The sequence below is a fragment of the Panthera leo genome, chromosome B3 (assembly GCF_018350215.1).
Source record: "Panthera leo isolate Ple1 chromosome B3, P.leo_Ple1_pat1.1, whole genome shotgun sequence".
NCBI lineage: Eukaryota > Metazoa > Chordata > Mammalia > Carnivora > Felidae > Panthera > Panthera leo.
The window spans coordinates 34,873,254-35,017,432 of NC_056684.1; the positions used below are offsets into that span (position 1 = coordinate 34,873,254).

Below are 144,179 nucleotides of genomic sequence, written 5' to 3' on the forward strand. Positions count from 1 at the left end.
AGTATTACTGAAAGCCTGGATTCTCATTGGAGGATCCAAGCTTTTTTCGTTTTCTTTTTTGGAGGAGTACAAACTAATTCAGTAGGCTAAGTAGGGAATACTAGAGCAGAGAGGGAAGATGAAGCGAGAAAGCAAAAAGTGTAGCAAAATGTGACTATATGGAACGCACTAGACCTTGTTTCCTCTTTTTTCCTTGGCACAGCACAAAGGGTTAGAGGTATACTTATTTCCCTTTCTCAAAAATTTCGTCTCTCCTTTTTTCACCACTGTCTTTACCACTGTATTTTATTGATGCTCTCCCACTCTCTCTCCCCCGCCATTCCATCTTTCTCTCTAAAGCAGCAGGTTCTTCCCTCAACAAATAATCACTGACCATCTAACATTTACTGTAACGTCTTTCAAAGTCTGTTCTTAACTGTATGTTTTTCTGTAGCGCCCGCACCTTATTCCTTAGAGGCTGTGGTATGTTTCCGGAGTTTAGATGCGTGTGGTTGTTTCCAGGCACTGGGATTTGTGTAGTAAAACACCGGCCGACGGCAGGGAAGTTGAAAGCTGTGTGTTCTTCCTGGGACCAGACGAAAGAAAGGGAACTTAACTTGGGGAAAAGCACATGGGTAGGAGATGGGGGGCGGGGGCGGATCCGGCCAATACGCGAGCTGGCTTAGGTTGGACCCTCTGCTCTCTTTAGACCTGAGACCACTAAAGTAGGCAGGCACCGGTGGCCTGGAGACTGGTTCCCACGTCCTTCCAAGTAGCCACCGCTCACCTCCGCCGGTCCCGCGGCTGAAGTTCTAAACTTTTCTTCCAGCAGGGAGAGGAAGGGTGTTAAGAAGTTTGAAAGGGAAGTCCCGCCCCCTTCCCGGATTCCGATTGGCCGGAGCCGGCCCCACCCCCGCCAGGGCCGCGGGAGGATTGGCTGCGGAAGGGGAGCCCCACCGCAGGCCCGGAGCCGGGGGCAGCCGGGGGGCCCCCCAGGTGGCAGGTGGGGCCGGGACCGCCGGCGCCGCCTCCGTCGCCTCGCCGAGCGCTCGCAGCCCGCACCCTTGAAGGTTCGCGCGCGGCTCGGGCGCGCCGCGCCGTCAGGAGCCGGACTGCGAAGACTTGGCCATGAAGAGTCTCAAGTCCCGCCTGAGGAGGCAGGAGGCGTCCGGACCCGCGTCGTCCGGCGCCGCCGTCGCCACCGCCAGCGCGGTGAGTCCCATGGCCCGTGCGTGTCCTGGGCTGCCAGGGCTGCCGGCGCTGCCCTCCCACGAGCCGCGGGGTCCTTTGCTCGGAAGCGCGCGCCGCCCTCCTCAGCCTCCTCTCAGCTCGTCCCTCTCCGTCGTCCCGGGGACTCCTCCTCCCTTGGGCCGGGGCTCGGCGTCGGCGCGGAGACCCTGGAGACCCTCCCCGTCGCCGCCACGGCACAGCCCCCGCCGCTCACCCCCAGGTCCCCGAAACTCCTGGATGAAACCCCGGCGCTCCGGGATTCAATCGGCCCCACTCCTCCCTCCATCCCGGGTTTCTGGCTCCCCTCTTCCCTGGCGACCCCGGCCCCTCCCCTCGCCCGGGGCTGGCCCGGTTCCCCACGCGCGTCCTGTCGGGCCGGGCCCGCGGGGGGCCGGGACGGGGGGACTAGCGCCCCACGATCCGGGTGGGCAGGGCAGCGGCCCGGGTGCCGGCCCGTCGCACTCCGCGCCCTCCTCGGGTCCGAGACTCCGAGGCCCAGGGGACGTCGGGTGCTGGCCGCCGTCGCTGTATCACTGGGGAAGCTGGATTTCTGAGTGAGGCGGACGGACTAGGGCGCAGATGCAGACAAAGCATCGTAGGGAGCGGTCCTGGAAGTGGTGGTGACGCTGGGAAGGTGGTGGTCCTGCGGGGCCGAGCTTCACCTGTGGGACAGACGTGCGGGGGGACAGGCGGGCGGCGCTCGGCAGCCCAGCCTCAGCGTGCACGCTCACGAATACTCAGGGCCTCTCTCTAGTTGGCAGCAGATCAGAAATCTTGAGAAACAGCCTGACTGCAGATGTTGGGATTTGGATAATTTGGCAAGTCAGAAGAATGGCGGTGTCATCAAAATTCTGCGTTATTAAATGAAAGGTTGCTTTAAAAAGTCGCGTACACGAGATGGGATGCCCCAACTGCCCAGTTTGCCCAGTTGGAGTTACTAAAAAGGGCCTTTATAATGTGGTACAAATTGTACTAAATGATTCTATGTGCTTTTTATGAGAATACTATTTGATCTGCTTCTGGTTAGGAGTTAATTCAGAATTGTGGCTTTCTCTTCGCCTACTTCTGCGATGATTTTACTCGGTCTTAACAGGACATTGTGGCAAAACTAGGCTCTTTAATTTCCAGTTTAAAAAAAAAAGGAAAGTTATAGATGGCACGATACTTGATGATTTGAAGTTTAATAAAGCATGGACTTGTTTTATAAGCACATAAGAGATTTCTTTGCTTCACGTTGTTTTTTAAAATAATAATTGACAAATATTTAGTGATATCAGAGGTCACCGTAGTTAAAGATTAAACTTTTTTGTAGTGCAGGTTGCCTTTCAGCTTTGTAAAAGATAAGCTTTTCTATATTTATTTGCTGTATTTTCCCATTTTGTTTGGCTACAGATCCACATCCCACTGGGAGGTTTCTATACCTTAATTTTATCCTGTTTTCTCCTCTAGAAATGCAGAGTATTTAATTGTTATTGCTATTAGCCTGCCAGTTTGCATTTTATACATTTGGAACATGAAGTGCATCTCTCCAACCTTAAATCTTTAGTATTTACTAAACTGAGCATTCTTTTTCTTAAAATAGCATAAAAATAAAGAGAAATACATCGTATAAAAAAGACAGAATCTGCCTGCTTAGAAAACGTGAACATTTTGGGGCGCCTAGGTGGCTCAGTCGGTTAAGCATGCAGCTCTTGGTTTCAACTCAGGTCCCGATATCATGGCTCGTGAGTTTGAGCCCCGCTTCATGCTCCATGCTGACAGCGCAGAGCCAGCTTGGGACTCTCTCCCTTTCTTTGCCCCTTCCCTGCTTATGCGCTCTCTCTCTCTCTCTCTCTCAAAATAAATAAATAATAGAAAAGAAAAAGTGAGCATTTCTGTTTAAGTTAGACGTTAGAATAAATTTTGTAAAATATTTAAATGAAAATAAATGAGTGTGATGATGAATGACACCAAACCAAGATAGAATGAAATGAATGTACAGGAGAAATAGATTCCTTTTGCTTTCAATCTATACCATAATCCCAAATGTCAGTCAGATTTGATCACATGTGTATATATTGTTGGTGTTACCAGTTAATTGCATATTCCTTCAGAGTGTAGCACATACAAACAAATATGAATATAAATATTCACCCTTTATGGGAATGATAACATACTGTACTTATTCTATATCATTTTTTTAATTGTAAATAATTAGGCCCAATCAGAGCTTCTCCATTCAGATCCTTGCTGTAATATGCAATGATGAATAAACCTGTGTATATTTCCAAGTCTGTGTGTGTATGTGCGTGTGTGTGTGCATGTGCGTGTACACTTGTAGGATCAGTTTCTAAAAGAATTGCTGGGTTAAAGGATACACGCATTTGTAATATTGAAGAATGTTAAATTTCCTTCCATACATCATGTACCCAATGTGTGAGAAATTATTTTTTCCATGCTTTTAAGAGCCTGCTGCATGTTTTCTTTCTTTCTTTCTTTCTTTCTTTCTTTCTTTCTTTCTTTCTTTCTTTCTTTCTTTCTTTTTTAAATCACAAAATTTTATTGAAAATCACTAAAGACCTAAATAAGGAGATAAATAACCATGTTTTGGAATGGAACACTCATTATCTTAAGAACATCAACTTTCAATTGGCCCATACATTCAATGCTATTCCATCCAACTCCCAATAGATCTTTTCTCTTTTTCATGAACAGTTTATCCTTTGCATTTTTCTATTGGCTTGTTGATTTTTTAAATTCATTTGTACATACTTTATGTCATGGAAATTAGCCATTTTAGTAGGAGTAATATTTTTTCTTAGTTGGTTATTCATCTTAGGACTTTGTTTATGGTGGCTTTTGCTATGCAGAAAGTGGTTATTTTTATGCAATTCAGTTTATCAACCTTTTGTGACTTTTAGGTTTACATTATATTTTCATCTTTTTACTCTGTAATATTAAGCAAAAAAAAAAATGTGCCTAATTTCTTTTAGTTTTTTAATTTGCTTCATTTTTAACATATAAGTGTTTGATCCATATAGAATAATCTGGTATAAGGCATATATATATGCGCATATATATATATATATATATATATATATATATATATATCTTGCTTCCCCCCCCTCCCTTTTACCCCCATGATTACCTAATTTGAATCTTAAAGCAGTCATTTGATTATCATGGTAATCATCATAATGTTCTCTGCACAACTTTGATTTGAGGAAGAAAAATCTTAACATGTGTATTTCATAAATCTTTTTCTTCTTGTATTTATTTAAGGTTATTTATTTGAAAGAGATGCATTAGCAATAGACTGAGGTATGTAAATATTTTATAGTATGTGAAATACAGATTATTACTAAGTTATATGTAGAAAAAGTCATTTAAAATATTTTGAATAGTACCATGGTTATAAATATGCCAATGAGTTTAGAGTTCACTCAACAGTGGTTATGTTTATATATATATATATATATATATATATATATATATATATAAATGTAGTTCATAATTATAAATTGTGGGTAAAATACATTTGAGAGTTTGTCCTATACTAGATGAATCTGGAGATAGCTGCATCTTTTAATCATAAAATAAAACTATTTTTGTTGTTGACATTTATCTTAATCACTAAATTGGAGCTTCAGATTTCTGAAAGGGATAATTGAATGACTGTAAATGCTATTTCAAATCTAGTCAATTACATATGCAATTATATGTACAATTATGTATACAATTATGTGTACAGTGAGAATAGACTATTCCGGTTTCACCTAGTTCAGACTAGGAAAATTGAGTAATTAAAATTAAGAGACTGTATTTCCAGAACAGTCACAGTAACAAATACTGTTAACAGACATTTTGGAAGGGGGTTCCACCTAAACCGTACTTATTACACTTATCATTTGTAGTGGAGTAAATGCTGATTGTTAGTTATCTCTGATATGGGAGGTTCTGCAGTTAGTTTTCTGCTGTTTCTCTAGGCTACTCTGATTTGGGGGCAATGAATTTTATGAATGAGCAACCAAATATGTTCTAAAGCATCTTGTTAATATCTCAGTAACCTGAAAAAATATTGGTATTTCTAAACACAGTTAGAGTTACAGATACAGCAACTGAAAAATATCTTCAAAAAATTCCTTTGATTCCCACTAAGAACACAAGTATGAGATGTTTAGAAAGTATAAAAGATTAAATTTTGTCTCAGTTATGATTTTGAGAAGCGTTTTCTGTTTTGGAGTACATTTGAAAAGATGTTAACATTATTATTATAACAATGATTTTTGGGTAATGTGAATAGTAAGAATTAAGATCACAAATTGTTACATTTAAACTCATGATACTTAATTGAGCATTGTTTACTCAATTTCATTTAGGATACCAACCTTTATTTTTGTTGTTTTCTTTTAAAGATTTTATTTTATTTTTTAAAGTAATCTCCACACCCAACTGGAGATCAAACTCACGACCCTGAGATCAAGAGTTGCATGCTTCATGACTGAGCCAGTCAGGTGCCCCCTGGATGCCAACCTTTAATTAAAAACGCTTAACTTAATTAAAGTTTTGTTCAGACAATTTCCTAGAGTTATCCCTGCATTGCATTTCTTGTGGTTCTTGAAGGAAGATCACAATAAAGAAGACCTATTTTTATACTTTTGATTTTAACTCCAGGGGATCATGCTTATTTGAATTGCTGAATTTTATTATAATACTAAAGCAGACAGTTGAGTTGGTACACAGGGAATTCAAGAACTTAAATGATGAGTACTTAAGGATTTCTTTTTTAAGTTTATTTATTTATTTTGAGACAGAGAGAGACAAGTGGGGGAGGATAAGAGAGGGAGAGAGAGAATCCCAAGCAGGCTCTGCACTGTCCTTGCTGAGCCCAATGTGGGGCTCGAACTCACAAACTATGAGCTCATGACCTGAGCCAGAATCAAGAGTCAGAAGCCTAACTGATTGAGCCACTCAGGGACCTGAGTAGTTAAGGATTTTAATTACTTTTTTTAAAAGTTTATTTATTTGTTTTGCAAGAGGGTGGGGAGGGGCAGACAGCAAGGGAGAGAGAGAGAATCCCAAGTAGGCTGTGCACTGTCAGCTCAGAGCCTGATGGGGTGGGGGTCGGGGGGGCAGGGGTTGATCCCATGAACTGTGAGATCATGACCTGAGCGGAAACTAAGAGGCGCTTGACTGAGCCACCCAGGCGCCCCTTAATTGCTTATTAAATTTTTTTTTTTAACGTTTATTTATTTTTGAGACAGGGAGAGACAGAGCATGAACAGGGGAGGGTCAGAGAGAGAGGGAGACACAGAATCTGAAACAGGCTCCAGGCTCTGAGCTGTCAGCACAGAGCCTGACGCGGAGCTTGAACGCACGGACCGCGAGATCATGACCTGAGCCGAAGCTGGATGCCTAACCGACTGAGCCACCCAGGTGCCCCCTTAATTGCTTATTAATAAGAGTGAAGTAATGATTGTAAATCTTTGTTTATTGTGCACGATACACATTTTTCAAATTTAAAATTATTAGTTCAGGAATTGGACCCTATTTAGTTTGGAAAACGTTGATGGAACATATAAGTTAGGCTCAAGAGTGAATTATAATTAAGTCCTCCGTGAAGAAATAGGTAATTCCAAGTTGGAAGCAGAAAATGCGTAAGTGGAGCCTGGAATCCTCTGTCACACTAGAAAGCAGGGAGGCTATCAAAGGTTCGGACTCAGGAGCCAACTTGAAGAGGTTCCCGTGTGGCCAGTGCTGGGACAGTTCCATCATCAATAAGGATAATGTGGCAGTGTACTAGTCTTTATATCTGTGCATTCATAATAATGATTACAAAACAAAGAGAAACTTGTCACTTTTGGAGGATGTTAGGGAGCCGATGTATTCTTTTAAGAACCAGAAAATAAAGACAAAGAATGAAGTATGATACTTTTCCTTAAGCCAACCAAGTATTTGATGAGGGAGGTTTCTTTTTTTATACAAGGTGTTTTCATCCCAGCTAATAGATGAAGTTGGGATGATGGAATTGGTATATGTCATAGTTTCCCAGCTCCTATTGAATTGATGGATCTAGAGCACAGACAGTGATTATCAGTGGCTACTAAGGTCTCAAAGGGAAAGACAACCAGATGGGTTGTTGTCTATTTCTCCTGATAGAAATATTCATGACTACCTATGAATAGTCTTGCCCAAAGAGCCTCCATTTAACAGAAAATACAGGTATAGAGCAACATGGGGATGCAGTGAATGTAATTGTGATCGTGGGAAACCCTTAGAACAAATGGCTTAGTTTCTTCAAAAGTAAATTATAATAAGAAAAAAAAATGGAGAAATCTGGAGATTAAAAGAGATTTAGGAGACATATTAACCAATTGCAATGATATACTTCATTTGGACCCTGATTAATCATGAAAATAAAATGAGGCAATGTAAACACCACCGGGATAAGTGATGGCATTGTGGAACCATTACCTAAAAAGATTTAAATGTGATAATGGTAGCGATGTGGTTATGTTTGCAAAGAGTTTTTATCTTTCAGAGAAACATTTAGAAGTATATTATTTACAGATGAAACGATGTGAAGTCTGGGATTTGTTTCCAAATAATCTGTGAGTGGGCGGGTGGGAGAAGTGAGTAGTAGGGGGTAGAGTTGAAACAGGGTTGGTCATGAATTCATTGTTGTGGTTGGCTGGTTCATGATACTGTTGTATTTACTTTTGTGATACTATTGTATTTTGTGTCTGTTCTAAAAATTCCGTAATGAGAAAGATCTAGTCACAGCCTTCAAAAGTTTTAAGAGCCAGACATATAATACGGTATGTTAAAAGCCAGGGAGTGATAGAGGTGTATATAAATTGCCGTGGGTGCACAGATATGTAGGGTGGAGGAGGAGGAGGTGAAAAGGTGAAGCTTGAGCCTGGGCCAGATAGACAGTTTGAAGGGTTGTCCAGGCGAAAGAACAGCAAACGCAGTGGTGTAGAGCTGTGAAATTCCATAGTGCATTGAGGGAGCATCAGACGTGGAAAGGAACCTTGGTGTTACCATAGAGGGTGGCGCAGATGAGGTACGGATGAAAATTTCAGAGTAAGGAGCTGGAGGGTGGCAGCTAGAGGGGAATAAAGGAAAGCTTTTATTTTTTGTTAACTTGAATTAAGAATTTGAATTCCTGGGCGCCTGGGTGGCTCAGTCCGTTGAGAGTCTGACTTCGGCTCGGGCCTTGGTCTCACAGCTTGTGAGTTCGAGCCCCACGTCGGGCTCTGTGTTGACAGCTCAGAGCCTGAAGCTTGCTTCGGATTCTGTGTTCCTCTCTTGCTCTGCTCCTCCCCTGCTCATGCTGTCTGTCTCTCTCTCTCTCTCAAGAATAAAGAATTTGAGTTCCTTGACAAGTTTAAGTCCTTGTTCAGACAGATTTCTCAATTGGTAAAATTTCATGTGAAGAAATTATTGTATAGGTAGGAGTTAACAAGTTTATCCTTCTTTTCTTTCCTGCTTAGAATGAGCTAATAGCCAGCAACATACTTGGTAAAGAAATCTACATCCAAGAATATTCAACTGAAACATTACAACTCCTGTGTTTCATCTCTATCATATTAGAAGACTTAAGTGTCCTGTTAGCAATCATGCAAACATTTGCCTTGACACCTAAGGCATATAATAAATTGTCGAAAATTTCCACCTGCTTGAGCTTAGTTATATAAGAGGGATCAAATTGATTTCTGTAGGAAATTTGCCAAAAAATGATGGTTGAAATGCACTTCCTGAAGTTATAAACAGAATGGCAGGATAATATACACTTGATGCCTCCTTATTCTGAATCATAAAATAATTAAAAGCTTTATGTAGCTTTTCTCTTCTAGGCTTAAATATATAACACAAAAAGACAAGAAAAGAATTACCCTTTTGTAGTCACAAGAACGGTTTTGTCTGTTGGATTTTTGTTAGCCTCGGAAGTCTTGACTATTACGAACATTGATGAATTTATTTCAGAATGGTATAGTCTCCAAAGTGATGTGCAGAAGATGAGCCATGATAGTTACTAAAGCTGTGGTGAAGGATGAGATGGGATGAACTGTATAATCGAATCAGACCTGGCAAGTGCCCTGGAGGGAGAATAAGTGTATGACTGAAGCAGTCAAGATAAGTGACTGCCTATTGTTTTAAAAACCTTCCCCTCCCCATGCCCTAAGAGTCATACATGTTCAGTATAGAAAACAAAATACAGTTGAAGATAAAGAATAAAATAAGTCACCCGCAATGCTTTTTACTATGCCATAAGCCACTGGTCATGCTCTTTTTAAAGATTGCATATTGCCTCTTTATTATTCAATCAGAATTTAATTATCTTGATAACAGTGATGATACATGTATCATTTTTTGGATCATCTTTGATTCTGATAAGCTTTGTACTTAAAATTATAAGTAATTTGAAATGATTTGAGCGGATACAAATGTCCCACCAGGAATACTTAGCAAATACTAGTCAATTACATAAAAAGAGATTATTGATAAGAAATCCAAGTGCCAATAGGCAATATGTACTGAGCATGTATGTCCCGGCATTGTTTAAAGTGTTTTGCATTAGCTTACTTAATCCTGACAGCAACCCTAAGGAGTGGGTACTATTGCTGTCATTTTACAGACAAAATTAAGTAATTTGCGTGCCTAAGGTGTCATAGCTAATAAGTAAGTGGACATCAGGTAACCTGACTCTGGAACTCATGTTTTTAACCATGTGAACTGATAGGATTTCCAAGAGATGGCATTTGAATCTTAAACCATGTATGTACCGAAGAAAATGAGAGAGAGGAAGGTTTAGAGGGAAGGAAGGCCTTTTACACTAAGTCTCAAAACCAATTTGTGTTCCTTCCAGCAGTGTAGAAATTGTTGCATTCACTACACCCTTCCAAAATGGGCACTATCATTTAAACCCATTTGTCGACCTGATCGGAAAAAAATTACAGCTTTAATCTGTGTTTTTGATTGCTAGGGAGTGTGAACATATTTCTAGGCTTATTGCCACTTTTAGTTTTTGTACTTAATTTTGTGATAATTGATACATTAAGAATCTTGGATTTTTTACATTCACTGTGGAGTGTAACTGGTGGTATAAAAGTCTTTAATTTGTCCTATTCAACTTTTGTCTTGAATTCTACTTTGTCATATTTTGTGATATTATCCCTTTTTGCTTTTGTGTGTGTGTGTGTGTGTGTGTGTGTGTGTGTGTGTGTCTTTGCCCAACATATTATCCTATCATTCTTGGTTTTAAATATTTTGGAGGACAAATTGGTGAAGCAAGATCTGAGAATCCAGTAGAACTAAAAATTGTGGGCTTACTAGCTGGAGGTGTGTGCACACAAGTGTGTACCATAGGGTATATACTTTCTTGGCGGGGGAGGATGATATGTTTTTAATACTGACCTTATTGATATGTTGTCAAGGTTTGACAAATTAACATTTTATATTTAAAAAAGCACTTTATGACATATCGACATTCATGGCAATGGCTAAGTAGATAAATGTGGAAAATGGAGTGTTTTCTTAACCTCAGAAAAGCCAAATTGTGGGCCAAAGAATGTCCACTCATACATACCTCTTGAAACCTTGTCTGAGGCAGTATGGAGGCAGGGCAGTGTGTCCGCCCACTTGGGTTTGAGTCTTGCTGCCCCTTTGTGACCTTGGACAAGTTACTTAAATATATTTGTTTCCTCATTTGGAAAGTGGGATTATTAATTAAAGTTAAGAACTCAATAAATGTTAGTTCTTATTATTACGAACTGAAAAATCTCACCAAAGTTCTTTCCATTTTTACCCTTATAACCAGCTGAACAGCAGTTTTCCTGATCTTTTCCTTTCCAATTAATACATGCTCTTGTGGACTTTTAGATCTGGATCTTCAAAGGACCATCTGCTCCAGTCTCTTGCCCCTAAGGATATAAGTGGTGTCTCTATGTTTTACTTATTGAAAAACCAAACAAACAATGTTTCTGAGGGATGAGAAGATGAGGAAGATAGGAGGCTGGAAGTCGGGAGGGGGAATTCTTTAAACACATGCTACAAAGTACTAACTGCTGTGACAGGGGAATGGGTCTCTGCGGTCTCCGTGCGGATCCCGTCTGGGGCTGAGGAGTCCGTGCAGGTGTTTTCCTGCAGGATGAGCCTGCTGCTGCTGCTTTTTGAAACTTGGAGGTGAGATTCACACAACACAAAGTTAATCAGTCACAAAGTGAACAACTCGGTGTCATATAGGGTGTTCCCAGTGTTGTGTAACTGCCATCTCTGTCTAGTTCCAGAACGTTTTCGTCACCCCAGAAGGAAACCCTGTACCCATGAAGCAGTTGCTTATGCGATCCAGGAAAGGAAGAAACTGCTCTCCGAGGCAACAGCAAGAGAGCAAAGGCACAGGGCAGAAAAGTGTCAAGAGTGGGGGAAGAGGGCAGCTGGTTTGTCAGTTTAGCTTTGGTGGCTCCTAGAATGGGTAATAGGTGGGGGGATTGAGTAGGAGATAGGCAGGAGGGGAAGTTGGGACTAAATCTCGGAATGGCTTAAAATACGCCATATTTTAAGAGTGTTGGACTTTGTCCTGTGTATTCAGAATTTGGGAATCACACGATCAACTATGCTTCGGATGGATTACTTGATAGGCCTGTTTAGGAGGGATTGTAGGGGCTCAAGCTTGGCGGGCGGGTGGATGGTTCATGAGGCTGTCACCGTAGTGTAGGCAGGAATCCCCGAGGGCCCAAATCCTTACAGTGCTGTAAGGGAGAGAGAGGAGGGCACTGTTAGAGACATGGTATCTGAGACCCAGAGAAGTTGTGACTTGTTAAAGTCACAGTCAACAGACAAGAGCCCTTGTTTGCTGGCCCTCAGCGAGCCCCAGTGAGTCCCCCAGGGCATGATGCAGTGTGTGGGAGGCATAGTCCCTGACCAGAGGTAATTGTGTGCTAGAACACTGCCTGTGTCTTCTTGTAGGCCGGCAAGTTGGCATTGTTTTAAAGTGAGCTTGATTTATAACCAGTTTGGACGAATAGCTCAATATTCTGATGATGCTATTTGCAAAATACTTTTGAAAGTTTAATTTGCTATTCTAATAATCTTTATAGGCACAGATTTTGAGCACATATCTAATTTGTGCTAATAAAAGTTTTCTCCAACTTTTATTATGAAAATTTGAAATATAAAATAGTACAGTGGATTAGGATCTACTTGCTCATTACTTAGATTCAAGAGTCAAAATTCTGCTGTATTTGCTCTATCTATCTATATGTAATATATACACACATTTTTCATTAAGTCTCTTGAGAGTTGCAGACATTATATTTTACCTTTAAATACTGTAGCATCCATCACTTAAGGATAAGATATCTTCTTATCTATGATATAATACTGATATTTTAAAGGAGTTTGTGACCACTAAACCAGCCCTGTAAGAAATATTAAGGGGGACTCTTTGAGGGGGCAAAAGATGAAAAAAAAATACATATATATACATATATGTATATATATATATATATACACATACATATATATACATATATGTATATATATGTATGTGTATATATATATATATAAATAAATACCAAAAGCAACAAAAGGTTAGAAAGGACCAGAGAACACCACCAGAAACTCCAACTCTACAAGCATCATAATGGCAATAAGTTCATCTTTCAGTACTCACTCTAAACGTCAATGGACTCAATGCTCCAGTCAAAAGACGTAGGGTAACAGAATGGATAAGAAAACAAGACCCATCTATATGCTGTTTACAAGAGACCCACTTTAGACCTAAAGACACCTACAGATTAAAAATAAGGGGATGGAGAACCATCTATCATGCTAATGTTCAACAAAAGAAAGCTGGAGTAGCCATACTTATATCAGACAATCTAGACTTGAAAGACTGTATCAAGAGATGCAGAAGGGCATTATATCATTTTTTTTCATTTCTTGTATTGTTGCTTTTGGTTTCTTATATTGGTCTATTTCATAAGAATTTTTATCAAAATCAATGCTTTTGTTTGACATAAATTATTCTACGATTTTCCTTTTCCTTGTGTAAATAGAAGGAAAATGTGATGCAGTTTTAGAAGCATCTTTCATTTTAGTGTCATACCATATAAGTAGAGATATTCTATAGGCAGAAGATCAGGATTAAGAAGATGTCCGAAAATCTTGGTTTGAGTCCAGGCGCTGCGATTGAAAAGCTCTGTGAACTTGGGCAAGTTACTTTGGAAGTTCCAATTCTTTCTCTTGTAAGGTGGGGATAATTTTACTTGCCTTTCTACCCTATCAGAGATTATAGGTAACTAAAAAGAATGCCAACATTTTGGAAGCTGTACAACAATGTAAATAGAAATTTCAGCAGTGGTTGTTATCTGTCAGTTAAAACAATTACATTAGTTTTTGTTAGGTGTACCTAAAATTGTACTGATCCTATTCTGAAAATATAGAAAGCGTTGCTCACATCTTGACGGGGTGAAGAGTAAAGTTTATTGTTTATATGTGGAATGAAAAGACCTTCTGAATTCTAATTTGAATTGCTTTTTTCTAATGTTTGCATGAATAGAGAATAAGACTAAGAAAAGTACAACTTTTGTTTTTGTACAAGGGGATTTTGAATTGGTTAGCTGAATTTAAAAATACACTTGCAAGGGAGAAGTCTTTGTCAGGTTACAAAATACGTATTTTTCCCCACTGAACTTTCCTGGAGTAACACAATGAATGACTACTTTGCAGGCTGTGGAGAAAAGGGCACTGCAGTAAGAGTTGAAACTATGGCTAGTATTTTGTATTTCTGACCGTCACAGGCTTCTCATTCCAGGGGTATCTCTCACAGCTATCAACATGTTCTTTCTGCTGTTAGTACCAATAGGCAGGATCCTGGCTCTTTTTTTTTTTTTTTTTTTTTTCCTGGAGACAAGACTTTGGAATTCTATTGAGGGACACGCTACTTATATATTTGCCACTGTATAGGTTATAATTACTTTGAGACTAAAAATTTCAGCACAGTTCAGTTCCCCCACTATTTAGCAGATTTGGTCTTCACAGTTTCATTGCCTGCCCTCAATTTTTTTGTGTCACTTCTAGGAGCTGTTATCCGAGCTCCCTTGCAGACTGCCCCAGAATTTTTAGCTCAAGAGTAGCTGAGATTTAGAAAGACTTTCTTCTCTGCCTAGGGGGAAGAATTTCCTGAAGGCCACAAACGTATTTATGATCTGTTACATTGTATTTTCATTCAAAAATATTTATTTAGCACTGACTATATGTCAGGTTCTTTTCCTCCCTCCCTTCCTCCCTTCCTTCCTCCCCTCTTCTTTTCTCCTTTCTTTTTCTCCTCTCTTTCGCCTTGCCCGCCTTCTTTTTCCTCCTCTTCCTTCCCTTCCTCCTTTCTCTTTCCTCTTCCTCCTTTTTTCTTTCTTCCTCCTCCTTTCTCTTTCCTCCTCCGTCTTCCTCCTTTCTCTTTCCTCCTCCTCCTTTCTCTTTCCTCCTCCTCCTTTCTCTTTCCTCCTCCCTCTTCCTCCTTTCTCTTTCCTCCTTCTCTTTTCTCTTTCCTCCTCCTCCTCCACCACCTGATTTGTGTGGTGCCGATGGGAACTATCTTAAACCAAAGTCAGTCAGCTGAATCCTTCCTGAGAGGCCCTGCCAGCCTGATCCCAGGGTCATATCCTTAGTCCTAGTTTTTGTTAATGAACTTTGGATGGAATAATCTATATATGAGCTAGTTTTTTATTTGGCCTATTTACGTCTCCTCCAATCTGCATATTTAGAATCAAACTGGAGTTTTGTGTTATGGAAATTGTCACTGGTTTCAGAGTTCTTTGCTTCTGTTTTCCCCAGGCATTATGATTTAGCACTAAAGTGGCACTAACCTTTATTTCCACTTTAATGGTTCATTATTTCCTAAATGTTCAACCTTTTGTTGTGACTAGAACACTGGCCCCCAGAGAGGTGACAATTTTGCAAAAACATGTTTCTTTTTTTGAACTTCAGCTCACTTTTTTATTTAACTAATTTCAGAATTCATGTAATTTTCCCCCAAGTTTTAAAATAACTTTACACTTTATTTCTTTAATACATTTAAATATTTGATTTTTAGAGTTAGAAAGGACCTTTCAGGTTTTCTGATCCAGTGGCAAGATAACCTTCAAGCTTTTCAGCCACAACCCACAGTTAAGTGTACATTTTCTATTGTGACGCAGAGGTGTGGTAGACAGAATTCTAAAAATGATCCTCCACGATCTCCCTCATCCCCAGGACTTTGAATATGATGAGAAAATATGCCCACGATTATGTTGCTATGTGGCAGACGAGATTTTGCAGATGTAATTTAAGGTTGTAATCACTTGACTTTGGGTCGGCCAAAAAGGAGACTATCCAGGTGGACCTGTTCTAATCACTTGAACCTTGGAAAACAGATTTTTCTCTGGCTCACAGCAGAATTGGAAGTCAGAGAGTTTGGAAGGACAAGAGAGACTGGTCATGTTGTTGCTGGCCTTGAGGGGGTACGGGGTTGTGGGAGAAGGAATGCCAGTGGCCTTCAAGAGCTGTGGGAGAGAGGCTCTGACGGCCAGCAAGGAGACAGGTGCCACAGAACTACAGCTGGAGGGAACTGAGTTCTACCAACAACCTGAACGAGCCTGGAAGCAAATTTGTCCCCAGGTAAGAGCCAAGCCTGGCTGGTGACTTTGGCTTTGGGAGACCCTAAGCAAAGAAGCCAGTTGGTCCCACCTGGGCTTCTAACCTACACAACTGTGAAGTAATAAGTAAGTGTGTTTTCAAGCCTCTAAGTTTGTAGGGATTTTTTACACAGCAGTAGAAAACTAATATGCAAGACTATTTTGCAACCATATGAAGAAGTTCTGTGGAAGAGATAGAGTTCTTACAAGTGAAAAAATCAGAATAAAAAACAGAGGTGCAACCTGATAGCAGTCATATAAAACATTCACTCGGGAAGAGATCAGCAGGGAATATACAAAGGTGATTATCATTATGAATTATGAGATTTTTATTTTCTGGGTTTTTTTTTGTCATGATGTGACTTGTTATAACTAAAATAGACTTATATTTTTTTAACGTTTGTTTATTTTTGAGAGAACAGAGCATGAGCGGAGTAGGGGCAGAGACGGACGGAGACACAGAATCCGAAGCAGGTCCAGGCTCTGAGCTGTCAGCACAGACCCACGAACCGTGAGATCATGACCTGAGCCGAAGTCGGACGCTTAGCCAACTGAGCCACCCAGGCGCCCCTAAAATAGACTTATATTAATAGCATTTATAATGAACTGATTTATATAAAACTAGGAACCTAATTTGGGAATTTATTACTGGGAACATACAAATCATTGGCCTTGAAAGATTCTTGCTGGCAAGTGTCACATGTGAAAAACTTCTGAACGTTCCCCCTAATTTTGTTTAACTACTGAATATATCATGAAGCTCATGGGTAGCAAGAACCTGTGGGTAATTAGGTAAAAGTCCTGTATTTCCTAACATTTGCCACCTCATTCATTTGCTGGGGAAACAGCTCTTGCTGGCCCATGTTATACTGACAGGGAGAATGCACAGGCCTGCATGTTGTTTTTGAAAAAGAGAGTCCACAGAGAGGTCTAAGAGTGGCTTGGAAAGATAGACTTAAAGTCGCTTGTGTGTGGCCTTTAAAATAAAGATGCGCAAGGACTTCTTATTGCTTGCCTTCAAGCCAGTTTGAGTCCTTCATCCCTCTTAGAGTGAAGGCATTATTTACTGCAAGGGCCCTGTAAGTTCAGCTTTTATTAGTCAGAGCGTTTTCTGTACACACAACTGAGGAAGTAGAAGAGCAGTTTTCCTAATTGCTTAGATCTAATTGCATTCCTGCTGCTGAACTGATGGCGTGGGAAAGGATGCGTCACAGAGGAGGAAGGCACTACACTTAGGGTCCATTAGAGAGGCTTTTGGGTGTGGTGGGTTGGGCTGTACCCCTAAGACAAAGGAAGTGTCTCATCTAACGCAATGAGCCTGTCTTGTTGGGTTTTTGTTGTTATTGTTGGTTCTGCCCTGTAAGGTCAACTTTCCTGTGTCTGCTCCTGACTGCGCAGCATGGTAGATACTCCTCAAAGATGGCTAGAGAAGGAATGTTGTTGTCGTGGAGATGAAACCGTATCCTCCGAGTTATTCTGGAGTCGGGCTGATTGCTTAAAACCAACATTGCCAACCGCCTAGGGTACTGTTGCTTTTCATCGTCCCTGGGTGATAACACTGATTCCGTTAAATAGCAGTAATTGGAAATAAATGCCTAAAATGGCAACATTTCCATTTCAAGTGTGAACGCACGTGCTTGAAAATTACAAACCACTTTTAAACACCAGGCCAACTTTATAAAGGACAGTTTCGGGAGCTTTCTGGAATGCTTGACTTCTTCTCCTTCACAGTTTCAAAACTTTTAAGTGTTCTGAGTGTGTGCTTATAGGTGACTCTTTCTGCTGAGTTCCCCTGTCCCTGTTTGGTACCATCCCTCCCAAAAGGCTAAGCAGACCCTGTGGTTCTTTGAGGGGACGTAGATGATGAGTGGGGTGGCAAGTGCCATCATGGCTTAGAACAGGACAGACCTTGGGCATATGGGAATCAGTGTGCTGTTTTCTGCTTGGTGCAATTCCTGCTGAGTGGGAGGTGAGATTATAACAACAGGCTCTTGCCTCCTATTTTCGCTCATTTCCTGATCCTGAATGAGTCCCTCCTTAAATTTGGTACCCTAAGCAAATCTCTCCCTTAATCCTGGTCCTGGCTTTGCTCATTGGTGCCTCATTTGATTAGCAAGTTACCCCATTTTCTTTTCTCTGAAGGAGAAACTATTCTTTTTTTTGCCCAGAGAATCTACAGTGAGGGTCTTTAAATTGGTTCTTGTGTATATGACTTGACTTGGCCACTGCGATCACAGATTTATACATGAATGTAAGAATATTCAGTTTATAAAGATTCATAAAATTTCTTAGGCAGTTGAAGTAGTTTGATTTGTGTATAGCATCTTAGTAATGTAAGTATTGTGAAAATAGTTTAGATCAGCAAATATCACATGACTGTGATTGCTGCCTTTTCTAAAGTGTTATCTGTTGTTTTTTTTTTTTTTTTAATTGTCCAGGGAATATTCTGATTCTGATTGGTTGTGCTTACTTTTTTTTTTAACATCACCCTTATCAATTTTTTAAAAATGTTTATTGGTTTATTTTGAGAAAGAGAGAGAGAGTTCATGAAAGGGCGAGGCAGAGGGAGGGAGAGAATCCCTGGGGCTTAGATACACATCTCAAACCGAATTCTAGAGCCAATAGTATCAATTTAGTTGAACTTCTAACACAGTTATCGTTCCTATTGATTTCAAAAATACGGCAAAATTTTTGGTTAAATTATATAAATTAGCAGGACTCTATCATCAGTGGAATTTTGAGGGTTTTTTATTTTATTTTTTGAATTTTGAGTTTTTAATATGTAGCCACTTGAGAATTTGGTATATATCTTACACATCTATAAAGTTTGCATTTTAGAATCATTTGAACAAACTTTTAAAGCAACATTAATGCCAAGGTTGAGAAACTCTGCCTTATATGTCATCATAGCAAAGTATAGTTTCTGTAGTCCTTTGCATTTTCCATTTTCCATTTTCCCACCACTTAGGTGAACCAGGATTTTTAAAAAAGTGCTTTTGTCATGATAGTTAGTAGATTGATTACAAAAATGGCCCTATTCTGTACCTTTCCTTGTATCCACAGGCTGCAATGTGACTATCTGTTTTCCTGCTTCTTGAGTCTAGGTTGTGCTTTGGACAATAGAAGGTGTTGGAAATGATGTTGAGTCTTGGTATCAAAGATTTTTCATGCTTCTGTTCTCTCTTAGGAGCAAGCCCATGCCACACTGCTAGTTAGCAGTTGCTGCTTTTGCCCTGTCGGCAAGCCACTCACCAGACATGGGAAAGAGACCATCCTAGACCAGCCAGGCCCCAACCCCCTTGGGCAGGTGGTAGTAGAGGTCTGTGTGGGCCTGAGATTACTCAGTCTGGCCCGGCACAGCAGAACTGCCCAGTTGACCTGCAGACTTGTGAGCAATAGTAAATGGTCACTGTTTTAAAATCACTGTTTGGTTTTGCAGCAATAGAAAACTGATACGTGATGAAATAATAACACTTTTGTGGGAGAATGGACATTTTTGCCTTTTCCTCTGATTATTAATAATGCCAGGCAGAGGGCTTGTTAAAAAAGCCTTGATATAGGATTGCATTTGTTGTCTTCATGTTTTACAGACAGGAAAGCTATAAATTTTTTTTTTTTTAATATGAGATTTATTGTCAAACTGGTTTCCATACAACACCCAGTGCTCATCCCAACAGGTGCCCTCCTCAATGCCCATCACCCCCCCCCCCCCCACCTCCCATCAACCCTCAGTGTATTCTCACTTTTTAAGAATCTCTTATGGTTTGGCTCCCTCCCTAACTTTTTTTTTTCTTTCCCCTCCCCCACGGTCTTCTGTTAAGTTTCTCAGGATCCACGTAAGAGTGAAAACATATGTTATCTGTCTTTCTCTGTATGACTTATTTCACTTAGCATAACACTCCAGTTCCATCCACGTTGCTACAAAAGGCCATATTTCAATCTTTCTCATTGCCAAGTAGTAGTCCATTGTGTACATAAACCACAATTTCTTTATCCATTCATCAGTTGATGGACATTTAGGCTCTTTCCATAATTTGGTTATTGTTGGAATAAAGATTGAAGTCAAGTGAACAAAGGGGAGAAAGTAGAAGGAGATTAAATCTGTGATCTCTTGGGGTCTGGATCATGTTTGGGAAATGGTTTTGGATTGTATTTGGATCCCAGGCTAAAGAGTTTAGCAGATCAGTTTTTTGTTTTGTTTTGTTTTGTTTTGTTTTTGTTTATAGAACATCCCATGTATTGGGTTTGTTTGATTGCTTCCTGATTATTACTTCTAGGTTCAATGTTTGTGGCAAGAATCCAACTACTAGAGGGTTTTAAGGAAAGGAGTGACATAATCTGACTTGTTTTAAAACATATTCTGACTGCTGTGTGGAGAATAACTGTAGGGAGTGGGGGACAAGGGTGGAAGCAAGGAGACCATTAGTAGGTTATCATAATCCAGACGAGGATGCCGAAACCAGAAAAAAATGCAAAATATAATAAATCTTATTGCTATTGAGTAAATTCGTTTATGCTAGGCTATTTTTAAAACTTTCTTTTGTATTTTCCATATGCTCTCACTTGAGAAATAATGAAACTTTAAAAATTGGCCTATAGAGTCCTAGGTCTATTTTTTAAAATTTATTTGGATTTTATTTAATTTATTTTTTATTTTAGAGAGAGAGAGCATGAGTAAGGGTGAGGGGCAGAGGGAGAGAGAGAGAAAATCTTAAGCAGGTTCCACGCTCAGTGTGGAGCTCGATCCCATGACCCTGGGATCGTGACCCAAGCCGAAATCAAGAGTTGGACGTTCAACAGACTAAGCCACCCAGGTACACCCAAATTTTATTTTTAAGTAATCTCTGCACCTAGCGTGGGGCTCGAATTTACAACCTCGAGATCAAGAGTTGCATGTTCCACTGACTGAGCCAGCCAGGCACTCTTGTACTCCTAAGCCTATTTAAAAACTCATCTTGGGGCATCTGGGTGGCTCAGTCAGTTAAGTGTCTGACTCTTGATTTTGGCTCAGGTCGTGATCTCATGTTTTGTGAGACTGAGCCCCAGGTGGAGCAGCGTGGAGTCTGCTTGGGCTTCTCTCTCTCTGCCTCTCTCTCTCTCTCTCTCTCTCTGTCTCTCAAAATAAAGAAATAAACATTAAAAACACAAACAAACTCATCTTTCCCGAACACATTAATGATAAGTTCAGGAAGAGTTGCGAGAAGAGAAAAACACGTTACATGTGTGAGGCTGTGGTATATCTGTGTTATTGGAAAAGCCCAAGCAAATTACATATTTGTAGGAATTGGCCTCTGGGTGTGGCTTGGTTCTGTTTACGGACTATGGCCAATTTTTTTTTTTTTTTAAGTACACGGCTGTGATTGACGTATAAAAGATGTTCCTTTAAAAAACCCAAATATCCTGTATATAACAAAGTATATTTTATAAACACATCTAAGCAAATAGACTAACAAATGTTTTTAAATATGGGAAAAATACTGTGCAAATTAAAAACTGAATTAGACGGAGTCTAATATAAAATTTGAGATTTTGACCTCAAGAAAAACACCATTTTTTTCCTTTAAAGGTAGATGTTTATAAGACTCCGTATGAAAACCTCACTCTTCTTAATCTGTTCACAATATAGGCGTGGTTCTCAAGTAGGGTACTGCCACACTCAAAAGAGACAATCTTCAAGACAATCTGCCTCAGACATTTAGCCCTGAGAGCCACCCATTCAAATTCGTCTCCCAGCTCCGACCGGGAATGATTTCAAAGCCCCGCACCTCTTCTGGATCTCAGAGCTGCCCACTGTAAAACATTTTCCGCATCCTTGAAAGTCAGAGAAACAGTATAATGTCTATGGGTCACCCCTATACCCCTCACAATACTTAAGGGGTCACTCATGGGTGACCGGGGGAGAGCCAGGGAGCTGAGACTCATGTGACGCACAGCTCCCAGCCCTGCCTTTAGCAAAGGTCGTGCCTCGTGTCACCGTCAGCCAAAAAGTTACCAGCGTCAGCGTTTATTAGGTAGGATTAGAATAATCACCTCAATATAAATAAAAAGTACAGTCCTCCGTTCAGATGATAATAAAGATACTGGACTTGAAGCTCCATTTCTCAAGTAGAGAAAGTATTATTCAAAAAGCCTGTTGCCTATGTCAGCATTCCATTAAAATCAGAACAAAATGTTTTAATTCCATTTGCATAATAAAATACAACATTTAGAATAGTTTATGATAAATAAGAATTTGACTGTAAAAGCAAAATACGTAAAGCATCCTAATTAATATGGAAACTACTTATTATTCCATGCCAAATTTAAATTAGTCTTTGTCTGCAGCTATTTGACTGATGTAAAATAGAACGTGAAACATTCAAAATTGCTTTTAATAGTTATTAAATATTTCTAAAACATGAAAACATTTAGAAATTTGGCAATTTCTTCCAAACCCCAAACCAGAGGTGTTTCCCATTAAGGTATCTGCCAGCACAAATTTAATATCATAATCTGCCCGACATTAAATTCTAAAATCAATGTAGGGTACCTGAAATAACAAAAACAGAAAAACTAAAGCATTTGTTTTTTACTCCTTTTAAGAAGTCTTCATTTTCTCTGATCATAGACAATTGTAAATCTTTAGAAATTATCATTTAGAATGTGAAAATTCTCCATACTTGTACTCCATAGAAGTATATGTGACTTGTCAAGATGTTCAAGACATGTTTATTATGTGAAGCAAGTTGGAGGACATTCCATTAGTATAATCCTTGTTTGATTAGTGGAGACTTTTTTAATTGGAGAAATACACACCAAATTCTTCACCAAACTCTTAAAAATAGATTCCTGTGTTTAAGGAATTCAGGAATATGACATGAGGTTCTCAACCATTCCTGGATCACACTTTAAGAGATGAATTTGGGGGCGCCTGGGTGGCTCAGTCGGTTAAGCGGCCGACTTCGGCTCAGGTCATGATCTCACAGTTCGTGACTTCGAGCCCCGCGTCGGGGTCTGTGCTGAAGCTCGGGGCCTGGAGCCTGCTTCGGATTCTGTGTCTCCCTCTCTCTCTGCCCCTCTCCTACTTGTGCTCTGTCTGTCTCTCTCTCTCTCAAAAATAAATAAATATTAAAAGAAAAAAAAAGAGGTGAATTTGGAAGGTTTAGTTAAGAGTGGTGACTATCGACGTTTTGAATAAACACACACATTTGACGTAGACTGTTTGCCTGCTATACTCGGAGCTGCCCTATGAAGGATCTTAGGTGGTGCAGGGACAAAGGAAGAAATACAGGCTGTAAAGGGACCCTATCTTCAAACAGAGCAATTCCTTTTTGTTCATTTCAGAGCTTCCTTGAAGAACATTTCTGAAATTAAAAAGGCTTGAAAACTACATCTGAGATAACTGCCCATATCGAGTAGAAGTTCTAGGACAATTTGAGGGTATTCAATAATTTTAAAATCTTAAAATCTTAAGCATCACTACCTAATGTTTATTTGATGTTTTTAGTTTTTGAGGAGACTTTGAACAATTGTTTTTATTTTAGCCAATTAAACCTGAGTGGAACAGATGGAAAGTACAATGGGACTTGAAATATTCCTACAGTGATGAAGTATCTCAAATAATTTATAAATAGGTTGTCAATGGAAGTGTATCTGCTCTGTGGACAGTAGAGTTCAGAAAAGTATTTGAAATAGAAGCAATCAGTTTTAGAGTGCTTTATATTATTTCTGTGTGATATGTTATAAAATAATTTTGAAGTAACCTATTTGTTTTGATTATGTGCTCTTTCTAGTCGCTCTACCATACCTGTTTCTATAGTAAAATGAGAACACACTTTATACTGTGCTTTGTTAAATAATATTTTTGTGATTTTTAGAAACATAAATGTAAAATTTCTTTTATAGATTACAATGCCCCCCCCCCCCCCCCCAAAAATGCCAGGGACCAGGAAGGAGACTTTAACTGGGTAAAGACTTTACATGAGTAAAGACTGGGTCTAAAAATATACCCAGTTCTATCTCTTCTATTGGATCTTCCTAAAAGCCATGTGTATGTATAATTCTTCCTCGAAAATCCCCTTGCTTAATCCTTAAGCAAAAGCTGCCTGTTTCCCTAACCTTCTTGTACGTCAACCACAGCCTACACATACAGTGAAAGAAATTTGGAGTTTCGGAGCTTAAGATGGAAGCAAAGAAAGAACGTCCCTGGCTGAGGGTGAGCTTGTTAAGATCACCCAGATCTGCGCTGGGCCGTGTCAGCCGCAGAGCTTTGGAGGTGGCTCCGGGTACTCTCTTCAGGAGGTTCCTAGGACTCAGGTGACCCCGGGGGCCCCCTCTAGCTCCAGACCTGGGGACCCGTTCAGTTGTTGTTCCCATCATTTGTTTTCTGTGCGATTTTCCCTTGTGGCTCTTTATGTGTGTCTTTATGGTAAATCTTGTTATTGCTTAAGGCAACTGAATGGGTCTTTCTTATGTAAAGGCTGAACGGAATAATACTCATTATAGAATTTAGAAAATACAGGAAATATTAAAAAAAACTTCTCTAATTCCACATTCCATCGCTGTTAACTCTGGTTATTTCCTTTTTTTTTTTTTTTGAGTGTTTATTTCTTAAAATTGTGATTTTACAACCTTGATTAACGTTTGTATGCCTTTTCAATATTCTGAGCTCTGTGATCTTATTTGTAGTTCACAAAAAAATTAAAGCAAAGCCGAATGAAATGAGAATAGTTGGAAGAAACTGTGTAGGGAATATGTATTTTTGAAACCTGGAGTTTAGGGGCACCTGGGAGGCTCAGGCAGTTAGGCATCCGACTTCAGCTCTGGTCACAATCTTGCCGTTTGTGAATTCAAGCCCTGCATCGGGCTGTCTGCTGTCAGGACGGAGCCCGCTTTAGATCCTCTGTCCCCCTTCTCTGCCTCTGCCCCCACTCTCAAAAATAGATAAACATTAAAAACCTAAATTTTAGAGACATTTAGTTTCGTTACCGAAAGAACAGCAAAGAAGCTTCTAAACTAATGAGAAAGTGAATATTGTTTATAGTTTTTACAATTTCCTCTGTGCTGCTAATATATTCCGTGTCTTGTAAAAGTTTGAATTAGAAGTTTTGTTAGGGGAGACTCAGTTTCCCATTGCAAGGTGAAGGCCTTTTGTCACCCTGATAAATTCACCTTAGCCTTGTTTAAGCAGAAACTCAATCTTGATTGGATTAGAAGCTGCAGAGTTAAACCAAAAGTTCACTGCGGTGTTAAGTAATGTATAAGGAGAACGAAATAGCTGGCCAGTGGGCTGGTTCCTTCCATCCAGTCTCTCCATGAACGGGAAGCAAGTTTAGCAGAAGCTTGCTTGTTGAAAGTAGAACAATGGAATAAATGAAGGAATGCAAATGTGGAAAGCCATGGTGCTTTGATGACTAGATGTCTTCATCCTTTTGTATCGTTCATTCGTGCACAGTCAGTGCCAGAATTCCTGGAAACCTTCCTATCAGCGTACCTCTGCTCTCATTCAGGCACGTTCATAGCTCCTTCAGCTGTGTCCCTGCTCCGCTGTTCCTATTTCTTGGTTAAATGATAACGAAGGAAATATATTGTTGAGTCAGTTCACAGTCTGTCCACCTCCATCGGGACTGTGGAGAATTAAGAGCTGTATCTTGAGAGGTCCTCCTTAAGGTGGGGAAGGAAGGACACTGTGAAAGCTGAAAAGATTTCCTTTTCAAACAGGAAGGAGGGTTTACCTGAAGCAGCTGTCTGCCTCCTTTCACAACCATTAGCAGCAAATGTTCCCCGTGACAATTAAAATGACTCTGCTTTTCTTACGTTACAGACCACTGCTTTGTCCTCAGGGACCAGGGAGGCCTGTGGCCATTCTGGTCAAAAGGAAGGAGCGCCAAGATGGACTTATCCATATTCGCCATGGGAGTGAGTGGTCACATATACGCCGGATTTTTACCATTCCTGGACTTGATGATTCTTCGAAGTCTTGATTCTTTTATAAATCTGAGATCTGTTTTAAAATGTAACTTCCTTTAACATAACAAGGAAAGACATTGAGTTTTAGATTTTCCATACATACTGCAGCTTGTGGGAGAGAAAATAACTATTGCTATTTTGGAGTTATAGGATGTGCGAACAATCTATCATAATGTTAACCTTAAAAATAAAACTGCCGGTTGTTTTACCAGCAAAAATGAGTTTGAGAATAACAGAGAATTGCAATTCAACGCAAGCAAACTACTGCAAAACCATAGGCAAGTCCTGAGAACAAAGGAGAGGACTTCTCTTTTATAGAGGAAAGGGGTGGGGGCAGCTGGAAGGGCTGTTAATAAACGAAAAGTCTGGGGCGCCTGGGTTGCTCAGTCGGTTGAGCGTCCGACTTCGGCTCAGGTCATGATCTCACGGTCCGTGAGTTCAAGCCCCGCGTTGGGCTCTGTGCTGACAGCTCAGAGCCTGGAGCCTGTTTCAGATTCTGTGTCTCCCTCTCTCTCTGACCCTCCCCCATTCATGCTCTGTCTCTCTCTGTCTCAGAAATAAATAAATGTTAAAAAAAAATTTTTTTTAGAAGTAAAAAGTCCATCGGAGGTTAAAGTGGAGTTTGAAGTATAGTGGCTTGTCATTGGCTAGGTTGTGACAGTCTCTCGTTGGCTGGGCTGTTGCTGGGGCCAGAGGAAAGCCTTTCTTCCTCCTGTTGGGGTAGTAAAGTAGTAGCTAATAGTACGAAGTGCACGACGTGTCTTTTCCTGTTGGGTCTGCAACTGAGGAGCCCTCGAGCCCGACAGCTCCCCTTCTGGCTGGCTTCCTGACTGCATTTTAGTGAGGTTTCCCTTTACTAATGGTCACTAAATAAATCTATCAAATATTCTATCAAATAGAGATTTTAATCTAAGAGATGTATTGCAAACCTTGCTGCTTTCTTTGGTTGGGCTTTCCAGATCTTATTTTCTGGCTTGGTGTAAATGAATAGAGGAAAAAGCCATTCTGGGCCAAAATTTAGCGTATATACTTGGGAATGCTTACCATATAATGAAAGAATTTAATCTATAAAAAGGTCACACTCTCTAAGGCAATTGTAGGGACGCCTTGGCTTAAAATAGCTCAGTATACACACTTCCCAAAGAAACCATGAGGCACCTTTTAGCTGGTTATTATTAGCTTTACTAATTCATTTACCACAGGTTTCCTTCAAAGGTGAAACTCCCTAGTACAGTCAGTTTCAGAAAACTTTTCAGTAGAGTATTTGTTATAAAAGCAAACCACCCACATTCAGATTTTTAAAAATTTAAATCAGAAGTGTTAAAGGATTGTTGGGCGCCTGCACAGGGTCAGTTGTGCATCTGATTTCGGCTCGGTCACGAACTCATGGTTCGTTAGTTGGAGTCTCACATCCGGTGAGCTCGAGCCCCGCTTTGGGTGAACATGAGCCCTGCTTCGGGTAAAACGTGAGTCCTGCCTTGGGTGAGACCTGCTTCTCTCTCTCTCCCCACCTTTCCCCCCCACTCTCTCTGCCCCACACTCACTTGTGCTTACTCTCTCTCTCTCTAAAGAAAAAAAAAGTGTTAAAGGATTGTCATGTAGGTTTCTGTGTTCTTAAAGATTCTTCTCTTTGAAGGGCACAACTTTTTCTGAGTATATGTGTTAAAAACATTTCTATGTGTTATTTTCTATCAGACTTTATGAATACCAGCTAGCCTGAGATGCGATACAAAGCCAAATATTTGTAAATGTTACTTGTGTGATCACTTTCTATCTGAAGTGATCGGGTTTAGAATGAATTCTTTAATTTCGATATTTGTTAATTTCAGTTTCTTTAGTCCCTGTGCAGATACTTAATTGCCTATTCCATGCAGTCAAGTGGCTAGGTTGGTAAGGGTGCAGCTTACTCCTTGCTCTTGAGGAACTTGTAGACAGACGAATGGGGGAGACCTTATTACAGCGCTAACACATTTAAATAGAAAGCTACAGCTCTATGTAATAAGCTCTGTGAAGGAGAGGTATTCCAGAATATATGACAAGGAAGGCTTGACTTGGCCTGGGAAGTCAGAGGAAGTTTCTCTGAAAAAGCTGAGCTGCTGCGATAAAAAAAACCAGGTTAAGTAGCATAGAGGAAAGGAAGGGTGTTCTCAGGTACCCTGTGAGGGCACTCGGTGCTTCTAAAGAACTTTCCTATGAAAAGAGATTGGAGGGCAGGAGAGAGAATATCCAACTATAGAGGCCAGTAGGGGCCAGACCACGAAGAATCTTTGAGGTCATGTTAAGGATTTTGATCTTGAGGGCAATAGGAAGTTTTTTAAAACGTGTAAGTGTGCTAAGTTTCTGTTGTAAAAATAGATCTATTTGAATAACTTAGTAGCTATGCTCTCTAATCACATCTTAGCACCTTGGCGGTAGCAGCAGTTAGTAGTAGCAGTAATAATACTTAACTGCGTTTATTTTGCACTTACTCTGTGTCAGTCCTTTGGAGCATACCCAAGGTATAAATACATTAACTCTCATTCTTATAACTAGTGAGGCGGTTGATATTTTACAGATAAGCAAACCGACGTGCAGAAGGTGTAAGTAATTTGACCAAGCTCATTAGCAAATGAGTGATTGAGCTGGAAACTCAGCCCAGGGTTTTCTGATGCTAAATCCCTGTGGGATAATAGGACTTCACCCAAAAATTGTCCAGTGTGCACTTTCTGACCAAACTGTACATTCAGACAGGCTATTAAGGATGTTTTAAATAGTGATAAATTAATGCTTTTTTGAGTTTGATTTTTCAAACTTCATTGAATAAAAAAGAGCTTCTCCTTGTTGCCAGCAGAGGGAGCCAGAAAGATTGATATTTTAATAAGTTTTGGAAATCTCCAAGTTAGGAGTATTCATAAGCAATTCTGTTGAACTCATATTAAGAATAATTGTTTAGATTAAATATGTATATGGTGTGGTCTCATTTTGATTTAAAGGTAAATGTGTATCTAGGTATTGAAAAGAAGTCTGGAAAGACAAAATATAACATTATTGTTATCTCTCAGCAGTGGTTTTGCTAGGTTTTTTTCTTTTCCACCTTTTTTTTGGAACATATTAATCTTCTAGAAGTTTTCTGCCATGAACATGTATTATGTAGTAAAATGTAACTCTTATTTGTAGTTTATGTAAGCAGCGGAAGGGCTGTCAATGGTTTATAAAGTGTTTAAAATGCTTTTTGACACTAAAATGCATCACCCATCATTTTAATGCATTATTAATTTACTTGGGGTATCTTTTTTATATTGACAAGGTAAATTTAGGCCAACACCTATCTGAATCTTCAAAATTCTGAATTACTACAGCCTAAATTTAAGAAAGTGTATCAAGTAGAAATAAAAAATGTTTTAGATTCTTGGTTGTCCCATTAATAAGAATATTGTAGAATATAAAAGAAAAAATTCATTATGAATAATATATTTAATAGGATTCAGACTCAGAACTGAGTTCATGGTATTCATGGTATCAGCTTTCTCTTCCATCTATCTTATAGAATTGGTAAATAGTATAAAATCAAGTTATCACTTCAGTGAAATGATTTTTAATAACCTGTACCTTTAATTGAAGTTTAGAATTAGATAGTCTAGGAATTTGACTTTAATTTTTAATATTTTAAAAGGTTTATTTATTGTGTGTGTGGGGGGGGGGGGTCGTTAGTACATGCACACATGTGAGCAGGGGAGGATGGGGAGAGAGAGAGAGAATCCCAAGCAGGCTCTATGCTACCATCACGGAACCCAGTGCGGGACCTGATTCCGTGAACCATGAGATCATGATCTGAGCCAAAACCAAGAGTCGGACACTTAATCAACTGAGCCACCTAGGGTCCCCTGGAATTTGACTTTTAACTCTGCCACTTAGTAGTTATCACATGTTGGCAAGTTACTGAACCGCTCTAAGTTTCTTTTGCTTTATATGGGGAATGAAGATGGTAATAAGTCTTCTTTGGTCATAGTTGAGGACTATCAGAAGCATTTGCAAAGTGTTTATTATTACAGTAAACGTTAATCTATCAGGTTTGCAACCTTAGTTTTGTTTTTGCCACAAGCTTGCTTCCAACAACTGAACTGATTTGTCCTTTATAGAATCCGTATTTGCCCATACCAATAGCCGCTGTAGGCACACAGATTCATCATGAACTACACTTACCTACAATCATAGGCATCTCACATTATATTTAGCTACCAAAATATAGCTATGCATCACACAATTCTTTCCCCTTTAACCCTTTGTTTCGTTCATGTTCTGTATTAAGCAACTTTGCTGCAGAAACAACCCACAAGTCTTGGTGGTTTCTAACAACGTTACATTACATGTAGCCTTTGAGCTGCCTGTGGAGAGTGGTTCTACTCCACATGCTTTCATTCTAAGACCCAGACTGAAGAAGCAGCCTCTCTCTGGACCTGCCATTGCATGGTAGCCAGAACTCAGAGGGCTGGCTGAAACTTGTGACACCCCTTAAAGCTTCTGCTCAGGTGTGCCGTGTGTCATGACCGCCACAGCGTGCCGCATGGCTGCACTCCGAGTAGTGAGGCGCAGGGACAGATACTCTTCACGCTGTAGGTATAGGCGAGTTATAAACCGGGCAGGGATGTATAAGCCTCTTCCAAGGATGGGGATGATAAATGGTGAACAGTAATGTAATCTACCACAATTTGTCCTCTTCATCACAAATGCCAACTGTGTTCCCTTCTGCTTACAAAATACATTTATCCCTTCATCAAGGAAAATGCCTCAAGAATTTCTTTCAATTACATTAGGTTTATAGTCTAGAACCTCTTAGAATTTGTACGTCTTTTATGTGTGTAGATTTTCTTGATCCGGAGACCAGTTCTCTTCAACCCTCCACCCCCTCTCCACCCCCCCCCCCCCCACCATACAGTGATGGAACAGGGATAGGATATCCACAGTGAACATTCCTGTTAAGACATAGGAATAATGGAGGCACCCAATAGTCTCTGGTCCCTGGCAGTTAATTGTATTGTATTGTATCAATTGGATTTTTGGGTGAATGTAACGAGGGCTCCTTTTCTTGGCACTGGAGGATGTTCCTTGATTTGGCCCTGGTCATGTTCCCGTGGGTAGCTCCCTAGTCCATTGTTTTCCATGGCTCTTGGTTGTGCCCTTTGTGAGGTGTTTCTTTTAATATATCATCTGTGTCCATATTTGAACAGAGTATTGGAGGGGATGCCCTTGTTGGTGAGGGAATGAGGTAAGGGTTAAACAGCTTTACTGGTCTGCTTCTTGCCTGTAGAAACCTGGGGCCCATTAAATATGATCTAGGAGTCACAGACCCTAAACTCAGGCTGGGGGCTGTTTTGGAAGTTGTTTTTTGTCTTTTTATCTATTTGAGTCAGATCCAGGTGCCGACAATCATATCCTCGATCCTTTGGCAGACGCATTTTTCTCTAAACTTCAGTTCAGTTGCCTTGAGCTTATTGGGCTTCAATGGGACCACATCCTTAGGCTCTTCCTGTGGGGAGTCCCCCTCCGAGCCATTTTGTTTCATTGAAAGGATTTGCTGGGTGAAAGGAAAACACTTGTTTCCTTTACTCACTGTCCGCTGAATGCTTCTTTTGTACTCCCAAGTGCGTGTGTGTGTGTGTGTGTGTGTGTGTGTGTGTGTGTGTGTTTCCATACCAGGCTGTTCCCTGATTCTCTGTGAGAACCAACTGGGTGTCCTACGGTTTAACTTAATCCTGACACTGACTACCTAGACTTAGCTCAGACCCCACAGGTTAAGGACTCAGTCCCACTAGACTGTCCCCCTCTCACTTTGGACATCAGTAGCAAGTCCAGTCCTTTCACCAAGTTATCTCATTTTTCACATGTCAACAATTTTATTTACTGCTACATTATGTGGTTGGCTGTCTTTCCAACCTCCACTAACCATTTCCTGGCTCTCCATCACCCAGCTTTAAAGCCTACATCACATACTTTTATTATTATTTGTGACAGTGGTTGTTAAGGTGTAGCACCTGCCTCTGGTACCAGTTTCTGCAGTGTTCAGCTTTATGGTAGTAATTACCTTCAAATTGCAGTGGCTTCTCAAAATAACAAACTTATATTTCCTAACCTATGTTATAGACTATGGGTCAGCTCTGTCGAAACAGCCTGTGGCTCCCCTCCAGACCCAAGGCTAAAGGAAAAGCCCTTATATGAGATATGATAGTCTCTTGACTGAAGCCAAGACTGGCGCAAACTTGGACGGCTGCTTCAAGGTTTTGCTTAGATGCGATGTATATCCCGTCTGTTCATGTTCTGTTGGCCAAATCATATCTCATGGGTAATCCCCAAATCAGTGACCTAGGGATGGCTATTCTTTCCCTATGAGATGATACACAGGTCACACGTCTACATACAGAGAGATACCGAAACATATGTGTGTGTGTATAATAATCTTGCAAGGAAGCAGGGGAATGGCTAGTCTCAAATAATACAGTCTACCATAACTTTCTCATGTAGTTTTGGATGATGCATGAAAAATCAGAATAGTGTGTGTGTGTGTGTGTGTGTGTATTTTAAACTTAATGGCATATTACCTTACTATACTATACTGTATGGACTCTCCAGAGAACTAGAACTAATAGGAAATATATAGATATCTATAACTATGAGAGAGATAAATTAATTTACTTTAAGGAATTGGCTTATATAATTGTGGGGGCTAGAAAATCTGAAATTTATAAGGCAGGCTCACAGGCTAGGAGCTCAGGCACGATTTCTGTGCTTATAGTCATGAGACAGAATTGCTTCTTGTCAGGGAATCTTCAGTTTTTGCTCTTAGGGTCTTAAAATGATTAGACGAGGCCTATCCACAATATTAAGGGTAATCTCTTTACCTCAAGTCAACATATTTTAGATGTCAGTCACATCTACAGAGTCCTTCCTGGTATCGTCTGGATTCATGTTTGTCAAAACAACTGGGCACCATAGCTGAGCCAAGGTGATAAAGAATTGCCCTTCATATACACATAGTGCTATTTTGCAGATAGGAGAATATGAACACAGAGAGTATTCTCTCATAGGTCTCATGGTAGAGCACCAACAAATTAGCTTGATCATAGCTAATAAACGCCGTATATTTTGGCCGAAGATAACTGAGCACCTAAAACGGGGTTTGGCAAACTGTGGCCTACTGCCTGTTTTTATAAATAAAGTTTTATTGGAACATGGCCATGGTTATTCTCTATATATTGTCTATGGCTATTTTCATCCCATAAGGGCAAAGTTGAATAGTTACAACAGAGACTGCATGGCCTGCAAATCCTAACGTGTTTACCATCTGGTTTACACAGAAAATGTTTGCCAACCAACCCTTAAAGAATGCATGGAAAAGAAGCTTGTGATTTTTGCTTTGTCATGGTTTACTTCTACTGCAGCGTCGTCATCTGAGGATGAATGTATGCTCATTAAACACTACAGTAGCAATATTATTAAAGTATTATTTAAATTTTATTAGATTTATAAAAATTAACGGCTTATTAATTTTTATTGCATAGCCATTCGGCTTTTCTTTTAGATCGCTTAATAGAGTTCAGGTTTTGCCGATAAAATGCATATGAATGCTGGTTGTTTACAATGAATACTTGTGCATCTTTGGGAATAGAAAGTACTTCTTCCACAAAATTTTATCATTTTCATACTATTATAATTACAGATTTCAATGTACCTATTTTCTTTTAAGATGGTAAAAAGGTAATATTAGTGTGCCTAACTCATCCCCTTTTTTATTTTCAACTAATCATAAAGCTCTTGGCACTCTTTACCTTCTATTCGGTGTCTGAGCCGGTATGGTAGGGACTGCCCTCTGTCTCCTAATCCGAGCCGAACTTGGCCAACCTAGTACATGATTAGGAGATGACCAGATTTATAATGTGGTTGTCACTGCCCATGCCTTTGTAAATAATTTTCTTTATGGTGATACCCATTATGATTGGAGGATTCGGAAACTGATTGGTACCATTAATAATTGGGGCACCCGACATGGCATTCCCTTGGATAAATAATATAAATTTCTGACTTCTGCCTCCATCCTTCCTACTTTTACTCACTTCCTCTGTGGTGGAAGCTGGGGCGGGGACTGGATGGACCGTATACCCCCCTCTAGCTGGTAATTTAGCCCACGCGGGAGCATCCGTAGATCTAACTATCTTTTCCCTACATCTTGTAGGTGTCTCTTCAATCTTGGGCGCCGTTAATTTCATCACCAGTATTATTAATATAAAACCTCCTGCCCTATCTCAATATCAAACATCCCTATTTGTCTGATCAGTTCTAATTGCTGCTGTCCTACTGCTCCTATCACTACCAGTTCTAGCAGCAGGGATTACTATGCTACTGACAGATCAAAATCTAAATACTACATTTTTCGATCCTGCCGGAGGAGGAGATCCTCTTTTATATCAACACTTATTCTGATTCTTTGGCCACCCAGAAGTTTATATTCTAATTTTACCGGGATTCGGAATAATCTCACATATCGTCACTTACTATTCGGGTAAAAAGGAGCCCTTTGGCTATATGGGAATAGTCTTGGCAATAATATCCATTGGCTTTCTGGGCTTTATTGTATGAGCCCACCATATGTTTACTGTGGGAATGGATGTCGACACACAAGCATATTTTACGTCAGCCACTATAATTCTCGCCATTCCTACTGGGGTAAAAGTATTTAGTTGATTTGCTACCCTTCATGGAGGAAATATTAAGTGATCCCCTGCCATACTATGAGCCTTGGGCTTTATTTTCTTATTTACCGTAGGGGGTCTAATGGGCATGGTACTAGCAAACTCTTCATTAGACATTGTCCTTCACGATACGTACTACGTGGTAGCCCACTTCCACTGTGTCTTGTCAATAAGGGCAGTATTCGCTATTATAGGAGGCTTCGTCCATTGATTCTCCCCATTCTCAGGGCATACTCTCGATAATACTCGGGCAAAAATTCACTTCACAATTATGTTCGTGGGCGTCAACATAACATTTGTCCCTCAGCACTTCCTAGGTTTATCTGGAATGAATGCCTCGACGTTATTCTGATTACCCAGATGCACATACAACTTGAAACGCAATTTCCTCATCTCATTAACGGCAGTTACGTTAATGGTCTTCATAGTCTGAGAAGCCTTTGCATCCAAACGAGAAGTAGCTATAGTAGAGTGAACTACAACTAATCTCGAATGACTACATGAATGCCCTCCTCCAAACCATACATTTGAGGAGCCAACTTACGTATCCCTAAAATAAGAAAGGAAGGAATCGAACCCTCTTAAAAACTCGTTTCAAGCCAATACCATAACCACTATGTCTTTCTCAATAAAGAAGCATTAGTAAAAAATTACATAACTTTGTCAAAGTTAAATTACAGGTTTAAACGCTTTATACTTGTATGGCATATCCTTTCCAGCTAGGTTTTCAAGATGCTACGTCTCCTATTATAGAGGAGCTCCTACACTTCCATGACCACACACTAATAATTGTATTTCTGATCAGTTCCCTAGTTCTTTACATTATTTCACTAATATTAACAACTAAACTTACACATACAAGCACAATAGATGCCCAAGAAGTAGAGGCCATTTGAACCATTCTGCCAGCTATTATTTTAATTCTCATTTGATTGCTCTTGTAGAATATCCATAAAATTGAATTCGACTATAAGATGTATTTTTTTTACAAACCAAAGAGTAGATGGCAGCTTTAGTTAGTGAAGAGAGTCTAGGCCCTGGGTCCAGACAGTCCTGGGTTTAAATTTAGTGGCTTAAAACAACAGCCATTTTATTTGCTGCTGACTTCATGGGTCAACAGTTTGAGCTGGGCTCTGTTGCATGGTTGTTCCGCTGGTCTTACTCATGTGGCTGCTGTCATCTAGAAGCTCCTCTAGGGGTTGCTTGGTTGGAGATGGCCACACTGATAACGTCTGGCATATTATGCTAGCCAGCACGGCTACCTGGCATGATTGGGCAATCGGGATCTTTCTGTCCCGAGATCTCTGGGGCGCCAGGAGGCCAGCTTGTTCATTCTGCCCGCAGTGTGCCAGGACCAGATCTCTTGAGACCTAGATTCAGAAGTCTCACAAGCCACATTCTGTTTGTCAAAATAAGTTACAAGTCCAGCTCAGATTCAAGGGATGAAGAAATAAATGCCATCTCTTGATGGGAAGCGTGGCAAAGTCACATGGCAAACGGATGGGCTTATAGGAATGAAAGAAATTAATAGTGACTGCACAATCCAGCACGACTATAAATTGCTTAGTTTCTGTATGCCCCATTTGGAAAGTAGAAATAGCAATATTGACCTGAAGAGTTCCTTAAAGTTTAACAATTACCTATATAGAGAGCACTTGGAAGATTTTCTTAAACAGTTTTTGAAATTGAATCTTTATGTTAAATATTGTGCTTTTTATTATAGACCTAAATATCATGAGAGTATTTATTCTTTCTCCTTATTACCTTGGGTATGTATTTTTTTTTTTAAATATGGGAGACGTATATTAAGACTCGAAGGATATCCTATGTAAAATACCAGCGTAGGAAGAGTTATACTTTTGTGTAGAACTATGGGATTCATTCAATAAATAAAAAGAAAAGCGATTACCTTCTAATGTGTTTACAAAAACATACGTATTCCTGTAACCCTCTGTGTGTTTATATTTCCCATTTAAAATTTAAACAATACTGACCAGTAGTATAAGGTTTGTATCAGTTTAATTCTAGAAAAGTCTTTTGCAAACATATTTTTGTTTGGCTAATGTTTCCTTGCAAAGCCAAGAAAAAATAGAAAACCAAAGGAACAAAAATATCTTATTTTTCATTGTGGTCAAACCCCATCAGAGGCTTTTCTGTAAGTATATCTGTTTTGCTCTTTACTTTGTTAGGAATAAACATAGAATGCTTCCTAAATCTGTCCCATTTTGAGATATAAATATATATCAGACTGGCAAAAATGTTTGTTAAAACTTACCAGAAGTACTTCTTTGGTCATTGGTGTGTATAGGGTGGGATAGGAGGCATATAGACCTTCCTCAGTTTTTAACCTTCATATTTAAACAATTTCACTCGTGGCTTGTAGGCATTCAAAGAACTAATTTGAATACATTTTTCTATAAAATTTTCTAGGGACAAAGTTTATTCTTCCCGAATAACCAGTTGCTTACTATCTTAAATCTTCCTTCTATAGCCTGGGAGCTCTATTCTTGTATGATAAACATTGTAATATCATAATGTAATGTTTATAGTTACATTTAACTATAAATGTGTTAAAGATCCATTTATATAGTTACTTTGGAATGTAAAGCTTCTTCTAGTGAGGAAAGGTGAAATAAGTGATACTACAAAACAAATAATGCTTATTAAAATTGGAGAGGTGATTTCCTATCTGTATTTTTCATAAACTCTTTTGGGTGCCTAGCCAGTTTTAATAAAGGAACATTTGTTACAGGAACTAGTTATAGGAATTTGTTAAGGAACACCTGTGATAGGGAGGGGTATTTATACAACTGACTACAATAGACTCAAACCAGGTAGTTAGGAAATCTTATCTGCAAAGCAGTGCTTTCGGAGTCTTTCTGACTCCACTTCTTTCATTCTTTTTCTTTTTCTTTTTTTTTTTTCAGATTTCATAACCAATGCCAGTCCTGAAGATGCTAGATTTATTATTTAAATAGTAATAATAATTATTATTATTGTTATCTTTTTTGTCCATGTTATTTTTATGGAGTGAAATTCCATTAAAGAAGGATTTAGCTTGTTATTGTCTTGGTCAGAAAAATAATCGATGGCATATAACTTTCCCTTTCCTCTATTTGTTTCGTTGAGCCATAACTACATACTTTCAGATCGCACAGTGGAAGGGCCGAGAGGTAAAGGGAAGTGGATGGGGCATAATTAAATAAGGGTAAGGCAAAATGAAAAAGGGAAGAGAGTCGGGGGTCAGGGAGAAAGAAACAGGATGTACAGCTCTTGTTTTTCTGGTTTATTTTAGCATTCTTCTTTGCCTTTTCGATTATGTAAGCTCTAATTTGCTGTTATGTAAGAGAGGGGAATAAATAACCTTTTGACTACATGGAATGGGGGAAATATTTCTAATTATCATCAATCCAACGAGCTGTAGAACAGTTCTTAATTGTGCAGCCTAATCTGCAAGGAATGTTTATGCTCCATGAGCCTTGCTTTCTGCCACTCGCTCAGTTTTCAGTTGTGTCGGAGCTTGTCTTGGATTTAGTTATTGGGGAATGTGGGCAATTGTAGAGTCTTATCAGTACCTGTGCTTCGTTTCAGTCAGATATTCAGGGCGTTTTGCCCAAATGTACATGTTGTTTAGTTTTTATTTAGGATTTTAACCCCCTTGGAGAAGGCTTTATTTAGTTGCCTCTGTGTTCTTTTTATTTGAAGAGTCTTATCTTATGAATATGATTTATGAAATCCTATTTTGGGGGGTGCTGTCTTTCTTCTATGGTGGATTTTTTTTTAGTGTAGTTCATTGTAAAGGTTGTTCAGGTTTCTAGGTCTGATGTGGGTGAGGTAGATTGTAATAATCTATTATATTAATATAATTGGCGAATCTTACATTTCAAGGCAAGTTGAGATTCAGCTGGTTATTTTAAAGATAAATTCTTGAAGTGAAAAAAATAGTACGTTAGGATGATTTATTTGATTTATGTTTTTAGACTTGATCCTAAAGTGGCCAAAAGAACCCTATGAAAAAGAATTGCTGTAGTCTTCGAAGAAATCACTTTTGAAAGATGTTTATGACACAGCTGGGGAATCCCACGTTTGACAACTGGTGGTACCTGCCTTCCCCTGTACTCTCATCTCATTCTGTGATCCTTCTTACTCATCATATGTCAACTATACTTCTTTCAAACATGCTAAGCTCCTTTCAGTAGTTGTCCCCTCCATCTGAAACAGAAATTCTCACAGGCTGGCTGTTCCTTTTCATCCAGATCCCATCATCAGTATCACCTTCCCAGAACTTTGAGGTTACCCAGTCTGTCTCCTGGAATCTATCCCCAGCATTCCATCAACATCTCCTTTCCCATTCTTACCTGACACTTTCTTGTTTTCCTTCATTGTTTATCTTATCCCATTAGAACATTAAATTCCATTAGAAGCACTCTGATAGTTTATGGCCTTGATGGTGGTGATGGTTTAATGGGTGTATGCTTTCCTCAAACTCATTGAGTTTATGCATTAAATATATACAGCTTTTTATATGTCAGTCATACTTCAATAAAGTGGTTTTTTTTAAAAAAGAGAGACTTCAAGTGGTTTATTCACTGCTGTGTCCCCGGTGCCATGCATGACCTGTGGTTGGTGCTTTGTAAAAGTAAGGTATCCAAATGTGGAAACTTTCATCCTTTTTTACTATAAAGGATATCTAAGCTTACATTTAAATTTTAAAAGCACACTTACATATTTTTACATCAAAGATTTATTTTCAGATGATTAGAGAAATGGAAATAGCTTAATTAGTGGAAAGCTCCGGACAAGAAGTCTTAATAATAGGATTCTCTGATCATTCTGCAACTAATTATAGTGGACAAAATTCCGTAATCTCCTAGTGACTCAATATCTGCATATATAACATGAGAAACAGTGTTAATGTTTCATGTGATGAAGCTGAGTAGGTTGTAGGGGTAACACCGATCAGGGATTTGTCGATTCCATTAAGGAATTTTCTCTTTATCCTGCGAGAATAGAAAGGTACCGAAGGATTTTAAGTGGGCGGGGCAGGGTATACGCAAGGGAGCGATAGTGGTGGTGGTATGACGAGGTTTACATTTTGGGAAAACCACTCTGGCTACAGTGTGGAGAACACAGGGAAGGGTTGGAATGAATATGGCCGGACTGTTCGTTGCTCAATGCGGTCATCCTGGTGAGGAATGCTGCTAACTTAAAGTAGGGTAACATTGACGGACACGGAGATGAGCAGTGGGATTTGAGCAATAATGGGGGGAGAGAAATCCACCAGGACTTGGTGATGGAGGACCAAAGAGAGGAAGGTGTCAAGACTGATTTCTAGGTTTCTCTTTTGTACAGCTAGATAGATCAACTAGACACATCATTTGCTGTGTACGTATAACTTGGAATGGGGTCAGGTCTCAGGAGGAAGAACGTGTTTTTAGTTTGGGACATGGAGGTGCTTTTAAGAAACTGAAGAAGAGCTTTAGGAAGATATTTAAATACGTGGGCCTGGAGCTTAGGGAAACTTGGGTCACAGGTGCGTATGTAAGTCATGGTGGATGGATTCCAATTGACAATCATGACTATGAAGTACCATACTTTGTAAACTATGAGGCTCCAAGTTGTGTTGGTATTTTCCTAATTTGCGGTGCTGTTTTGTTTAATTTTTATTTTTTTTAATAAACATGTTTTCTTATTTTTGAGAGGGAGAGAGGATGAGCATGAGCAGGGGAGGGGCAGAGAGAGAGAGAGACAGAGAGAGAGAGAGAGAGAGAGAGAGAGAGAGAATCCCAGCAGGTCTTGCCCTGTTGGTGCGGAGCCTGACAGGGGGCCCGAACCCACAAACTGCGAGATCATGACCTGAGCGGAAGCCAAAAGTTGGCCGCTTAGCTCACTGAGCCACCCAGGTGCCCCTGTGGTGCTGTTTTCATCCTAGTGACTTTCTACTCATCCTTCAGTAGATGGTTTCGTTATTATTTTCTATAAAACCTTTCTGATTTTTCTCTTTTGAACTACCGCTGTACCTCACACACAACTATTATGGTATTAGCACAGTGTATTATGATTACATGCATGTTTACATACAAATCTGTCTTTTTATAGTGTGAGATCAAGAAGAAAGCGACTACTGGATTTTACTCTCTGAATTGCCTGAGACCAGGCTTCCTGTCTGTTTTTCTCCCCATGGTCTACCTGACACCCAGCGTGTAGCATGATACATAAATGATCATACATATTTGAGAGTTGAGGGAAGTATTTGTATCCGTTTATACATAGATGCTCAGTAAGTTTTTATTGAACAACTACATTATCCAGTCGTCTGGCAGTTTTTCAGTACTTGTTTTATAAACCTTGCATAAAAAAACAAAATTCTCTTGCTGCTTCTCTTTATCCATGTTAAGCATTTTTTTTTATTTTGGGGTTCATGGACTCCATATTTGTAGGGAGATCGGTGAAGTCTCTGAAAACAAATGTAAATTTTTCTGAATATGTGCTGGTATATAATTTTTAAAGCAGGATCCATTGCTTTCACCAGATTCTTAAAGGGGTCCATGGCACCAAAATTATTAAGATCTGTTAGATATTTTTATTAAATAGTTAAATATTTTAGCTCCTTTGTTTTAAGCAGTTTCCCATGAACGTTTTGCTGTCATGCTGTATATTTCTCTTTAGAATAATAAACAAAAAATTGCCTGTAGGTTAAAACTTGTCATCAGTCATTTTAGCTGTATTCTGTTGAGTCTACCTCTTAAATGTAAGTATTTTATGTGGGTTTGCATATATTTTAAAGTCTCCTTATTTATTTGCATCTATATATTTCTTCTCAGGAGACCTTCTATCCTAAATATTGAGTAAATGAGGCAACCGTTGGACTCATGTAGGTTTAAAAACAATCTTGATTTGGGGTGTCTGGGTGGCTCAGTCGGTTAAGCGTCTGACTTGGGCTTAAGTCACGATCACACGATTGGTGGGTTCGAGCCCCGTGTTGGGCTCTGTGCTGACAGCTCAGAGCCTGGAGCCTGCTTCAGATTCTGTGCCTCCCTCTCTCTCTGCCCCTCCTCTGCTCGCACTCTGTCTCTCTCTGTCTCTCAAAAATAAATAAATGTTAAAAATTAAAAAAAAAAAAAAAAGAAATCTTGATTAGATCTTTTAACAGAAAAGAGATTAGAGGTTTGTATACAACATTTTTGATAATGGTCTTTCTTCATGGTAGAATTATACCTTTTATTTTAACATACAAACTGAAATGTATTATAACTTTGCTACACTGCATATGCATTACTTTCATAAAATTTTTAAACATCTCATAATTTCCAAAAAAGATATGAATTTGCAATTGATGTTAATATGAGGGAGTCACTGTCAAAAAACTTTCAAGTGACTTCCTTTATGCTGATTTAGAGTTTAACATTATCATCCTGTTAGGTCTAGAAAGCGAAATAACTACTTGTGTTAGAGTGATCTATTTGTTCTCTAGAAACAGTTGTATTTTAACATTTACCATACAAAGTTGGGCTTGCTGCATTCTGAGTTTGATGAATATCTTTATTTCAAATGAATGCAGTCCCTGACTTTAGAAGGATGTTTGTTATGATATACAATAAACATTAGTGCTCCTTAAGAAACTTAACGGTTTCTTTTGAGAATGCTTTTGTTTGAGCATTGGGACACCTGGGTGGCTCAGTCTGTTAAGCGTCTGACTTTGGCTCAGGTCATGATCTCATGGTTTGTGAGTTTGAGCCCCCCATTGGGTTCTGTGTTGCAGCTCAGAGCCTGGAGCCTCCTTCGGATACTGTGTCCCCCTCTGTCTTTGCCCCTCCCCCACTCATGCTGTCTCTGTCTCTCATAAATAAATAAAATTTAGAAAATTAAAAAATGTTTTAGAATGCTTTTGTTTGATATCACAGGGCTTATCTTGATAGCATATGACTATGGACTCACCAAAATATGTTGAAATGTTAACAGCTTGATTTTAATCCGGGGAGGATTGAGTAGAAAGGATATGCTTCGTTTCCTGCCATATTAGTGAGCCCGTGAAGGGCCTTGGTGATAAGCATGTAAAATAGTTTACAATTTATACGCCAACCAGACTTCTTGGACCAAGTATCAAAAGTGTGCGAAATACACAGAAGCTGAGAGAATAGTTTAGTATGGTGAATGCTCATGAACCTATAACTTGGCTTGAACAATTATTAGCCTATAGTTAATCTTGTCTCATCCGTATCCTCACCGTCTTGTTTTTTTTTTTAAATTATTAATCACAATGAAACTGTGAGAGGTTGCATTTCTTTCATTTATTGTATTTTTAATTGTGGTAAAAAACACATACAATTTACTGTCTTAACCGCTTTTAAGTGTATAGTTCACTCGTTAAGTAGAGTCGCGTTGTGGTGCGGCTGATCACCAGCATGTTTTCATCTTGCACATCTGAAAAGCTATACCCATTAAACAAGAACTCCCCACTTCCCTCTTCCTTCAGCCCCTGGTAGCCACCATTTTACTCTCTGTTTCTGTGATCCGACTGTTCCAGATACCTCGTGTACGTGGAAGCGTACGGCGTTTGTCTTTTGGGGACTGGTCTACGTCACGGAGCAGAATGTCCTCCAGATTCGTCCATGTTGTAGCATGTGACAGAATTTCCTTCTGTTTTATGGTTGAATAATATTCCGTTGCACGTATACACCACATTTTGTTCATCCATCCATCCATGGACATTTGTGTTACTTGCACATCTTGGCTATTGTGAATACTTGCTGTGAACAGGGTGTACAGATACCTCTTTGAGACCCTGCTTTCAATTCTTTCTCATAGATACCCTGAGTAGGGACTGTTGAATCATATAGTGGCTCTGTTTTTAATGTTTTGAGGAAACGCTATCCTGTTTTCCATGGCGGCTATACCATTTTTCATTCCCACCAACAGCACATAAAGGTTCCATTTTCTCCACATCCTTGCTAACACTTACTCTTTCCTGGTTTTTTTGATAGTAGTCATTCTAATGAATATGAAGTGATACCTTATGATGATTTTGATTTGCATTTCTCTAATGATTAATCGTGTTGAGCATCATTTTAATGTGCTTGTTGGTCATGTGTGTATTATCCTTAGAGAAAGGTCTGTTCAAGTCATTTGCCCATTTTTAGTTGGGTTATTTGTTTGTTACTGAGTTGTAGGAGTTCTTCATATATTGTGCATATTAGCCCTGTATCTAATATGTAAATATAAAAATCTAATATGTAATTGGCAAAAATCTTCTCCCATTCCATAGGTTGCCCCTGCACTCTATTGATTGCGTCCTTTGATGTACAGAAGTTTTTAAGTTTAATGTAATCGCATTTGTCTGTTTTTGCTTTTGTTGCCTGTGCTGTTGGTTTCATATCTAAGAAATCATTGTCAAATCCAGTGTCCTGAATCTCCCTCCCTATAGTTTCTTTTTTTCTTTTCTTTTTTTTTTTTAAGTTTATCTGTTTTGAGAGAGAGAGAGAGTACACGTGTGCGTGTGTGTGTGTGGGGGGGGGGGGGGGGTGGGTGGGACAGAGAGAGAGGGAGAAAGAATCCCAAGGAGGCTCTGTGCTGTCAGTGTGGAGCCTAACATGGGGCTTGATATCACAACCTTGAGATCACGACCTGAGCTGAAATCAAGAGTCAGACACTCAACCGACTGAGCCACTCAGGTGCCCTCTTATAATTTCTTTTAAGAGCTTTGTAGTCAGGGGTCACCTGGGTGGCTCAGTCAGTTGAGCATCCAACTTCGACTCAGGTTATGATCTTGCTGTTCATGGGTTTGAGCCCCATGTCAGGCTCTGTGCTGACAGCTTAGAGCCTGAAGCCAGCTTCAGATTCTGTGTCTCCCTCTCTCTCTCTGCCCCTCCCCTGCTTGTGCTCTGTCTCTCTCTCAAAAATAAATAAATAAATAAATAAATAAATAATAAATTTTGTTTTCAAAAAAAGAGCTTTTTTTTTTTAAATGTTTATTTTTGAGACAGAGCATGAGTGGGGGAGGGGCAGAAAGAGAGGGAGACACAGAATCCAAAGCAGGCTCCAGGCTCTGAGCTGTCAGCTCAGAGCCTGACGTGGGGCTGGAACTCACAAGCGGTAAGATCATGACTTGAGCTGAAGATGGATGCTTAACCGCTTAACTGACTGAGCCACCCAGGTGGCCCTAAAAAAAAGAGCTTTGTGGTCAGATCTTAAATTTAAGGTCTTAGTCATTTAAAATTCATTTTTGTATATGGTGTGATACAAGGATCCAACTTCAGTCTTTTGCGTGTGTATATCCAGTTTCCCTAGCACCATTTGTTGAAGAGACTCTCCTTTCCCCTTTGAGTAGCCTTAGAACCCTTGTTGAAAACCATTTGACCACATATGTGAGGTCCATTTCAGTAGTTTGCGGTCTTATTTCATTGGTCTGTATATCTGTCTTTATGCCAGTGCCACGCTGTTTTGATTACCGTAGTTTTATAAAATGTTTTCAAATCATTAAGTGTGAGACCTCCAACTTTGGTTTTCTTTTTCAAGATTATTTGGCTGTTTGATCTTTTTTGAGGTTGTTTGGCTGTTTGGGTGCCTCTGAGATCCAATATGAATTTTAGGATGGAGTTTTCTATTTCTGCCAAGAAAAAAAAAATGCCATTGGAATTTTGATAGGGATTGTTTGAATCTGTAGATCACTCTGGGAAGTATTGCTATCTTAACAGTATTAAGTCTTCCAAGCCACAAACACTGCCTTTTCCATTTATATGGGTTTCTCCTCTAGTTTCTTTCAGCAATGTTTTATAGTTTTCAGGGTACAGGTTTTACACCTCCTTGATTAGGTTTATTCTTAATTATTGTATTCTTTTGGATGCTATTGTAAGTGGAAATATTTTCTTTCTTTTTTAATTTTTTTAATGTTTATTTTTGAGAGAGAATGCACACGTGTGCAAAGTGGGAGAGGGGCAGAGAGAGAGGAGGACAGAAAATCCAAAGCAGGCTCTGGGCTGTCAGCAGCACAGAGCCTGATATGGGGCTCAAACTCACTGACCGAGAGATCATGACCTGAGCTGAAGTTGGACACTTAACCGACTGAGCCAGCCAGGCGCCCCAGCTGTGTGCTTTTCATATATGACCCTTCTTAGGTAGTTTCCTTCTGTTTCCAGTTTGTTGAAGTTTTTATCATGAAAGATGTTTGAATCTTGCCTAATGTTTTTTCTGTATCTCATGTGATACACATGAGATGCTCATGTGATTTTCATCCTTAATTCTGTTGATGTGGAATATTACACTGATCAGTTTTCATGTGTTGAACCATCCTTGCATTTCAGCAATAGACACCATATGGTCATGATCCTTATAATGTGCTGTTGAATTCAGTGCGCCCCCGGATTATTTTGATTCTTTTTAAAGCAAAAACAGACGTAGGCAGTAAGCTAACAAATAAACATATGATATAATGGCAGATACTGATGGGTATTTATTATGAAGAAAAGTAAAACAGGGCAGGTCAAGAATGGTAGGAGTAAGGGTGCATGGCTGGCTCCATCGGTAGAGCATGTGGCTCTTGATCTCAAGGTCGTGAGTTCAAGCGCCATGTTGGGTGTAGAACTTACTTTGAAAAAAAGTAGTGGCAGGAGTAGAGTGAAGCTGGGGTTGTTTAGACTGGAGATTTGAAAAGCCCTCTGAGGAAGTGTCATTGGAGAAAGTGAGGGAAGAACCTGCAGGCATGGGGGACAAGCAATGGTGGGACTTAGAGTTTCTGAGAAATAGCTGGGAAAGAGGGTGTGAGAGTGGGAACAGGAGGTTGTGACAGAGGGTGGAGAGGCTCAGGATGTCCACAGTGGAGGAGAGCACATAAATCCCATCTCCTGAGCCTTAGTGTGAACAGCTCCTTATATGGCTTTTATTACTCATTACAGATTTCCTCCTTTTTATTTCCTTTCCCTTGGCTGTCTATTTCTAGAAAGAATGTGCTTGCTTTGTTAACCAAAGAACAGGGCCTGAATTTTATCCCAGATTTCCTCTGAAGAAGGGTGAAATAGAGTGGGTGGAGTCTCAGGGTCGAGCCAAGAATCCATTGTGATGTCTGATGCGATTTGGGGAAAAAAATAATTGTTTCAAAAATAATATATTATGGAGTATGACCTTATGTATTTTATAATTAGAATATGCGCCTAATATTTTAAATTTAGTAGGAAATGGATTGCTTAAGTTCAGAACAATTTTTTTTAATGTTTTTAAATTTATTTTTGAGAGAGAGAGAGCACAAGCAGGGGAAGGGCAGAGAGAGAGAGAGAGAGAGAGAGAGAGAGGTAGACATAGAATCTGAAGGAGGCTCCAGGCTCTGAGCTGTCAGCACAGCCTGACGTGGGGCTCGAACCCACGAACTGCGAGATCATGACCTGTGCCAAAGTCGGATGCTCAACCGACTGAGTCACCCAGGCACCCCAAAGTTCGTAACAGTTTTTAACTGGCAGCATGATCTATAGTATAGCACTTACCTCCTTCTTATAAACACTTGTGTTGGAATGTTTTACATTCCCATGAAACAGTTTTCCCAAATTGGTCTTTTTGGAGGAAGCGTAAACTGTCACGCTCTTGTGGTAATACACGGTAAACAACACCCTGGAACTTGTGGATGTTTGTTATTTTCCTTGATAAAGTAAGGAACATTGGTACAAGTATGTTAAACGTCATAAAGAATGTAGAGGAGTAGTCTGCTTTGTCTCCAAATAGACTTTTATTTACCGTCTAGCCCAGTGTTCAATATCTATTTGCCTCGTTAGGTTTTTAATCTATTTTTTAAAAATTCCTGAATCCAGACAATTTGACTTTCCACTGGTAAAATATTTACTTGTTGTATCAGGCAGGGTGCTAAACTTAGACATGAAGAGTACGGAGTTAAATTTAAAATTTGTCGAAAGTATTCATCATGATGCAGTCTATTTAATGTCTTGGCAACGCCTCTAGCTCTTCTCATTTAACATGTTAGGAGACAGACTGGCAGCAGTTGTAAATTGAAACCTGGTTGTATGCAGAGTAAGCCCGACAGGGGTATGAAGGAAAATGGAGAAAATTTGAAAGCGTCACTCTGTATGTGTTTGTGTATTAAATTAAAGTGTGACACATTTGCTTAAAATAGAATTTTATATCTTGTTTATCAAGGCTGTTATAACTTCACGGTAGATCCGAAGACTGAAACTGGTTTCAAATGTTGTCTTGTGGAATAACCAAATTCGTCTCTTAACAGTGTTGTCGTGATGTCACGCGATGTATAATAAGCACGTTTTACAATGTGTTTGAGTCATTTGTCCCCAGTAGACCTGAAATTTATTACTCAGAGGAGAAGCATGCATTTACAGTATATTCTTAGCTGCTCTTTTCTATCACTCAGCTGTCAAGGCCTATGGAATCTAAAATAGAACCTGACCAATGGGAGACCGTCTACCCCTTGTTTACAGGAGGATTCGGAGGTGGACAGTTTTATCATGCACTGCAGCGTCTGGGTTGCAGTGTTGAGGCAGGATGTAGAGTGCTGTGCAGGTTTTCCAGCAGAGTCCCTGAAAGGGACAGCTTTGAAAGACAGCGTCTAAACAATAAGAAACAGGAGGAGTTACGGTACCTGACTCCGGCCGCTCGCAATCAAGTGCTGTTCAGCAAGGAAGATAATTTTCAAGCGGTATGAAGGCGGAGAAGGATCCCGAAGACGAAGAAAATATCGTTAGAGATCCAAGCTAAGTGTAGCACAGCATGAAGATTGTAGAGCAGGAAGATTTGTAAAGCGAGGGACGGATTCACTGGTTAGGAGTTTGTCTGAGGGCGTGCTTTGTGAGCTGCAGAGATTTGTAACCCAAGGCGAAGCCGTTTGCTGCTAGCGACAAGAAACTAAATCCTGTCTATGATGAACTGTTGGTTTTCTTGTGCTCCTAAGAACAGAGTAGGTATCCCTGTAGCGCAGTGTAACAAAAGATTCTTGGTTAGGCTTTCCAAACGGTATTCTTTTAAAGTGGACTACTGTTTTATTAATTTTGGTCTCCTTGTTTACTATCTTTCTGTTTGATTAGTAGGCTGGGGTTAATGATAGAAAACAAAAGTTCTTGTTTCTTTTTCTGGATTTAAGAAGCTCATAATAGAATCTTCGTAATTGAGCAGTGTTTCTGTTAACTGACCGTGGACCAAATGGAAACGGCACTTCGTGAAGTGGAACTGAAAAATCACATGAGAATATGAGACTTTGGTCATGTTTAACTATCTCCTAAAAAGCCTTACTTTAGGGTTTTACAATTTTTTCCAGTGTTTTCAATAACTCTTTTCCCCAGCAGCAAGTTTAATTGGAAATAAAACAGATTGTTTTAGCTACAAGGATAAACTAATCAATTTAGAGCCAGTATTTGTGTGTTAAACGTGACTTAATCCCTTAGGCATTTGAAAACACAAAGTCTCTTAAGCCTGCATCTACTACCACTCCCCAGTTTCGAGTCTGTAAACTGTTTTGTTTTAAAGCTAAAGAAGGGGGTGCCTAAAATGTAGTTAGACCTTGAGCCAATAAACAGGGCGAGTCTCAGAGTTGACAATTTGTGCTTTTGAAGTTAGGCGGAAGTGGGCTCATCTCCAAATTTAACTGATTTAGAGGCAGCAATTCTGAAGTCTCTGTAGGTTCTTGAACCGGATTCCATTGAAACATTTCACTTCAGGAGTGGGTTAAAAATGTAATGTATTTATCTTTTTCTCCTATTCCAATTTCATATGCAGTTTCACTTTCTTTAAGTATGTAAGGAAGACATTGCTTATTTAGCTAGAAGACTGGTGATTTTGTGTGGCCGTTTGAAGGAGATAGGTGATATTAAGTAATCATAATGATGAAACATTTAGAGGATATGCTTCAAATAAGAGATTCATTTTTTCTCCCTCAGGGATTTGTTATGGTATTTGTGGACACAGGAATTGTTTGTAAGTTTAAGTGAAAAATAGGTACATCTTTCTTTGTTCTGGAAATAATACTGGGCTTAGTACAGAATTTAGCAGTAGGTTTACTGTATAATATTTTAAAAGGCTAAAACCTTACTTGTTTAAATAATGTATGTTTTAGTTCTGGGTTCTACATTTCTGCCTACTAAGAAAAAAATCCAAGTTATTGGCCTTGGAATGTCTTGAATATATTTTCTCCAAAGCTGAAAATAACCTTGATACAATGAAGGTGTATATCATGTGCTACATACTCCTATTTAAAAAATTTCCTTTAATCTTCCTCTTAAATATATGTACTGAGTTTTGTTAATATAAAAAAATCTTTTTTGTATGTTGAATGTAAAAAAGAAGGGAGAAAATGAAAGTCACCTGTAATCCTATTATTTTAGGATTTTAAAGTAGTTAATACTTTAGAGGCTTTTTTTTTTTAAGTTTGTTCTATGTGGAAGTTTCTTTTTATTCTAATATGTAAGCTTGATGAATTGCTTTCTGTGTTGAGACAGAGACAGTGTACGTGTGTGTGTCTGTGTGTGTGTGTCTAATTTGCATTTATAAATATATTCCCAACAGTATCTTTTAAATAAGGTGGGGGGAGGGAGGTGTTTTAAAATGTGTACAGAATTCCACTGCATCTAAGGTCTTGGGAGATAGGTAACCAGAGCCAAATCTGAAAGTATGAGTTAGAGAGTAGGAGAAGGACACATGATTCTGGAAGTCATGAGAAGTCTTGGTTGGGTTTGGCCCCTTATGTTTTTCAATGTCCCTGGAGCCTTGACTTTTCTCATTTGTGAAATGGGGATGATGATTTTAGTTTATGGGGGTTGTTTGCGTAATTCATGCCTGGCACGGGGTACGTCTTCGGCAATTATTAATTTCCTTTCTTGGCTCTGAAGGGAAAGAAAACAGAACGTGAGAAACATGCCCTTTCTCAAAAGCGTCGTTTAAAATGCTTCTTGAATATCAGGTGTTTGGAGAAGCTCTTCTCGTGAAGTCAGCATCGCAGGGAGAAGGAAATGTGGGATGCGACTCGACATTGAATGATACATTATGCAGTATTGTCTTCCCTCCTCTTCCTTCCTGCTTTAGAAAGTCTTGCTGATATAGTATATAGAGTAGGCCATGTTTACTTTTTTTTTTTCTTTTTGTAGCATGCAGCAGATTGGAATAAATATGATGACCGACTGATGAAAGCTGCAGAAAGGGGAGATGTAGAAAAAGTTTCCTCCATCCTTGCTAAAAAGGGCATCAATCCAGGCAAACTAGACGTGGAGGGCAGATCTGCGTAAGTATTACTGATGCTAACTCCCCAAAGGGGATTTGGGTATGCTCTTGGGACACAAGTGAAATTTGTGAATTGTGGCTATCAACTTATTAATTTAAAAAGCCTTGATCAAAAACCATGCTCTACAGTCTTTCACACATTGCTTTTCAGACATCATAGACTCATAACTGTCCTCAATTTGAAAGATTTTCAAGCTAGACAGAGAATGCTAAAATACTACCCAGTGGTCTAGTTGTTTAGGCTCTATGGCAAACCGTAGCCTGGGTTGTTTGGTGCATTTCTGTGTATCGCCTTTTTCATATTCCTTATCCTGTTTGATCCTTGCAGCGGCCCTCTGAAAGCAGTAGGAGAAAGTCTACAGAGGTTAAATAACTTGGTCTAAACTCATGAAAAGTCACAGAGCCGGGATGTGAACCCAAGTTTTCTGTGTTGGAAGAGTTTTCTGTAATTACACGGACTTTTCCTCTCAACTCCCGATCTGTTTTTATATTCGGTAATCATTTTAAACAAGAATGTGTAGAACAGAAGAGGCAGAATAATTAGTGTGTCTTAGGGAGGCACAGGGGGTGATCCCACCCTTTGGCTTTGGGGTCCCCGAGAACGACTACTGGCTTGTTGACCTTCTTATCTTTCCTCCCACCCCTCCCGAATCTTCTTCACTTGCCTTCCTGTTGAGGGTGGGAGCAGTTGGGTTAAAGGGCAGGTGTATGGTCCGGCACCATGCTCTATAATTACAGCAGTTAAAACCGCTGGGAAACCTTCCAAAGTTAGAGGTGAAAAGTCTCATTTCCTAAAATTCCTCTCAGTCTTTCATGAGTTTATTTAGAATATTATAACTGGAAACCAGATACTAAATATAGAAATGAATATTAGGAAGTGGATAGTGAAAGTTTGATATAGATCAATACGTTAGGATGCTTGTAGATTTAAGTACAGGAGACATAGCAAAGCGCGACTTAAAAATCAAGTTGGTTTTTAATACCGGTAAGGTTTGAAAAGTTCCAAGTTTTTCAATGCTGTCTCAGTTTTATCAAGGGGGCAGTCTGATAGCTATGACAACATTAGTTATTTTGAGTCCTGCTCCTATTTTCGCTAAATTTGAAGCTATTTTTTGGGCTCACAGTATAAACAGTAAAAATTTAACATCTAGAAGTGACTTTGTTTTTCGTGTTTCTTTTTTCCCAAATGCCAACATGTTAGAAGATACAGGCAATCTTTGGGATGAAAATCTTCAGTGAAACGTGATTTCTTCAGTTCTGCCTATCCATGCTTTGGATGTTTTGAATGAATGATTGCTTCAGTTTCTGTTAATGTTTTTTAAATCTGAGGTTCAGTTTGGAGTGAAATTATTTGTATGGATGGTCAGAGTTATAAAAATCTAGTGTAATTTGATGAACTATGAACTTTAGTTTGTGAAATATGTGAGTAGTTCTAGTCTCTAAGGTTTTCACTGCAGGAAATAGAAGTCTTTTAGGATTCATGGGATAAAATATTTTCCTTTTGCTCCTTGCACACAAACTGTATTCTTCCTAAATTGCATACAAACTGTATGCTTCCAAAAGCATTTTGTGTATAGGACATGTTGCAGATATGCTTTCTGTATATTATGTAATTACAAAAGTGAGTTCGTTTTGAATGACTTGGGTTTTTTTTTGTTTTTAATTTTGAAATTTAAGACCAAAGTAACCTGTGCTTCTTGACCTCAGTCCAGTTTCAGAAATGAAATATTTGAAGCCTAGCCATAGTCACTGCAAGGACTTGTTTTCTTCCTGTTCACCTCTCTCCTAGGGTTCAGCCCATTGCCAAAGCAAAATGGGACAGAGTCACCGGAAATCCCCACTGCCACTTGGAAAGTCAGATACCAATTCCTGTCCCTCTGTCCCCTCAGGCTGTCAGAAGTGACGTTTGTTTGGCTCCCAGCCGTTTTCTCTGGAATCAGTAAATGCTCCTCGGCAAAAAATGGCTTCAGATACCACCCTCGCCTCTCTGGGCCTCTCTCCTTCCCTGCATCCTGGTCTAGATATTTTTCACTATCTTGTTAGCTTACTGATGCCCTCACACAGATGTCATACGGTTTGTGTGGTTTTTCCCATTGTCCCGTATTACCTGGGTTTCCTGTTGTGGAAACACAAATACAGGTCTTGTTTTTAAAAAGACAGCTTCTGGGATGCCTGGGTGGCTCAGTTGGTTAAGCCTCCAACTTGGGCTCAGGTCAAGATCTCACGATTTGTGAGTTCGAGCCCCATGTCGGGCTCTGTACTGACAGCTCAGAGCCTGGAGCCTGCTTTGGATTCTGTGTCTTTGGATTCTGTGTCTTTCTGCCCCTACCCTGCTCTGTCTCTCTGTCTCTCTCAAAAAATAAACACTGAAAAAATAAATAAATAAAAAAAGACAGCTTAAAGTTGATTTTTTTATATTGAAAAAGAGTATTTCTATAAACTAATTTTTCAGATTTCCTTTACGACTCTTTGTATACAAGTTAGTGATCGATATGTCTTCTTTCTGAAGTGTGCTATTTATAGCACATCTGCATTAATAATGCATTGTAGATTTGTTGTGAATTCTGCCCTTTGGTACATCATCAGTGTAATGTTGATCTGTTTTTCCTTTTTTTTTTTTTAAAGTTTATTTATTTATTTTGAGCGAGAGAGAGAAAGAGAGAGAGCGAGTGAGCAAGGGAGAGAGAGAGAGGGAGAGAGAGAATCCCAAACAGGCAGAGCCCAACACAGGCCTCGGAAACTCATGAACCATGAGATCATGACCTGAGCCAAGATGAAGAGTTGGACGCTTAACCGACTGAACCACCCAGGCGCCCCAGTTGATTTATTTTGAAGAAAGAAGTCTTCCAAATTTTTGAGCTAAGAAAGGAAAACAAACAAAAAAATGTTCCCTCCAAGATTGTTGGGAGACTAAAAATGTTTGCTTGAAGGAAATTACCGTTCCTCAAAAGGTTCTAATGGTGCTTTGCACAGTATAATTCCCTACTTTGGTATTGAAAAGAGATTTATAATCTTATAGATTTATAGTGGAATTTAATTCCACTGTAAGGAGAACTTATCTGATTCCTGTGAACACCGTATTCCTTTAATCAGAAATATCTCTGTCTCTCGAATTCAAATTGTACACAAACCTCCTTTATTTTACTTACTAGTGCTTGGTGTCTGGTTTGCATTTACATCCATCATAAGGGGTGCCTGGGTGGCTCAGTCGGTTGAGCGGCCGACTTCCGCTCAGGTCGTGATCTCGCGGTCCGTGAGTTCGAGCCCCGCGTCAGGCTCTGTGCTGACAGCTCGGAGCCTGGAGTCTGTTACCGATTCTGTGTCTCCCTCTCTCTGACCCTCCCCCGTTCATGCTCTGTCTCTCTCTGTCTCAAAAATAAATAAACGTTAAAAAAATTAAAAAAAAAATAAAAATAAATCCATCATAATAATACTAGTTGAGACACATGACGGAGTGTTGTAATATCTGGAAGTGAATTTGCAACCTATCTCCAGATTTTGTCTCTGAGCATTTATTTTTTTTTAAAGTTTGTTTATTTAAGAGAGAGACAGCATGAGTGGGGAAGGGGCAGAGAGCGAGAGCGAAAGCGAGCGAGAGAGAAAGAGAGAGAGAGAATCCCCAAAGTGCAGAGCCTAATACAGGGCTCGAACTCATGAACTGTGAGATCATGACCTGAGCTGAAATCAAGAGTTGGTTGCTTAACCAACCGAGCCACCCAAGCGCAACTCCAGGCATTTAATTATTCAAATATTTGAGGGCCTGTCATCTGTCTGGTACTTAAATAGTTCTGGGGAATGTAATAGGAAGCAAAACAGACAAAAATCCCTGCTTTTGTTGAGTTTATACTTGAGTAGGAGGAGAGTGACAGATTATAAAGAAAGACTGTAAAGAAAATAAATCTTGAATTTGTGTATTAGATAATACGTAGTTCTCCATAGAATAAAGGCAGGGATTGGGGAAGTAGGCATACTAAGTCTTCAGGGAATGGGGAATCATAGACATTTTAGATGATGTGGTTATGGAAGACCCCTTTTGAGAGCATGTTCAGAGTTTGTCTGTATCCAGGCACCTGGCAGAGAACTTGCACATCCTTATCTCCTGGCATCTTCACAGTGGTTATTGTCCTTATTTAGGGTTCAGTTCTATGTTGACCCGATTTCAACATCCTTTGCTAGCAAGCCCTATTGTGTTTACCTACCAGTTTGGATTTGGTGGAGTATAGTCAGTCAGTCGCTGTCTGTTCTTACTGCGCCCCAAAGATTTTTGTACAGGTTGGTTGGTTAATAAAGTGTTAGATGATCAAAGAAACAATGGGATATTTTCCACTGTATCTGGAATACTTGATGATCTAAAGTAAGTTTTTTAAGCAGCCTTTACTTGCCTTATTAGGAAGCTTGTGCCGTTATGCCCGTTTGTGTGAAACTTTGCCCAGTCATACAGGTCTGTGAACAAAAGGAAGAATGGGTGGTAGTTGTTGGTACTTTCGGGGAAGATGACTTTTATGGCTTTCCAAGCGTTGCTTAGTTTGTTGTCCTGAAGGCTTTTCTCTGCAAGGTTTAATTTGATAATTCTAAAGAGAAGGATTAAGTGTTTTGATTGTCTTTGGCCTTAGCATTCTGTGATAACTTGTTGTCTTGGCAGTTTCAGTATATTTGAAACTAAGCAAAATAATCTGATAGAAAATTTTCCATGCATCTATCAGACTTCTAACACCAGTGCCTTCGCTACTGAATAATAAACTGTAGAGTTAGCGGTATTATTGGATACATTTTCTATTATTAAGACTGTTGAACATTGGAATATTCCATTGGTTCTAAGGAGCTATTTCTAGGACGTTTTGGCTCCTTATGTAAATTTGGGTTCAAATTAGTTTTTCAGTAATAAGTGATAGGTTTCTTTTTCTGACATAAAATATATAGGTGTTTTCATGTAGCCTTTAAAACGTGTGTGTGTGTGTGTGTGTGTGTGTGTGTGTGTGTGTTGAATAAAAGGTGACGTTGATGTAACATTTAAGCTGACATTTAGTAGTTTCTGTGCATAACAAATATTTTCTTTTTGTTTAGCTTCCATGTTGTGGCCTCAAAAGGGAATCTTGAATGTTTGAATGCCATCCTTATCCATGGAGTTGATATTACAGCCACTGACACTGCAGGTGGGTTTGCCTCCATAGTCAGTTGTGCAACGAAAAGAGAGGACAAGCCTTGTCCACTGCTCATGTCCTTAATCAGACCCGAACGTGACTTAAAAAGAGAAGTCCTTAATTTTCTCTTTTTAAACAGGTAAGAAAAAGTTTACTTCTGAGGTATCGTCGATGGGAAGAGGCGAAGTACAGGGAAGTGCGGAGACAGGGTTGCTGAACTGAAGTCAAGTGCTGGTCTTGGTAGTGTTCCTGAATCCTAAAATTTCAGGTTTTGAGGGACCTTTAGGGGCCATTTAGATTCTACTCCCGTAGCCTCGAGTATATGAATTCTTGCTGTCATGCGGTGGTTCAGCGTTGGGTTGAACATCTCTCGTGACGGGGAACTAACGGCCTCATGACAACGACAGCGTTACCGCTAATGATCATAACAAGGAGAGCTGCCACTCACATCACCCGCTACTCTGCTGAGCACACGAACACGTGCCAGCTCATTCTGTCCTCACACCGTCCCAGGGAGGCTGTGAGGCACTGAGCCATTCACTGACTTGCCCAGGGTCCTTCAGTGGATGAGCTGTGACCGGAGTCTGTGCTTTTCACCATTATGCCATGCAAGGAAGCCTGTGCTGTATTTGGTTAGCTACATTGAGAAAAAAAAATTTTTTGTAGACAGTTTGAAGTCTGGTTCTTTCAGTGCCTTCTGCTTACATGTAGTCGTACCCATGTCTGTCTTTCAAACTCATACAGCCTAAGTTTGTCTGCACATCACAGGATAGACCTTTAAGCATGTGAAGATAGCCATTGTCTTTCTTCGATGCACACGCTGGTTTTCTCAGGATGACCGCTCTCCGTTCTCTCGACAGCTTATTTCTCTGCAGTTCTACTTTTGTTATTCAATAAATATAGGAGGTGACCTAGAACAGAGAATTTCCTTAACAACTTTCATATTTTATACTGTGGTTCCGTGTATAGACAAATACGTTACAGTTAAACCAGCATCGTGTTTAGAAATGGAAGGGAGGCAGAGGGATAGAGAGATCTCAGTGAGTTAGTGAGGAAGATCTAAAGATGTGTCAGCTTCTAAATCGAAGAACAAACTCTATCTGCCACCTCTGAACGAACAGAAGAATATGTTAATTATTTACAAAAGCATTCCATTGGTGTGGAGGAATATTTAGCTTTAGAAATTTCAGACTAACCGTGTATCTCTTTAGAACTCTTTAGACTTTATTTAGATATTGTGCTGATTCTCATTCAAACAAGCATCTTTCTTATGTATTGTCTGTGTTCTTTCCGCTCTGGGTATTTTTGCCTAGTGGCCGATCTAGTGACATTTGCCCTCCCGCCTTCAGAGAAGATAGGTTCAGATGCTTTCCCAGGCTCAGCAGACATCATCTCATGTGCAGCATTCCAGCCTACTCTGCTTCAACTCTTTGTCTTTTGTTTTTGCTGTTGTCCAGTTATACTTTTTTTACTTTGGTTTAGTATTTTTCTCCATCGAGTTGTCCAGTCCACAGGGTAAGGACCTTTTCTCGTTTGCTGTCACATTGTCAGTTGTAGTCCAGATGTGGATATTGGATAACAATTCAATTCCAAAGTGGTATGTATTTTATCTTAACTCCTTGATTTGTTACCAGTACAAACGTAGGTGAAAGATAGCCAGATTTCAAGTTAGTGTGGTTTGGGTTTTGAGGTATTTGTGACCCAGGTCTTACCAGGTAGGCATTCATAGTGTAATTCATCGTGTTGGGTGTAATTCATAGTGTTGTGCTTTAGATTTTGATGTTTCCTTAATTTGTTTACTCTGCCCTCTCAAGTGGCTGGATTTGGATTTGGCTAAGGAAATACCTACCTGACATTTTTATCTGATCAAGTTTCTATGGCAGTTTGTTGAGTACCAGGGACTGTCACCACTGTGCCTTCCCCCACTGTCCCACTCCATACTCTCTCTTACTTGCCATGTAAATGTGACAGTTTTTCTTGTCAATTTTCGCAGTGTAAAAGCTCTAGGAAGCTTGTCCATGAACAGTAACAAATTGAAATTTGAAATCATCACATCTGTCTTATTTGTAATTCGAGGATGTTTAGGTGTGGATGAGTGTGTTGTACCTGTACCTGTTTAAAGACCCGGACTCACTGCTAATTTGTTCTGGATCAGTATTCAGAGTTAATCTTTCAGATGATAATTTCCTTTAAAATTGCACATTTAATAAAAAAAATTGTGTATCTGAGAGAGAGAAGGAGAGAGAGCAGGAGGGGCAGAGAGAGTGAGAGAGAGAGAATCCCAAGCAGGCTCCACGCTGTTAGCGCAGAGCCCGATGTGGGGCTTGATCTCCCAAACCGCGAGATCATGACCTGAGATCACCAGTCGGACACTTAACCAACTGAGCCACCGAGGCACCCCTAAATTTTCACATTTAATACACATTATATTTGAGAGACATTATTTTCACATTATTTTCAGAGCCACAGTCCTAATGAACTTTGAATTTTAGTCGAAAATTAGTTTCTTTGATTTAGGTCTCTTAACTTCTTGCACTTTAGTGTCTACACTGCCTGTTTGGAATTATTATGAGAAATCTAGGTATGTTTCTCACTCTCCTGTCCCCATTCTCTTTTTCTCTTTCTCTTTCTCTCCCTCCCTCCCTTCTTTCCTGTGCCGACTTAACTTACTTACTCTGTCTCAGGCACTACTGTGGATATTGGAGATACAGTGATGACTATGGCCAAGTTCTTGCTCTTTATGGATTTATATGTTTAATTTTTCTTCCCCCCTTCATGGTGTTGGTGTGTATATTGTCTCTTCTTAAAATATCGACCTGAGTGAAAGCGTGCTGATAAGTTCAGTGTCCTGTCAACTAACGTTGGAAAAATGAGTCCCATTTCTTTGGAAAATTCACGCGTGAAGGAAATAACCCTTCGTGGATGTCTTTAATTCTTTCTTTTCTAGGAAGAAATGCTCTTCACCTGGCTGCAAAGTATGGGCATGCGTTGTGTCTACAAAAACTTCTACAGGTAGTAAAAGTGGTTAATACTTCAGCTTTATTATTTTGACTACAAATAATAGACGTGTCTTCAATGTGTTTTTGGAATTTGAGATCAAAGAAAATAGTGGGCTAATTTTGACTTACGTAATATCTTTCCCATCGTTTGTGAAAGAACGTGAACAATAAAGAGCAGAAACTCTGAGGGAAGTGAATCGCATAACTCGGTGTATTAAAAATAAATAACAAAGGCTTGACCTTCCTGTTGACATTAGCTGGAGACTGGAGTTTTCTGTTGTCTAGGCTGTGACATAAAGTGATACGACATAGGCTCTATATGTTTCTATATAAACATCAGGCACTTAGACTATATGATATGAATGCCTTTAGTTAAACTTGTAGTCAAGCAGTCACAGAATTCCTTGAACTAGTGGGAAAGGGTCCCACCATACATTTCCATAAACGTTGTTGCCACGAAGTTTCACAGCAGACCTCCTTTGTTTTTCCTGATTCAGTTCAAATTTTAACTCTTGGTGAGAAAAACACCCAAACAATAACAGTCTCTGCATCCCATGCTATTATAATGTACCATATGTTTTCCTGTTTGGTGAAAAACTCAACTTTACAGTATGATGTTATTTGTTTCATGTCAAAATATTTAGTGGCTTGTCTAGTAGACGTTTAGTTTTTTTTTGATAAATGGAATATTTTAAGATTAAATAACAGCTGTTCATTTGAGTCTAGATATTTAACTGTAAAGTAAAACCCTCCCAGATGACTGAGTTTCTGTGTTTTAACAGTACAATTGTCCCACTGAGCATGTAGACCTTCAGGGGAGAACCGCGCTTCATGACGCAGGTGAGCGAAGGTTGCGCTTGGACAGAAGCAATTATTTGTTGAAACGGCTAGGTGTTTAAATTAATTTCAAAGTTTTAACGTATACGTTTGTATAATTCGCGGAGAAACAACATTACGAAGTTTTTGTTTATGCAGATGTGAAATTTATTTGATTGTACAGCTTAAAAAGATTCAGCCAACGTTTCCAGGCTAGTTTGCTAGATATCCAAAGTCCAAAGGTAAATAAACCATGATCTGCTGTCAAGGAGCTCCAGGCACCGTGTGTGTGTGTGTGTGTGTGTGTGTGTGTGTGTGTGTGTGACGAGAGGAGCAGGGGAACTGGTAGGAGAAATGGGAAGATGACTTTTCCTTTTCTTAAAAACTACTTTTACCTAATTAGCATGTCTGAGCATCATTTTTCTCATCTGCAAAATGAAGTTAATACTACCAGTAAGTGGTTTTAATTAAATCATAAATAGTGCCTGGCATGTAGTAATTTCTTAATTAATGGTGGTGATATCTGTTGGTTTAGGTCTCAGTGCTGATTTTCATGTTTCTGTAATGTGCTGTTTTTTTTAAAAAGATTTGTACTAGTAATTTCACAGAGTTTATTATGCATACTTACGGATCTCAGTTTATCTGCATTATTCTTTAGGTGTCTTCAAGGCAAAGGTTAAGTACGAAAGTATTTTTGGAATGTTCAACAGTCTGACCTCTGGCCTGACTCTTAAGTCTGACATTCCTACATTTTGTTGGAAGGCCAAAGGAAAGAAAAATAGCTACCTTCTCTCTTCATGTTTATGGAATATCTGCAGTAGAGGAAAGTGGTCTGAATGAAAAATGCAATAAACTGCAAATTTCCTTCAAACTTTGGTATCTTTTAGTTTTTTAAATAGTTTTTTAAACGTTTATTTATTTTGGGAGACAGAGTGTGAGCGGGGGAGGGGAAGGGAGAGAGGGAGACACAGAATCCGAAGCAGGCTCTGGGCTCCGAGCCTGTCAGTACGGAGCCCTACGTGGGGCCAGAACCCACGAAGCGTGGGATTATGACCTGGGCCCAAGTCAGACGTTCAACCGACTGAGCCACCCAGGTGCCCCTTTTTTTTAGTTTTTAAAAACATTTTATGTGCTTTAGGATAGTTTAATTTTTTTACGCAATGATTTTTTTTTCTTTTATTTTTGTATAAGATGGTGGTACTTGCAAAGCATTTTCACATATGTTGTCAGTTGAGCCTCAGTGATGCCTATGTGGTTTTTGGTCTTGAGGAGAAATGTCTTATCCATTGTTCTCTACAGGCCCTAGCTCCGCCTTCTGGGAGGTTCTTCCTTGTCCATTATTCTCTAGGGTCACAGATAAATTGCACGGCAGAGAACATGTCCTCTGTAGAGGCAGCTTAAGGGCTAGAACAATCATGAATGTTAGCAGACTGGGCTTCTGGGACCTTGCGTAGTACGGTTCCTATAAAGCCTTGGTGGACTTTCTGGTTTATTCATCACCAGCTACTTCCATACATCTGTCTTCGAAGTTGTTTTCTGGACATAAAGTTCTTAAGCCTCCTTTATTTCTTGTCCTTATTTGTAGGCTCACGATTCCCTGCCTCATTTAATGGCTGCCACCTTAAAGCCATCTGAAATCATACTCTTGAATGGGATTATAGTATCCTTAAGATGTTGTTTATTCCAAGACTAGATTTTTTTTTCTTTTCTCCTTATTGGGAAGTCCTTGAGAAAATCTGTGACCAACAATAGTTTATATCTTGCTGTTTGATATAAACAGTTGGCTTCCCCACATCTCTGAGGTCCCAGCTATCTAGATGCTCTCTATTCCCTTTCATCTCTGTTCATAAACCGGCTGAGTCTTGCTTGACCTCATCTCTTTCTTGTAAATACCTCACCAAAAGTAGTAAGCAGCTGCCAACACGCACCAAAATTTTGGCTCTTTTCTATTGCTTCACTTAGAAGGGCTCCATAGACACACGGTACCCCTTCTGTAGTCACCTGGAAAGGCTCCCTAGCCGATATGCTTCTATCATGGATGATAGCTCTTTCAAATGTTTTGCCACAGCATGAGAAAAATCACAAGACCTCTAGCCTGAAATATGTTTATTCGCCACCTAGTGTCCAGCCACTAAGCCAGTGCCATGTCGTTTAGGTATTTGTTGTAATAGCACCTAACTCCTGATAGCAGTTTTTGTCTTAGTTAGGGCTAAGACTAGGCTGCTGTGACAAAGGCACCATAACATAACAGTGGCTTAAAAAAACCGACAACCTAGCAATTGCTTTCTCTCGTGTCATAGTCCTGGTGTTCAGATTGGCTTGTGCCTCTGTACCATATGGTCATTCAGGGACCCAGATGTCTTCCACTTTGCAGTTCTGCTGTTGCCTAGGGTGTTGTCCTCATCTATAAGGCTGAAGCTGATAGCAGGCACTTGTGTTTTCCTGCTAACAGGAAGGGGAAAGATCACGGAGGAATGTACAAACCACACTTTTAAGCCCTAGAGCCAGAAAGTAGCACACGTCACTCCTGTCACATTCCGCCGGTGAGATCTAATGCACGTGGTCATGCCCGCATGCAAAGAACTCTGGGAACTGTGGTCTCCAGGTGAGCTCCCGTGCTCCCAGCATGACTTTATCACCATGGAAGAAAGGGTGACCACAGTTTGATGAACAGCTGCCACTCTCCACCATAGCACCTTTAGTACTGACTTTCCTGGTTCACCATATTGTAATTCTGGACTTTGCTATGCTTTTTACACTTTTTCATTCTTACTTTTAATTGGGCCCGAATGGTTGTTAATTTTATAATTCCTGAGTTAATGTATTCAGCTTCAATTTATCTCTTTTTTTTAAGACTGATTTTGTATTTTATATAAAAGGCTTGCTGGATTAAAGACAGCAGAAATGAAATTTACTTGATTTTCTTATATTTGGTTTTATTCTGTTTAATTTAACACACACACATACATACACACACACAAGAATGCTGACTTTGTACTTTTTGTGGGTAATAGTCTAGTCTTGACTCCTAATAAATACTCATGGGGAGTATTTGTTAATAATAATATAAAAACTTTTAATAAAAACTCATGAGGAGTTGAAACACAATCCTATTTTTATGAAGTTAACAATAATTTTTTTTCTAATACAAATAATGTACTCCAGTGTTGGTCAGAGGAGAAGCAGTGTGTGGTTTTGTAATAGAATTTTTAGGAAAGTGACTCTGCTTTGCATCATTAAAGGCAGACGTTGCAGTCTCTGCTTTTTTTTTTTTTTTTTAAATTTTTTTTTTAACATTTTATTTATTTTTGAGACAGAGAGAGACAGAGCATGAATGGGGGAGGGGCAGAGAGAGAGGGAGACACAGAATCGGAAGCAGGCTCCAGGTTCTGAGCCATCAGCCCAGAGCCCGACGCGGGGCTCGAACTCACGGACCGCGAGATCGTGACCTGAGCTGAAGTCGGCCACTTAACCGACTGAGCCACCCAGGCGCCCCTGCAGTCTCTGCTTTTAAAAGGAAATATGAATTATGAGTCAAACCTTATTTACTGTGACTCTTCTATAAACAACTGAATATGATTCATTGAAAAAATAATTGAGCTCACCCTTCAAGGATTAAGCCACATTTAAGAATACATTCTAAGTAGAAAATTTATTTTTATTTCCCATGTTTACCTGTAGGGTAGCAGCATATTGTCTTCTGCAAGGGTGACAATATTCCTTAGTCCCAATACATTATACAACATTTATGAAATGATCTTGTCTAATCCATTTTCAGAGAGAAAATGGGTACTTGTACTAAACTGAGAGCAGCTGACGTGAAGCTCGGTAGTTTAGAAATGGAAGAACTTACGCCTTTTATGGACGTAGCAAAGCACCATGTGTCTTACCACCAGATGTTCACCATTTATCATTTTCCTCTGTTCCTCAAAGCCATGGCCGACTGTCCCTCTAGCATTCAGCTGCTTTGTGACCACGGGGCCTCAGTGAATGCCAAAGATGTAGTAAGTCAGTTTATATTCTCATTTCAATCCAAGTATTCTGCCTTTTATGCTTTGGGAGATTTGTTGTCCTGATGCTGTTTTATTTTTCTTGTTGCTTAGGATGGGCGGACACCACTGGTTCTGGCCACTCAGATGTGTAGGCCAACAATTTGTCAAATGCTGATAGATAAAGGGGCGGATATTAATTCCAGAGACAAACAAAACAGGTAACCCTTTTATCACAGCTCTGCAGACTCCAGCTGGATTTGCAGCGACTCTGAAACTCTGCTGCTGTGCCTTGGCCTTTCCACTCCCCCTTAGATCTCCCCTTCCTTGGAATTAGCACCCACTTCTTTTTTTTTTTCCCTCTTTTTTCCCCCAGAGTCTAATGAAGGAAGGAGAGGGAAATAGGGGAAGATGACAGGGTAAATGTGGAATACAAGCAGTGATTGGAGCCTGTGTTCAGGTCAGAAAACTGAAGACAGAGGAATCATGTCCCACTTATTGATTTTATTTTTACTTTATTTTTTTTAAGAATTTTTATTATTTATTTATTTATTTACTTTGAGAGAGAGAGAGAGAGAGAGAGAGAGAGCAGGGGTGGGGTAGAGAAAGAGGGAGAGAAAGAGAATCCCAAGCAGGCTCTGCACTGTCAGCATGGAGCCTGATGAGGGGCTCGATACCACAAACTGCAAGATCATGACCTGAGCCGAAATCAAGAGTCAGTTGCTTAACTGACTGAGCCACCAAGCACCGCCCCTATTTTAAAGTCTTCTTAAGTTTCTCAAGTACTATATACGAGTGAAAACATATCTTTCTCTGACTGACTTATTTCACTTAGCATCATACCCTCTGGTTCCATCCACGTTGCTGCAAATGGCAGGACTTCATTCTTTCTCATTGCCAAGTAGTATTCCATTGTATATATAAACCACATCTTCTGTATCCATCTGTCAGTAGATGGACATTTAGGCTCTTTCCATAATTTGACTATTGTTGAAAGTGCTGCTGTAAACATTGGGGTACATCTGCCCCTATGCGTCAGCACTCCTGTATCCTTTGGATAAATTCCCAGTAGTGCTATTGCTGGGTTGTAGGGTAGTTCTGTTTTTAATTTTTTGAGGAACCACCACACTGTTTTCCAGAGGGGCTTCTGTTAGCCAACTTGACAATAAATTAGGTTTAAAATAAATAAACAAACAAACATTAAAAAAAATTAATGATGCACCATCAAAAAAAAATAATAAAGGATTAATATGTAAGACCGAACCAAAAAAAAAAAAAAGTTTTAAAACAATTTTCAATGAGAAATGTGCTCAAATAAGATATGGGGGAGAGGAATAAAAAATTACATCTACAGTCTGCTTCTTCGTTAGTGAATCTTTTGAGAGCAAAGGTTCTTGGGTGTCCTGGAGCTTGCCGTTTTTCTCTATAGACTTCCCCAACGTGCTCCCTCTCCTTACCCCGCCTGGGCATAGTGCTGTCTCCTTCTCTGAAACCGAGTTCCTTTCTGTACCCTGAGGCTCCCTGCATTTATTTTTGCTTCTGTGTCCAATGTCATTTCTGTCTGTAATTCTGTCTGTAATTCCCTTTCTGTCTGTAATTCTCCATTTCCCCTCCTGTAGGTCTAGTGTGTGGTGGCACTGCATTAATTCTCATGTTCATGGTCACGCTTCCGACAACGAAGTATCTGAAATGCATCCCATCCCCTAGTTGAAGCATTACAATAATTTATAACAAATTTTTGGCGTTTTGTAAATGATGACTGGTAAAATTTTTGCTTTCGTTTGACTTAGTTTTATTCCTCTAAACATGTATCCTGTTTTTTGTATTTCACTAGAGGCAGATAAGTATAATAAAATAGTCTTTAGATGTCAGATTTTATAGTTCTACTTGTTTGTATTGTTCAGACCTCTCAAAGGAGGAAATTCTTAAGCAATTAAATCATTAATGTGATTATTAAGGAAGTGGCTTTTTTGCATTACTTTGTTTTTGCAGATACTATAATCTGGTTCTAAGCATGACTAAGAACACTTGGTTTAAAAATAAAGTTTAGGATCAGAGAGGGATGATCTGGTTGATCCATGTTATTATTATTTTTTAATCTTATATTTTCCCAAGCACTTGAATGTCTCTGTCTCTGTCTCTCTCTCTCTCTCTCTCTCTCTCTCTCTCACACACACACACACACACACACACACACACACACACACACACACAGAGTAAGGTAGGGCAATGTGTATTAAATAGGCTAGGTAGCAGATGGCTTTAAAAATAAATTAAAATCTTAGTTTCTGATACTCTGTATTTCTTTATTTTCCTGTCTTATCTATAACATTTTTTTTCCCTAATTAAAAAAAAAAAAACTTTGTTGGTGCCTGGTGGATATAAAATTGTATTCCAGCAACTACTGGGGAGTGAGAAGAGAAACAGAGTATACATAGATTAAGGCAAGAGTCCCATTTCCTTACAAAATCCAACGTTCAAAGTCAAAGACAGTGTTAGACATAGGATAAGTCACTCCATTTCGTTATGTTTTAGTTTCCTCAGCAGTAAAACTAGGAATGGGACAAAATAATTTCCAGCGTCCTTCCACATCTCCATGATGATTCAGTTGTGTAATTACATTATTACTATTTGCAAAGGTTTTCGGTGCTAATGATCCTATTAAGGTGGTCCATGATAATGGGGATAGTTGAGGAAGGTTTATAGAGGAGGCAGGTTTTGAAATTAACTGTGAGGATGCGAAGGTCCCCGGTTAGGAGAAGGCAAGCTCTTCCAAGGAGAGAAATCAGAACGGGAATCTGATTCTTGTTTTGGAGTAGAAGGGACGCTGTGAAGAGGTTTGCATGATACAAGGTTCAGTTCATGAAGGGACTCGCATAGCGTGGGTTTATAGCTGTGGGTTTTGAATGGATGGGTGACAGTATCTGTTTTGGAAGATTTTGCGGTGAGTTCGGCAGCAGCAGCAACAAATGTATGTGTGGTGATGTGAGGTTTTCAGTTCTGCAAACTAAGACACACAGCAAATGTTTTTGTAAATGTGATGAAGTTAAAATAGAAGCTAAATCTATGAAATAAAATCGGTATGTATAACAAGTATGACTTTTTAAAGTAATACCTATTCTTTTTTTTTTTTTAAGTTCCTTTATTTTTTTGAAAGGCGGGGGGGGGGAGCGGGAGAGAGAGAGATTGAGAGAGAGAGAGAGAGAGAGAGAGAGAGAGAGAGAAAGAGAGAGAGAATCCCGAGCAGGCTCTGCACTGTCATTGCAGAGCCTGATGCGGGACTCAAACTCATGAACCGTGGGATATAACCTGAGCCGAAACCAAGAGTCGGACGCTTAACCGACTGAACCACCCAAGCGCCCCTAATAAGTAATACTTATTCTTTAAGAAGGGAGCCCCTGGAAGGTTTCTGAAATATCTTCTTGGATCTCTCTCAAGGTCTTTTGTGCCTCTTGTCTTCTCTTTTAGAACTGCTCTCATGCTAGGTTGTGAGTATGGTTGTAAAGATGCTGTGGAAGTCTTAATCAAAAATGGTGCTGATGTAAGCTTGCTGGATGCCCTGGGCCATGACAGCTCTTACTATGCAAGAATTGGTGACAACCTGGACATCCTAAGTTTACTGAAGACCGCATCGGAAAATACCAACAAAGGTAGGTAGCAAAGTAACGAGAAATGTCTAGCTTAATAAAGAGCAGCCTTGAAAGATTTAGATGGTGGAGCCACGGTTTGTAAGAAGCAAAACCTTGCTTCATGATGCACGTCATTGGTCTGTCTCCCTCTGTTCCGCAGCTTTGCGTATTTGATTTTAGCAGTCACGTGTTTGGAGCAGTGTGTTTGGGGCATATATTGGCCAGTTGATTGAGTAAACCCCGTTCTGTGGAGTAAGTTCAGTGAGGAGACAGAGCCACATCAAGTGCGTTTTACTAGTATATACGTATTTTTTTTGATGAGGAGGGCTGTAGCGCTGACCTTTTCTACTTAAAAAGTTTTAAAGAAAGAATCCTTGTTTAAACATGTATATAAAATATTCAACCAATATTTATCAGATTCCTGTACCAAGTATTTCTCTATCTTTATGAAAGAGAAATTGGGAAATACAGAAAAGCACAACAAGTAGAATTAATTACTCATCCTACCATTGAAGACTCCTTATTACTATTTTGAGGAATAGCCTTTCAGTCTTTTGCCCATGCGTAAAATTAAGCTCACTTACAGTGAGCTGCAGGTTGTTTTTTGTGTAATAAATGTTGAAGAGTTTGCCCTCCTAGATAAACATTTTGTCTATATTGTGGTTTTTATTAATGCATAAAATTCCACATATGTTCTTTAATATTTATTTTTTTTTTGAGAGAGACAGACAGAGCATGAGTGAGGAAGGGGCAAAGAGAGAGAGGGAGACATAGAATCCAAAGCAGGCTCCAGGCTCTGAGCTGTCAGCACAGAGCCCGACGCAGGGCTTGAACTCATGAACCATGAGATCATGACCTGAGCTGAAGTCGAATGCCTAACCGACTGAGCCACCCAGGTGCCTCTAAAATTCCATATATTTAAGTTTAATTTAATTAAGCAATTTTCTGTATGTGTCATTTAAGTTTATAGTTTTTGCTAATATGCGTAACAATTCAGTGACTGTCATTATGCATAAATGTTTTAGCATATTTTTATAAGTCTTAGGATCAGTTCCTAGAAATTGAATCATGGGTCTCAGGATATACACATTTCTCTAAGCTTTTGATATATATTGACAAATTACCTTCCAATTTAAAAGTGTTTAAAATTTCGTATTTTGCAATTGCCTCCACTTCCTAGCATTGAATATTATCTACCTGGACATAGTCATAGCAAAAAAAAAAAAAAAAAAAAAAAAAAAATGCAGGTAAAAAATAGGTCCCTGTCACTTTACCTGTGAAGTAGCAAGCTTTAGAGGAAACTTTAAAACTGATTTCTTTAATGACTCAGTTGTGTGTTAGGGAATCCATAGTCTGTAATCTATCCAAGTTAACCTGCCATTTTACTATTCCTTTCTCCTCTCTCTCTCTTTAAATCTTCAGGAAGAGAACTTTGGAAGAAAGGACCATCTTTACAACAGGTAGGTCTTCATTTTATTTTTTTTTAAATTATATATATTGTTCAATTTCAGTAAAGTGTTTACAGGTTAGTGATTATACATAACTGTTTTGAGTTTAAGTGCATGCTATTCTCTCTCCTCAGTTAATCATGCCCCTGTAGAACCCAGATATTCAGATCCTGAGGCTTTGATACAATCACTCCGCTTGAGACAGTGAATCTCAATTACAGTGATACAGTCATACAGTGAATATATCCAGTGGGAAATAAATCACCTCCTGATTGCCAGCCTTGAGCCTCCAGCCCTTTCAAATATGAGATATTGTACCTTGTGGAGATTCTTAAATGATGAGTTTTAGCCTGGTAGAGCATTAACAGTTTCCTCTACTCTCCCTTAATAAGAGAGCGAAATGTTTACTGTTTCGGGAAATTCTTCTAATGCAGTAAGAAATGAAAACTAATTATATATTGTGATTTCAATACCACTGTTACTATTCTGCTTTTTTGCGCTTTTTGTTTTCGCCTTATCGGTATTTAACGAGGACTTTGAAATACAATGCATGAGATAATTCATACTTTGTACTAACTTGTTATCAAAACACCGTGTCACCCTGGTTTTGTGTCCCCGTCTCAGTAGATGTCTTCCTGTTTTCCCCTGATCTCTTTAGGTTAGAGTAAGGGGGCTGGCGTATTGCGCGGTCACCGACTTGCTCAAAGCTAGCGTAGGCAGCTGTCCTTTTCTGTTGGCTGTTCCCTTCCAGGCTTTCAGCTTTTCTCTAGTGAGAGGAGCCTGAGCACTTGCGCACCCCGGAGAGAGGCCTCAGGTACCCTCTGAGAAGTCCTGATCATCATTCTCTCTGAACATCGTTTCTCTTCCTCTCACCAGAATCCGAAAGCTACATTAACGCATGTTCTCCTTTTCCACCCATCAGAATTAAGTCATACTTCATGCATGGGTCACGCCTGCCGTCACTTTACCTTTCCATCTGGAGCAGCCATTTCACCCTTCTCTTCCATTCCTCACGCAACCTAAGTGGGAGTGGAGTGAAAAAACAAACTGTACCCTGTTATGTCTGTATCAGCCATCTTACATGGGATCAGACCAAAGTGATTTCTGAATTACAGAGATAGTTAAGATAAAGAATTGTCAAATATTAATGTGGGAATGGTATTCTGTTTAGTGCTCTAGGAGTTATCTAAGTGAATGCATGGAGTTAATATTCTGCTAGGAACAGTAAAACTCACTTATTCCCGTTATTTATTGAATACATTTAAAAATATCTGCTGTCAACAGGATTTGTTCCTGAACTAAGGGACAGCTAATCCCTGTTATCAAGAAGACCACAGTATAGTTGTCAAAATAAGACTTCTTCGGTTGTTTGCTTAACAGACATCTGTGAGGCACCTACTATATGCCAATCACTGTCCTGAGTGCCATGGAATCGTAGTGCTGTGCGAAGTCCCTGCCTCGCGTTGCTCCCCGCCTAGGGAGAGAAATGAAAACCAAGCAAATACTAGTAGTTAGCATCCTGGCATACACTTTGAAGGAAAGTGGAACGGGATTAGGGGATGAAGAAGGAGAGGGCAGGAAGCTATTTTAGATGGCGTGGCCAGCAAAGGCCTCTCTCAGGAAGTGACATTTGAGCAGAGGTCTGAAGGAAGCGAGAAGGGAGCCACAAGGGCTCTGTAGGAGAAGCCTCACGGGCAGAGGGAAGGGCAGGTGCCAGCCCCCTGATACAGGAACATGTTGAACATGTCCACGGGGCAGTAGAAGGTCAGAGTGGAGGAGCGATAATGCCCTTGACCGAGGAGGAGAAGAGGCGGGCGAGGTAAGCAGATGTCAGATGATGAAGGGCCCTCTGAAGGGAAGGCGGGGGTGAAGGTAGAATGAGGAAGCAGGTCAGATCTCACATGAGGAACAGTCCTTTGCTGGAAGGAATGAGGCTAGAAATGTAGTTTGGACCAAATCGTGGGTATGAAATATCTGTCTAATGGGACCTTGCCCCTCTCATTAGAATGGTAGTTAAAACACCTGGTGAAACAAAACTTGACAAATAATACAAAATATAAAAAAAAACCTTGGAGAATTAAAGTATTAGTTTTTTTTTTTTTTTTTAAGCTCTCAAAAAGGAAGATCATAGCTTTCTAAACTATTATGTAGATTAAAAGGTCAGTTGGGGCCAAAAAAAAAGGTTTTACGCTGTCTTATTAATGTTTTTATGAAAGCACATCTGTAGGCTGGAATAAGGTTTCAAAGCGGTAAGTGTACAAAACGACATGTCCTGAACCCAGTCATTTTAGAGAACTTCTGTATAGCTCTGGTCAGAGGATTGTCTCTCTCTTTCTTCCCACACCCTTTGTTTTGTAGTTTATCAGTGCTTAGAAAAGTAAATAGTTTCCGTATTTCATTTTAACATTAATGTAAGTCCCCCTCCTTCTTCATTTTCAATACTAGATTTTTTCCTTTGGGAATAGTTGATGATGCCTTCTAACGCAATGTTAGTTTTGGGTCTAGCGTGAATCCTACCTTTTAAATCTTGGTGACTTTAGTTAAAATAAACCCTTCACAATTCAGATTTTAAATTTTGTTATGTCTTCGTATTTCAAAATACATCATACTTGATTTATTTAAAACTTAAGAGTTGCCGTCCATTTGGAGTTTTAAGTGGAAACACTGCCACCTTGTGTTTTGTACAGCAAAATTTAGCGTTGGATAAGCTTCAGAGCGCTGATTGGAGATCATTGCCTACTGAGGAAAATGTCCTTCTCTGTATTTTCCTACTTGCTAACCTGTGTTTTCTTATGTTTCACCAAAGCGAAATTTGCCATACATGCTAGATGAAGTAAATATGAAGTCAAGTCAGAGGGAGCATCCAAACATTCAGGTAAAAAGAAAAAAGTGGTGTCTTCCTTTGCAGAGAATGGCAGTGTTGTTTGTAGTGGGGTTGGGTGAGGAGAAGGAACAAGAAACGAGAGAAAATGAGTGGGAGAAAGGAGGGCACCCTGTTATGTTTTGTGATTCTGTTTTCTTGCCATATCTTCTAAAAGAATTGATGTTTGAAACAAATGGTTGGGTTGTATTATGTTACAGAAAGTATCGTTTTCATATGTATTAGGAGCAAATAATTTAACAACTTTATGTAACTTTTTGTTGATTTAAATATATCTGTTTTGGGCCATAAATTCTAAATTTGTATTTATTTTAAAAAATGAATACAAGTTTAAATATTGTGGTTAAAAATGATGGTTATTAATGTAAATAAATATTTACTTTTGTCTAATGCAAGTATTTTTTATTTTGATCAAAAAAATCATTTGTTAAGCACACAATATTTTATGTTCATCAAAGTGTTCAAAAAATAATTATTATGTGGATTAATGTCGGAGGAAGATTCCATAGTTAAATGGCTTATTTTACGACTGAAACACTGTTAAAGTATACATTGTATAGCTGTTTTCCACATGATAAAACAAAAGCATTTTATTTGGGCTTTTTTAGTTTACTGTGTGGTATTAACAAAGTGAACTATAGCCATAAATTGGAGCCTTAAACATGTCATCAGAGCACTGAAATAATAATTAGTTTAGCAAAAGCAGTAGAACGCTCTCATGAACTTGAGAGATATTAAACAGAAGTTAAAGTGGCATATTCTTCTATTTTCTATTTCCAGGTGATTCTTTTATTTTGTACTTACTAGAATCATGGTGGTTTGCTGTGTTGTATATGCTTGTATTAACTAGACAGCATAGGACCGTGGTCTGTAGGCATACCTCGGAGAGACTGCAGTTCATTTCCAGATCATCGCAATAAAGTGAATATTGCAGCAAAGCAAATATTGCAATAAAACGAGTCAAATGAACTTTTTAGTTTCCCAGTATATATAAAAGTTATTTTTGCATTTTACTGTAGCCTGTTAAGTGTGACGCAGCGTTGTATCTAAAAAAAACCCCAATGTATATGTCATAATTTAAAAATACTTTATTGCTGGGGCACCCGGCTGGCTTGGTCGGTTAAGTGTCTGGCTCTTGATTTCAGCTCAGGTCATGATCTCACAGTTTGTGAGCTCGAGCCTCTCATCAGGCTCTGTGCTGACAATGTGGAGCCTGCTTGGGATTCTCTGTCTCCTTTTCTCACTGCCTCTCTGTCTCTCAAAAATAAGTATAAATAAACGTTAAAACAATACTTTATTGCTGAACCTGGCTGGCTCAGTCAGAAGGGCATGCGACTCTTGATCTCGGGGTCATGAGTTTGAGCCCCATGATGGGTGTACAGATTGCTTAAATAAATATATTTTTTTAAAGAAAAAAGAGAAAAAAATAAAAGTACTTTATTGCTGAAAAATGCTAGACATCATTGGAGTTTTCAGTGAGCTGTCATCTTTTTATTGGTGAGAGTCTTGCCTTGATGTTGACGGCTGCTGACTGATAAGGGTGGTGAGTTGTTGAAGGTGCAAGTGAGTGTGGCAGTTTCTTAAAATAAGATCACAATGAAGTTTGCCACATCGATGAACTCTTCCTTTAGCAAAGGTTTTCTTGGTAGTATGCTGTTTGCTAGCATTTTCCCCACAGTAGAACTCCTTTCAGAATTGAAGCTGATCCAGGACGCCTGGGTGGCTCAGTCATTTAAGCGTCCTACTCTTGATTTCGGCTCAGGTCACAATCTCAAGGTTCATGGGTTCCAGGCCCATGTCTGGCTCCATGCTGACAGCGTGGAGCCTGCTTGAGATTCTCTTTCTGCTCCTCCCCTGCTTTCTCTCTCTCTTTCTCTCTCTCCCTCTCTCTCAAAAATAAAGAGATAAACATTTAAAAAAAATTGGAGCTGATCCTTTCAAACCTGCTTTATCAACTAAGTTTATGTCATATTCTAAGTCCTTTGTTGTCATTTCAATAATCTTTCCAGGATCTTCACCAGAAGTAGATTCCATCTCAAGAAACCACTTTCTTTGCTCATCCATAAAAAGCAACTCCTCAAGTCATCAGTTTTATCATGGAATTCAATCCTGTCTTCGGGCTCTACTTCTAACTCAAATTTTCTTGCTATTTGCTGCACATCTGCAGGTACTTCCTGCAATGAAGCCTTGAACCCTTCAAAGTCCTCCATGAGGGTTGGAATCCACTTCTTCCAAACTCCTGTTAATGTTGATATGTTCTTAATGGCATCTAGAAAGGTGAATCCTTTCCAAGAAGGTTTTCAATTTCTTTTGCCCAGATCCATCAGAAGAATCTCTGTCTAAGGCAGCCATACAATACATACAAAATGTACTGATTTTTTTTTATTTAAAATTTTTTAAAATTTATTTTTGAGAGAGCAAGAGAAAGCGAGGAAGCAGAGGAGGGGCAGAGAGAGGGAGAGGGACAGAAGATCTGACGTGGTCTCTATGCGGACAACAGAGAGCCCCACATGGGGCTCGAACTCACAAACCGTGAGATCACGACCTTAGCCGAAGGCAGATGCTTAACCGACTGAACCACCCAGGCACCCCCAAAATGTATTTTTTTAACTAATGAGCCTTGAAAGTTGAAATTACTCCTTGATCCATGAGCTGTAGCATGGATGATATGTTAGCAGCCTTCATAGAATTGAAGAGAGTTGGGGCCTTGCTCTGGATTTGGCTTATGGGAATGTTGTGGATGGTTCTGGTTTGATCTTCTATCCAGACCACTAAAACTTTCTCCATATCAGCAGTCAGTCTGTTTTGCTTTCTTATCATTCATTCGTTCACTGGAGTAGCCCTTTTTCCTTCGAGAACTTTCCTTTGCATTCACAATTTGGCTAACTGGTACAGGAGAGCCAACTTTGGGCCTTTCTCAGCTTCTGACATGCCTTCCTCAAGCATAATCATTTTTAGCTTTTGATTTAAGGTGAGAGACATGTGATTCTTCCTTTCACTTGAACAGTTAGAGGCTACTGTAGGGTTGTTAATTGGCCTAATTTCAGTATTGTTGTGTCTCAGAGACTAGGGAGGCCTGAGGAGAAGGAGAGGGGTAGAGGAAGGATCGGTGGGTAGAGCAGTCAGAACACACACACTATTCGTTGGTTAAGTTTATAATCGGAGATTGGCACAGGTCATGGTGCCCCGAGACAGTTACAGTAGTATCCTCAAGGATCACTGAGCACAGGTCACCATAACAAATACAATTAAAAAGTTTCAAACATCGAGAGAGTTACCAAAATGTGGCACGGAGACAAAGTAAGCAAATGCTGTTAGAAAAATGACACCCATAGACTTGCTCAGTGCGGGGTTGCCACAAACTTCCAATCTGTAAAAAACACGGTGTCTGCAAAGCACAGTAAAGCGAAGCACGGTAAAATGAGTATGCCTGTGTATGATTTCTGATCCGCAAATTTTAAATCATTTAAATGTCATCGAAACTATTGTGTATTTGGACTTAAAGCCGTTTTATAGATGTATACATCCATACGTGATAGCAAACTACTTTTAAAATTTTCTTCCATAAGAATTGCTCTTTTAAGGCCAGTCTAGCACCTGTTATCTTTACTATTTAAGGATCTGGAGATTGAAAATGAAGATTTGAAAGAGAGGTTGAGAAAAATTCAGCAAGAACAGAGAATATTACTGGATAAAGTCAACGGTTTACAACTACAGCTGAATGAGGTAAAGAATCTACATCATCTAAAAAATTTTTTAAATGTTTTACTACCAGTAATCGTCCTTGACAACAAATCGTTAATGATCGCCTGTCACATTAAGTCACCGTGCTAGATGCTAAAGGAGGTACAACCAGGTCCTTGCCCTTGAGGAAAGTTATATCTTACTGGGATCTTTACAGGAAACTTTCAGTGTCACATGTAAGAACAGAGAAATACTGTTGGTATTTCTGATACTGATAGCAAAGCTCTGAACTCTAGTGGGGGGCCCCGGGATTGGAGAGGAAGGAGCAGACAAAAGACGTGAGGAAGAGGAGTAAGTAGGAGTTGATAAGTGATGGGTTCTCAGGAGAATCAGTGCATCTGAGCCTGGTTAGTGGGAAAAACAAATGAAAGCTCAGACCACAGAATTGGTCACCTAGAGACGTGTGCTTCTTATGTCCTTGTTCCCAATCCTAAAGACACACGCTAGTCTTTTAAAATGATACTCGCCAAGTTCATGCCTTTTAATAACGAAAGTACATTTCTTCTTTTTAAATTTAGGAAGTAATGGTTGCTGATGATCTGGAAAGTGAGGTAGGATGATAGGTTTTACTTTAAAGATATAAAATCTTACGTAAATGGAAAATGGTACTGCTGGAGAGGTTTGAATCTTGAACTGAGTTGGGGATGAGGATTCTGTTTCTGGGTATTGCTTAAAGGGGAAAACAAAACGTACGTGTGACTGTGAAAATACACGTTAAGTACAGTAGCATGGCTTATCATAAACATTTTGTTGTCACTGCCTCTGAATGTCGGATTTTCTGTGAAACTTCTTATGAAAAGACGTAAAGTTCTAAACACTACAAACAAAATGTCTGAAAATAATAAGATCTAAAACAAACAACAGACATTTGAATTTTTCATAGTATTCTATATTATACTATATTTCTATATTCTATATTATACTATATTTCATAGTATGTGTTCTATATTAGTATACTTGTAGGAATTTTCAACTCTACTAATAGTTAAAAATACTAAAAAAAATTAAAGTAATTTTAATTCACATTTTCTGAAACCCATTTTTAACCCAGTTGCAAGCACAGAATGATTTTGCTCTGTATTTATTCCTTTCCATTTCAGAAAGAAAAGCTGAAGTCCCTTTTGGCAGCTAAAGAAAAGCAACATGAAGAAAGCCTGAGAACTATCGAGGCTCTGAAAAATAGATTTAAATATTTTGAGGTATAGAAAGCTTAAATAAATTATCTCATATAACACAAAATGGGCAGTGATAAGGAGCTTGGAGTCAGACTTAAATTTGAATGATCACTTTTTTCTTTATTGTGCAACCTCGTGCAATTCATTTAAAGTCTCTGAGCTTGCTACCGCTTTCGCAAAATCGGGGGGATTGTCCCCCTCTCCACAGAGTTGTTGTAAAGGTTAAACGAGACGCCTGAAATTGACCAATGTGTGCCTGGCATTCTCTTCCGTCCCAGTATCTCTTCCTAGCTTTTCTCTTTGTCCATCTTTACCTTTACAAAACTTCATACTTTTAGCTGTAAATATGCAATGATTATGATAGTGATAATAACAAAGTGTCATAAATGAATAGTATCTTTCCAGGCTTATCTCAGGAGTCTGCGTATATATGCCTTAAGTAGACCACTTTGGTGAGAGTAGTGTCTTAATAAGTCTTAGATCGTATACTCAACTTTGGTTGGATCAGTTAGCTCTTATGTTTTCCAAAGTCATGGTTTTTTAAAAAATTTTTTTTTGTTGAAATACAGTATACATTATAGAGTACACTTGTGAAAGTGTATATATGTTGAAGAACTTTCATAAGTCAAACACACTGAGATCAAGAAGCAGAACACCTCCAATACCTAAAAGCCTCCTCATTCTTACTTCCTGTCACTACCCACACTTCCTGCACCAACAGTGACCACTCTCCTGATTTTTAACTGCACAGGTTTGTTTTGAAAGGCCGTAATATATATTTTATAAATGTTCATCACGGGGGTCACTGAAGAAGGTGGCTGATTCAGTGTGAATCTTTTATCTTCATTGGGGAATAGAACTCCAAAGGACATAACAAAAGTAATTTTTTTCTTTGTAAATGAAACAAATGCATGTAGCTATGAAAAAAAGTAAAGACGTGGATGAATCTCACAGACATAATGTTGTGTGAAAGAAATCAGACACAAAGAGTACATGCTTCATGACTCCATTTTTATGAAACTCGGAATCCGACAAAACAAATCTGTAGTGAACGAGGTCAGAGTAGAGGCCACCTTTTGGTGACGGGTTACTGACTAGAGGTATGAAGAAGCTTCTGAGGGTGCAGGGAATGTTCTAGATCCGGGTTGTGATTACACAGGGTGCGCATATGCAGAAAATGTGTTGCACTGTGCACTTAATATTCATGTATTTTATGCCTCGATACATTGAAAAAAATAAAAGCATGTTTGTGTTTATATGACTGAATCCTGAAGATTATTCAGAGATACAGGTTTATAGGCTAATTTAGAACTAGTATAGTGGCTTCTGCCTTTCACATTTGAACATGTTTGTTTTTAAGGTTAATAGTGAAACTTGTAACAGTTAACAGCTCATAGCACCAACCATGTGCCAGGAACTGCTCTGTGCGCTTTGTATGCATTTCATAAACACATCGACTCTGTATGGTAGATTTTACTTTAACTCTGCTTTGTAAGTGAGGAGACTGAGGCATGGAGGGGCTCTATAAATAGTAAGTGGCAAGGCTAGAACTTGAACCCAGGCAGTCTGACTAGTTTTATCCTCAGTATGGCTTGAATGAGAAAATACAGTTGTGAATATAGGATTTTTGAAGTATTTATCAAAGTTGGATACCTATAATCGAGTACCATTTTTGTATTTTCTTCTACGAGCGGACTCTCACATCTTAAGACTAACATGTTTTTCTGGAGCTGTAGACAATCTTGGAGTCAAGTCTATAATTTTCAGTAAGATTATAATATATTATAGAAAAATAACACGTTTTTTCTCATAAAAACAATACATAATTTATTTTAGAAAATTTAGAAAATATTATTAGACTAAAAACAGAAGATAAACACACCTAGGATCCCAGCACTCTTAGTACCTGACTGATCTTTCAGAACTTGCTTTGTGCATAACTTGTGTTACATGCACATTCAGCCAGAGGTGGGAATATCGTTTTGTAACTTTTGCACATATTATAGTGGGGACATTTTCTCTAGTCAATAAATAATTCATTTTGATGAATTTTTACGTAAGAAATAAGTTTTTACTTTCAAAAAGAAAATTAGAGGGTCCATTTTACATGTGATCCAGTATTTGTGACAGCAGCCATTAAAAACTAAGAATGCTTTATTTATAAATATTGAATATTTACAACTGTGTCCTCTCACATGCTAAAAGTTCCTCCTAAACTGCCAACAGAAATGCTACATTATTTGTATATATAATATGTAGGCAGTTCCCTTACGTTTGTAGAAAAACATGGAAAAATATGGGTATTTTAGAATGAGACTAATTTTATGAGACAACTCATCAATCCATTTTTATGTGAGTAGTCAAGTAAAGGTAATAAACCCAAACTAAGTTTTTTGAACTCCTTATATGGGGATAGGCCTCTCCCAACCCATACATGTATAAGCCCATTTAGCAACTATTGCAAACTCTAATATTTAATATTACATCTAACAAAGAGCTTAACTAAGCCTACAGACATCTTTCCATTCCCTGGGGGCACTAAGGATTAGTGGATGTGGCATTAATTTATAGAACTATGGACCATTTTTATTGTGGTCACCTATATCACCTTGACACATAGCTATTAGTACTGATACAGATACACAAACACAAACTACGTCTGCACATCCTTTTTTAAATTGAAAATAGTTGACCCACAGTTAGTTTCAGGTGTACAACTTAGTGATTTGACAACTCTGTGTGTTATGCTGTGGTCACCACAAGCGTAGTTCCCATCTGTCACCATACAACACTGTTACGATGCTATTCCCTGTACTGTACCTTTTATCCCCATGACTTATTCCTTCCATAACTAGAAACCTATATCTTCCACTCTTCTTCATCTGTTTTGCCCATTCCCCTAGCTTCTCCCCTCTGGCAACCATAACACTGTTCTCTATATTTATGTGTCTGTTTCTGCTTTTTGTTTGTTCATTTGTTTTGTTTTGGGAATTTCACGTATAAGTGCATTTGTCTTTCTCTGTCTCATTTATTTCACTTAGCATAATACCCTCGAGGTCCATCCATGGTTTGCAAGTGCCAAATAGTTCTTGGTGTGTGTGTGTGTGTGTGTGTGTGTGTGTGTGCGCGTGTGTGTACATATGCGATATCTTTTTTATCCATTCATCTATGGATGGACACATGGGTTGCTCCCACACCTTGGCTATTGTACATAGTGCATACATCTTTTCAAGTTAGTGTTTTTGTTTTCTTTGGGTAAATTATCCAGTAGTGGAGTTACTGGATCATATGGTGTATTTCTATTTTTAATTTTTTGAGGAAACTCCATACTGTTTTTCATAGTGGCTGCACCAATTTACATTCCTACCAACAGTACACAGGGTTCTTTTTTTCTCCACATCCTTGCCAACACTTCTTATGTCTTGTCTTTCTGATACTAGCCATTATGATAGGTGTGAGGTGATATCTCATTGTGATTTCAATTGCCTTTCCATGATGGTTAGTGGTACTGAGCATCTTTTCATGTATCTGTTGGCCATCTGTATATCTTCTTTGGAAAACTGTCTTTTGAGGTCCCCTGCCCATTTTTTAAATTGGATTATTTGGGGGAGGGTTGGCTTGTATAAGTTCTTCCTGTATTTTGGATATTAGTTCCTTATCAGATAAATGATATATCATTTACAAATATCTTCTCCCATTCACTAGGTGGCTTTTTTACTTTTTTGATAGTTTCCTTCACTGTGCAAAGGCTTTTTATTTTTATGTGGCCCCAGTAATTTATTTTTGCTTTGTTTCCTTTGCCAGAGGAGGCATCTAGAAAAATGTTGTTGACGTCAGCGAGATTGTCGTCTGTGTTTTCTTCCATGAGCTTTATGATTTCACATCTCACATTTAGGTCTTTAATCCATTCTGAGTTTATTTTTTGTGTATGGTATAAGAAAGTGGTGCAGTTTCATTCTTTTGCATGTAGCTGTCCAGTCTTCCCAGCACCATTTGTTGAAGACACTGTCTTTTCTCCATTGTATACACTTGCCTTCTTTGTCATAGATTAATTGACTGTATGAGCACTGGTTTATTTCTGGGCTCTCTGTTCTGTTATGTTGATCTAGGTGTCTGTTTTTGTACCATTACCAGACTGTTTTTTTATTTTTTTTATTTTTTTTTAACATTTATTTATTTTTGAGACAGAGACAGAGCATGAACAGGGGAGGGGCAGAGAGAGAGGGAGACACAGAATCCGAAACAGGCTCCAGGCTCTGAGCTGTCGGCACAGAGCCTGACGCGGGGCTCGAACTCACGGACCCGTGAGATCATGACCTGAGCCGAAGTTGGACGCTTAACCGACCAAGCCACCCAGGCGCCCCGCAGACTGTTTTGATTACTACAGCTTTGTAATTTACCTTGAAATGTGGGATTGTGATACTTCCAGCTTTGTTCTTCTTTCTCAAGATTGCTTGGGCCATTTGGGGTCTTTGTGGTTCCATTCAAATTTTACTATTATTTGTTCTAGTTCTGTGAAAAATGCTGTTGATATTTTAATAGAGATTGCATTGAATCTCTAGACTGCGTTGGGTAGTATGGACACTTTTTTAAAATTAGTTTATTCATTTATTTTGAGAGAGAGTGCGTGTGCACACAGGCTGGGGAGGGGACAGAGAGAGAGGGAGAGAGAGAATCCCAAGCAGGCTCTGCACTGATAGTGAGGCTCAATCCCATGAACCATGGGATTGTGACCTGAGCCGAAATCAAGAGTTGACGCTTAACCGGCTAAGCTGCCGAGGAGCCCCAAGGTAGTATGGACATTTTAACAGTATTAATTCTTCCAGTCTATGAGTGCGGAATATCTTTCCATTTGTTTGTGTCATCTTCAATTTCTTTCATCAAGGTTCTTAGTTTTCAGAGTATAGGCCTTTCACTTCCTTGGTTAAATTTCACCTCTGTGTATCTTTACTCTTGAAGGTATATGTTTCAGTTTGTTTGCTAGATTCTGACTTGAAAAAAAAGGAGCAGTTCAAACACACTTCAATTCAGAGTACCTAAAATTTCTCTTTTATTCTCCTTTTCCTAACCGACACATTGACGGATTTATTACTAACTGTGTGTAGGTCTGTGCCTCAGTTTCCTTTTCTGCTCTCTGTCTCCCTCTGCCTTCCAAAGTTTTCTGTATTTTATAAATTCTGAAAAAAGAGGTTACACTAATATTTCACAGGCAGTGAGGCAGGGTTCCCGCTCCCAACAGGGGTAAAGTCAGTACTGGACGCACAGGTGGCAGCTTCTTCCTTTTGAGGTAAAACAGCAGCAAAGAGCATGCGCTGAAAGTTGTTGTAGTTCATTTGGGGCTCGGTTGTTTTTTTTTTTTTTCTTTTGAGCAATAAAATTTTTCCTTGGAACACTTGGCTGCTTTTATTAAAATGCCTAGTGAAGTAGTTTATTCCCAACTGATCTCTCTAATTGTTGCTAGTGCTGTGACTTTTTTGTGGTTTTAAAGTAGAGTAATACTCGGGAGAAACAAGGAATGTTGAAAATGTGGTTTTAATGGTTGGATCATTTAGAACTGAAATAGATACAGAATTTAACAAAATGAAGCAATATTCACCCAAATGTTTTAATTTATGCTTCTGATTTCAGAGTGATCATTTAGGATCAGGAAGTCATTTCAGTAACCGTAAGTATGGAAGCATAGATTATCATTACTGTTCACCCAGTTCGGACAAGGGAGAATGTTTACGTCTGTTTGTTTTGTCTAACTGTATATGCCCTTCTTGCTGCTAAATGTCAACTACTTGTGTGTTAAACCTCAACACATCGAAGCAGGAAGAGGTTAAGATGACTGCTGTAGCCTCTAACAGAAAATCTGGTAATCCTGAGGCTCCGATTTTCCCTAGCCACTTGTATTTTTAAGTTGGATATTGCATGAATGGCCAAACTTACCTTGTTGATTAGTAGATATTTGTCTTGTGATATTTGGAGCTTGTTTTTTATTAAAAGAAAAATGACATAGTTTTCTCATTTGGAGAAATCTTTGGATATAGTCTCAATGCAGGGAAGCATTTTAAAATGAGAAGTTACATAAATAATTATTTCTTACTTAAGAGTATATGTAATTAGTATTAACTTCGGTTTTTTGTTTGCTAGTTCTAAAGAATTTCTCTACAAAATCCATTTTTTGCTTCCTAGTAAATATTAAATTATCCTTTAAGTACAATAGTAATGTTTATCCCGTAAGTTGTAAAGAACACCATTTTTATTTTGACTGATTATAAGATACATATTTTATAATAATCATGTAGCTTATTTAGTCTAACAGTCTTATATATTTCTAAAAACCAACTTAGTTTCTACTCAGAACAATATAGATACTTCCCTTATGTGTCTAGAAAAAATAAAGAAAAACAGGGGTATTTTAGAACAAGGATAACTTTATGTTTTAACTCATACTTTTCTTTAGTTTGAATAAGAGGAGAGATAATAACACCAAATTAATTCTTAGCCTATTTGGTATGAGTATTTCAGTTAAGATCTCATTTATTTGGATTTATGTAGGAAAAGAAGATATGCTTCTCAAACAGGGTCAAATGTACATGACAGATTCACAGGTAATTGTTTTTTAATTAAAAATATTTGTACCTTTTTAAAAAGAGGAAAACAGTATTGTATATTAATTGAATACGAAAATGGAATACAGAAATTCAATATACATTGAATAAGGCCTTCATTTTCAAAGAAAAGTTGTTCTTGGTGTTCTGAGTTTAATAAAAGCTGATAGTACTGTTTCTGGTGCCCTCTAGAGTGTTTTGATGACAGTAGCTTAAATAAGAGATTTGAATTACAAGTTCATTGTCTTTGATAGTAAGCCTCGTTAACCGTGTTCGGTTAACGCTTCATATTTACCCATATAAAGGGGAAGCCAACTACGAGTAATTCAGAAGTCATTTTTTTGGACTTTGAAATGTATTTTTCCTTGCATTCCAATATATATCCTGTGTGTTGGAAATTCACCTCAGAATAAGGAAAGCTTCCAAGAGGTAGTGTTGTCTGATTTTCTAACCTGTTTATACTGCTTCCGGTAGATACAGGTTTGCATTGCATGGGAAGGTCAGCACTTCCCATGGCCTGAACTGATAAATATTTGGGCTTTGAGAGGCCCTTTTACATACCATCATTTATAGGCAGAGTGAGTTAGCCTTTGTGATGTCTAAGATCACTTGAAGCTGGAAAACTCTAAGATTCTAAGTTGAGAAAATGAATGTCACCTGAGAAGTATTTAAGATTAGATAAATATTGGATTGTAATAAAGCAAGTATGGAAATTGTAAAGCTGTGTAAGTAATTGCTAAATTATAGTAGTCTTAGTCTAAAGATCATTGGTAAATTGAAAGGGAATTTAAAAGCAGACTAAAGGCTGCGAAATTATTCCATGTTGTTAATTTTCTTCTTGATCCAGGGCAAGACAGTGTAGATTTAACTGAACAACAGTAAAACCTGCCTGTTAAAATGGTGGAATGTATTCACAGCACATAGCTTTTATCCATGAGTTAGTACTTGTAAGGAGCCCTTGCTGTAATAGGCTGTGTGGGAAAAAGTAAGATAATTGAATTTAGTCTTTCATGGTTACATGTTCTATTTAGGCACTATTTCATGAGAAGTTTAATTATACTTCTTTTTTGTGTCAACTCTTAGTGGAGGAATAAGATGTCAATAAAATTTTGTACTAAGATCACATGTTAAGGTTTACTTTATCCTACTTGAGAGGAGAAAACTGCTTTCTTTCTTTTTTTGTGAGTTAACTAATATTCTCTCGACAACTCATGCTAGCTGTGTTTATTTTGGTGCTGTTTTTATAATTTAAAGAACATTACATTGGAGTTAACAAGGATATTCAGAAATTATATAGCTTCTTAGAAGTTAAATAATATATCATTCTGTGAAATTATTTGCAGATATAAAATTGCCATACTTGTTTTTATTCAACGGTTTTGATGACTGTCTTCAGAATTGGAAGTTCTAAGCACACTGTGTGCCATAAAGCATAGAAATAATAAATGTGTTTTGATAAAGTTGATATCACTTGTGGGTAGTTATTGTGAATGGAGAAGGGAAGAGGAAATGGTCCCCAGAGGCCACAACTCTTTTCCTTCTTTGTTCTGCCAGAAATACACTTACGGTGAGCAGACTTTCAAAGTATCCCTGCTTGAGAGCATTTTAAGGGAATCATACCCAGAATTGCTTTTCTTAACCTCAAAAATCAGTACTGTATTTTTCCAATACGCTAGTCTGAAAACCCCTTGACTACTGATGATGTGGGAATCTAGAAGTTTGGCAAATAAGTAAATGTCTTCTTTAGGCTTTTGTGATTAGTGTCTCTTTTTTTGTTTGTTTGTTTCCCCTTTCAGTGTACATCCCCAGGGGTGCCGGCCCACATGCAAAGCAGGTCTATGTTAAGACCGCTGGAGCTGTCCTTACCCCATCAAACCTCATATTCTGAAAATGACATTTTAAAGAAAGAGTTAGAAGCAATGAGAACGTTCTGCGAGTCAGCAAAACAAGACCGACTCAAGCTCCAGAACGAGCTGGCTCACAAGGTGGCCGAATGCAAAGCTTTAGCATTAGAATGTGAACGGATCAAGGAGGACTCAGATGAGCAGGTAAAGCAGTTAGAAGACGCATTGAAAGATGTGCAGAAGAGAATGTACGAGTCGGAAGGTAAAGTAAAACAAATGCAGACACATTTTCTTGCCCTTAAAGAGCACCTAACAAGTGAAGCAGCTGCGGGGAATCACAGACTAACCGAGGAACTGAAGGACCAGTTGAAAGACATGAAAGCAAAATACGAGGGCGCGTCAGCAGAAGTGGGGAAGTTACGAAGCCAGATCGGACAGAGCGAGATGCTGGTAGAAGAGTTGAAGCGGGATGCAGGCAAGCTGGTGGAAGAGAACAAGCGACTGCAGCGGGACTTCAGTATGTGTGAGACGGAGCGAGACAAGAAAGGCAGGAGGGTCACGGAGGCGGAAGGCCAGGTCAAAGAACTGTTGGCCAAGTTGGCCCTTTCCGTTCCGACGGAAAAATTCGAGAGCATGAAGAGCTTGTTGTCAAGTGAAGTCAATGAGAAGGCCAAGAGAATAGGAGAGATGGAAAGGGAGCAGGAAAAGTCACTTAGCGAAATCAGACAGTTGAAGAGAGAAGTTGAGAATTGTAAGGCCAAGCTTGCTCAGCACGTCAGACCGGAGGAGCACGAGCAGCTCAAGAGCAGGCTGGAGCAGAGGGCGGGAGAACTTACCAAGAAGATCACCGAACTCACGTCGAAAAATCAGACGTTACAAAAGGACGTCGAAAAGGTGTATCTGGATAACAAGCTCCTCAGCCAGCAAGTCCGTAACTTAACAAGTGAAATGAAGAGTCATTACGTTCCTTTACAAGTGAGCGAAGAAATGAAAAAGTCGCATGACGTCATGGTCGGTGAGCTGAATCAACAGCTTGTAGATGTCACGCAGAAGTACACGGAGCAGAAGATGGCCATGGAGAAGCTGCTGGTGGAGAATGGCCGTTTGAGTGAGAACGTCAGCCGCCTCGAGACCGCGTTCGTGCCTCCTGAGAAACACGAGAAGGAGGTCACGGCTTTGAACTCCAGCCTTGCTGACCTCAGACAACAGCTCTCTGAGCTTCACAAAAAACGTGCCGGAGACCAAGAGAAAATACATGCACTCCTGTCCGAAAACACCGCGTTGAAAAAGAGCCTGAGTACTCAGTACGTGCCAGCTCCAGCCCACGAGGAGATTAAAGCCGCACTGAGTGGCACCCTAGATAAGACGAACAGAGAATTACTAGATGCGAAGAAAAACATCGAGGATCTCAGTCGGGAACTTGTAAAAACAAAAGAGGAGAATGAGCTACTCAAAAGAAACCTGGAGAACACTCAGAACCAAATGAAGGCCGAGTACATCAGCCTCCGAGAGCACGAGGAGAAGATGGGTGCCGCGAGTCAGAGCATGAAGAGGGTACAGGATGACAGTGCGGAAATCCTGGCCAACTACAAGAAGGGCCAAGAGGAGATCGTGACGCTGCACGCAGAGATCGAAGCCCAGAAGAAGGAGCTCGACACGATTCAAGAATGCATCAAGCTCAAATATGCTCCAATCATCAGCTTCGAAGAGTGTGAAAGAAAATTTAAAGCGACAGAGAAAGAACTAAAAGAACAGTTATCCGAGCAGACACAAAAATATCACGTCAGGGAAGAAGAGGCCAAGAAGTGCAAGCAAGAGAATGACAAGTTGAAGAAGGAGATTTTCACTCTTCAGAAGGATTTGCAAGATAAGAATGTTCTCCTTGAGAGTGCTCATGAAATGGAAAGAGCGCTAAGCAGAAAAGCAGAAGAGCTAAACAAACAATTCAAAGACCTGCTGCAGAAATACACGGAGGTAAAGACCGAGAAAGAGAAGCTGGTCGACGAAAATGCCAGACAGACTTCGGAGATTCTCGCAGCCCAGACCCTTCTGCAGAAGCAGCATGTTCCGTTGGAACAGGTTGAGGCCCTCAAAAAGTCTCTGAACGGCACAATCGAGAGTCTCAAGGAAGAACTGAAGAATAAGCAAAGATGTTACGAGAAAGATCAGCAGACAGTGGCCACCCTGCATCAGATGCTGGAGAACCAGAAGAACTCGTCGGTGCCCCTGGCAGAGCATTTGCAGGTTAAGGAGGCATTTGAGAAGGAAGTGGGGATCATCAAGGCTAGCTTGAGGGAGAAGGAAGAAGAAAACCAAACCAAAACCCAAGAGGTCTCCAAACTCCAATCCGAGGTGCAGAACACTAAACGAGCATTAAAAAAATTAGAGACGAGAGAGGTGGTTGATTTGTCTAAATATAAAGCGACAAAAAGTGATTTGGAGACCCAGATTTCCAACTTGAATGAAAAATTGGCCAATCTGAATAGAAAGTACGAAGAAGCCTGTGAGGAGGTTTTGCACGCCCAAAGGAAGCAGCTGTCTGCAAAGGATGAGAAGGAATTGCTCCATTTCAGCATTGAGCAAGAAATCAAGGACCAGCAGGAACGGTGTGATAAGTCCTTAACAACAATCACCGAGTTACAGAAAAGAATACAGGAATCTGCCAAACAAATTGAAGCGAAAGATAATAAGGTAGGCACCGAGCAGGCGGCACGGCTTTGCGTCAGGAGCCCCCGCGAGGAACTGCCCGAGTGGAATAGGGCCCCTTTACCACAGCATCCCACAAGACAGGTTTCCAGAAGCATTAGCTGCGGGACCACTAAATGCCACCTTTCCGGTTAGTCTACTGGTGTGCAAAAAAATTCAGAATTGAGAAAATAGTTAAAGTCACACAAGCAAAAGCATTTCTCCTCGGGTTTCCTCAACTGGCATAGCCAAGAATTGAGGAAAGATGAGGAGACTCCAGGTTCACTTGCCTCAAAAGTGGTCAGAGTCCAGTGGGTTTTAGGGTTACCTGAAGGGTGATTGAGGGAGAGGAGGAAGAAAGCTGTGTTTCCAGGCTACAAGAAACAAAGGACACTGGAAAGCACCCCAGACTTGATCTTGGCATTCACCCACACCAGTGACCGAGCCCTCCAGTTCCGTGTACATTTTGTCCTCATAACTTCCCACAGACTGGTCTCCGCACCCAGAATGTCCTGCCTCTCCTTTCTACCGAGTTAAGTCCTACGCGTTCCTTAACGCCCACTTCAACGCTTATCCTCCTTCCTGAAGCCTTCGCTATGCACTCTAGCCTCCCGTGAACTGTTCCTCTTCTGAAATGTTAGCGTTGCCACTATTCAAGACGTAAATATTACTGTGTCAGAGTTAGGTGCTCGATCTTCTCAACCAGCTATTCAGATCAGACGGTTTGCAACTTAAGCTTTTCTTCTCATTCATTCCCATGGTACAGTTTACACAGTAGATGCTTTCAGTATTTTCGAAACTGGTGGTTGGCATAATAAAGTGTGTACTGTGAGGATGAGAAATCAGGGAGATTGGGTGCATTTTTATCAGTTCAGTGAGCGATGATTAAATGTCTTCTCTATGCCAAGTTCTGGGGATACGGCGGCAAATACACATCCCTGGCCCTCCTCAGTGGAGAAGTACAAGTACTAGCCTTCTGATCCATCTGTTCGTGTGACCCAGAACTTAAATGCTCGCACCTTGTTCAGAAGGTAGTTAGGAATATAACAGTGTATAATTATAATAGCAAGTTATTAATAACTACTTACAATTATTGTCATTTATTGAGGATATACTAAGTACCAGGCAGATATTTATGATTGCGTTTGAGTTTTTGAAGTGTTTATTTATTTTGAGAAAGAGAGCATGAGCATGAGCAGGGGAGGGGCAGAGAGAGCGGGAGAGGATCCAAAGCAGGTTCCACACTGTTGGCACAGAGCCCGACATGGGGCTCGAACTCATGAACTGTGAGATCATGATGCAAGCCGAAATGAAGAGTCGGTCGCTCAACCGACTGGGCCCCCTAGCCACCCTGCATTTGGTTTTCTTAACTGTTAAAGAACTTCTTTCTTTCACTGATAAGGGAACTAAAGCTCATAAAAATAAAGGAAATTAGCCAAGCTCAGACAGCTAATAAATACCAGATCAGTCTGACTTGAAATAAAAAGGTTTTGCTCTCTCTGGTAAACGGCCTCCTGATTTTTTTCCCTCTTTAAGATAAAGTAGTCTAAAATCCTACCTTCTTGAAATGAACAAGGCACATAAGTTCATGCAAGGCTTGTATGAGCCGCGCCTTTCTTTTCAAACTTTGTTGGAGGGAATGCCCCACGAGTTCCTGTGTTTCAGAGAGCCTAGAAGGTGATCTGTAGACTTTCATAGGTACTTAAATATTAAGAATAAGAAGACTGAGGTCACTCTCAGACTTTAGGATATATATTTATTCTCAACTTAGTAATGCTTTTGCAAGGAATTTACTGAGAGGAACTTAAAGCAATTAAATTATGTATTGTATTATGTACTGTTGATGACAATCTCGACAGTATTCATTCCTCAATTTTCTCGTGTACAAAGATAAATTTGGTTCCTCGCGGAGTGATTTTGGTGTAAAGATGTTCATTAGAATCGCATAAGTGAATAATATATGTTTCTCCCATACCTTTTCTCTTTGTTTACAAGATAACCGAACTGCTTAATGACGTGGAAAGACTGAAGCAGGCGCTCAGTGGCCTTTCACAGCTCACCTACCCGAGTGGGAGCCCCGGCAGGAGACAGAGCCAGCTGATTGACAGCCTACAGAGCCAAGTAAAGGCCCTGCAGCAGCAGCTGGCTGTGAGTACCCTGGCCTGGGAGGGCTTCGTGCTGTACGTGCGGGGTTGTGTTCGTTTGCTTGTGAATGTTTATGTAGAGCTGGGATTGATTCGTGGCTATGCTGAGATCCAGGAATGGAATCATTTTTGCCAGAAGTTACTTACGCCCGTAGCAGCGGTATATTTGGTGCCTACTATATGCCACGCACTACACTAAACATTGTACGTACTTTAGCCTTTATCTTCATCACGGCCCCCCCCCCCCCCATTTGATTCTTAAGGAAACAAAGAAGAAAATACTTGATGCTTGGGGACATACAGCTGGGATTCGATCCTGAGACTGGCTAACTCCAGCTCTGGTGGTGTCTTCCCAGCTGCAGCACACTCTTTAAAATATCGGTCCGCTAAACTAAGGGAAGTTTTTAAAATATTTTCTACTTATGAATAAAGGTAGGCATCCCTCTGGTTTTATACCTTATATCCTTATATAGTAAGAGAAAACACCTGGAAATATATATATCCACATACGTATCCTATATGCATATATGTATTTCCTTTCTATATTAAAGAAAGCAACTGGGGCGCCTGGGTGGCTCAGTGGGTTGAGCGTCCTACTTCAGCCCAGCTCATGATCTTGCAGTTTGTGAGTTCAAGCCCCACCTTGGGCTCTCTGCTGTCAGCCTGTCAGAACAGAGCCCGCTTCAGATCCTCTGTCCCCTTCTCTCTGCCCCTCCCCCACTTGTGCTTTCCCCCAAATAAATAAATATTAAAAAAAAAAAAAAAAAAAGGAAAGCAACTGGATTGAGAAACTGAACACGGGAGCTCAGTTCTAAACACTGCTGTTTAAAAACCAGGTGACGTGGAACATTCCCCCTAATCCTCGGCTACCTTATCCATACAGTGGAATAGTAAGAACTGATTACTTATTTGTTTGCTTTTTTAATCAAATGAGGTAATATGACATACATGGAGATGCTAAGTAAAACAGCCCAGTCAAATGTAAATTGTTACTAAAAATTTCCTATTTTATAGGAATTGGTTATGAGTTGTTTTTGAATAGAAGAAAGCTCTTTTTGTAAGTGTTTGTTTATTAATACTCTGGCCTACAGATTAATGATGACAGATTATTGATTTGGATCTTATCAAAAGGATCTGGTAGTCCCTTCAATAATTGGGAATATTTGTTTCTTATTTATTATATTCATGACACTGTGCTAAAACACTGTCAGGGATAAAGAGAGTACACAGGTTTTGTCCCAAGGAGTTCTAGGTAATTAGAGAAGCAAAATTTAGATCCATGAAAAGTGAATTAACAAGATAAAAAATGTCATATACAGAGTTGAGAATAAGGTCCCTGGCTATAAGTGATATGAATTCATAGGAGGGAAAGATCACTGGTGCGATAGGAGCTAGGCCGAGAGGAAGGGAATACCTGGCTGGAACTTGTAAGATAGTTGGTGTTTTGGTAGGTGAATGGAAAATAGAGAATCTTCCAGGCAAGGGAAGTAGTTTGAAGAAGGGCGTGGGGGTCGAATGTGAACGGTGTCCCCAAGGGGCCGTAAAAGCTGATCAGCCTGGCTGGGAGTGGAAACTGTATTTGTGGCTAGATTGTCCAGGCTGTGGAGAAGTTTGAGGAGTTTAGATTCTCTTTTATATGTAATGAGGTTTCTCCCAAGGTCTTTGAACCAGAAGTGATTCCAGAAAAGAGCTGCCTTCATCTTGGAAGCATGATCGGGAATAAAATCTAGAGACAGGGAGACAAGATTGGAAGCTTTTGCAATAATCCCAAGGATAAACTGTTAAGTATCTGGATAATTTCGTGGCATTAGATGTGAACTAAGGCAGTAATTTCATGTTACCTAGGACAAGCGGCATTGCTTTCGCTATGAATGTTTCCACACATTGATTAGGAAAGTTTAAACGATTGTTAATGCTGTGCAGTTTTGCATCCGGTGGGTCCCAGGTGGTTTGTTACAAGACGTGGCAGGAGCACTTTAATAATATTGCCATTTTGTAGTGTCAGGCCTGAAGATGGCATTGTCACAAGCCTCCGTGTGTTTGAAAACGTGAATGCTGATACTCTGATCTGTCCATCTTTCCACATGTCTAGGATGCCGACAGACAGCACCAAGAGGTAATTGCAATTTATCGGACACATCTCCTTAGTGCTGCGCAGGTAAAAAACGATTTCTCCTCTGGCAGAGATACCGTTTTATTTTTTAATTTTCTTTATAAAAATGCTTCTGTTTTTTTGATTCCAATATCGTCAACATACAGTGTTATGTTAGTTTCAGGTGTACGATACGGCAATTCACCAATTTCATATATCACCCGGTGCTCAACACAACACGTGCACTCCTTCATCCCCATTTTAGAGAAGATCATTTTTTTATTTTCAAGTAAATGTATGTGAAAGTCATTGCTGTGTAAAGTAGTTGTATCCCATATGCTTATTTTAAAATCATTGTGTTTTTTTAAATCATGGCTTGTGTATCTCCCAGAGAAATTTACAAAGCTATATGGTAACACAACATCTTAAATGTAGTGTTCTCTCCATCTGCTTGTCACTCATTTTATAGACAGTTTGGCAACATACGATGGCAGCACATGTTAATGGTATTGCTAGCTGGAGATAATGCCTTGACATCCATACCTGGCTGTCAGCTAAAGAGAGTGCAAAGGACTTCACTGTTTCTTGGTAGCTCAGGAGTGTTTCTTTGAAACGTAGAGAATGCTATAAAAGCGCAAAGATGACAGGGTGTGCACAAAATTGTAATAATGTAAGAAAATAAACTGGTTCTGTTTGGAGATTATCAATAGTATTTATTTAATGTGGCTTAAATTCAGTGAAACATCAGATTAAGAATTCCCTCTTTGGGGGGTGTAATGAAAAGGCTCCTCTTTTAGAAGAATATATCACACTGAGAAACTGTTCAGCATGTGAAGAATACCATACTTAATGCCCCGTAGAAACCCTGTGATCAGCAATCTCTAAAATTCTCAGAGTAGATTTTTCAGGAAGATGTCCTGAAAGAGGCAACGTTAGAATGGCAGGTGAGATACATTAGGAATTGTTCAGGATTTGAAGTATTAGGCGACACTGTTTACCAAAAAAGGCGGGGTGGGGGGGGGCGGGGAGTTGTTGCGAGAAAGCTTCCAAGAAGGTCATTTTTTAATAAGAAGAACTAGGTAAAATAATAAAAAGAAGAAACTTTACAACATCGAATTCGTAAAACCAAAAAGCCTTCCTTTTCTATAGGAGATGAGGGGAAACAAATGTAAAAGCATGAATGGTATGATAAGAGGAAGTTTGGCTACTTTCTTTTGAGGAGCTAGAAGATAAGCTGGGATTTGAAAGTACAGCTGACCCTTGAACAGTGGGACGTAGGGGCGCTGACCCTACACAGTCAAAAATCTGTGTGTAACTTTCGATTCCCCCAAAACTTGACTACTCATATAGGCTCTCTATTGTGAGGAAGCCTCACCAGTAATATAAAGAGTCAATTCACATGTATTTGGTATGTTATATTTACTAAATACTGTAGTGTTACAATAAGAAGCTCGAGGAAAGACAGTGTTACTAAGAAAATCAAGGAAAGAGAAAATACACTTATAGTACTGTACGGTATTAATCCAAATAAAAGATCTTTGTGTAAGTGGACCCCCACGGTTCAAACTCATGTTGTTCAAGGGTAGCTGTACATTGAAATTGTTAGAGAAGACCGTTGAGGGACAGCAGAGTGGGAACTTTAGGAGGGAAATGGTAGACAAGTGTCGAAGATGTGGATAAAGAACTCATTCAGATCTGATATCAGCCAGGAGAGAAAGAGCATGAAAGACACCACAAACTGTCAAGCCTTTCAACTCTGTATAGTGTATGCTTCCAAAAGTTGAAATCCTACTGACTCCTAATGAAACCTAACAAAAACAACTGGCATCAGAAATTGTCTTGCCTTCCGGCATCATAAAGTTAACCAAGAAATTCAGTGTAGTCAGCCATGGCTAATGTTTGAAATTTCAACATCCCATTCTTACAGAAACAGATTTTGGAAGCACAACTTTTTATATGAATGGGAAGTGTTAAGCTGAATTCTATTCAAATGTCCAAGCAAAGAGAAGGGGGCCGAGGGTGTCGTAAGCCCACCATACTGACTCGCATTTAATCTGCCCCTTGCCATCTTTTTAAGTTCAAAATGTTTCTTCCTAAATATAGATGACTAACATTCACGTAAAAGGCTCTCCACCTCATTGGTAATGGGGGAAATCCAAATAAACAGGGAGGGACCATTTTTTCACCTATAGGATTGGCAAATATTAAACAAGATGAGCATCTGTAGCATTGGCCAAAGTGTTGTGGGAAATTGGCATTTATACCCTGTTGGTGGGAGTGTAACGTGTTACAATGCCCGTAGAGGGAAGTTTTGTAGTGCTTTGCAAAATTAGCAATGGAGCCTTGCTTTTTGACCCAGCAGTTTCTTCTCTAGGAATCTGCCCATGAAGATGGGAAACCCCTTAAACGCCCGTCGTTTGGGGGAACGAGTAAAGAAAGTACGATTCATCTGTACGGTGGGATGGTATCCAGTAACTTAAAATAATTAGAGAAATAGCTTAGGAAAGACATCCGTGACATTAGGTGAAATGGCAAGTTGCAAAATGATGTGATCTTCCCTAGGATGAAAATATAAGTATGGGGGCTTGTCCATTAATTTTTCTAATTACAAAAACGTTTCTCAGCAGAAGCAGAAAGAAAACTTAACGTGTAGCTGACTTCGCTCACTTATGACTTACGCCGCCCCTATTATCTGAGCCATTATTAAAAAAGAGAGAAGGAGAAAAGTTTGTCCATCTGTCTTCTGATAATAAGTGTTAAGAGCAGCTGGTTTGCACTGCTTTTAGATTGACTTTTTAAATTTCCGTCGCAGAGCTCTGCTGTCTTTTCCAATAAATCCTTTAGAATATCTCTGCAATGATGAGGCTTTAGCATTTGGTGAATCACAGCCATTTAGGCCTAATAGAATTCTTGTGTCATTGAAGAGGACGTAAAATATTTCTCCCTTTCTTCTTTCTCTCAAGGGTCACATGGACGAAGACGTGCAGGCGGCCTTACTCCAAATCATACAAATGCGGCAGGGGCTTGTGTGCTAACTAAGCAGCCTGTGCTTCAGCTGCTGGTGCCGAGCCTTCCGTGTGCAAACCCACAGCCTTTCTGGGCCCTTTTGTGCTAGTATCATTGAAATAAAATATATTTTGTTTCATCAGCAAGTTTTTTTTTTTTTTAATTAGATGGGGATGTTACTGAGTTTTTCAATAGCAATTCAGATCTTATAATCTATATATGTTAATTTTATGGTGAGGCAAACAATGTAACACTTTGCCTCGGGTTGGCTACGTATTTTTAAGCCGTCGAGTCCCTAATAAAACATAAGCCATCTGTGTAGGTCCATATGAAGAGGCGTTAGGCTGAAATAATTGTTTAAAGGTTTCTTTCAGAGAAATTAATTTGGTTAAGTGGATCAAAAGATCTTTCAGGCCTTCAGCTGAGCCACGAGAGCCTAACGTGATTTTAAGGAATATGCATCATAACTTGGCTGGCCGAGTTGCGTTTTTTATTGAAGTAACCTAATGAGTGCCTTTGACTTCTTTTGGAGGCACAGATTTTTTTCTTCTAACTTTTATGCCTCTTTCAATACATTTCTTTTCATAAATGGTGTACTGTACTAAATTACATTTAGATTAAAAGCAGACCAGCATAGAACATATCAGGAATTTCTAATCCGATGGCCTCATAATATCCACAACAGTATCTTAATTTTTTACTCGTGGTGATTTTTTTCTTGCCACAGTATTTAGAGAGCTATGATAGCCGGTATCCTAGATTTTTCAAAGTATCAAAATTCTTAGGCTTTTTTTTTTTTTTTTAGCAATTACTTTGACATTTGCTACTATAGTAACCAAACACTCATTATACATGCATCCTCCAAATGTTTTGCACTTATTTATAGGAAAATTGCACTAATGAAATTAATAATGTGAAATGCAGTTTTCTTGCAAAATTAGAGAACTAATTTTAGAAAACAGATTTTTAAGGTTTCAGATGAAAGTGCAATAATATAGTAAACTGTAAGAATATAGATCACAAGGAAAAAATAAAATTGGCCACGTTTTAGTGAATACTTTATTGTAACCAACCATTTTTATTAACCACATCTCATTAAGGAAAGTTTATATGTTTTGTTGCTTTTATTAATATTTTGTTTTCCATCCAGATTGAAGATTACTAATTCGACTGTTAGCAAATAAACTGAGCCAATGAATACTTTCAGCCAGATTTTCTTTCAATCGCAAAGTGTGCCTTAGCAGTAATCTTTGAGCATCCTGAAAGATTTGAAAGATTTCTTATTTTTTGGAATTTTTTTTTTTTAAGTAATCTCTGTGCCCAACGTGGGGCTTGAACTCATGACCACAAGGTCAAGGGTTGTGTACTCCACCGACTGAACCAGTAAGGTGCTCCCTGAGCCAAACTTTTTAGCCCAATTCTGTAAATAATAACAAGGACAAAGAGCCATCCGAATAGCTTCTCCCCGCAGAAGCCATCAGATTTCTTCAGTGTAGAAACCACAGTGAAAAGTCAGAATTGGATTTCTTTTTAATTCTTTAGTTATACACAGTTTACACGAGCAGTACACAAATTCCTTGGTTTTATGCTTAATGTTGTCCTTCTGCATGAAGTCTGTTCCATGAGTTTTATGTAGGTCTCCTTCGAAGCTGTAGAGGAGAGAAAGTTCTTACTGAATACTCACACTTTCGTCTTGTATTTTCCTTATTAGAAGTGGGAGGGGAAACTTGTGTGTACTTTATTTTGTCTTCAATCACAAATAAAATGTTTTCTGTGGACTACTGTTTTTGAACATCCTCGTAAAAGATCTACAAGGCCAATTACTCCATGTGCCGCTTTGGAGAATTTGGTGTAGAGAACGATGGGGTCCACGTACAGACAGGTGTTACCCATTTTCAGTCCTCCGTGGAGGGTGGAGTAGTAGGTCGCCTCCCTGAATTAATCCTGTTGTCTCCTTCACCCACTTTTTGATATCAAAGGCAGAGACTGCATTTACAACACTGAAGGTTAAAGCTTTTTAGAGAGTAAACAAATGGAATATATATAGTGGGCAATGCTGGCCTCTCTGCCGGTCTGTGTTCAGAAAAACAATAACATCTGAACTTAAGAAGCGAGAGGGAGAAAGATCGGTTGTGTCCAAGATGGGCGTGCTTTCTGGGAGACTCACCAAATCCCTGTCGGGGTGTGTTCCTTTGTTGAAAGCTTTATTACTCTTCCCCTGTTCAGTTTTATTCTTATCATTCCTGCTTCCTCAGGAAAGCTCATTCTTTTGGCCAGAAGGTCAGTGTTATAAACAACTACTAAAATTGAATATTCATTCAACGAACCTCTCAAAATTTAATATTGCAGTGACTGTATTCACTAGCCATATCTGCGCTGTTCTAAAACCCTGGATGAATGTAGCTTAATCTTTCTGAAGGCTTACTTATTTAGACTGCTTTCGACCCTAACCGAACGTTACATGGCATAAAAGTCTCTCTTATGCATTGGATCATTGCTGCTTTGAAAATGTTGCAGCTTCGGAACCCACCTGAATGGTTCATGTTCTTGGCTTGCTTGTTTCGGAGTAGAAAAGGGAAGAGTTTCAAGTAAATTTTTGGTGTCTGTGATGACCAGGTGTATCGGTGCCTGCTCGCACGGGCAACCTTAGCATTGGTTACGAGTGTCTCGACACCTGCTTCCCCACAGGGGAAGAAAACGTCTTACTACCTCTTGACCTGCCTCATCACCGGACTCTGCAACCTCGTGTGATCTTTTCTCGCAAGTTCTGTGCATCAGAGCAATGGCTGTACCTCTGGCACCAAAATAAGGATTGAAAGAGAATTGCCTGTGATGAACATGCAGAAATATGGTTGCCCATGCCTGCCAGAGAAACAAGAGCCTGGGCCTGCCTCCTGGCTCATCAATGCTGTGTGAGAGAGGTGCGGCAATGACTACGTTTCAGAAGGGGGGAAGAAAAGGCACCATAAAATATATCACGTACGAAACACGGAATGGAAAATGGGCATCTCAGCGCCCATTGCCTTCAGTGATACCCCCAGCTAAACTGCATCTGAGACTTCGTTGTTGGAAATTCTCTCTCGTGTCCAGGGCTTGGCTACTTGAACCAAGACCGCCTGGCCCGGACCTCTCTGGGGAAGTCCTGACCTGCTTCTTAGCACGGCCTGATTCTTACCTCCACGTAGGGGCCTTTGCCTCATAAGAGTCATGACTGTAGAGATTAAAAACAAAAAACCGAAAAACTGCAACAGAGGTGGCGTTCCCGGGAAGATCCCTGGGCACTGAGAGCACTCGTGGTTAGCATAGTTGGCCATGTGGCATCACTTAGGCATCAGAGGGCATTTTCATTATTTATGCCTGTGTGAACAAACATCGATGATGAATGAATTCAACCAAAAAGGGAAGGTTACAAAAATGTCATATGTAAATGAAAAAGAGCCAAGGCTTGTGAGGGTCGCTCCCCCAGTTGTGTGTGTGTGTGTGTGTGTGTGTGTGTGTGTGTGTGTACTCTCTGTGAAATACTGGAAGAGACAGCCATAAAAATAATGCCCATTATAATTGGTATTTGGCATCAAATTGTTACACTGAATGGGCCTGATTTTTATATTTTAAACAGCTTTGCAATTTATTTCTCAAGATAGCAGTCCTGGGAATATTCTGAATTCAGGAAAGAGTTTAGAGAGGTTATTGCCTTCTTAATAATTTAGAGCTTCTATTGCTCTGCCAAGTCAGAAGATTAACATTTAATAGAAAAAAAATTATATATCTATAATTCAGTCACGGCTATTAGATCAGATGGATTTTACATTAAGTGAAAAAGATGTCGAGCATTTAAGGACCATTAAACTACAGGACTCGTCTATTGGGTTTTGAGGCCTCTGAGTCCAGATCCTGCTGCGAAGAGTAGTTATTTCATATATACAGAACGCATCAAGGATGGGAAAAGGGCCTACGTTTTAAAAGAAAAGAAGCCATGAAAAAACTGTGATTTTTCCACCTTGCGAACAGCTGCTATACAGATACGGTCTGGTGTTAGAATAATTAGTTCTGTTCATCACTGAGTAGCGTACAGGCTACAAGAATATAGTGAAGGCCACTCTAAAGGTGGTCCCTGCAGAAATCCAAGTGGCCAGGGACCCTCTGTTGATATGCCACTTCCAGAAATTTCTAATGGTTTCCCAGTCATTCGGTATCATAAAGAATTTAAGTTTGAAAATGCCTTTTCCAGGGGTCCTTATTAAGGACCAGGAAAGAAAAAAAAAAAAAAAAAAAAAAAAAAGACCTAGAGAGGAGAAGTTAGTTCTAATAAGTATTTACTTTTTTTTTTTTTTTTTTTTTTTTTTTTAGTGATGCCCAAATTATCAAAGAAGGAATCAACTCTTGAGAAGACTCACTCACAGACTCACTCACCTATGGGGGGAAAGTCTGTGCCACCCTTTTTCTCAAAGCTCGTCACACACTTCACATCATTGCAGTTAAAACGTGACAAGCAATATCTTAAATATTAAAAACTTTTCTTACGATTCGCACCATGCCTCCTGTCCCATCCCCACCTCTGAAAACCAGGAAGGGTCTTACGTCGGGTCACAAAAGCAAACAGGCGGGCGGGGGGATGAAGGACTGGAGTTAATAGAATTTGTAACTTTCTCCCCCTGCAATGTCCAAACAAACTGTGTGATTTTCTTTCTTGCTATTCTAGGCTTTTTTTAATTGCCTCAAGACTAAAGTGGCACCTTCTGGGCTGCTTCAGAAATTGTCTTCAGGATTTAAAAATGAAGCCGATTCATATTCAGAGTCTTCCTGCTCAAATCTGTTAAGCCAAAATAAAAATGACTGCTACTTAAATTTTGTTTTCCTCGTCGCCGCTACAAACATTGTCTCACAGGATTTGCAAGTTCCCGTTGATGCACAATTAAAAACTCTTCTTTAGACAAACGGAGAGAGCTGAACCGACACGGCAGGGCTGGGCTGCCAACACCAGTCTTAAGGACTGAAGTCTGTGCGCCGCAATTGAATAAAGGGGAAGCTGCTCTCTTGAGCTTGGAGGCTTTTTTTTTTTTTTTTTTTTTTTTAAGTGAATTGTTCCAGTTGGCCTTAATCCCCAAGCAATATGGCTCCTCGAAAGCCATCTTTATTCATTCACACCAATTGACACTTGAAGAAATTCCTCCAGCTACTGTTCATCTAAGTCTAAATATATCTGTTAGAGTTGAATGCGTTTAAGAGGATTTGCAATCTGTGATTATCCAAAATACTATTCATTGTCAATATTTTTGGTGTGCCATAGCCAATCTTGTTATTATAATGTACATAACTGCTTAACGGCGGCAAAGCCCAAATACATCACAGCAATTGCGATAACCTGAAGGAGGGCCTCTCTCCAACTCCACGCTACCCTGCTGGCACAGCTTGTTGTGTGGTTCTCAACATCAGAATTCCTTAATAAGCTCTTGCTACACCCTTCCAGACCCTTTTGGGTAATTTCGCCCTCATGTTCTAAGTAGAGAGCAGTTACCAGGACGACAGAGAATTTGAGGAAGATTTAATTGTGATCTGATGTCTAACCAGAATAAAGAGCTGGTGCCTTGAATTTACATTCTGGGTTCCCAAGCAAATGTCAGTATGCATATTTATTATTTCTGCCCTGCCGCGTTACAAAAAGGAAATTAAGGTGGCTTGCAATGTTTTCCTTAATGTGGGAGAGGAGAAGGGGGATGGTAAATAGTGAAAGGGTAGGAAAAAGAAGCAGCAGCTTGGGATCCAGAAAACATTTCATAAACACCATAATCCACGGCTTGCTTTTCTGGAGCTGGCCTCGACACGACTCAGCTTCCTAGCAGCCGGTGCAAGGACCAAGCATCCCGTCCGTGAGGCACGGCACCCATCACGGACAGCACAGGTATTCCTGGTTCTGAAGCCAGCCAGCCTTCCCCCCATGGGTCCAGCACATCTGGTGGTGCACAACTCAAACCGGGGTATGCAGTCCCCTGGGGGCGTGCACGGTGGAATGAATGGTGCATCTTCCGAAGCGCTTCCGTCGGACTTGACGGTAAGAAACTGAAGCTGGTTTGGGACAACCTTTCTATTTTGCAATAACTTGTAGCCCACGAGATAGCTGGATCGGTAATAACTGCCCACGTGTGGGGGCCATTTGAGTCCATGAGGATGAATAATTTTTTCACCCCTCTCCTCTTGATCCACAGATGTTTCAAGCCAAATTATTCTCGAGTAGAGGTTTGTCTCTGGGATTTTGCACCTTCCTTTCTGCTCTGCATTCGTTACCTATGTCCCTTCAGGCGCCTATGCTCTCACCAGACCCTAAACCCCCCTTTGGCACCCCCTTATCTGGGCCAGCCACGTGCTTCTGTTTCCCTTGATCTTCCTCCCCTCCATTCCAAAGTAGGAAACGGGGCCGCACTTTGGGGCAGGTATCAAAAGCCAGTACGACCAAATTAGCTCACACCAGTTGTACCTTGTTGATAATGTGGTAACTATTATAAATGAATTTTTACTTAAAAAGACATGCTGAACTCCCAATAATGTATTAATCCGAGAACTTTTTTTTGGGGGGGGGGGAATAGTAAACTTAAGGGGAAATCACATTTTAAAGGGAGAGGAAAATAACTTGCAGCAAGCGGAGGAGACGTCAGCCTTGCTTGAATTATGCTAGCCCTGTCGTCACAACTCCCTCTAAACTATTACTCTATTACTGCTTTTCACAGATTCCTCCCTCCCTCGAGATTTTTGATGAAAATCTCTTCTGTAAAGTGTATTAAGCAGTGGACAGCCACTGTCCTCCTGATCACCCATCACATGAACCATCTTTCTGTGTTTAGGCGATTGTCTGTCTTTTGCGCCTTAATGAGATAGAGAGACTAAAAATGTCAGATATTTGCTTTTACCTGACATCTTGGGATGGAGGTACATGACCCAGGCCAGGTCATTTTGCCAACTGTGTCCTCGACTTTGACTGGGGCACTAGGAGACCATAAGAGGCAGAGGTGATACTGATCACTTTCTAGTAGCAGGGACAGATTGGTTTGCACCAAGATCAAGTTCCTGGTGCAGAGATGGAGGTGGCCCAGAGATTAGCATCCATTGGTGGGACAGCTGCTGTTTTCTCCCAGACAGACTTTGGAGCATGATTTGGAAGCTTTTTCTGTCTGCTTGGGCCCAAGCCTGGTCTCCCGCCTTCTCTATAATTCAGTGAGCTACCTAGTACATTCGTAATAAATAATAAATCCCCTATTTGCTGAAAACAGCCAAGATTGGTTTCTGTTTCTTGCCATTAAGAACCTAGGCTGATATAAAAATTTCCCCCTATTTCCAAAGCAAACTGTATTCAATTTATTTCCTCTCATTTAGAAGTTGAAATTTCATATACAGTCAAATTTGGCTGTCTTTTGTGGTTTGTAGCATTAGTGTCATACCTTCAACATCCTTGTCCAACATGCGGGCCTACATTTTATCTAGTACTTTTATGGTATTACGGTTTACATTAAACAAATAATCCACTTGGAGTTTGTTTTCTGGTGTCGCGTGAGGTACAGATTCTGTTTAATTATTGTTTATGTTGCTCTCCAGTTTGATTAATTCAATTATCTTTTATCTTTAATTCAGTAATTTGTGTTTTCTCTGGTTGATTTCTAATGGCACCGTGGGAAGGTGCCAAATTCCTATCTGGGGCTGGTTCTTGACTCTTCGTTCTATTTCGTTCGTCTACCTATCTCTTCCCTCCGCTTCAATATCTATAGGTTCTGTCAAGTTCCAAATCTCTCTGCAGTTGCTCTTGGGTAAACAAAACCAACCAACCAACCAACCAACCAAACAAACAAACAAACTAAAACCATCCTGGGTAAATAGGCAAGGATTTGGGGGTACCTATCAATTGGGGATTGCCATTATGGAAAACACTGTTCTTTCATGTGGACAGGGAATGGGATGTTCTGGTTAATGCAGGATTCTTGTAAATAAGCAATTGGATTGAAGTCATTTGATTTTGACTTTGAGAACTCACAAGGCTTGTCAAGACCTTATAGTATCTCAGGATCATCACCAACACCACAAACACTAATTATCATTATGCTGTAGATACACTAATGTGCTCATTAACAGAGTCTGAGCAGAATACTGGATAAACTAGAATTGGCTATATTTTCTTTTCAGATGCTGGCAGTGAAGTGAGTATAGGTCCTTGGAGACAGATGACAAGTTTACCAATTTGCTATGTGAATTACCACATCCACACTAAGCTGATGAATGGACTCTGTGAGTTAGTGCTATTACAGAATGCTAAGTAAACAATCCCAAACAGTTGGTCAGTAATTTACACAGCCATTTCCCAGGGGAGGGAAAAGTTTCTTTCTATCCTACTAGGTTCTAAATAGCTTCCTTGCAGCTATCAAGAGGACCCACTTGAATTTCTATGGCACACCACAGAATACCACTGCTTACGCTCAGGTCTTTAATCCGTGAATGTTCCCCACATCGGTAGACTTGACTGTATTGGAGGAAAACCAATGAAAACCCACACATGGGCTGATAAATGAGGGAGCCAGGGCATCTGCACCCTTGGATCCCAGGCAAACTGGGCCAAGGTCATTGCTCTCATAGTCCTAGGCTTACCTGCCTCCTTGCTCTGTGCATTTTATCCCACCGCTGGAAATAATCTACTCCATTTCTTCCTATTATAGCCCACCTAACTCTTCAAGGAACAACCCAAATCCTACTTCCATGAAGGCTTCCAGGAATTTCCTTTTGGAAGAGTCTTTCCTTTTATTCTGAACTCAAAGATATTCATAAAACATTTCCTGAGTCCTTGTCATGTACAGAAAGGCACAAGGCTAGTGGATGAGGAATATATCAGTTAACTATGGCTGCTATAAGAAATTACTATAAACACAGTGGCATAAAACAACAGAAATGTATTCTTTCAAAGCTATGGAAGGCAGAAGTCCCAAATCGGTTCTACTGGTTTTTTTATCTCCTAAACCAAATTATCAACTACTGGGCAACTTAGAAAACTTTGCATCTCTCCAGCAGTGACTATCCCAGCCCAGAATCTTCCACTTGAATAAGTGAACATATGAACAAAATAGCCAATGAAAATGACTTAGAGAAAAAGAGATGAGTGAACAAATAAATATACTTCAAAAATATATTTACTTTCACACACTGCATGAACCCGTTTATGTAACATTTGCAGAATGACGAAGTTACAGCGATGGAGAGCAGATTAGCGGTTACCAGAGGGGGTTAGTCGTGGGGAGGGTGGCTATAAAGGAATAAATAGCACAAAGGAGGTCTCTGTGGTGATGGAATGTTCTGAGTCTTGACTGCATTGGGAGTTGCATAGTTACACGGATCTACACACATGATAACATGACCAGGAACTATATACACACATTGTACCAACATCAAGTTCCTGGTTTTGATACTTTACTGTATTTCTGTAAAGTGTAACCACCAGAGGAAACTAGGTAAATGGTGAGCAGAACCTCTCTGTAATATCTTTAAAACTTTTGGTGACTCTCAAATGATTTTACAGCGTAAAGATCGTAAAAATAATTTTGTTCTTGAGAAAAATAAGCAATGACTTACAGAAACATATATGACAAAGTAGAAGTAATTATGTTAGGAAGTTGAGGGTTAAGATAAAGCTCATAACCCACGAAATCAGCTCTGAGCTCTCTAAAGGCCAAAGAAAAATTAGTCTGTTAGGGTTTTCTGTCCCCCCACCCCCCCGAGCTACATCTCTAATCCAGAAGACAGTGCCTGTAGGACCCAGGTGAATCAAAGGGACTTTCTGTCATTTTGTGTTACATTGAAAATACCGATCCAAATCAGTCCTTTCTCTTCTGCGTCGGGATCTGGGTATATTCAAGAGCTTGGCTGGCCCAATTTATGCCGTGGCCATGATGGTCAGCAGGAAAGGCCAGAGCCCGTGTTGGAAAAACTAGCACTGTAAAATCTCCAAAGTGCGAAGCTTGCTGTGATCCTTCCAAAATGGCACTGGGTAGGAGAAGAGGTTCACCTCTCGGGGAGAGAAATTAACTGTAGATCAAGTGAGGGGTATCTTTTAAAGATGAGTGGGCTCAGTTAGAAGTTGGACTTGCTTTTCTGTAGAAAGGCTCTTCGTCTTACTGGACACTAGGTCTATGGTGATATGATCACATTAAATAGTATCTATGGGCCCTCCCGGAACATACTTCATGATGAAAACGTATACAGTTTTGTGAAATGTACAGGTGTAAGCAAGATTTGGTTCTGGCTCCTGGTACACTCCTGATTATTGGTGTGACCTTGGATAAATAACTCCAGTATCTAGACCTGAATGGAAAAAGAGATGCTTTGATGATTACAAAAGTACTTCTCAGCATAAAAGTTTTATGAGGGTCTATTCCTGGAGTGATTGCTGGTTTGTCTTGGCATTTGGGCCAATCATGCTCTTACTGTTTTCTCTGAATTATGGATTTCAGGTTGCATTTTCTTTTCTTTTTTCTTCTCTCTCTTCTCTTCTCTTCTCTTCTCTTCTCTTCTCTTCTCTTCTCTTTTCCCTTCCCTTCCCTTCCCTTCCCTTCCCTTCTCTTCTCTTCTCTCGTTTTCTCTTAGAGACTTTAAGTAATCTCCACACCCAGCAAGGGGCTTGAACTCACAACCTTGAGATCAAGAGCTTGTGTGCATTAATCAGGAGAGGAAAAATACAGGGCACAATCAAGCTGCTACGGAGAGAAGAGCTTCTCTCCTGCCTCTACAAAAGTGACTGGAAGACAAGCCATATGAAAGAAGGAGAGATTAAAGCCGGGAAGTTCATAGTACTCACCAAGGAAGTAGCAATTTGATGCTGGAAGCAGACTCATTCAAAGAAGTCTCCATAGTAGCTCAAAGTGGCTCATCATTTTATTTCAACCACTGTGTGCCCAGAACTCTGTTGGGGGGGGGGTGGCCCTACAACCTGGGTCACTCGTCCAACAGTTAAAATGAGATTCTGCTACTTCCCCTTAGAAATTATGTATATAGTAACAACCAGGGATTTCAGTTACAGGAACAGTTGTCTGGTTTAAACATAAACATAATTTACTGAGAAAAAATATATAAGGAAGCTCATAGAACCCCTGGAAAGAAGGAAAGACAAAGTGTGAAGTCTACACAGCCAAGCCATGTTGTAGAATTGGTTCAGTGCTGATGCCAGCACCATTACCACTCAGTGCCTGGTGCCGGGGGGGTTGCGACCTAGCTGCTCCTGACTGTGCTAAGTGTGCGGGAGGCTGGGAGAGTGGGCACGGGGCACCATCAGCACCACCTCCTACTGTAAGACTCTTAGGGTGGGAATGTCCCAATTGTGGAAATGGGCTCCAATTCTGGGAAGCCCAAAATCCAACAAACAAAACACAAGTATCCACCATTAACTTCCCTTTGGTGTCCAATACCATAGCACCCAGTTGTAATACTATCAGTAAGTTCCAAGAATATCTAAGCCTCGTAAGATGAGAGATGCATGATCGTGAAACAAATCATATGTGGGCGTGACGGCAGTTAGCCGGATGGCAGTTCTGAGAGCCCCATCACATGACGCACTTGGGTCCAGGTCCTGGCTGCCCTCTGGTGTCATTTGGGGGCAGGTGTCACCTCCAGCTTAAATATCAAGAGAACGATTCTGGATTCTGCAGCAGGAAAGGATTCTAGAACAGTTGCAGTGATTCTAAAACTCCCCCAGTTGGTTCCCATTTCATTGCCTTGATCTGGAGTGAATACCAATGATGGAAGAGGATACTCTCTCTCTCTCTCTCCTTTACCATACAAGGTAGCCTGCTGTTTCTCTGCTCGGCTTCATTCTCCTTCCTCGGTCCTGCCGCAGAAGCCGAAGATAAGTTATGCCTGACCCCATTAGAGAACAGGGGTTGGGCGGGAGACAGAATGATTACTAATCGTGCTGTGTCCAAGTCTGCATAGTGAGGTTGTGTACGATTGTATATCAGTATATTCCTTCTTCCCACATTTTTGCTTCAAAAACAAAATATGACCAAGCAAAACTTCCCCAGTGGTAACCCTCATATGATCAAACAAAGAAACAAACAAAAACCCGCATCCATCCATTTGACAAAGGGAGACAAATCAGCGTCTCATAAAGACTGAAAACGGTTCCAAGTCTATGTCCTGGGTCTCTGGGGATATCCTCCTCTTCCAGTCCCGTCACATTCTTCCCACAATTCTGTGACCTGACCTAGACTAACTTGTAAACTTGACTCCCTGAGTGGGGACAATGGAGCAAAGATGAGGAAAATGAGTTACAACCCAGAAATGTGTACACGGACTGGGAGAAAATATGGGTGGCTGCTCTAGTCTCAGCTTTTGCAAATGGACCCAAGGCCAGAATCGGTGTTTATGACTTTTTTTCCTCCACCAAAACGTAAGACTCCCTTTGCCTTCAGCCGGAATCTCAATTGGATTTTTTAACCAGGAAGGGTTTCCTGGAAGGAAGGAACTCTTCCAAAAAGGAAGAGTTTCCTTTCTGAGGGATCTAGGGAGGATGATCCTTTTTCTAGGGAGCTGCTTGTCAGTGGTGTGCTAGTTTTACCTTCTCCCGCCTTGGGAGGGCAGACTTTTGGCTGCTCCCTTTTGGAGGGAGTCATTTGTTAAAAACAGCCATTATTAATGATTAAATGATATAAATCTGCAACTAAATAAAGCAAATTAAAAACAATGTAATAAATACCCCCGAACTCATCACTTCCTAATTGTTTTACTACTATCTGTCCTTTCAAGAGCATTTGTGTCTCTTAACCTACATGGGAGAAATGCCAGAGAATGCGTGCTCTTTCATTTTTTTCCCCCTTCCATGTTCTTAGTGCAGTAATGGCATATCGATAGCTCGAAATTAGCCAGCGGAGGAGATTTGACCCTAAGGAAACTGGCCAACAGTGCAGCACAGCCCCTGACCGTTGCAGGGTCAAGGGGAGTCCCATGGGATCTTGCGCGCTCTGTCTTCACTTTTCTCCTCCTGCGTTATGCAGTAGCGCGGTGAGGCCGCCACGGTAGCCTGAGGAGGTGACATGGCCGAGCATTTGAAGCACTCTTTGGCCTCCCGATGGACGCGTTTTTCTCTCAAGACCGAAAGCTGGAAGCCAAAAGAGCTCTGAGGCAGAGGGATGGGAAGCAAACGCTAGGTGTGATACTGACAAGCCAGCACCGGTTCCATGTCCGCTGCTTGGTTCCAGGCCCCAGGGACCGGTTGCTGGTTCAAGATGGGTACTGTGCACTATAAATCAGCACCCTCACCTCGAAGGTGCCGTTTCTCCAACGGCGCTGTAACTGGAGGTTTCAATAGAAAAACGCTTCTGGAAGGCCCACTGCGTCTGGGTGGTTTGGTACGTGGTAAAAACTCACGAACAAAGACCATCATGCAGTCTTCTAATTTTGCAGAAGAAGCAAGGTTTTCCTTGCTTAGTCTTATTTTTAAAATTTTTAAAAAATGTTTATTTATTTTGAGAGAGAAAGAGCACAAGCAGGGGAGGGGCAGAGAGAGAGGGAGAGAGAGAGAATCTCAAGCAGTCTCCATGCTGTCAGCGCAGAGCCTGACGTGGGGCTCGAACTCATGGACCATGAGATCATGACCTGAGCTGAGCCAGACGATTAATCAACTGAGCCACCCAGGCATCCCATTCTAATTTCCTTAGAAGCAAGGTTGTCTTTGTGACAAAGTCCGTGTAGAAGGGGAGTCGGCAGATGGCTGTGCCGGCAGCAGCATCGCGGGCACGGAAAGGGGATCCAAACGTGTTGCATTGAGAACAAAGTGCCACTCTGTCCACATGGTGCTGTATGAAGTCTCGGGTTGCTCACTGCTGGCAGGTTGAGCCCAGGAGGGTCAAGAATGCGGGGACTGGAGCTTTTCTTCCAACCAGTTGGCCATCGCCCTTAGAAGGAACCACTCACCTCATAGTCCTTGAATTCTTGAGGCTTTGCATACCGATCTCTGCCATGGCCTTCGGATTGATATCCAAGTTCCCTAGCTGTTCTCGTCCAGAGCCCCGTCTGCCCCTCCAGCTTTGTGTCTTGCCCTCCACGGCCCCAGCCCGGCAGCTGCTCGCCATATTGAATGCTTTCTTCCCCAACAGCCTGTCCCAAGCCCCTCCACCTCCCCTGCTTTTGCACTGGCTCTTTTTTGTCTGGCAGATATATTCTTTGACAAGTCCTCTGCCCTGGCCCTCCAGGCTTTTGCTCTCTTGATCCCTCTTCCCAAGAGAAATGGAGACTTTCTCTTAGGCCCTGGCGTACCGCCCTTGCAGATGGTTCCACACCACAGGACTAGAGGAAGGAAACGTGCATTGCACGAACAACAGGTACATGTCTATTGGAGTTGCCTTGGCTTTGAGCACAGACAGTGCAGTGACAGCAGCAAAGCATCATGGATCGGATGGGGAGGGGATGTGGGGCCTCTGAGCTCGGCTTGCTAGGGTCAGGGAGAGCGGAGAATACCGTGTCCCACCCCACCCCGGGGTTGTCCTAGTGAATGAGACTGGGTGCTGCCCCACTCTGCCAAGGCCAAGCAGCTCGTGAAAAACCTGCCTGGGGCTTGTTCAGGACCTGCCTCAGGGGAAGAACCACACCTCACTTGGCCTTCGATGCCCTCTGGGTCCTGGCGACCCCAGGGAATGGACTGCATAATGAAGGTTCACCCAGTGCTCACACTTTCCACAGAAATTTGGGTGTTCTCTCTCTTTCAGTCTGCAGTCACTTAAGAAGTATGTGTCATAAGTGGGTGAAGGTAGCAATAAAATCTTGGAGGCATAAGGGACCCCATCTTTTCTTGAACATTGCCAGTGCTGGGCAACTCACTGCCAGCCCATTTCATGGGGGGACAACTCCTGTGACAAAGCTTTTTCCCGATTTTGACTAAAATCGCTTTCTCATGACATTCCCCTATTGGTCCTGAGCCTAAAAACAGTACATAAACGTGGCTGGAAATGGCATTAGTCTTATTTTTTTCAATTTTTTTAAATGTTTATTTATTTTGAGAGAGAAAGAGCACAAGCAGAGGAGGGGCAGAGAGAGAGGGAGAGGGAGAGAATCTCAAGCAGGCTCCATGCTGTCAACGCAGAGCCTGACGTGGGGCTCGAACTCATGGACCATGAGATCATGACTTGAGCTGAAATCAGGAGCCAGACGATTAATCAACTGAGCCACCCAGGCATCCCAGCCTTTTTTTTTTTTTTGACAGCCACATTCCATTATTGATTCTTACTGGGCTTATTACCAAGTAAAACCTTTAGGACCATTTTCAGATGCAATGAAATCAGGCCTCTCATGGTGTGAATATGCAGATAACTGAGAACAAAGTTAAGTATGGGACTTCACAATTAAACATGTTGGTTTAAAAAAAAAATTTTTTTTTAACGTTTATTTGTTATTGAGAGACAAAGAGAGACAGAGCACAAGCATGGGAGGGGCAGAGAGAGGAGGAGACGCAGAATCCGAAACAGGCTCCAGGCTCCGAGCTGTCAGCACAGAGCCCGTCGTGGGGCTCGAACTCACGGACCGCGAGATCGTGACCTGAGCCGAAGTCGGACGCCCAACCGACTGAGCCACCCAGGCGCCCCACACAGTCAAACATGTTAAATGTCGTCATGGTGGCTCAGGTCTGTCCTGTCCCAGCTCGTTCCAGCACCAGGAGAGTTAAGCCTGGTGCCAGACATGTTGCAACTGGGCAGGAGATGGCAGGAGAGAGCCAGGAACCACCAGCATGGCCTCCAGGACTGTGAAGGTGTGACGCTCTGGAAACCAGCTGGCGGGGAGAAGACAGGAACCCAGCGAGATGGCCCCTGTGGTGGGGAGCAGGGTGAGGGTGAAGCCTCTCATAGACTCTGGGCAAGGTAACCGGAAGAGGAGAGTTTTCAGGTACTGAGAGCAGGCAGTTAAAGAGGAGAGAACCACGTGGCCGGAGCAGGGCTCCTGAGCCCCATGTGGGGAGCACAGGCTCAGGGACCACCGAAGCCCAACCCCGGACCCAGAAACAACCCACAGGGACAGTGAGACGGGAATGCGCAAGTCAATCACGTAACCTACGTGTGACGGAACATGCTGCCCTGATTATAAAGGTACTTCCAAAGAGTTTTACTCACACAAAAATGTTTTTAATTACTTTTTTTTTTAACTTTTTATTTATTTTTGAGAGATAGAGACAGAGCATGAACGGGGGAGGAGCAGAGAGAGAGGGAGACACAGAATCCGCAGCAGGCTCCGGGCTCCGAGCCGTCAGCACAGAGCCCGACGCGGGGCTCGAACCCACAAACCGTGAGATCGTGACCTGAGCCGAAGTCGGAAGTCTAACCGACTGAACCACCCAGGCGCCCCAGAAAAACGTTTTTAAGTTGAAACGGAAAATCCTGCTGTTGACCCAATTATGTAGTGAAGATCCGTGGCGTACGTGTGTGGATACGAAGTACACGTATGAACGGATGACTACTCTCAACATACGTTCTATATTGAGAGAGAAAGAAATTAATCAAAAAGGTAGCATTGCTTATAGTTTCTAAATCTGCCTTGGAGATCACGTGCTACTTCTATAATTAAACATTACAGTAAATGTTACCAGAAGTCCCAGTTTCCAAGAATTAGGGCACGATGAACAGAGTTGAGGGATGGGATCCCTGCTTGCTACTTGGAGGTCGGAACTGCCCCCTTTCAAGGCAGGCATCCTTCACCCAGGGGGCTCGTGCATTCACGTGTCCATTGCCGTCTATCGAATTCTTAGCACGGGCCAGGCACTCCGCTGGCGTGGATGGATACAAAGATGAGGCCGTCACTCTTGTCCTGCTGTTGCTACCATGATGGCCACCTGTTGTGTCCCAGGGCTGGGGACAAATTCCGGCACACCGCACAGTCAGCGATAAGGAACAGACTTTACTGGGAGAAACACACAGTAAAGATCAGGAAGAAGACGGATGAGGTCTCCGTCTTTCCAACATCCCATGGAGTGGCACGCCAGGCTTGTCAGGTGGAGGGACGCTAGAGGAGTGGTCCAGGAAAGCCGTCACCTTACGCTTGGGGGCCTTGGGGACCTGTGGGAGTTTCAGGCAGGCGCAGACTATCTTGCTAGAGCAAAGGGGCTCCTGGTCCCCTAGGAAGCTGACAAAAGAAGGCTCCAACAACCCAGAGCAAGCTACTGGGGCCATTTTCTCATGATCCTCCTTGTACCGCTGTAGACACTGTCCTTGTTCTCACAAGGACTCACTCACTGCCCTTGTTCTGGGTGCGGCAGCCCAGGAGGACCGACGAGGGTCCCGAAAACCACAGTCCCCTGGCATTTTTAGGTCCTAAGAGCTGCCCAGATTCTGCCATGGCTCATCATCTGAGCCTGCCAAGAATTTTCTTCAATTCTGACATCCCCAATTTGCTGTCCCCCGACGGCTCTGTGTCATCAGCAGGGTTGACAGACATGTTTTCAGTGTCTTCATCCCAAAGCTAAGGAAGCAGCCTCTCAGCAGACCCCCAGAGGGTCCTTAGGGCCACATGGACCTGTGGATACCCCACCTCATCAGCCAGCCCCGAATCTGCCTGCCACCCTTTCCTTAGCCCCCAGGCTTCTCCCCTTCCCCACACAGCCCTGTGTAAGTGAACTGCCTCCAGGGCCTGTGTCCCGCCCCCCGCCCCCACCTCGTCCCTCCCTCTCTCCGGGCGGGCCGCTGCCATTCTGCCGGCTCAGACCTTCTTTGTCTACAGCCTGAACAACCACCGTGGTCTCCTAGTAGGTCCCCGGGCTTCTCGGTTCTTCCTCCTCCTGCCCATCTTTCATTCAGTTAGCATCGTCTTTTCAGTAGACATCTGACCCGAGGATCATTCAGCGATAAAAAGGAACAGACTGCTGAGTCATACTCCCACATGATGAACCTCAGAGCACAGTGCTGAGTGAACGAAGCTGGAGGTAAAAGACCACATATTGTAAGATGGCCATTATAGGAAATGTCTAGAAGCAGCGAATGAATAGCAACAGAGATCAGATTAGTGGTTACCTGGGGCTGGGGGGTTGACCACAAATGTTCTAAAACCGGATTACAGTAAGGCTGCCCGGGTGGCTCAGTCAGTTAAGCGTCCAGCTCTTGATTTTGGCTCAGGTCTCGCAGTTTGTGGGTTCGAACCCCGTGTCAGGCTCTGTGCGGACAGTGTGGAGCCTGTTTGGGATTCTCTCTCTCTCCCTCTCTCTCTGCCCCTTCCCCTGCTTGCACACACACACACACACACACACACACACACACACTGTCTCTCTCTCTCTCTCTCAAAAATAAACTTAAAAAAAATCTTATAAAACTGGATTATGGTAATGTTACACAATCCTGTAAATTTACTAAAAAATAGTGAATTGTACACTTAAATCTGGCACATACACAGGGCAAAGGGAGGGTTTGATGGGATGGTTGGGGTAATGTTTTGGTGTGCTCTAGAAGATTCCAACATATTCCCCTGTGTTTTGGTCATCATGCTGGATTTATAAATAAGATTAAGGTTACACTCATTCTTTACAGGAAGGAAGAAGTTTTGTTTTTGGTTTTGTTTTTAACCAAACAGGCAATACATACGTTCTTATTTTAAAGAGATCAATCTGGGGCACCTGGGTGCCTCAGTTGGTTAAACATCCGACTCTCGATTTCCGCTCAGGTCATGATCTCACGGCTCGTGAGATCGAGCCCTGAGTCGGGCTCTGTGCTGACGGTGCGGAGCCTGCTTGGGCTTCTCCCTCCCTTTCCCTCTGCCCCTCCCCTGCTTGCACTCTCTCTATCTGAAAATAAATAAATACACATTTAAGAAAAAGAGAGCCCAATCTGATCATGACGTCATCTGATTACCACCTTTCCTGAACCCTGTGCCTGCATGACTCCGTCCAGGAGCCTGACCATGGCATTTGGAGCCCCCCACCCTGCCTCCAGTTGTTCCTCCTCGAGAGTCCCGCACTCCAGCTCCTGCTGTCCCCAGCACGGAGGCGTGTTTAATGCCTCTGCTCAACCTTTGTCTCTGCCTTGTGTCCTGGACAAGCTTCCACCCATCCTTCATGGCCCAGCTCACATGGCGCCTTTGCTTGGCGGGGCTGGCATTTCTTTTATGTCTGTTCTCACTCCCCCCCATTAGAGCACATTTCACACGGCAAGGCGGCCACCTGCCTCTGTCTCTGGAGGATGAACTCTGGAGGGGACAGCCTGTGTTTCATGCATCCGTGCAGTCCCGCGGCACACAGCGGGTGCTCAACCGCTCCCTCATTCATTCAACAGTCACCCACTTAGAGCTGGGTTTCTCAGTCTTGGCCCTACTGACCAACGTGTTGGAACAGAGAATTCTCTGTTGTAAGGGACTGTCCCGCGCATTGTGGGGCGGTAAGGCTCCCTGGCCTCTGCCCACTAGATGCCAATGCCCACCCCCCCGCCCAGCTGTGACCACCATACATGGTCTCCAGACCTTGTATGTAAGCAGCATTTTCTCAATGCTGCTTTAGAGCCTTTGGAGAGGCAAACGCCGTGCTTGGAATCTTCCTGACGCTTCTGGGAAAGCATGCTGGGAGGAAGGACAGAGCCTAGCAGCCCACTCCTAGGGGTCTCGGCACTGACACTGCTGGTCGGTCGGCCGTGGAACCCAGCTCAGCCTCACCACGGCGTCTGCCAGTCTAGGGACCCTGTGAAGCCCCAACGCCTGCCAGGGCTTCAGTTGAGTGTTAATTTCTCTTAACTCTGTCTTCACCTTTTATGTTCTAAAACGTTTGCCTTGATAGGAAAGGCAGTTCTGCTTTCTCCCTGTCACTCACGAACGCTCCGCCACAAGCACAGGCTTGTCCCTCCCTGCTCCTTCAGCTCATTCGGGACATACTTGAACAAAACCCTCTCTATCGTCCTTGGGATATTAGTGAGCTGCAGTGCATTCTGGGCTTTGGCCTTCCAATGCCAGCCTTCGGGGCTGGGGGTGGGCTCTTTTGCTCTCTGCCTGGCTGTGGTTACTCCTGCTCTTTGCTGTTTAAAAAAATTTTTTTTTTAAGTTTATCTTTGAGAGAGGGAGAGAGAGAGAGAGCAAGCGGAAGAGGGTCAGAGAGAGGGAGACACGGAATCCGAAGCAGGCTCCAGGCTCCGAGCTGTCAGCACAGAGCCCGACGCGGGGCTTGAACTCACGGACCGTGAGATCATGACCTGAGCCGAAGTCGGATGCTCGACCGACTGAGCCACCCAGGTGCCCCTCTTGGTCATTTTAAACACCTGCCCCTTCCCTCCCCAGAGCATCCTGGGGAGCCACAGTGTATCTGGAGCTGCCTCTGAGGAACGGATTATTTGTGTTTTTCTCAGAATCTGTAAAAGCCTCCCATACTTGAGCTACCTTCCTGTTCCCAGGGTTTCCAGCTCTGCCTGTTCTGAAATCTACTTCCTAAAGTCTGTAAATAGCACTCATTTCAATATTAAATGTTTATATACTCGTAGAGGCAAATTCAAACACAGACTGCCTGACTCCAAAGCCTGTAAGATTACCCAGCCTGCTCCTAGGCCTCCAGGTTTCCAGATTTGCTTTCTTGGTTATCACGTTACCTGAATTGGAGCCCTTCCACACAGAGACCCTGAAGAAAGGATGTGAGTGAAAGCCTTTTTTTTTTTTTTTTTTTGGAGTGTGATCTGGGAGACAAGGGCAGGGGAGTGGGGAGGTGGGGCAAGAGGGAAAGAAGCTCCGGGGTGTCTGAGCTTCCATGCGAGTGTGCATCGTGAGTGTCCACTTGGGCAATGAAAGCTCAGTCCCCGTGGGGAGCCCTGGGAGGCCCCGGAGATCATACCCCGAGCCGCCCCACGGAAGGAGAGGGAGCGGGGCCTTTAAGGCACTGCATCCCGGTCCTCCGTGGCTGTGGCTTGCTTTGTTGACCAGAACCAAGTCCGAGGAGGCACCTTCTCGTTCCTGCACTTTCTGAGAGATTACACTGTCAGCCAGGATGGGACTCCACCCTTAGCGGGGTGGAGAATGGCGCTCCCTCCCGTGGCGGGGAGACTCTCGGTGCCCCTGCACCTGCTTCTGTGCAAATGTGGCGAGGCTCACCATCTCCGTCCTCTGGGCTGCGCCAAGGTGGGGAGGGGGTGTCTAGTAAGCGAGGGGGCCCTGCTGCCCCCTGCTCAGCACGTCAGAGGGAGCACAGAGGCATCTGGGGCTCCCGAGCCCCTGTGTGGGGGAGCACACTGCAGGGAACACATCCCTCTGGATGGGCAACATGGAACCACATGCACTCACCCCTGCCCCCCAGAGGCAGTTCCACTGTGCCCCGCCCCCCCCTCCCAGAAAGGGCTCCGCCTCTGTGACCAGCACCTTGTATCCCAGCCTGGGAGTGATTGTGAGTCCCTCTGCGGACCCCTGCTGTTTTTCCTGGCCAACCCCCCCTGCTGTTTTCCTTTCATCTTGGAAGAAGGAAGCATTCTCGTGTCCCCCATTCCTTGTGTCCCCAGGAGGGAGGCAAAGCCCAGCGCCACCCATCCCAAACTGGGGAAGGTCCCAGGACCCAAGGCAGGAAGCCCCAGCCCTGGGGATGAATCACGGGTGTGAGCACCTAAGCAAGGCCACTCTGAGGTCTTTCCTGACCTGATCTGAAAGTCCATCACCACAGCGGGGGCCAGGAAACCAGGGAGGAGGCACTGTTAGGAGCACTTAAAAGCAACAGACCACATGTTCACCGGAGAAGCGTGGATGGAACTTAAAACCGCAGCCCTCGGGGCCCATGAAATAAAATTAAATACGAACGGAGGTAGTTCAATAAGATAGTCTGCAAGTTCCCTTTCAGCCCCGTGTTTGTAGAAGGCAGCGTGAATCACGGAAGTCAGACACAGGAGCTTGGTGTTCTAGTTCCGGAGCCCCCAGCCTCCTTTGGTTTGGGCTGCTTTCCGAGGCACGAGCTCTGACTCTTCTAGGTTGCCCTGCGGGGACTCACGCAAAGTCCCCGGGGGGTCCACACGAGTCAGGACCGGATTTCAAATCCCCGATTTGCCATACACCAACACTTTGGACAAGCCGCTTGAGTTCTCCGAGCCTCAGTTAGCTAACCTGGAACACGAGGACAATAATCTTCATGAAGTTGGCCAGACAGGTGTGGCTCATAGTGAGAGCTCAGGAAATGATGGGCAATTCTCTCGCATTGCGGGGTGGCAGCGTTGTTCTGGGGTGGGAGGAAGACAGACAGAAACGCGGAGGACTCTGCCAGTGTGGAAAAGCCCAGGAGGGAGTAGAGATCCGGATGCTGTCCTGAGGCAGGGTGCTTCTGCGGGGTGTCCCCTGGGCTCCCCTCGCCTGGCTCAGCCCTGCATCTGACGAGGGGCACACTGTCCACCCACCCCAAACCAGGGCGGTCATCTGATGGGGCTCAGCCTATCAGAATTCCGGGGCCCCAGGGATCAATCGTGTGTGAACACCCAAGCAAGGTCACACCCAAGTTCTCTGAATGGACAGGCAGAAACTAGGAGAGAGAGAAATGCCTTTTCCCCTGGGCTTGCTAAGAGCCAACTAGAGATGCCCGTGACGGATGAATGTGACTGCCAGCCTCTCCCCACTGTGGCTGGGCACAGTCTGTAGGCCAGGCCCATTTTCCAGAACAGCTGTCTTTTCTCCCTGGAGGACGTTCGTCTTCTGAGGCTTGTCTAACTCAGGACCTCGGGGCAGCCCTCTTTTCTCTTCCTCTTGCTGCCCCATCCACAGCCCGGAGAACATGGGACTGAGCCGCTGTGCCGTGCTGCGCCTGCCCCGTGGGGTGCAGAGAACACAGGTGTTTCCCCGCGGAGCTCACCGTCTAGCGGGAGAGGACGGACAAGGTCAGCAGGTGCATCTGTACCTCTGTGCAGTGAGCTGGCGCAGGGGAGCGGAGGGGCCACAGGAAGGGGAGGAAGGCCGCCTGTCCACACGAGGTGGGCTTGGGGCTCAGGGAGGCTGCCGGGGCGAGGGGTCAGCTGAAGACCGAGCAGAGGGAGATGGGAAAGGTGGGGAAGAAAGGTACACAGGACAGATGGAACAGCTTGTGCAGCAGCCCAGAGGCGAGAGCGTGCACGAAGCTCCCCAGGGCCAGGGAGGAAAGTGAAGGGAGGGTATGGGGAGCGGGGAAGGGAGAGTCATGGGGCAAAGCTAGCTGTGAAAGGGGTAGGGCAGAAGGGAGGAAACCCGGTCAGGAAGCTATCCTGGGGCGGGGCAGGAGGGAAAGCCTGGGCTGGTGGGGAGGGGGGCATTGAGGAGGCAAACCAGGAGAGGGAGGTGTCAGGGCATTTTGCTTTGTCTTGGGGAGGGGTGGTGGCGTGGGGAGTGCAAGGAGATGGGAGCTTGGGAGAAAAATACATTTTTTTAAAGATTTAAAATTTTTTTAATTTATTATTATTAATTTTGAGAGAGAGAGAGAGCGTGTGCAAGCAGGGAAGGGGCAGGGAGAGAGAGGGAGAGAGAGAGAGAATCCCAAGCAGGCTCCACACCGCAGCACAGAGCCCCATGCAGGGCTCGATCTCACGAACCGTGAGATCATGACCTGGGCCGAGGTCAAGGGTTGGACACTTGACCGACTGAGCCGCTCAGGTGCCCCGGAGAAAAACAGATTCTTGGGGCAGGCAAGCATGGCAGAATATTGGCTTGGCTTCCCAGATCCCCCCTCCCCGCAGGGTCTGCTCCCGGCTGCAAGGAGCCCCGGGCAGGCAGTCTTCAGGGTCAGCCCCTTCAGGAACTGCCTCGCCCAAGGTCATGCCCCTCCCTGTGGTGCCCACTACCTGTGACGTGAGCGTATGAAATCTTGGCATCTTGGATCACCTTAGGATAGCTGTGACGGGCCATTCTAGCTTCGCTGCTCCTGTGGCGTAGGCTCAGGCGCCCTGTGGACCTGACTGCAGGGTCTCCCTCTCCCCGCTTCTGCTTCCTTCCCGTCCCTGCCACTGGTGTCCATCCCAAGGGCACCCCTGGATCCCTATCCTGCTCACTCATTAAACTCCATCTCAGAGGCGCCTCCCGGTGGCCCCCAGTGAATCGTGCCCCTGGGTCCCCCCTCCTTTGCAGCGACTTTGCTGCTCCTCTCATGCCATCTGCTTCCACCCCGGAATCTGAGCTGGCTCCATGTATCGTCTTGCTTTGATCAACTGACCTTCTGGGACTTCGGGGCCCAAGCCTCCGCGGACTTACCGTTTCACTTTTGTTCCTGGGACCCAGCTGCCGCGTAAACGAGTCCGGGCTGCGCTGCCGGAGGGGGGCCGTGTGGAGGGAAACTGAGGCACCCCGCCGACCGCCAGCACCACGCTCCCGGACGCGTGAGCGAGGCCACGGTGGATCCTCCAGCCCCAGTCGGGCCACCCCAGCCAACGCGACGTGGAACAGAAACCTGGCCCATAGAATGGTAAGGTGCAGAACAACTTGGTGTGAAGCCTCGAGTTTGGGGATGGTTTGTGATCCAGCAATAGGTGAGGAAAGTCGCACGGGCGCACCGTGGCTCATCACCAGGTTGGGTGGCCACCTCTGCGTGGGAAAACCTTCCGCGGAGGGTGGCTGGCCCGCCTGACAGCCGACTCCGGGTCAGAGGCGGCCTTCCGTCCCCAGAACGAGGTTCTGTGCTGTCATCCCTGAGCCCACCAGCGCTCATCTCCCCCCCGCTCCTGGAACACAGAGCTGCCAGCACTATTAAATCCGAAGCCTCTCTGCTGTCCGTGGAGAGGAACAATCGGCTGCCAACGGAGCAAACAAGGGCCAGCCTTCCGCGGAAACATCCATCGTCCTGTGCTGCTCGAGGCGGCAATCGCGGGGTAGGATTCCCTTCTGTGGGCGCTGGCTCAGACGGCATCTGTCTTCACAGGCTCATTATTCATCTGATTATTTCCATGCTGTCCCAGCGGGGAAGAAAGGCCGTCAATAAATCACACCGCCGCCGCGGATCACAGAAAATGACCTGGGCAGGGAGCCGGCTGTGCCCGTCGCTGTGACCGCCGGGGCCGGGGCCGCCGGGGCATGGCCCTCCACCGGGGCCAGAGAACGCGCGGCCTGCTCTCACCCTAGACACGCATCCACCTCCCCACTGCCCTCGGTACCTTGAGTGCGATGAACGTCCTCCAGCACGGGAGCCCTGGACGTAGCAGGAGGCCCAAGCTCAACCTCTGGATCAGCCGTGTGATATTGAGCTGACTGCTTGGACTATCTGAAGCGCTGGGCTCTTCACGGGTGAAAAGCCCAGAAATCCCTGTCGTGAGAGCCAGGGGAGACGCCCCACGGGAGGTGTGCGCGCTGAAAAGGGCCCTACGTGTGCGCACGCAGGCAACGTCGTTATGGTCATTATTTTAGAATCACCGTGACGCTGAGAAAGCACCGTGGGAGAGATGCACTAGACTGGACACCGAAGGGCCATGAGCGATCCTATCTAATTTCTTACCATTAGTTTCCTCGTGCTTCACGTGGACCGGGTGGTATTTGCCCCATCAGGTCTCCTAGAGCGAGCGAGTGTGAGGCCCAATCAAATTGCAGTTAGGGGAGCCCTTCGGCAAAGCGTGAAGTTGTACAGATAGAAGAAGCTTTACCGAGTCGTTCTGTCTCTAAACTCTGTTGTTCTGTTTTGCCTGTTGGTTTTTGCCAATCGCGCCATTTCTCTGGTTTTCGGGATCATCCAGAAGTTCCCCCGAGACTTCCTAAGGCGATCAAGAAAACCCAGGCCAGCTGGTGTTTTCAGAAGAGAAAAGAAACTACCATCGTCGAGGATTCACTACCTTTCAGGCGTTCCGAAGTTACCTCGTTGAACAGCCTTCTGGGATGGGCATTTGTCTCTGTTTTCACAGCAGAAGGGACTGGGGACTCAGAGAGGCCAAGTATCTGCTCAAAGTCACAGAGCAGGGATGTCAACTCAGTTCTGGCCTCTCCTGCCACACGGGGACTCAAGACCACCATTCGTCTTTCATTAGAGACGTTCTCAACTTACCTACCTTTTCACTGCCCCTTTCCTCATATTTGACTTTTCTTATTACAAATAAGACTCCTTTCGTTAAAGTTCTTTTCTGGATTCATATGAAGTTGTTAATAGTCCAAATGATCAATGGTGACCAAAAAAAAAAAAAATATGATGAGCTGATTCACGAGGTGGGCATACTTTCTCATGGATGCATTATATCATCGGACACCTCTGAGCCAAGGAACAAATTGAGAAGAGCTACAGTCTCTCTGGAATGTTTGAGAACATAAGAATTTAAAAAAAAAAATTTAATATTTATTTTTGAGAGAGATAGAGAGAGAGAGAGCACGAATGGGGGACGGACAGAGAGAGAGGGAGACACAGAATCTGAAGCAGGCTCCCAGCTCCGAGCTGTCAGCACAGAGTCCGGCACGGGGTTCGAACTCACAAACTGTGAGACGGTGACTTGAGCCGAAGTCGGATGCTTAACCAACTGAGCCACCCAGGCGCCCCGAGAATGTTTTCCTTTTAAACAAAGGATGGATGGTTCACTTCAGGAAGAGAATTGGTTGGCATATCTACTGGGTTCGAGAGAACCTAGTAAGTAGCACCCTCTTACCCTACCCTAGTTTCTGAATGTCCTGAGAAAATAGACGAGAGAATAAGGCAGAGAAACACCAAAAATTGCTCCTTTATTAATGGTGAACTTGATATCTGGGCTTTCTAACCCTGAACCTCAGATTGTGATGGATGTACCCACCCAGAAATATTGGCTTGCAAAATTTTGCACACCTAAGAAGGTATGCTTCTTAGAGCAGCCTGTTCCTAAGGGAAAGGACAGAGGGGCCTGGACTGCACATGCCCAGTTTGTTTTCTCCCTCACCAGTCTGAGTGAGGCCAAAGTGTTACAAAGTGTTACACCCTCCATGTGGAATGACACACGAGCGGGGTTAAGCTTTCCCACCTCACAATAACAAGGGGGTTTGAAGAAAACTCTAAGACTGGCTAGAGCATTGTAGAATTTTCCAGAAAATATTGTACTTGATGGTTGAAGAGGAAGGCAGTCCAAAACGGGTCTTCCAGGTGGATAAAACAGGGATCAAGGAATAAAGAGGAAGAAATGGAATCTCTCTTTCCTCAGACATTACTGCATAATAATTGTTGAAGACAATCTTGATAAACTGAGTGGGCAATGAAGCTTCAGACAGAGGACCCCAGTCTGGAGCACCTCTTGGAAGTTCTTGTGGAGAGAATGCCTCGGCTTGATTCTGAAGGTCATCCTAAGAGAGGGAAAAAATACCTTTGGCCAGACTTCATTTGACTCCTGTTTCAAGACGTGACCCAGTGTAACCCCACACAGGAAAAATTCCCCCAACAGCATTTATGGCCTAGCTTTCATGCTAAATGATCGATTCTGTCTGAATGATACCTGTTTGTAAAAGCAGCTGTAGTGACCTCTGGTAAGAGAGGGCTAGGTCATTTGGATGACCCCTCCCACTTGGCATAGTAAGAAAAACCAGGAAATATGATTTTAAAGAATCTGCTGGAAGCTCATAGTTAGCTGACGAGACTGTAACGAGTCTTGGGGGAGAACAGCAGCTCAGGAGGATACGTTCAGAATTCAGGACTTCTGGAGCATGTTGTCTGACCAAAACTGAACTAAGTGAGAAATCAATAGCGAGAAGACATGTAGGAAAAACTCATGTATTGGAAATTAAACACTACAGTTCTCTAGAACTCATGGTCAAAAGAACAAAAAAAAAAAAAAAAAAAAAAAAAAAAAAACAAAAACCCGAAAACCAAAACCAAACCAAAACCCAAGGAAATTTAGAACTCTTTCAGACTGCCTGAGAGTGACGTATAACATTCAAACCTGTGGATTTAGCTAAACCAGTGTGATATATACTATATAAATAAACCAGGGAAACATACAGCTTTAAATGCTTATAATTAAAAAAAGGTGAAAGGTTCAAATGAAATGCCCAAGGGTATCCTTCTAAAAGCTAGGGGAAAACAGAAAAAGAACAAAGTAAACCCAAAGTAAGTAGAAGGAAAAAAGATAAAGATAAGAGCACAAGTCAGGGTAGAAAAGATCAAGTAATACAAAAAAATTGACAAGTTCAAAAGTTGTTTCCTTGAAAAAGATGAACAGAATTGCTAAGTTCCTCATGATGAACACATAGAAGACAAATGACCAACACCAAGAAGAAGTGACAGGTTATCACTACAGACACTATAGACAGTTAAAAGCTTAGTAAGGGAGGGGCACCTGGGTGGCTCAGTCAGTTGAGCATCCGACTTTGGCTCAGGTCATGAGCTCACAGTTCCTGAGTTGGAGCCCCACATGGGGTTCTTTACTGTCAGTGCAGAGCCCGCTTCAGATCCTTCACCCCCCACCCCCCGTCTCTACCTTTCCCCTGCTCGCGCTCTCTCAAAAATAAATAAAACAGTTTTAAAAAGCTTAGTAAGGGAATGTTATGAATAACTTTATACCAACAAAGTCAATACTATAGATTAAATGCATATGTGACTTTAAAAATAATATTTACAAGAACTGTTGCAAAATGAAACAGAAACTCACTATAGCACTCTATTATACTCATCAGATACATTTAGTTTGTTTGTTGTTAAAAACAAAACAAAACAAAACAAAACAAAACAAAACACTTCCCATAAAAAAATCTCCAGCCTGGATATTTCCTAAAAGATATTTCCAGTGTAGTTAATATCAGTTTCAAATATATTTGTTGATAAATTCTATAAAATACTTTAAGAGTGAAATAAAACAGTACCAATCTTACATTAAATCCCTTAGAAAATAAGGTGGGGCCACTATCACACTAATTTCCTGAAGTTGGCATAAACCCCAATATCAAAATCTGTGCAAGGTGTTCCAAAAATAATATAAATTACAGACCAATATCTCTCATGAACCTTTGACACAGAAGTTCTTGACAAGACGTTAGCCAATTGAATCAAGCGATACATACAAAGGATAGCATGCTGTGACCAGGTGGGTTTAGCCTAGATATATGCAAAGTTGGTGCAACATTTCAGAATGAATATAATTCATCGTATTAATGGAAAAAAGGAGAACGGCGTGATCATTTCAAAAGATGTAGAAACTGCATTTGAAAAATTTAATATCCATTCCTCGGAAAATCTCTTGGCAACTAGGAAAGAAGGAAACATCTTCAAACTCCCTTAGGGCGTGTGTGAACGAATTGCAACCCATCCCTCCTGGTGAAATTGTGAATGCTTTACTCCTAAGACTGGGAGCATAAGGATGCAGTTCTCACTGCTACCATTCAACATTGTACTGGAAGTAGTAGCCATTGTAATAAGGCAAGGAAAAGAAATAAAAGGTTTACGGGTTGAAAAGTAAGAAAAATAAACTGCCCCTATTTGCGAGTGCCTTGAGTGTTTACACAGGAAATTCCAAGGACCTGCAAAAAAGCTACTACAACTAGAAAGTGCATTTAGCAGCTGCGGGACATGGTGTAAAACACAAAAATTCTTTGTAATTTATATATTTGCAGTGAACTATTGGAAAATAAAATAAGAAGATTCATTGAATACAATGTCAAAAGCATGAAATACTGAGGATTAAATATAACAAAAAACTTGTACACTGAAATGGAAGAACACTGTGGAGAGAAATTAAAGATCTAAATAAATAGACAAATAATACCATATTCACAGACCGTAAGACTCAGCATCATTAAGATGTCAATTCTCTCCCAATTGGAATATTGAATCTATTAATCAATACAAATCCAAGTAGGCTTTTTTTTTTTTAGTTTATTTATTTATTTTTGAGAGACAGAGAGAGAGAGAGAGAGAGAGAGAGAAAGGGAAAGAAAGGGGCAGAGAGAGAGAGAGAAAGAGAATCCCAACCAGGTTCCATGCTTAGTGTGGTGCCCGATTCAGGGCTCAGTCCCAGGACTGTGAGATCATGACCTGAGACCATATCAAGAGTCCGATGCTTAACTGACTGAGCCACCCACGCTCCCCCAAAGCAGGCTTAAAAAAATGTTTTTTTTTCTTACTGTTTATTTTTGAGAGAGGAATAAGGCATGAGCAGGGAAGGCACAGAGAGAGAGGGAGACACAGAATCTGAAGCAGGCTCCAGGCTCTGAGCTGTCAGCCCAGAGCCCAACACCAGGCTTGAACCCACGAACTGTGAGATCGTGACCTGAGCCGAAGTCAGCCTCTCAACCGACTGAGCCATTCAGGCGTCCCCCAAGCAGGCTTTTTAAAACCAGAGATTGGTAAACTGATTTTTAAATTTTGAAATTGTAAAGGACCATGAAAAGCAAATACAATTTTGAACAAGAAGGAAAATGTTGGAGGACTTAAACTATGTGACTTTAAGACTTGCTGTAAATAAGACAGTGCGTAGAGATATATGTGGAGAGTGGAGCCCAGATATGGACCATCCACAGAGAACGGATTGATTTTTGACAAAGCTGCCCAGATCATTCAACAGAAAGAGCAGGCTTTTCCATATGTGGTGTATATAAATGTCAACACTCCCCAAACTAAATGGGTTTCTTTTTTTCTAACGTTTATTTATTCACTTTGAGAGAGACAGAAAGCGAGCAAGTGTGGGTGGGGGGAGGGCAGAGAGAGAGAGAGAGAGAGAGAGAGAGAGAATCCCAAGTAGGCTCCACGCAGAGCCCGATGTGGGGCTTAAACTCATCAACCATGAGTTCATGACCTGAGCCACCAAGAGTCAGATGCTTAAATGACTGAGCCACCCAGGTGTCCCCAAAATGGGTTCTTACATTCAGAATATATACAGCTTTTACGAATCAATGAGAAAAAAATAAACACAGCAAGCAAACACCTAATGCAAAATTGAGCAGAAGACTAGAACAGACGCTTAAAAAAATGGCTAATGAAGATATGCAGATGTGCTCAACGTCATTATCAGGGGAATGCAATTTAAAACCCAAATGAGCTTCCCCTATGAGCTCCCAGAAGGGCTAAAGGGAAGAGACTGATAAAACTAATTGTGATTTTGGTGAGAATGTGCACCGGTAAAATCACTTTGAGAAACAATTAGATTTTATTGACTAAACTTGAAGTCACACACACTCGGGGACTCAGCCGCTCTGCCCCCAAATATGCATTCAACCAACATACAGACACACGAGTGCAAGGGCTACACGCACGATTGCTTAAAGTAGCATCATTTATAATAGTCCAAATAAACAACCCAGAGGCTCACCACCAGTAGGATGAGTAAATGAAGTGTCAGCTATTCGTGCAAAGAAATTCTCACAGCAAAGAAAATGAATCGGCGACAGCCTCACACAACAGCGCGGATGCATCTTGCAGACGTATGTTGAGTCGGCGAAGCTGGCCGTCGAGTGAAACATTGAAGGATTGCACTCACAGATTGTTAACCAAGCAAAGAGGCAAGACTCAAGTCCAGCGTTTAGGGATGCCCGCTGGTTGGTAACACTGTGAAGAAAACCAAGAAGGCGGTTACCGCGGAGGCCTATGTATCAGTTGGCTTTCCAGCCGGGAAGCGGGACACTGTGAAATCTCGTGGCGTGCAGGTCGCGCTAGAGGAACCAGAGCTCACGCAGTTGTGGGAAAGGCTAGGGGAGTTGAGGTTCAGAAAGGGGAGTCGAAGGAGCGAGAAATCTGCTCACCAACCCCCCGAAGCGCTGTTTGACATGGGGTGCGCTTTCGGACTTGGCACGGGAGCCGGCAACCGGGCACGTGCAGCTGCTAGACCGGGGCCGGTGGGGGAAGAAGTCTGTAGAAGTCCGGGGCCTCCGCAGGGCCGCCACGTCTGAGAGTCTGGGGCTGGATGTCCAGCTATGGCGTGGGGCGCTGCGGGTTCAGCAGGTGGGAAAAGCGAGGGCAGGCATACGAGTGGGAGCTGTTTCTTGCAGCTACGCGTTTGTATGACGCTGTGTCCTTTTCCTGACTTTTCAATCCCCAGACGCCTGTCCCTTTGTTGTCAACTCCCTGTCATTAATCCTCTTGCTGCCTGCTAATGGGTATGGGTTTTCGAATTTGGGGGGCGGGGGGCGGTGGTGGTAAAAAAATGTCCTGGGATTAGACTGTGGTGATGATTGCACAACCTTGTGACTATGCTGAAAATCACCGCATTGCATGCTTTAAAAGGATGAATATTATGATATGTGAATTATACCTCATTAAAAATATAGTCCCCTATGGGGAATGCATTACCTGACTGGATCCTAAAGGGGATCGCACTAATCAAGGAGAATGTGGTGGTTAATCTTATGCGTCCGCTTGGCTGGTTCACAGTGCCCAGATATTTGATCAACCATTATTCTGAGTGTTTACGGAAGGGTGATTTGGATGAGATTAACATTTAAATCAGTGGACTTGGAGTAAAGCAGATTGCCCTCTACAATGTGGGTGGGCCTTGTCCGATCAGTTGAAGACCTGATTAGAATAAAAAGGCCAGTTTCCCTCAAGCAAGAGAGAATTCGCCAACAGACTGTCCTTGAACTTCATCTGTGACATCTCCTTCTGGGTCTACATCAGACTGCCCTCAGATTTGAACCGGAGCATCTGTTGTCCTGAGTCCCCAGGCTGGGAGCCCACCCTGCCGATATTGGATGGGCCAGCCTCCCTAATCGTGTGAGCCAACTCCTTACAATAAAGCTCTTTCTCTATCTCTATACATCCTATTGGTTCTGTTTCTTCCAGAGACCGCTGACCAGTCTGGAGAGGTAGCTATTGGTGACCCCAGGGAGTGGACAATGAACATTGATGAGATCTACTAATTGGTGGGGGCTGAGACTGCAGGGCACCTGGGCCTGGTTTTCCTGGCGGACCTTGGGGAGGCAGCAGGATCCCAGAGGACTGATGGTTGCAAGGAGCCTCTCGGCAGATGAGGGTCTCCCGGCCTTTGTCGATCCCCTTTATGTAGCGCTGGGATGACGTGCAGGGGCCTAAGGGGGAATAGGAGTAGAGAGAGATCTTTGGGGACCATCAGCTGAACACTGGATGGGGCAAGGGACATCTACTGATGTCTGTCTGTCTCAGGGATATCGAGGGCTTAATAGATCTCCCCTCCCCTTGAAGACTTGGTTCTCTGTAAGTCCTTTGGAACTCAAACACCACCCCAGAGGAAATGGGAAGTATCCTTAAGTGGAATGAAATTAAGTTTCTGCTGCAGTGGAATAGAAGCTCCAAAAGGAAATTCATTTCCGTCTTGAGAAATCGGAAACAGTGCTTTTTTTTTTTTTTTTTTCTTGTATTTATGACGTTGCGACACTGGAATTCACACCCGTTCACAGTTGCTTTTATTGGTTTATTGTCAGGCTAAATTTTGGCTTTTTTTTTTTTTTTTTTTTTGTGGTAGGATATGGAAGTAACTCTGCTACTTAGTGTCATGACAGCTCTGTATTAAGGTTATTACAGTGGTCGGCTACCAGCAAGATTGTTTGAGGCACTTAAAAAAATATGGTCAAAAATTGATACAGTAGAGTAACTAAGTCTCCAAATAGCTGTCCAGGTTGAAACTTGAGAGCAAAAAGAGAGAACTTGATTTATCAAAAATATATGAAAACATGTTGAAGGGGTTCAATGCAACCACAATCCCAATCCCCAACCCCCCCAGCCGAATGTGTCCCGTTGGCATATGGATTAGTTTGAGCTAAAGGCACTTGAGACCTTGCAGGCTCAAGAGAAACCTCTGTCCCTCCTTTAGCCACATAGAAGAATCTACACTGGGGTCTTTCCCAGAAAAAGGGTTATTAATAGAGAAAAATTTTACCTGAGTGACCCATCTGTACGGTGGGGCAAACATCTAATTACCAAACATCTGCTCTCATCACCTTGTGAAGTGCACCCCTGATGCCCTTCTCCTTAGTTCCGAATGACATACATACCTCACTTCACCTGCCTTTGGAATTTCCACGTGTGTGTGCATTCTCCATGCAGACACTATTCAACTGGATTTTCTCCTATTAATCGGTCTCACGTCAATTTGATTCTTAGTCCAGCGAGAGGGACCTTCGAGGTTGCTCACCAGCCACGTGGCAAAACCACTGGTAGCTCCTGACCGGGAATGAACAAATAGATACATGGAAAGAAGAGAGAGCCTGAGAACAGACCGTTGGCGGGAACAGGATGTAGCACAGACAACCACAAACAACTTGGGAGACAACAGACTGTTTAATAAATAGCATTGGAAAACCCTGCCCACTCTGTGAAAAGAACGTTGACCCCCTACTTCTTACCCTACACAAAGGTGAACCCCTCTGAGATTTTAAAGCTCAATTTGAAAGGTGAAGCTGTAAAGCTAGCAGGAGAAATTGTTCAAAGATAACTTTGCAACGTGGGGATAGCCCAAAACCTCTTAAATGAGACTCTCAAAACCATTCTCCTAAGGGAGGAAAATTAACGCATTTGATGATATCAAAAGGGAGAGATCTTGTTAAATGGTCTTCATAGATGACATTAATAAATAATTGATAGATTGGGAGGTATTTTTTACAATGTCCAAGTGGATGAGGATAACGGGAAGCATTGAATATGAACCCTACAGTAGACATGAGCGTGAAATAAACATGAAATTTGTTGAGTGGAGGACTTGTATTATGGTTTACACAACAGAATGTCCTTATTCTTAGATATACATTGAAATATTCAGCAGTGAAGGGTCTGAATGTCACCAACTCACTTTCAAATGTTTCATCTAAATATATATTTATATATCTATATTTATAACCTATATCATAGAAAGGAAGAAAGAAAGAAAAAAGAAAGAAAAAGAAAGCAAGCAAACGTGTGAGACAATATGTACAATTGGTAAATCTGTTATGACATTCATGTGACTTTATTGTTAGTTTGAGATTTTTCAAAATGAGAAGATAGAGGAAATAGCAATAAGGCAATATTCAAAATATACATGGAGCTCTTGAAAATCAACAGTAAAAAAAAAATCAAGAACAATTTAGGGGGTGCCTGGGTGGCTCAGTCGGTTAGGTGGCCGACTTTGGCTCAGGTCATGATCTCACGGCTCGAAGGCTCGTGAGTCGGAGCCCCGCGTCGGGCTCTGTGCTGACAGCTCAGAGCCTGGAGCCTGCTTCTGATTCTGTGTCTCCCTCTCTCTCTGCCCCTCCCCTGCTCACACTCTGTCTGTCTCTCTCTTTCTCACAAATAAACATTAAAAAAAAATTTAAGAACAGTTTAGAAAAATGGGCGAAGGTCAGGAACAGGCAGCTCACAGAAAAGGGAACGTGACTGTGATAAGTACCTGAAGAAATGCTGAACATTGCTGGTAACCGCAGAGATGCAAAACTAAGGCAGAAGTAAGATCCACGTTATACCCATCTGGTGACAAAAATTGGAAAACCAGAGAATGACCAATGTCAGGAAGGCCAGCGGGAACCAGAGCCACTGCCACATACATCCAGTGGTCTTAGAGAGCAATCTGGCAGTGCAGAGTGAAACTGGGCATGCTAAGTGACATGCTAAGTGTGACACCCACAGTTAGCTATCTGTTCTCAAATGCCAGAGAGCCTCGCTGGCACTGGTACTGAGAGATGTTCATCATGGTGTTGCTCATCTTCGGGAGGATGTGAATCCTATCCCCTAAGGATAGGATCAGGCAAATGAGGGAGACACCTACGAGGTGGGGTCTACTTCTCAACCAAACCCTCCCAGACTGAGCTGCTAGAACTTCAGCAAGACTCCCGAGAGAGGGTGGGGGCAGGAAGCTGGAGAATCGGGGGGGCCCTCTGGAAGGATTCAAGATGCAGAGGTCTGGAATTAGTTTGATGAGGAAAAGAACTCCAATTATAGTTATCTGTAACTATATTTGTATTTGTGTGTAGAGACGAATTCCTGCTACCCTGTCATTAGCAGCTATTATGTTCCTTAACGCCCTGGGACCCAAAGGATTGGATCCATAGTAGAGGGTTTTTAGGCAGAGGACAGTCAAATGGGGGAATATTCTTGGACTGGGTGAAGGAGGGTGCTGGGGAAACTCATGGTGTGGCACATAGGAGATTTTATGCATGGTCTAAAAAAGATTTTCGAAGATCCTGAAACTTCTTCTCTTTCTTTTTTAATTAATTTTTTTAATGTTTGTTTATTTTAGAGAGAGACAGAGTGCAAGCAGGGGAGGAGCAGAGAGAGAGAGAGAGAGAGAGAGAGAGAGAGGGAGACACAGAATCTGAACCAGGCTCCAGACTCCGAGCTGTCAGCACAGAGCCCGACGCGGGGCTCGAACACATGAACCACGAGATCATGACCTGAGCCCCAGTCAGACACTTGACCGACTGAGCCACCCAGGCGCTCCCTGAAACTTTTTCTTAAAAGAAAAGTATTAATGTGTCTTAGAAATAAACGCCCTGTTTGGCTGGATGCTAACAACGTCTCAGCAGCCTGAGTGGAGTTCTTTTCAGGGAAGAAAATACACGTGTTCATTTCCAATGTAGAAAAAATTCCCTCATTGAAACTACTAACATAAGGGTTCTTTTTGCAGGTGTTGACTGTTATCTTTTAGTCCTCAAAGGGACTTAAATTTCAATGCCTTTGTCTCTCTTGATGTGAAGTAAGCAGCTGATATTGAACTTGCTAACCACACAGGTGAGGACACAGTTTTCTCTGTTGAGCGTCAAAAAAGTCTTTGCTTGTTGAACTTATACACGGACAAAACCTTGGCAAAACTACTCTTCTGAGTCTTCTGGTCAGTGAGTGTCCTCTGAGAAGACTCCCTCTACAGTCCTAGGAAGAGGGCCAGGGAGGGAGAGAGGGAGTGAGGAACGAACTTGGGTTGACCAGTTACCATGCGTCAGGGCTGGGCGAGGCATCCTCTACCGTCTGTTCTGTATTTTCCACCCTTCTCCTGATGAAGCCGGCATCACCTCCACCCGGCTAACGGCTAAGAACACTGAGCTCCAGAGCGATTCAACCAAGGCCACCCCCGCTAGTTCATGGGCATGCTAGGATTCCAACCCCAGGTGGCATTTCTAGCTCACTGGGCTGTCACACTCGAAGAAAAACTGAAAAATATTTTGAAGCTTTATACCAGGTCTCAATATGGCTCCGGCTAGTTTGTCTGAGCTCATCTGAGAGGTGTCCCCCACCCTTCTTAAGACGTGTTGGTGCCCTGACGGCATCCACAGAAAATGGCTGCAGGAACCATCGCTGTTCCAAATGGAGTCTGTACATTTCAGGTGATTCAGAGTCCTATTCTGGATGCAGACTTGATTGATATGCCAGTTTCAGGTTCAAAACGTCATGTTCACTGAAAACCAGGGGGGGGGGGGAGGGGGAAGTCCCCAGAAGCCACCGGAGCCCTCACGGAGCAAGGCTCAGCTGCCACTGGGTACACACACCATTTGCCCAAAGAGGTGAAGCGGGAGGAGGTGTGGTCTGCCTGCCAAGCCCTGAAAAGGCTGTGATTTTGAGGCTGCTTCTAACCTTTCAAAATTCCTGCTCTGCAGGGAAGAAGAGGCATCAACTGGAGATCAAGGTTGATGGAGAGTTGAATATTCAAGCTGACATTCTCTAAGAATGATGAGGGTGGGGAGCTTTAATAGCATAACAAATGATTCTCCTGAAGGAAAATGTCAGGCAGGCTCATTTTTTTTTTTTTTTTTTTTTTTGTCCTGGACTCTCTTTCCCCCACCCACACCCACCCCCTCTCTTATTCTCCCCCCACTCCCTGCCCATTACATCTTGGCTGATTTAAACTTCCTGCCAATCAGGCAGGAAGAAGTAAAATTAGGACCGTTCCAAAGCCTCGGTGTTCAGACACTACTAAATTAGGTGAATGAGAAGGTGTTGGTGAAAACCTTCAACGGGGGATCCTGGCAGGGAATCTTTTGGGTGTGTGCATTCTGAGTTCTGGCATGCGTTGGGATGGAGGGGCGAGATCTGGTCCTGATGTGGGTTCAGTATAATTAGGTCCAACGGACTTGTTCTGCTTCCAGATGAGTGTGTGTTTCAAACGGATCAGCTTTGCAAGGATGTTGCTGAAACCCCCCGCTGTCCTATTAAGACATAACAAGCATGTATATGCAGTTAGTCTGTGGCTCGTTTGGTTTTGCCCGGTGTTGGGTTTTGTGTGGTTATGGGGCGTTCCCTTGGGCTTTGGTTCTCCAAAAAGGAAAATGATTCATGTCCAATGGCCCTGTTACTTACAGGAGGGTGGTAAGCTCTTGCAAAGTGGGTTTTAAATTTTAGTGCCCCAAACTGAGACTGTAATTTTTTTATAGCTAATTCTGTTTATCTGCCTGTTTTCTACTTATGTCCATTCTTTCCATTATCTATGTATCTATCTCATCTACTATCATCTATTTATCTATATCATCTATTATCTATCTATCTATATCATCTATCTATCTATCTCATCTATCTATCTATCTATCTATCTATCATCTATCTATCATCAATCATCACCTATCTCTAAATGTTTGTATCCACCACCCCCTCCCATATTCATATGTTGAAATCCTAACCTGAAAGGTGATGACATTAGGAGGTGGGGCCTCTGAGAGATGACTAGGTCATGGAGGTGAAGCCCTCAGGAATGGGATTAGTGCCTTTATAAAACAGGCTCCAGAGAGACCCCCAGCCCCTTTCGCCAGGTGAGGACACAGTAGAAATGTGTCAGTTATGAACCAGGAAGAGGGCCCTCGTCCTCCGAGGCTGGCACCTTGATCTTGGATTTCCCAGCCTCCCAGAACTGTAGGAAATAAAGGTCTGTTGTTTATCAGCTATCCAGTCTGTGATATTTTGTCATAGCAGCCTGAATGGACTAAGACACTCTTTCTTCTCCTTCTTTTCCTTCTTCTCCACCCCCACCCCACCTGTCTGTCGGTCTATCTATTTAAGCATTGGACAAAGCAGGGAAAGCTCATGGGAAAGCCCAAGACAAGCTTTCTCTGCAGGCCCCAGGGGCCCACACTTGAATCACCTCCAAGGGCTTTCTAAAACTGGATCCCAGGCCCCTCTTCCAGGAATTCTGGTTCAGTAGCTGCTATTCAGTAAACGCTCACTGTGTGTGAGGCGAGTACGTAATCTCATCTCATCTTTACAACATCCATTCCAAGGGGACAATTATTCCTCCCCCTCTACAGAGGAGGCTCAGAAAAGTTGAAGATTTTCTCCCAAGTCTCACCACTATGAATTGGCAGGATTCTAGCTTGGATCTGTCTGAATCCAAAGCCAGTGCTCTATCCATCATACTGCTCTTTCTTTAGTCCGAAACCCTGCCCCAGTTCTGACACCAGCCCAACCATGGACACTGTACTAAGTAATGGTTTTCCTTCCTGTGGACCTGATTGGGGTCTCCCTCAGATATTTGCTCTTGTGTAATCCTCTTGGCTGGGATTATTTGTCCCCCAAAACCGGCGTCTGCGGGAGGAGGTCTACACTCTGGTTTCTCTTCAGATAGTACACATCTTTCGCCTTTTACAGGAGGAGGTCTAAATTCCTTGGGTCGGCTCAAGACTCTATACAATGTGGCTTCCTCTCACTTTATCCCTCACGGATCCCAACACATGCCCTGGGACCCAGCTGGTCTGCCCTCTCTCTTTTGTTTTTTTTGTTTTAGTATTTATTTATTTTGAGATAGAGAGAGACAGCATGCTTGCAAGCAGGAAAGGGGCAGAGAGAGAGAAAGAGAGAACCCTAAGCAGGCTCCATGCTGTCAACGCAGAGCCCGACGCGGGGCTCGATCCCACAAACCGTGAAATCATGACCTGAACTGAAATAAAGAGTGGGACACTTACCCGACTCAGCCACCCAGGCACTCCTGCTCTGTATCATCTGCATGCCAAGAGGTTGTTATAACGGAGGAAGTTCCTTTCATCCTTTGGAAGGCCAGCGGTTTCATCCGTTCTGGATCCCATGTTTGCCAGGAGGCACAGCGGATGCAGGCTTACGCCCTGTCACCCACATCTTGAGTTGGTGCACCTGCTTGGGGAAAGTCAGGCCATGTGCAGACCCGAGATGGAGAGGAGCACGAGGAAGATATTCTTTAGCTTCCCAGTGTCGAGCAGGCAGGAAGGCTGACTGCCAGGAAGTACAAATGGAACTGAGTGAGCCACACAGCTTCTCTGATACCACCTTCTTGGGTTTCATGCTTTCTGCTCAACCGACCTCTAATTATCCAAGGGCACCAGAGCTTGCCCCTGGATCCTCTGCAATTCCTCTGTCCCCTCCCAAGTAATCTTTCCCAGTTCCATGGCTTTTAAATTTCTTTGAATGTTTATTTTTGAGAGAGAGGCAGAGCGGGAGTGGGGAGGGGCAAGAGAGAGAGACAGGATCCAAAGCCGGCTCCAGGCTCTGAGCTTCCGGCACAGAGCCTGACGCCGGGCTCGAACTCACGGACCGCGAGATCATGACCTGAGCCGAAGTCGGACGCCCAGCCGACTGAGCCACCCAGGTGCCCCCCCCCCCCCCACGGCTTTTCATCTCCATTTCTCCCATGTTTGTGCCTCCAGGCCTGATACTCTCTTGAGCTCTCCACTGCAGGTTCCATTGCTTCCCTGAATGAAGCATATCAGACACAGCATGCCCCAAACAGAACCCACGACTTCACCACAAATCTTCCCCATCTCACAGAAGGCAGGATCATCATCCAACTGCTTCAACGAACAACCCAGGAGACCTCCTGATTCCCTGTTTTCTGTTCCTCTCCGTGGCTGACCGCAAGCAAGAGCTGTCATTGCACCCTTCAGAAAAACCGCCGCACCAGAAAGGCTTTGCTGGCCTCCCTGTCTAAAGAAGTTTCCTTCCCTTTCCAAGTTTCTCTGTCATACTAACCTCCTCAAATTCTCTTGTTAATTTATATGCTGACTAATATGCTGTCTCCCCTCCTAGAACATAAACTCCATGGAGGCAGGGACATCACTTATCTCGTTCCCCGTTGTCTCTCCAATGCTTAGAGCAGAGCCTGGCGCATAATTGTTGCTCAATATGTATTTGTCAGGCGAACAAATGAAAGAATGAATGGATGACTATGTGGTCACCAAGGTCCCATCCAGTAGGAAATTCTCAGCCTGCTCAGACTTACTCAAATCCTACCCATCCAGCAGTGCTCAGGCTAAGGCCCCATCACCTTCAAGAAGTCAAAGACGGGGGACGCCTGGGTGGCTCAGTCGGTTAAGCGTCCGACTTCGGCTCAGGTCGTGATCTCATGGTCTGTGAGTTCGAGCCCCGCATCGGGCTCTGTGCTGACAGCTCAGAACCTGGAGCCTACTTCGGATCCTGTCTCCCTCTCTCTCTGCCCCTCCCCTGTTCACGCACTCTCTCTCTGTCTCACTCTCTCAAAAATAAATAAACATTAAAAAATTTTTTTAAAAAGAAGTCAAAGACGGGATGCTCTTTCCCTCCTCTGCATCAATCACGGGACACATGTCACATATTCGGGTGTCAGAATTCTAACCATTTTGCCCCTGTCTTATCTTTTCAGCTAGACCGTACTCTTTGAAGGCAGGGCAGTCGCCATGACCTGGTAATGCGGCCAGCATTTATAGGGCTCTATCAGGCGACAGGAGCTGGACATTCTCCTGAACTCTCCTAACAATGTCAGCAGCGTGAGCTAGTTGCTCTCAGATCCCACTCAGCAAAGGAGGTTCGGGAAGTTAAGTGATTCCACTCAGGGTCCCGCAGTAACAGGCAGCTCTGGGCTTCGAACTCTGAGCCCCTTATCCTGCCTCCTCTTAGGATCTTGGGTCCTCCAAGTTGGGTACCCAACAGGTGATCGACAAAGCCGTGTGGGGGCGGCAGAAAGAACACTGGACTAGAAGGCAGAAGACCCACTCTGGGCAGCACTGGGCAGGCCATGCCGCTCTCTGGGTCTCAGGGCCCTTTGGCAGAGGGGGCTGTTTGGTGTTCGGCTGGATGATTCTTAAAGACTGTAGATCACACTCTGGGACTCCAAGCAGCAGTTCCTTGAGAAAAGAGCCTCTTCTTTCTCAGCCATCTCCCCAGTGCTTGTAACAGTACTAGGTACACAGTAGGTGCTCAATAAGTATCGACTGAACAAAGGAATGCCTCAGCCCTCTCTGCATCTCGGTAGGCTGGATGCGATGGAGTGAGAATTCAGACTTCTCCAAGTTGCAATGAAAGCAAAAACTGACCCGAGGGATAGGGTCGTGAGTTTGAGGTTGAATGTGCTGGGTTCCAAGCAGTGGCTCGAGATCCAGGAGGCAGCTGGGGCCTTGGCAAGTGGGGTGGTGACCAGCCAGACCACCCTTCCCTACCTGAACGAGCTGTTAACCAAAGGCAAACAAGAGAGGGGCTTTGCCGTCTTCACGTCCCCATTTCTGGTCACGACAGAAAACACCCCTTTCTGGGCTGATGGCCATCGGCTCTGGCTCACCCTGTAGGGCCATCTACTCGAAACGACCAGGCAGAAACAGCTTGACAGGGCATCTGGCTTTCATTCTGAGACCGAGTCCAGAAGCTTCAAATATATGCGACCCTGAGATTATAAAAAGGGACCAAGGATTTCCTGGCGGGCAGGGCTGAAGGCCGCCTTCTAAAGTCCCTGCATCTGAGTGACCTCGAAGGGAGACGGAGGTGGGAGCAGACTTCTAATAGAGCCTGCAGCCTGCGTCCACCCACCCCCCCCCGCAAGGTTTTACTCTGGGATTCAGATGCCTCCCTTGGGAGCCTACCAGCCCTTAGGGCACCCGGAGGTCCAGCCCTCTGGGAAGCCAGCGGACCATCCCGATGGCTTGTCTCCCTGCTGAGGAACACGGCTGGGCAAAGCTTCTAGGGCTCCTTCCCATTGCAAACACCAAAGTGGGAGCTTACCCACCAGAGCTCCCTCTGGGTCTGGTGGATCCTCTGGAAAGCCCTAGAAAACCCACCAGGAGGCTCCTGCCCCTGGCCCTCTCCTACCTCCCCTTTCCCTTCCTCCCACCTCCCCATCCTTCTCTTCTTTGGCCTTTGACTGCGATTTTCTTTGAAGGAAGAAATTATTTTGCCCCAGGAAACTCATTTATAGCAAAATAAGTGAAAGGTCTGGGCATCTGGCCCCACTTGGGGCTCGTTGTCGGGTTATTGCTTTAGAGTGCCTTCATCTGGCCCGCCGGAGCTTGGCACCTCTCCCCGCCGACATCACACCTGGTTTCAGCTGGAAGAGAAAGGACTTCGGCTTTTCATCTTCTGGGCCTCTTTGTTATTATTGGAGCCAAGGTTTGGCCTGGGATCAGACAGGGGGGCGGGGGGCTGGGAGCTGGATCTGGAAACCGTCCCAGAGGCCGGGGGAGAAGGGCTTCCCGCAGCCTTGGAGCGGCTGCCCTCCTGAACTGCAGCCAGACCAGCCCCGTGCAGGATGAGGGTCGTGGCTGGTTTTAGATCCACGAGAAAGGGCCTTCTTAGGCCCCTTGGGATAAGGGATTTGACTTAAGTAAGCGCGAGATGGGTAAGGATGCGAGGAAGGAAAAGGGTTAAGCTTGGCGAACCATAGGTTTCCTGAGTGGGGAGATTGCTTCTTGGGATAGTTTATAGGTTAGTGGTTAAGATTTCTTTAAAAGCTGGCTTATTTCTATCCCGTATTTATTATTTTTTTTTAATGTAGCTTTGAGAAAAACCAAATTGGCCTCCAGCACGCCTGGGAGGATTTCGTCTCTCGTATGTTTCAGGATCTTTACCGGGCGCATATCTAGCGAAAACCATTTCCCATCCAAACACCAAGGGAGGGCATTTCGATGGGATTTTAAGCTTATTTGAAATTAATTGCAGATTCATTTCACTGCACATTCATCGAGGGTTTTTCTTTTTTCATTATTAACACGAAGAAATGGCGAGGGCTTTGCCAAAAGTCTGAGAGGAGAAAGCGGCTGCTGTAAAAGCTTCCTCAAGGCAGCTGACATCTGCCCAAGGTATGCGTTCCCGGGCTAAGTAGGCTCCGGCCTGTGTCTGATTAAATGCAGCCCTTGGCCTGGACCGAGAGGGGGACTGGCAGGGCCTCCAGCTTGCTTCCTGCCCCCCCTCCCATTCCCCACCCCGCACAGGCACAAAGGGCATCACAGCGAGGACACAAATGGCACGTTTGAGGATATGTTGAGGGTATGAAGAATGAAAACGTAGGGGCGCCTGGGTGGCTCCGTGGGTTAAGCAACTGACTTCGGCTCAGGTCATGATCTCGTGGTTTGTGAGTTCGAGCCCCGCGTCGGGCTCTGGGCTGACAGCTCGGAGCCTGGAGCCCGCCTCAGATTCTGTGTCTCCCTCTCTCTCTGCCCTTCCCCTTCCTCGTGCTCTGTCTCTCTCGTCTCCCAAAAATACATAAACGTTCAAAAAAAAAAATTAAAAGTAAAATAAAATTAAAACAAAGAACGAAAAGGCAGCTGAAGGCCGAGAAGAGCCGTGTGCCCAGGGGTGGCATGGGGTAGTCTGTTCAGGGATTGTCCCAAGGCCAGAGTCCCGTTGGGCCCCTCAGCGCACGTCGAGTGTACCTGGGAACGTGGAAGGCCACGTGCCAGCCGAAACAAGGTCATTTGTGTTAGATAAACACAGTCACTCTGAAGGTCTTTGGGCAGAGACCGTTGTAACGAGGTTTAGTTTCTTCGAAATGCTGAGGTTCCAGGGAGGCAGTCCCTGGGAGTTGCTCCCGGTAAGTCTATGGGTCCTGGAGATAAAAGAGGCCTTGGGGGGTATCCAGTCCAGTCCCTTCCCCCCCCCCCCCCCATTTAGTTCACCCTGGGAACGTGGATGGGGTGAGGAACTTTCCCGACGTCACATAGCCGGCTGGGGGAGAAAGAAGACAGGGCTCCGGCTCCTGATTCCTAGTCAAGTGTGCGCCCCTCCACCGCCAGGGGGTGACCGAACCACCTCTTAGATGGGAGAGCGGGTTGTAGTGCCTGCCCAGACTGGGAGACACTGGGAAAGCCCAGGAGGCTCGGCCCCTTCTCATGGGGAACTTGCGGTATGGGGGTGGCGTCCAACACTGGGTGGGTGAGCCCATTGCGTTTTTGATATTTTATAAAATGTTTTCATTTTAATTGTTTCCGGCTCCTCAAGGATTGGTTTAGGGACTTTCTTACCATGAGGCTATAAACTAAATGGCATTTATCACCGGCCGGGAGGATTATGTGGTCTTTTTTTCACGTGCACACCATTTCGTTCTTTCAGTTCAGAGGTCGACGGTGTCACGGGCACCGCTTTGCAGAGAGACCCAGGGCGCCATCCGAAAGCGTCCCCTCCCACTCCCGTCCTGTGGTGCCCGCCCTCTGCAAGTCCCCACTCTGGCTGGCGGACCACAGTGGCATTTCAACTCCCCTGGCATCAGGGTCAGCTCAGACTCCTGTCCAGCGCTTCTTGAAAAGTCTGGGTGTTTTCCTCTCCCAGTGTGCAGTTACCATGGCAACTGGCTGCGGGACTCTGGGAAGGGATCGGGAAAGGGTTTATCATATATACGCTCGTGATGGCATTACGGGGGCCCTTCTGGAGACCTGGCCTCCTCTGCAATCCACGGGCCCCGCGTCTGCGAACGGACTCAGCTCTGGGAGCCGCACACAGAACCCCTGCGTTCTAGCGTGGCGGCTTGTGGCGGCTGACGGCAGCTTCTGCTCCCTAGCTCTGGGCGGTTTTCGTGTTTTGTTTTTCTTTGGTTACACAGGTAACAAGTCGGCTGTCAATCTGCCACGCCCCTCACAACAGCAGGATCAATTAGCAACCCACGATCCCTGCAGCTCGGGGCAGTGTGACGGCACCCCAGCCTTGGTATTTCAGTAGCTCTGTCCACCTCGGTGCTGCTGGTTAACTGTTCTCCTGAGCCTTTCTGGAATCCCGCCATCCCCCCTAGGATGCCGGGGGCTCCCGGTTCCATGGCAGCCCCTGCTACCTTCCACTGTGTCCTGCGGAGAACAGCCACCACCACTGCTGGGCTTCTCGAAGAGGCTGGCGGCCCCCTTCCCAGTGCGGCTTTACTGCCTCATGTGTGGGGTGGGCGCTGGCTGATTTGAGGAAGCAGAGTGAGGTCTGAGCTTTCACGTACTACATCCAAACACCCCCACCTTCCTGAGAATTCTCCCACACGCTCCAGCATCTCCGCCTCCTGGGCCGCAGGCCATCGCTGAGCCCAGCCTCGAAGACGGTGTCAGCAGTGTCTGAGGCCGAGTCCAAAGGTCTTGCCTGGACTCTGGCGCCCGAGTGACGACGCGCGCCCACGTCCGTGAATGTAAAAGACATTCCACCTTCTCTTTCGCCAACTGTAGTGAGCCCAGACTCTGAAGATCTGCTTCCACAAATATTCCCGTGGTTCTTAGCAGGTGCTCACCAGCCACGCGCTGACACTCCTTTGAGGTGTAAGCTGTCCTGTCCCAGAGCAGGGGCAGTGTTTCCACGCTTGGGCCCTGCTGAATCCCGACCCTGGTTATTGGCCTCGGGGCAGCAAGCAATGGTGCTGAAAGACCTCGAGAAGGTCAAGAATCATTTGGGGAGGGGCCTGTCTCAGGTGACGTGTATGCACGCTCTCCAGGCCTGGGGAGACCCCTTGTCTCTAGCAAAAAAGGAGGGAGCTTCTTCTAGCCCCGAGGACTCAGGGCATCAGGAGGTTCCAAAATTCCCAGGCTTGTCCACTCTGTCCCTGTCCTGTATCTCAGGGTCCTCCTCTTCCTATGAAGTTGTTGACTTTGATGCGGAAGATGTGTCCCCCCCCGGTAACACTGATACCTTTACAGTTCGATCTGGGGCCCGGGTTTTTGCCCAAGAGTCCCTGTGGGTAACATTGATGAGTCTCCATAAAGGCCCTGTGGTTTTCACAGTGAACCCCGAGTTGGTCGCTACCTGGTCTGGGCCTGTTAGTTTTTTCCCTTTCTGTTCCTTTTTTAAGTAGATTTTAATTTTTAGAGCCAAATTGGGTGGAAAGTACCCAAGAGTTCTCAGATACCCTTTTACATACCTCGAGCCCTAAAAATTCTCCGTGTTCTACCTATTCCTTCTGCCATTTTCCCTGACTCCTGGTAACCATTGTTTCTTCACCGTTTCCATAGTTTTGCCTTTTCCAGAAGGTCACAGAGTTGCAATCATACCTTTGTAGCCTTTTCAGATTGGGCTTCTTCACTTAGTGACACGCATTTAAGGTTACTTCAGGTCTTTTCATGGCTTGACAGCTCGTTTCTTTTTAGCACCTAATAATATTCCATCGCCTGGACGGACCACAGTTTATTTATCCATTCACCTGCCGAAGGACACCTTGGTTGCCTCCAAGCTTTGGCAATTATGAATAAAGCTGCCACAAAGGTCCGCGCACAGGTTTTTGTGCAGATAGAAGTTTCCCAGTCCTTTAGGGAAATACGACGATTAATAGATTGTACGGTAAACGTATGTTTAGCTTTATATGAAACCATCAGCCTGTCTTCCAACGTGGATGCGCCCTTTTGCATCCCCGCCAACAATGAATGAGAGTTCCTGTTGCTCCACACCCCTCACCAGCCTCTGGTGTCGTCAAGTGTTCCAGAGACTGGACATTCCAACAGGTGCGTGGTGATATCTTGCTTTTTTAATTTTTTTTTAATGTTTATTTTTTGTTGACAGAGAGAGAGAGAGAGAGACAGAGCATGCGTGAAGGAGGGGCAGAGAGAGAGGGAGACACAGAATCAGAAGCAGGCTCCAGGCTCCGAGCTGTCGGCACAGAGCCCGATGCGGGGCTCGAGCTCACGGACCGGGGGATCATGCCCGGAGCTGAAGTCATACGCTCAACCGACGACAGAGCCACCCAGGCGCCCCTGGTATCTTGTTTTGATTTACATTCCCCTGATGACACGTGATGTGGTGCACCTTTTCATATGCTATTTGCCACCCGCATATATTTTCTGGTGAGGTGTCTGTTAAGCTCTTTGGCCTGTTGTCTAATTAGGTAGTTCATTTCCTTTTTGTTGAATTGTGAGAGTTCTTTGTATACTTTGGAAAGCAGTTCTTTATCAGATATGTCTTGGGAACATATTTTCTCCAAGTCTAAGCCTTGTCTTCTCTTTTTCTTGATAGCGTCTTTTGCAGAACAAAATTTTTTATTGTTTCTTTCATGGATTGTGGTTTTGGTGTCGTATCTAAAAAGTCATCACCGTACCCAAGGTCATTAGCTTTCTCCTCTGTTATCTTCTAGAAGTTTTATAATTGTTCATGTTGCATTTTAGGCCCATCATCCATCGTAAATGAATCTTTGTGAAAGGTGTAAGGTCTGCATCTAGACTCAGTTCTTTACATGAGGATGTCCAGGTGTTCCGGCACCATTTGTTGAAAATCCTGTCTTTGCTCTGCCATAGTGTCTTTGCCAAAGATCAATTGACTCTAGTTACACGGGTCTGTTTCTGGGCTCTCGATTCTGTTGCATCGATCTATTTGTTCTTTCACCAATACCCCAGTATTTTGATTATGGCAGCTTTACATTATGTTTCAAATTCAGATAATGTTAGTCTTCCACATTTTTTTTAATTGAGAGAGAGGACACAAGTGAGTGAGGGCAGGGAGAGGGAGAGAGAGAGAGAGAGAGAGAGAGAATCCCATGAGGGGCGGGGTGGGGAAAGAGTGAGAAGTGGGGGTCACCCGAAGCAGGGCTTGTGTTCACCAGAAGTGGGGCTCGTGTTCATCTGAAGCAGGGCTCGAACTCCCCCGAAGTGCTGCTTGAGCTCACCCACCCAAAGTGGAGCTCGTTCACCCGATGTGGGACGCAGACTCACAAACTGTGAGATCCCACCTGAGCCCAAGTCAGATGCTGAATGACTGAGCCACCCAGGCGCCCACTCCACCCTTGTTTTTATCATTCCAGATTGAGCTGGCTATTCTGGACCTTTTGCCTCTCCATATAAACTGTAGAACCAGTTTGTCAACATCAATAAAATAAGTTGATGGGGTTTTGATTAGGATTGAATGAATCTTTGGATTAAGTTGGGAAGAGCTGACATCTTGACAAGATCGAGTCTTCTATCCATGAAAATGGAACACCTCTCCCTTTACTTAGCTTTTCTGTGATATCTTTCACTAGAGTTTTGTAGATCATTGTCTTTTAAAGCTTCCAGAGCAGTTAACAGAAGCCATATGACTCGCATAATCTTTAGAATTAGCCTTGTCCCCATACTATTCAAGAGCCAGGGCTACTGTATAACCCAGCACTTTACTGTCCACCATGGGGAGTCTTGGAAATTGTAATATAGTTGCTTTTGAGCTGTCAAAAGTTGAGTTGAGTTGCTGTCAGCACCCCCACTTACCCCAGAACTGGGTCCCTATTGCTGTAGGACTGTCTGGGGATCCAGCTCCCCAGTCCCTTTCTGGGGGTCTGAGTCATCTCAGTGCCAAGGATAGCAGGGCCGAGCGGGTCAGGACGGTCTCTGCCAAAGTATTTCACTTTCCCCCATCAATCCGTGCTCTGGGGGCCTTGGCC

The 144,179-nt window shown here is 42.3% G+C and overlaps 1 protein-coding gene across 2 annotated transcripts; it reads left to right on the forward strand.

Annotated features, from left to right (window-relative positions):
- The first annotated feature begins 990 nt into the window (after positions 1 to 990).
- UACA (uveal autoantigen with coiled-coil domains and ankyrin repeats) lies at positions 991 to 95,090 on the forward strand. 2 transcript variants are annotated; one of them, XM_042941535.1, is made up of 19 exons: positions 991 to 1,191; positions 50,623 to 50,756; positions 55,820 to 55,908; positions 58,844 to 58,908; positions 59,678 to 59,735; positions 63,645 to 63,715; positions 63,815 to 63,921; positions 67,169 to 67,350; positions 68,752 to 68,789; positions 71,584 to 71,652; positions 75,277 to 75,384; positions 75,921 to 75,953; positions 76,503 to 76,601; positions 82,206 to 82,242; positions 83,121 to 83,173; positions 84,970 to 87,708; positions 89,698 to 89,850; positions 91,939 to 92,004; positions 94,902 to 95,090. In XM_042941535.1, exons 1-19 carry the CDS (start codon positions 1,108 to 1,110, stop codon positions 94,971 to 94,973), a joined length of 4,257 nt encoding a protein of 1,418 aa, XP_042797469.1. In that variant the 5' UTR covers positions 991 to 1,107; the 3' UTR covers positions 94,974 to 95,090. The 2 variants fall into 2 exon arrangements, with proteins under 2 accessions (XP_042797469.1, XP_042797470.1); XM_042941536.1 differs by lacking the exon at positions 991 to 1,191 and adding an exon at positions 48,270 to 48,443.
- Positions 95,091 to 144,179: the final 49,089 nt, after the last annotated feature.

What these genes read in the sequence shown, in the direction of transcription:
- UACA (XM_042941535.1), top strand. Translation starts at nt 1,108, where the DNA reads ATGAAGAGTCTCAAGTCCCGCCTGAGGAGGCAGGAGGCGTCCGGACCC. An exon ending in CCGTCGCCACCGCCAGCGCG is followed by an intron (nt 1,192 to 50,622) that starts GTGAGTCCCATG and finishes TTCTTTTTGTAG; the next exon opens with CATGCAGCAGATTGGAATAA. An exon ending in TGTACATGACAGATTCACAG is followed by an intron (nt 83,174 to 84,969) that starts GTAATTGTTTTT and finishes TTCCCCTTTCAG; the next exon opens with TGTACATCCCCAGGGGTGCC.